This window comes from Sciurus carolinensis, chromosome X (genome assembly GCF_902686445.1).
Source record: "Sciurus carolinensis chromosome X, mSciCar1.2, whole genome shotgun sequence".
NCBI classification, from domain to species: domain Eukaryota; kingdom Metazoa; phylum Chordata; class Mammalia; order Rodentia; family Sciuridae; genus Sciurus; species Sciurus carolinensis.
In genome coordinates this window covers 44,042,767-44,170,291 of record NC_062232.1, presented here as the reverse complement: position 1 = coordinate 44,170,291, position 127,525 = coordinate 44,042,767, and the positions used below count along the sequence as shown (strand labels likewise).

General features: G+C 38.2%; 1 protein-coding gene and 2 non-coding genes across 7 annotated transcripts; all 3 read left to right on the top strand.

Annotated features, from left to right (window-relative positions):
• The first annotated feature begins 5,909 nt into the window (after nt 1–5,909).
• Nucleotides 5,910–80,998, top strand: Phf8 (PHD finger protein 8). 5 transcript variants are annotated; one of them, XM_047536234.1, is made up of 22 exons: nt 5,910–6,005; nt 8,101–8,290; nt 23,003–23,088; nt 23,467–23,575; nt 26,829–26,989; nt 27,656–27,797; nt 29,389–29,575; nt 32,453–32,615; nt 36,867–36,954; nt 37,294–37,400; nt 38,718–38,809; nt 41,179–41,268; nt 43,101–43,403; nt 44,149–44,252; nt 50,102–50,280; nt 50,579–50,664; nt 51,146–51,279; nt 51,863–52,176; nt 64,095–64,190; nt 74,328–74,437; nt 78,279–78,615; nt 79,508–80,998. In XM_047536234.1, the coding sequence occupies exons 1-22, from the start codon at nt 5,990–5,992 to the stop codon at nt 79,594–79,596; spliced, it is 3,183 nt and encodes a 1,060-aa protein (XP_047392190.1). In that variant the 5' UTR covers nt 5,910–5,989; the 3' UTR covers nt 79,597–80,998. The 5 variants fall into 5 exon arrangements, with proteins under 5 accessions (XP_047392190.1, XP_047392194.1, XP_047392192.1 ...); XM_047536236.1 differs by lacking the exon at nt 5,910–6,005 and adding an exon at nt 6,447–6,852; XM_047536237.1 differs by lacking the exon at nt 5,910–6,005 and adding an exon at nt 6,447–6,867.
• Nucleotides 72,566–72,672, top strand: LOC124972799 (U6 spliceosomal RNA). Its single transcript, XR_007106573.1, has one exon. It is a non-coding gene; the product is annotated as a U6 spliceosomal RNA (small nuclear RNA).
• A 3,225-nt stretch (nt 80,999–84,223) lies between the features above and the next one.
• Trnaa-ugc (transfer RNA alanine (anticodon UGC)) lies at nt 84,224–84,297 on the top strand. The gene has a single exon. It is a non-coding gene; the product is annotated as a tRNA-Ala (tRNA).
• Nucleotides 84,298–127,525: the final 43,228 nt, after the last annotated feature.

Below are 127,525 nucleotides of genomic sequence, written 5' to 3'. Positions count from 1 at the left end.
AAAGAACCCAGGGTCATGTACATTCTAAGTAAGAGTTCTACCACTGAGTTCCACCCCCAGCCCTAGCAGTATGTATTAAAATTGAAAGTATCCAGACTCCATGACCCAGTAACCCACTTCTGAGTGTCCACCTAGAGAAATACACCTGGGCACAAGGCAGCCCCTACCACGATGTTAACTGCACTATTTTACAATAGTGAAAAATTATAGCCACTTGCTCTCTCAGGGGAGTGGAGAAATAAATTCAGACCTACCCAAAGAAGGAATGCAGTAGTTAAAAGAAGGTTGATTTTTTTTTAAAAGGTCTCCAAGACATAATGTCAAATGAAGAAAGCAATTGGCTGTATAATTTGAATGAATGGTAGATCCTTCTCATGTGAAAATGACAAATATCCATATTGTCCTCCATTTTTTGTATTTTCCTGCCTCTAGTGACTCCCACCCCCACTCCCAGTGGAGATGATTTTAGTGATGCCATTAGAATGGCTACAATTTGGGGACAGTGGGAGAGCACTTACCTAGCATGTGTGGAGGCATTGGGTTCAATTGTCAGCACCACATTAAAAAACAAATAAATAAAATAAAGGCATTGTGTCCATAAACTAAATTTTTTAAATGACTAGTTCATCTCACAATTACTGTCAAGCAAGAGGGGGAATCTGCTATATAATTTTCTTTGTGTGTGTTACTGGGGATTGAACACAGGGCCTCACACTTGCTAGGCAAGCACTCTACCACTGAACTGCATCCTAGCCTCTCTGGCTCACTTTTCTGCAATTTCAATTATTCCATTATTTTTAATTTAGCAAAACCCAGTCTGAAAATTTAAAAAATAATTAAAAGGGCTGGGCATGTAACTCCAAGGTGAAGCACCCCTGGGTTCAATCCCTAGTACCAAAGAAAAAAAAAAAAAGAAAGAAAGAAGAAGAGGGACTTTCCTGGATACAATTGTTATTGACCCTGTTAAGAGCAGTTTATATGATTGGGGTTGTAGCTCAGAGGTAGAGGGCTTGCCTAGCATGTGTGAGGTGCTGGGTTTGATTCTCAGCACCACATATAAATAAAATAAGGGTCCAATGACAAAAAAAATTTAAAAAGAGTAGTTCGTAGGCTGTGACAAAATTGGGATAAACTCCTAGTAAAATATTAAAATGTACACCTTAGTAACTCTAGAGCTGATGATTCTTGCCCAATTTTTCTAAAAAGATTTAACTCTCCATAAAACCAGTTTTAATTTCATTCAATCTGAATCAATGTTTTTTTTGGTGCTGGGAATTGAACCCAGGGCCTTGTGCTACCAACTGAGTTATATCCCCAGCCTGATCTAAATTAATTTTTAAATATAAATTGATACAATAGCATTTCAATGTTTTCTCTGACATTTCCAATAACTTGGGAAGGTCATACAAAAAATGATTTGTATATAATTCAGAACCGTTTATGTGTTCTATTGGCATATCTTCAATTACAAGGAAAAAACTTTTAAATTGTCTTCCTCACTAGTAATTGGTTCATCCTCAGCTTTTCATCTAATGTGTCTATTGTGACTATATTTTATTTTTCTGTGCAGAGTCTATGTGCATGCTGGACAAGCATTGATCTGCATCCTAACTCACAGCCTTTGGTTTTAATTTCTACTTCTAATCCCCTGGATAATTTGCTTTGCGATGTTGTACTAGTTTTTCAAAATCACACACACATAAATATATATAAATATATATATATGTAAATATATGTTTAATTTTTTGCCATGCTGGAGATCAAACACAGTGTGTGCTAGACAAGTGCCCTACCACTGAGGAACATTCCTAGCTCCAAAATCAGATATTCTAAACTCTGAGGAATTCTAACAACCCCATCATATATTTTACTACAATGTCCGTGGCTATGTTTTTATTTTGTAATAATTTCTTGGCAAAGTTTATTGTCTGAGTGCCAACAATTCCCATCCCAGTGTGCAGAGTTAATCTTTGTGCAGATACTATAGGCACAGTCTCTGGTGACAGAAACACAAACTTATCTCTCACCATGGGTCCCCTCACTGCCTTTGCAGACCTTCCTCTCTCCCAAGGTTATTGCCACTACTATCTCTGCTGTTGTTCTGCTACTGCTGCCACAGCAGTTGTTGTTGCTGGTCTGATGTCACCTTCTGGGCCCTGTAGTGCCCTGAACTGCCTCAGATGTGCTTGTGCACACCAGGTGGCCTAGACATCTGCTCAGCATGCACACTGCCTATAGTGCCCACAAATTGTGTACACTGCCACTGAGTGTATCTCTTCTGCTCCATTGTCACATTGGACTAGGTACAAAACACAAGTTCAAAGCTAAAATTATTGAGAATTTCAAGGCAATGACAGCAGTGCATCAAACCAAGCTCAAAACCCCTTCTGAATGCAGAGCTCTATGCAGGTAGCATATCTAGGGGACGCTGGCACTGGAGGAGTAGGTTGGTGTCGTCAGCTGCCTAGTTTGGTGCCTAGGGCACCATCCTACTAGTTTCTATTCCATGTGTGTGCAAACCATACTTTGCTTCTGTGATTCAAATTATTCCAAGAACCCTTGATTGATCATCTTCCTCCATTATGTCCTATACACCAGTTGCTATTGAATCCATACCATTGATATAATGGCATAGTGGAGTGGGTAAAGGCCTGGATTCCCAACCTGTATCTCCAGGAACCCCAGTTTGGGGTTACTAGCTATGTGACCTTAAGCGTAGTCCCTATACTCAGCTTCCTCATTCATAAAATGAATATAGTATTAGTACCTACCTCATAAGGTTGCTGTAAGGATTGGGTTAATGCATATGAGGGTTTATAATGGTGCTCAGCACACCATAAATTCTCAGATGTCATTGTTTTCTCTTTTGTATTCACTATTTTTGTACTTTCAAGTCTGTTTTGGAGCAAGCCTGTTCTTCCTCTTATAATCTTTTTCTTTTTCCCCAGTCTCCCCCACCCCCTTTCTCCTCCTGTATTTTGTAGTCTACTTTAGCCCTCATCAGGTTATCCAAACAGCTAGATGTACCTCTATGCAAATAAATGAATTGCTAAAGAGCCCTGTTGGAGTTCCCTCTAGGGAGGTAAGCAGGTGGCTGGTGGCCAGGGGCATTCTTCAGCCTACAAAATAGAATGCTTACAATAGGAATGCATTTGCTATTATCTGTGTGGTCAAAAATAAACATTTATGTTAAGTGGAAGTGGATAGAAGAGGAAGGCTTCCAGGGCAACCTTTGGTTATGGCAGCCAGTTCAGCTCAGCTCTGTCTCAGTTTCAAACCCCTGGCAGTGCTGCCTTTCCCGGTATCCTTTAGTTCTCCCTCCCCATCCTCAGGAACACTGGGGAGGAACTTTTAGGGGAAGGAATGAATAGCACTGTGCCCAGTTCAAATGCTACCTCTGGCAAAGTCTTTCTTGACACACCCACTGAACACCATTAATTTTAAAACCCCTCTTTCCTTCCACACAATTTGTTCAAACCTCTAGATAGCACTGAAGAGTTTGACTTTTTTCAGTCTTGTTATTACTAATTTTACCTCATTCTTACTAGATTGTATAACCCTTGAAGCATACATACAGAGTCTCTTACTTATGTCTGCAGACTTCACCCCAGTCTTCACCTGTACACATCCAGTCCTCCCACCACCATTTTAGGGTTTTTGTGAGTTTGATTCTTTATGTCCTTCTCCCTAGCTAGCTCTTCTTGCTATTCAGGTCTCAATTCACATGTCACCTTCTTTGAGAGACCTTCCTTGGCTAGCCCATCTAAAGTAGATTGCTTTCCCTCCAGATTATTCTTGACCTCATAACTTGTATTATTTTTCCTGATAGCACTCACTACAACTGAAATTGTCTTGAATCACTTCATTTTCTATCTCCCTTGCTGGATTGGGAGTCACAGGAGTCCTTGTGTGTTTTATTCACCCCTGAAACCTCAGTGCCTAGTATAATAGTAGGTGCTCAATAAATATATGAATATAATTTTATTTGATTATTGACTTGATTCCCCCACTAGAGTGTCAGCTGCATGAAGGCCAGCACCTTTATCTGGGACATGCTTATATCTTCAGCACTAGTCACATGGTCTGGTGCATAATAGATGTTTAATAAAGAATTGCTGGGTAATGGTGCAGGCCTGTAATCCAAGTGACTCAGGAGGCTGAGGCAGGAAGATGGCAAGCAAGTTCCAGGTTAACCTGGGCAACTTGTGAGATTCTGCCTCAAAATAAAAAAGGGCCAGGGTGTAGTTCTTTAGAATGCCCCTGGATAAAATCCCCAGTGCCACCATAAAATGCCCAAAACAAACAAACATAATGATGGGAAGTAAGGGTATTTTTAGAAGCAGTTTGAACACTGGGTAATAACTATTCTGAGGTCCAACATATTTTTCCTTTTTTCTTTTTGGCAGCACTGAGGATCAAACCTGGGGCCTCACACTGAGCTACATCTCCAGTCCCTAATTTGCTTTTATTTTGTGACAGACTGTCACTAAGTTGCCCATGCTGGTGTTGAGCTGATGATTCTCCTGCCTGCCTCAGCTGCCTCATTTATTTATTTTTTTTTTGAGAGAAAAGGAAAAAGAAGTTTTATTGCTTTGCTAGCAAAGGGGAGGCACAGGAGACTCCTGTTCAAAGGCTGTTATTCTCCTATCTCAGCCTTATGAGTAGCTGGGGTTACAGGTGTAAGCTAGGCTCCTCACTGCCCAGCTATGAAGCTAATTTTGTTACTTTCTTTTTTTGCAGTGCTGGGGATTAAACCCAGGGCCTTGTGCTTTGCAAGGCAAGCACTCTACCAACTGAGCTATCTCCCCAGCCCCTATATTGCTTTCTTATAGAAGTTTTCTGACCTCACTGCCCCAACTGCTTAAGCTTCAGGTCCCAGTAAGCCTGGTCCTTTCTCTGGTAAGAATGTGACTCAGTTACTCTTGCCCCCAAATCTTCAGTGGATTGTTATTGCTTATTAGATAAAATCTAAATTCTTTTGCATTTTGCACTCTTTCTTGATCTGAACCTTCTACCCGCCTCTTTTGTCCTTCCTGTTTCACTAATATTCAATTTCTTTTGGTAAATGTTTCCCTATATGCCTCCATAAATTTGTACATATTGATCCTTTTGTGTACCAAGTTCTTGCTTGTTTATTTAGTAAACATTTATATACTCTCCAAGTCTCCCTGAAGTCTTCTTTACAACAGCAAGCAGATTCTGAGGCTCTTCTTCAAGTTTATTTTATGTGGGTTTTTTTTTTTTTCCTTTTAAAACATGGGGTCTCACTATGTTGTCCAGGCTGTCCTCAAACTCCTGGGATCAAGTGATTCTTCTCAGCTTCTTGAATAGCTGGGACTTCAGAAAAGCACCGCTACTGGTCATTCCATCTGGCTTGTTCTACATTTTGTATGAGGAATTTGTGTGTTTACTGGACTTTCTAGTCTTAATTGTTTACTTGCAAACTTGTCTCCGGCACTGGCTGGTGATTTCTCACTGCAGAGGCCATTTTCATTATTATATCACTGGGGTCTAACCTACCCTCACTGGTTAGGAAATTGGTGTGTGCACATTTTCTTTTTTTTGAAGTGATATGGTAGGAGCTAGAGAATTTTCTAGAATGTCTGAGGAAAACCACCACTTCAAAGTACGTGTCAAGCTCCCACTTAACTGCTTTTCTCACCCCACACTAAGACTGTAGTGAGGAAATTTTGGTATAGGTGCATGGAAATCACTGACCCATATCTGCACTGCACTGAGCTGAAATGATAGGGTCAGCGAAGAGAGTTCAGAGGGAGCTGGGAAACTGGTAGAAGCCTTATGGAGGAACTACGTTGGGGGAGTGAGGACTGGGCTGAGGAAGGAATGTGGGGGTGGGTAGAGGGTCAACTTCCCAGTTCTGAAACTCAGGTCACTTGGCTTCTTGAAAATAACCACAGAGCTTTCCTCACAGGGTGAAGAATAAACGACACGAAGACCGTGGGAAAGCCTAGCCTGGTGAAGGTGCTCAATGAACTGCAGCCGCTGTGAGTACTCCGCCTCCATCCCGGCTGAAGCCCGCCCCCGCCGCCACCTATTAATTTTGCAGTTTGGAGTCACAGAGTTCACCTCCTCTCATAGGAGGAGAAAGATGGAGAGGAGGAGTGTGTATGTGGGGGGTGTTGCTTAACTCCCTGTTTGCCCAGAAGAGGGGAAAGGTTTGGAAATTTGGGGCCCCACTCAAAATGGAGCCAAGCCCCTGCCTCGCCTAAGATGGCGGCTTCCCCGCCTCTTGGCTCAAGGTCTCTAGCGGCGATTGGGCACCTCTAAGAGAGGAGCGGGTCCAAAGGTAGCTGGGCACCGCCCCCCTTTCTCAAGGTGGCGTCCCGCCCCTGATGACATCACGCGGGAGTCTGCGGCTTGCTATTCCCCGCCTCCTACGCGGTCACCTCACGAGCCCATCCCTCATAAGATGGTGGTCGGTTTGTCTCCCCGAGGTAGCGCCGCCACTCTCAATATGGTAGCTGTTTACCCCATATTTCTCCTCCCCTCTCCGCCTCAACTTCCTCGTTGTTTTGAATAAACTTTATTGACTACTACGAATTTCCTAGCACCGCTGCCGGGCTTCTCCCGGCGACTTTTTGGCCTGTCTTTCTTGGACCAGGCGGGCGGTTCATTTCGTTCCTCCTTGGTTTGCTCACGGCTTCTGCCGGCCCAGCGACGACGCCACTTGCCCGTTCGCCAGGCGGCCACTGGACTAGGCCTGAGCTGCGGTCTCTAGTAGGCCCAAACGGCCGGGCCGTGGGGAGTGCTGTGGAGAAGGCTGCCCTGAAGCACCGCTGGGCAGCAAGCGCCGCGCGACCCAGCGGGTGGTTCGAAGGGAAGGCGAGCAAGGTTCGCAGCTTTACGGTGACTATCCCAGAATTCGGTGCGCGTCGCTGCTGGGGCCGGAACTGCCGGGCGAACCTCCGCTGAAAGAGGCTCCGCGACGCCTCGGAGCTAACTCGGCCGCCGGCGTGTCGCCGGGACTGAGCTCCGCAGGCGTCAGAATTGCCCACAGCTTTGGGCATGAGGCGGTGCATGTAGGATTCGGCACCTAGGACATTCTTGTCAGGTTTGGGGCGTGAAGAGGTTCCTGTCAGTTGGGGAAGCATAAAGAGATTCTCGTAAGTTTCGGGGGCTGCGAGGAGGATATTCCTGTCAGTTTCAGGATCTCGGATGAGCGCTCTGGCAATCTGGGGGTACAGGGGAACCTTCGTCATTTTGAGGGGGCTGCAAGGAATTCATGCCAGTTTTTGAGCGGTGGAGAAAGAAAATTGCTGCTTAGTTTTCAGCAGTGTGAGGAAATTCTAGACAGTCAGGGGGTTTTGAACAGATCCTTGTTAGTTTCAAAGGTGCGATGAGAACCCTGTCATCTTTGAAGTAGGGGATGAGCTGATGAGTTTTGAAGGAGGTTTATTTCAGTTGGGGGCGATGAGACTCCTGATGGGTCCGGGAAGAGATGATATCGAGTGACGGGAAGGATCATTTAAACTCCGAGAACGAGACCCCAGAACTGTGATTTGAGTTTGGGCTCCTAGTCTTGTCTGCCTTTCCCCCCAAGGCTTTGGGGTGATTTCTGAGTAACCTGAGCAGACTTTCAAGGGTCCCTCATCTCTGGTCGATCCTACTAGGGGAGTGAGAGGAGGGTCTTTGGGTCGTTTCCTGAGGTACCCTAGCCCCATTCTTTCCGCTGTGGTTTGCGTCATAATAAAGGGAGCCGGGAGCCCTGGGAAGCGAGAGGCTAGCAAGGACAGGGTTCAATGAGGGATTAGGAGAGCTTCCTGAAAGGCTTCAGATATTTCCATGAAACCCGGAAAGAAGTTATCACTCACTCCAGGGCTTAGAAGGTAGGGGACGGGAGACAGGGGAGGGGGGAGACTCAAAGGCAGAGCGCGGAACGTTCTTTCTGAGTGAAAGAAATTCTAAAGGCCGGGTGGACTTCTCCGGTTGCCCCCTACAGCCACACCAGCTGTGTTGCATCCCCGCTGGCGGCGGTAACTCCCTATTTCAGAGCTGAGGGTTGGTGCCCCAGGGTGGGTGGGGGTGGGGTCGGCGTGGGGGGACCTGATTCACTGTGTAAAAAGTGTTGTTTGTGCCCAGCTATCGTCCAGAGAGGACGTGCCCTGTTGCCTCCTGTCCCTCCTGACACCACGAACCTGGCCCGCCGCAGAACGCTCCAAGGCCCGGCGAAGATGGCCTCAGTGCCTGTGTATTGCCTCTGTCGGCTGCCTTACGATGTGACCCGCTTCATGATCGAGTGTGACATGTGCCAAGACTGGTTTCATGGCAGGTAAGGAGGGCAGGCCAGGTTGGACGGGGTGCAGTGGCCAGGTGTATTCATTCACTGTCACCTTTTCTCAGCTCTGTTTTAGATTCCTGCTTAGAAACTAGCACCCTCAGATTAATTCTGGGACCCTTGTCTCAGACCCAGGTTTTTCCATCCTCCTTGCAGACCAGGACCTCCTGACATTGGCCTTTGGTTTCCCTTCTTTCTGTGTTTTCCCCTACATTTCTTTTTTGTACCTTTCTTTTGAAAAAAAAAAAAAGATATGTATGTGTGTATATATGTGTATATAACACACACACATGCTCCTTTTTAGCTACAAAGAAAGTATCTTTTTTGTATTCTGACAATTGTGTTTTACCTCACACGCTGACTTTGGGGGAGGCAGTACTGCATTTTTGGGATATCTGAGTCCAAGACAAATGTGGGTTTCTTTGCAACTTACTATCAGAGTGGCCTTGGGCAAGTTACTTTTCCTCTGTGAGCCTTATTGTCTTCACCAATAAAATGTATCAAATACATCCTTCCTGATTTTAAAGTAATTTTCTTGCATTCAATAAATGGAGACAAATGCAATAGTATTTTATTTCTACACTGTCTGCAGAACCATCCTTAAAACTAAATTGAATTAGGCAGAAAGGATATGTAAAACAGCAGGAGTAAAACCACTAATGAATTCCCTCCAGTTAACCATGTGTGCACATAAGCACCTGTCACCCAGAATTCCAGAGAGGTTAGTGTGTGGAATAAAACTGTAATATTATCCCATTATTGGGATTTAAATCCCAGCTATGGAAAAACAACCATGAGGGGGATTTGTTCACTGGAGTACAATAAAGCAGTATATGTTACTCTCCTTCTGTCATATGTTAGATTCTAGAACTCTCAGTTGTCAGTATTTTCTTCCAGAGGAGCTGTTTGCTTATCATGCTCATAATCAAAGTAATAGTATTGATACTGCCAAAATCCTGCCCTAAGTAGGGGCTCCCCCCTTGCAGCATATCCAATTCATATTTAACTGATCTTTATTGAATATTTACTGTGTTATGTGCCAGATGCAGAGTTCCATTTACTGCCTCATGTTTATTTAAGAGGGACAAACCTAGAAGGTGGAGTCTTTTCTTTTGCTCTGGAAATAAGTAGAGATTAAAATGTCTTTCATAGCCGGGCATGGTAGTGTGCACATGTAACCCCAGTGGCTTGGGAGTGTGAGACAGGAGGATTGCAAGTTTGAGACCAGCCTCAGCAACTTAGCAAGGCCCTAAGCAATTTAATGAGATCCTTTCTCAAAATAAAAAAGGCTCGGAATGTGTCTCAGTGGTTAAGCACCCCTGGGTTCAATCCCTGGTACCAAAAAGAAAAAAAAAGTCTTTCAGGATTCCTGGTTATGTTTGCTCGTGCTGATCAGGTCACTCCTCAGCTTAAAATTCTTTCATTGGTTTTCCTGCAGGATAAAATTCAGTCTTCTTTATGTGACAGACAAGACCTTTTGTGATCTACTTGTTTAATCTCATTTCTTATTCATCCCCACCCGCTCCACCTGTACTGGGGATTGAACTCTGGGAAGCCTTACCAATGGAGTTACATTCCCAGTCATTTTTATTTTTTATTTTGAGGCAGGGTCTGTCTGAGTTGCTGAGGCTGGCCTCAAGCTTGTGATCCTCCTGCCTCAGTTTCCTTAGTTTGTGGAGTTGCTGGGGTTAGTGGCTATGCACCACCATGCCTGGCTCCTCCCTTTGCTTTGTATCCTAGCAAAAGTGAACTTCGTACAGTTCTGGGACAATTTTATACTCCTTGTACTTCTTTGTCTTTGCATATGCTATTTCCAATAATTTTCTCCCCTTTACAACTCACAGAATACCTCCTCTGTAAAAAGACCTGCTTCCTCTGGGTTCCCATTGCACCTTGTGTGCATCATTATTAAAAAAATAATTATTTCATATTATAAACATGTTGGTTCCTACTCATTAGCCAGCACTCCCTGAGAGCAGAGATCCCATCTTTTCATTTTTGGTATCCCCAGTATCTGGTTCATTGTAATAGAGGCTAAATAACATGTAATAGATGCTGAGTTTTTTTTTGAGTGAAAGAATGAGTCTTCATGAAAAAACTATTGCCTTTGGCCCTTGGTTTGTATTATACAGGAAGTACGTAGGTTCAATCCTGGAAAATGGGCTTCTGCCCACAATATAGAGACCTTATCTCTACATGCTGGGAACAGGGAACCGGAATGAATGCTTCCCGAGTGCTTACTGTGTGCCAGACTCGATACAAGGGCCTTTTCATAAATTATTTAATCTATTCCCAGGTCTCAAAGTTAGATTTCTAAAATATAATGTTTAAAATTTTTTCCTGGTTATATAGGTAAGACATGCTCATTATAGAAAATACAGGAAAAAAATATAGAAGGAAATAAAAGTGAACTGTCATTCTAAAATCTGGCATAATCTACCATTGAAATTTTTGTTGCATTAATTTCTCTTTTTAATTTTTTAGTTGCAGATGGACACAATACCTTTATTTATTTTTATGTGGTGCTGGGGATTGAACCCAGTGCCTCATGCATGCTAGGCACGAGCTCTACCACTGAGCCATGATCCCAGCCCTCTTCTCTTTTGACTTCAAACAAACATGTATTTTTATAAAATGGGATTGTATTATAAATACCATTAATTTTGTTACCTGCCTTTTATTCTTCCCTAACATAATGTGGGTATTTGCCATGTTATTAAATATTTGTCTAAACTTAGTTTCTGATACTTCTTCATATGTATTTGTTAGCATTTATTTCATTATTGCCTTTATATTTTGATATTATTTGTATTTTTTATATTATAAATGTTGAGATGCAAGGAAACTTGGGGTATTCTGGAAAGATTTTGCTTCTTGATATGAATGCTGATTAAAACGAAAGGAAAAACATTGTGATGAACATCTTTGAACAGTAGACACTTGACATTTACAAGGAGCACCCACTGAAGCCTTTAAGAATTCCAAATTTACAAATATGGAGATGGGTTTATGGGCTTGGCCCCTCTTTAGTCATGTTTCGGTGGTGAGTTCTGTATTTCTGTGGACAACCTGATTGATACAAGTTAACTGCTTTAATCTTTCTCCATGAAAGAAACCAATTTTTTTCATGTCTTCTATTTCTTTCTATGGGCTGTGACAGAACAAGGAGTCTAGCTGAGAATCAGGTCTTTGGTGGGTGGCTGCTCTTGCTTACTCAGTGCATTGCTCGCTCACTTTCTCTCTTGCTCTCCCTCACGTGTGCGCATGCGCGTGAAACACACACACACACACACACACACACACACACACACACGGCTCACATTGCTCCATTTAAGTTTATATTTCAGCACAATTGAAAGTTATTAAATATTGTGAACTTTTCATGGTGACTTTTAATAATTAAACTTACAGTTTTTAAATCCACAAATGCCTAGAGGTGATGATAGAAATCAGTTCTCATTTCTAATGGATTTCTTGAAATCTAGTTAGGGATAATGGTGTGTAGTGCGAAGTTACTACCTGGAGAGGTTATAACAAGGGAGGCAACTCTTCCATTTCACTGATGAGAATCTGGAATTTGTAGAAGTTAAGTGATTTTGTAAGTGTGGATTTGAACTTTGAATTACTTAATTCCAGAGCCCAGGTTCTCAAGAGTAGAAAAAATATTCATTCCTCATATAAGAGACTGAGTTTCACAAAAACACTGATTTTGTAGAACAGCGCTTCTCAAACTTTAGCATGCGTAAGAATCATTTGGAAAATCTGTTAAAACACAAGACAGGTAGACCCCAGCTTTAGTATTTCTGATTCAGTAGGTGAGCAGAGCCCACCTTTGAGAGCCACAGATTTCAAGCATTATCCTTCCTTGATTTCTTCTTCTGTTGGGTGTTGATAGCTTGTAATATTGGGGAATGAATGGGCTAATATATCATTGCTGTATACCAGTCACCCTTGTGTGGTTCATCAACTGGGAATTTTTGCAAATTCTAGGGCTGGAACTGTAACCCAGCAGTCTACATTTTAGCAAACAGATTATTGATTCTGAGACACCCTAACCTTGAGAATCATTGCTGTACACTGATGGAGAAAACTAGTTGGCAACCATTAATTGATGTCTCAAGTTTTGACAAAAGCCCCACCTCTTACAGCTTTTCTGTTTTTAAGAGAAATATTGGTGGGCTGCGGTGGTGCATGCCTCTAATCCCAGCAGCTTGCAGGGCTGAGGCAAGAGGATCAAGAGTTCAAAGCCAGCCTCGGCAAAGGCAAGGCACTAAGCAACTAAGTGAGACCTTGTCTTTAAATAAAATACAAAATAGTGCTGGGAATGTGGTTGAGTACCCCTGAGTTTTTAATCCCAAGTACTGCCCCCAAAAGAAAGAAAGACAGAAAGAAAGAATCAAATAAACATTGGTTGACACTTCCTCAAGGAGATGACTGTGGTATGCATTCTGTACTCTAGAGAAAAGGATACCGATTTCAGATCTGGGTTCAAATTCTGACTCTGTTACTTATATATATTTTTTTTTTGGTACTGGGAATTGAACCCAGGGGTACTTATCCACTGAACCATATCCCTAGCCCTTTTTTTATATTTTATTTAGAGATAGGGTTTTGCTGAGTTCCCTAGGGCCTTGCTAAGTTGCTGAGACTGACTTCGAACCTCTTGGTCCTCCTCAGGAGCTCCTCAGTGCCCAACCTGACTCTTACTTATTAGAAAAGAATTTCATCTGTTAGTCCTTAGTTTTACTGAGAATGGTTATGAAGATATAAATAAAATGGTTGTAGCTATTTTTTGTTGAGCACCAGCTAATATGCCAGTTGTTGTACTAAACATTTTGCCTAATTATCTTTATTTAATCCAGTTTTAAAATTATGAATTCTATTTAGTTGTAATAGTTTGTACTTTCCAAGGAACTGATGCATTTCATCTAAGTTGTTAAATTTATAGTTATTTATAGTGTTCCCTTATCTTTTTAGTATTTGTAGGCTCCATTGTGATAATCTTGTTCCTGGTATTAAAAATTTGTGTCTTGGTGGGTGCTGTGGTGCACGATTGTAATCCCAGTGTTTGAGAGGCTGAGGCAGGAGGATTGCAAGTTCTAGGATAGCTTCAGTAACTTAGTGAGGCCTTAAGCAACCTAGTGAAATCCTGTCTCAAAATAAAAATATAAAAAGGGCTAGGGATGTGTCTCAATGCTTAGCACCTCTGGATTCACTTTTTTTTTTTTTGTGGTGCTGGGGATTGAACCCAGGGCCTTGTGCATGTGAGGCAAGCAATCTACCAACTGAGCCATATCCCTAGCCTCTGGATTCAATTCTTGGTACCAAAAAAACCAGGGCATCTTTTTTTAGAATTGTTACTGATTTGTCGGTTTTATTTTTCCTGTCTTATTTTTATTGTTGATTGACAGTCTTTTCTCAAAGTACAAGTTTTTTTGTTGACTCTCTCTTTTGTCTCTGTTTTCAATTTCATTGATTTTTACACTTCATTATTTCTTCTCTTCTGATTGCTTTGGATATATTTTGCTCCTCTTTATCTAGGTCCTTGAGGTGGTAGATTATTGATTTGATACTTTACTTTTTGTCCTAATGTAAGTATTTAGTGCTATAAATTTCCCTCATCATTGATTTAGCTGTGTCCCACAAATTTAGATATATTTTCCTTTTCATGTAGTTCAATCCATTTAAAAAATTCCCTCGAGACTTCTTATTTGACCCATGAATTATTTAGAATTGTGTTGTTTATTTTCCAAGTGTTTGTAGAATTTCCTTTTATCATTCTGTATAGTTTGATTCCATAGTGATCAGGGAATATATTCTGTATGATTTCAGTTCCTTTAAATGGATTGAGATTTGTTTGATAGCCCAGGATACATGTAATCTATCTTGGTACATGTTCCATGGTCACTTGAAAAGCTTGTATATTCTGCCATTTTTGGGTGTAATGTTCTTGAATTTTTTGGTAGAGGGTACCAGAGATTGAAGCCAGGGCTGCTTAACCACTGAACTAACCTCTCCAGTTGTTTTTAGTTTTTATTTTGGGACAGGGTCTCTCTAAGTACCTTAGGGTCTTGTAAATTGCTAAGACTGGCTTTGAATTTGTAATCCTCCTGCATCAACCTCCTGAGGCCACAGGGATTACAGGTGTGTGCGTGCCACCACACCTGGCTTGTTAGGTGTAATGTTTGGTAAATGTTAATTAACTTACTGTTGGTTGATGGTATTGCTGGATTCTTTATTCATGCTAATTTTCTATCTAGTTGTTCAGTAAGTCATTGAAGATTTTTTGGGGAAGGTGGTACTGGGGATTGAATCCAGGGCCTCACACTTGCCAGACCAGTGCTCTACCACTGAGTTACATTCCTAGCCCCCCATTCAGTAAATTTTTGAAAGAGAGGTGTTGAAATGTCCAACTGTAACTGTGGGCTTGTCTGTTTCTCCTTTCAGTTCTAGCATTTGTTGCTTTACATATTTCGTAGCATTGTCGTTTGATGTCTGTATACTTAGAATTTTGGTCTTCTTGGTGAATTAAACCTTTTATCATTATGTAATTCTTTCTATGTTTCTCATAACTTTCTTTGCATGGAAGTCTACTTTATCTGATACTATAGACAATCCTGCCTTCTTTCTTTCAAATTTGTGTTGTTGATGGACCTTTATTTTTAATTTATTTATATGTGGTGCTGAGACTCGAACCCAGTGCTTCATGTATGCCAGGCAAGCACTCTACCACTGAGCCACAACCCCAGCCCACTTCTGTCTTCTTTTGATTAAAGGTTCATGATATATATATTTTTCGTTCTTTACTTTATTTTTTTGAGGTGGTAGTGTTTGAACTTAGGGTCTTGTGCATGCTAGAGAAGCATTCTACCACTGATTTACATTCCCAGCCCTGATCTCTTTACTTTCAGTCTACTTATATACCATATATGAAATGCATTTCTTTTTTTTTTTTTTTTTTGCGGTGCTGGGGATCAAACCCAAGGCGTTGTGCTTGCAAGGCAAGCACTCTACCAACTGAGCTATCTCCCCAGCCCTGAAATGCGTTTCTTACAGACAACATGTAGTTTGGTATTATCCACTCTACTAGTCTCTTACTTAGAAAATTTATACTTAATGCTGTTGTTGATGTATTAAGGCTTAAATATGTCATTTAAATTTTTTTCTTCTCTGTTCTTTGTGCTTCTATTCTCTCTCCCTCCCCCTGCCTCTCTTTTTTTGCAATACTGGGGATTGAACTAGGGGCACTCTACCACTGAGTTATATCCCCAGAATTTTTTTTTTTTACTTTTTATCTTGGAAACAGGGTATGCATAAGTTGCCCAGGCTGGCTTGCAACTTGAAATCCTCCTGCATTGGCCTCCTGAGTCCCAGGGATTACAGGTGTAAGATACTGCACCCAATTTATGCCTGTTTTCTTTCTTCTGTCTTGTTGGTTGTTATATCTTGTTTACAATTCCATTTTGCTTTATCTGTATTCTTTTAAAATGTATCTCTTTGAATAACTTTTTCAGTTCTTGGTCTGGATGTTACTTTATACATGTGTATATATAATTTTCCACAATCAGCTGCTGTTTATATTTTCCCTGTTTGAGTGAAGAGCAGAAACTTATTTTCTCTTTAAATTCCTTTATATTCCCTTGTTTATAATATAATTAGTCTTAAATATTTGTTCTACATACATTAAGAACCACAACAGACAGTGCCATATTTTTTATCAGTACTGAGGATTTTAAGACAGTCTCACTAAATTTCCCAGGCTAGCCTGAAATTTGCAATCTTCATGCCTCCAGCCTCCTGAGTAGCTGGGATTACAGGGATATGCCACTGTGCCCAGTTTATACCTCTGTTTTCTTTCTCAGGCATTTTTGTGGGTTATTGATACGTTTTTCACAATTCCATCTTGCTTTGTCTACAGTGTATCTCTTCATATATATTTTCCAGTACTTGTTCTAAATCTCTAGATGTTACTTTATATATATATAATTTGCCACAATCAGTTGGTGTTTATATTTTTCCAGTTGGAGTGAAGAGTAGAAGCTTATTTCTCTTGCCTTGGCAGCAGTGGTTGGTGCACTCCTATAATTCCAGCGATTTGGGAGACTGAGTCAGGACTATGAAAAGTTCCAGGTCAACCTCAGCAATTTAGTAAGACCCTGAAAGACCCCAGAAAGGGGTGGGGATTTAGCTTGGTGGTAAAGTGCCCTGGGTTCAATCCCTTTACATTTTCTTGTTTATAACATAGTTTTAAATGTTTGTTCTGCATACATTGAGAATCACGTCAGACAATGCCATTTTTTTCTCAGTACTGGGGATTGATCCCAAGTGTGCTCTATCTCTGAGCTATATCTCCAGCTCTTTTTATTTTTTATTTTGAGACAAGGTCACACTAAGTTGCCCAGGCTGGCCTGGAACTTGTAATAGTCATGCCTCTGCCTCCTGAGTAGCTGGGATTTTAGGTGTGTGCCACCACATCTGGCAAGTGCCATAATTTTTGCTTCTACCATCATACATGATTTAGAAAACTCAAAAGAAAAATGAAGTATATTGCATTTACCTATATTTTTCTCTTTCCTTTGTTCTTTTACTTCCTGATTCCTTCCTTCCAAGATTTCTTCATTTATCATTTCTTTTCTCTTTAGATAGCTTCCCCCCCTTTTTTAGAATAGGTCTGTTAGCAACAAATACTTTTTTTCTTTCATCTGCAAATGTCTTGATTTCCCTTGAATTCCTATAGGATCTTTTCAGTTGACCTTGAATTCTGTATTTCCAGTTCTTTCAGCACTTGAAAACTGTTGTGCCTCCATGGTTTCTGATAAGAGATCCCGTCATTCAAATGGGTGGTGTGCTTTTAGGTAATATGTCAATCCTTCTTACTACTTTCAAGATTTTTCCTTTTTTTTTTAATTTAAGGAGTTGATTAAGCCACTGTATCACTATGGGTTTCTTTGGTTTTGTCTTTTGTTATAGTCCTATAGGTTGCTGAATCTCTGTGCATTTTTTTCAGTGCTGGGTATCAAATCCAGGGCCTCACATGTGCTAGGCAAGTGCTCTACCACTGAGCTACATGTTCCCAGTCCTGTATATTTTTTTCTACTCTATATTTCTTTCCATTCAGATTCTGTCTTAAAGTTTACAGATTATTTCTTCTGTTGTCTCCATTCTGCTGTTGAGAGCATCCAATGAGTTTTCTTTTAAATTATTGTATTTTTCATATCTAAAAGTTCCATTTGGTTATTTTTTAAAAATCTTTATTTCTTTGTAGAGATTTTCTTTTATTGGCACTTTCTACTTACTCATTTGTTTCTGGCATGTTTGTAATTGTCCATTTTTTGTAGTGCCTTTAAAATTCTTGTCAGATGATTCTAATATCTGTGTCATCTCAGTGTTGACATCTGTTGATTTCTCATTCAACTTGTGATTTTCCTTGTTCTTGATATGGTGAGTGATTATTATAATTATATCCTGGACACTTTGGGCATTATATTATGAGATCCTGGATCTAATAAAACTTCTCTTTTGCAAGCCTCTTCAGACATTGTACTTTAGTGCCAGGAAGGAGGTACCAGTTCATTACTACCATTTGGAGGTGAAAATCCAAATTTCCCACTTGGTCTTTGTTGACATGCACCACTTGGTAGGTGGTTGGATCCTGCTATATCTAGTTGTTCTGCCTTCTCCTTAACTTTCAAAGTTTTATTAAGTTTGTTTTGTATGTAATATCCACAGTTTTTAGATGTACTTAGTGGGAGAAGTAGGGAGACGTGCATCTACTCTATATCATTCTAAAACCAGAAGGGACCTCTTAATTTTTTTTTTGTGGTGCTGGGGATTGAACCCAGGGCCTTGTGCTTGTGAGGCAAGCACTCTACCAACTGAGCTATATCCCCAGCCCAGGGACCTCTTAATTTTTACATTAGCTCTTTGGAGCTACTATTTCCCCCATAAGGTTAAATAACTTGTCCAAAGCTACGTAGCCCAGTAGCTGTTGCACCACAAATCAAACCTGGATTTCATAAACTCTTGCTATAGAATATAGTATCATAGTGTTCATTTGTTAGAAGTTGTAGAAGATAGGGAAAATCAGGGTTCATTAATTTATACACATTCCACATTTTTGTTCTAAGTACAATCAGGTGAAAGTGTATACTATTATTTTGAAGCAGCAGAAGGGTAACCTGTAACTTTAGGAATGTGTGACAAAGGAAAGAGAAGTCCTAGCATTCATATTTAAGACTTTGTAGATTTAGTGTATAGGCTGCAGAATTTTCCTACCTTGGAGAATGTCTTGTAGGGTGTGGAGTTAGAAATGTCAAAAGGTTAGTTTTTTTCCTGTGGGATTCATAGAGATGTGTCTTGGAGTGGTATAATTTTTAACAGAAAATTTTAAAGTAATTCTAGATTCACCAGAAGCTAAAAAATGTGTGGGGGTGTTACAGTGTACCCTTCCCCTAGTTTCCCCCATGGTAACATCTTGTGTAACTATAATACAGTATCAAAACCAGGAAACTGAGAGTGATACAATCTACTAATCCTATTCCAATCTCACTGGTTTTGCATGCATTCATCTGTATGTATGCATATTTAGTTCTATACAATTTTATCACATTTGTAGATTCAGAATATAACCACCACAATCAATATACAGTTACATACTGTTCCTTAATCACTGAGGTGGCATAATTTTTGGTCCAATCCACCTGGAATTTTTTCAGTGGTGAATGTGACCACCAAAGCATGGGTGGTCAGTATTCCTGAGAAGGATGCCATAGAAAATCAGGGTACAGTGGTTAAGTCCAATAGGCATGATGGATGGCCCAGGACAAAGTTATAGCAGCTAAGTGAGAGTCCATTTTGAAACAGAGAAGTGTGCATAGTGGTGACAGCATGGCTTGGGAGTCAGTGAAACCTGTCCTAGAATCCCAGCTTATCCATTTTCTAGTTCTGTGACTTTGGGCACATTGTTTTCACAACTCTATGCTTCCATTTTCTTAGCTTTAAAACATGGGTAATCTTAATTTTATACACCTGCTGTGAGGCTTAACAAAAGTCTGGAAAACATCTAGCACAGTCTCTGGTACAGTAGATACTCAGTTTTGGCTGTCACCTGGATCATTCATGCAATAAATATTTATTGAATAGTTACAGTATATTTGCTAAGGAGTAAGCTAAGAACTATGGAAGACAGAGATGAATAAGACATAGCCTGTGACTTCTAGATAATTTCAGACTAGAAAATTAGATAGATTCATTCATTTATTCACTAATTTATGCACTCATTCAACACAATGCACTATGTATGAGGCATTGTTCTAGACACTGGGTGAATAGATATAGCAATGAATGTGGAACAGTGAACTAACAGCTGACTATATCTTGTGTCAAGTGATGATAAATGGTATAGATAAAAGAAAAGCAGGTGAGCAGGAGAGGGATGGCCAGCCCCAGAACTGGAGGCCTGGTTATTTTACACAGGGTGATTATGTATAGTTACATATGAGCAGAGGCCTGCAGAAAAATGAGAGAGGAAACCATGCTGGTAAGTGCAGGAAGAATGTTCCAGGTACAGGAAATAAAGGACTTGAGTGGGAGAGCAGGTCTGGCATGTTAGCATTTCAATCACAGCAAGGAGGCCAATGCTACTTGGAACAGAATGAGTGAGGGGAGAGTAGTAGAAGTTGAGTTTAAGGGTGGGGGTGGGGTGCAGATATGAAGGGCAGTGATTCTCCAAGTGTGGGCCCCAGATGAGCAGGATCAGCTTTACCTGGGAACTGGTTAGGCCAATTCTTGCCTACTGAATCAGAAATTTACTGAATCAGAAACTTTGGGGGTGGGACCCAGGAACCTGTGGTTTGAGACCTCTTCAGATGATTCTGATGCGTGCTTAGGTTTAAGAACCACAGGTATAAGCCCTATGGACTGTTGGAAGCTTTTGGATTTTACTCTGGATGGGATGCGATTTGAGTAAAGGAGACCTGTGATCTGATTTATGTTTTGGCTTTTGTGAGAACAGACTCAAGGTGAGGAGCAAGGGTGGAAGCAGGGAAAATTTGGGAACTATTGTCAGTCATTATTCCCCAAAGTGTGGCCCATGGACCAGCAGCATCAGCATCACTTGGGAACTTATTAGAAATGTACATTTCTAAGACCCACCCCAGATCTGCTGAATCAGAATCTCTAGGGATAGGACCCAGGAACAAGCCCTCCATGTGTTTCTGTTGTTGCCTAAAATTTGAGGAAACACTACTCTAGTTAGATAATGCTGTCTTAGATCATAGTCCATGATGATGAGAAGTAGTTAGATTTTTGAATACATACTGATACAGGATTTGCTGGCAGATTAGATTGAGAATGTGAAAGAAAGAAGTCAAGGATGTCTATATTTTGAGGAGTTTTGGTATAAATGGGAACAGAACAATGGGGCAGTGACTGAGGGGGTCACAAGAGGGTTTTTTTTTTCTTTTTACTGAAAAGAGGTATATTTAGGTCTAGCGGTCCAAGGTCATGATGCCAACATCTACACAGTTCTGGTGAGGGATCCTGTGTCATACCTGGACAAGAGGTTTTTTTTTTTTTTTTTTTTTTTGAGTTCTGGTTTAAGAACTGAGGGGAGCTTGACCACTGAGCCACATCCCCAGCCCTATTTTTTTTTAAATAATTGGGTGTTTTAAAATAACTTTATTTATTTTTATGTGGTGCTGAGGATCAAACCCAGTGCCTCACACATGCTAGGCAAGTGCTGTACCACTGTGAGCCACAACCCCAGCCCCCCAACCCTATTTTGTATTTTATTTAGAGACAGGATATCACTGAGTTGCTTAACACCTCACTTTTGCCAAGGCTGGCTTTGAACTCACTACCCTCCTGCCTCAGCCTCCCGAGCCGTTGGGATTACAGGCATGCGCCGCTATACCCAGCAAGAGAGTTTTTTTGAGAGGTAGAAATAACAGCCTATTTTGTGTTCATGTCAGTTCATGCGAAGTTATTTTGGTGTACTCAGAATTTAGTGAAGCCTGGTATATGCCATGCTGATATGCTTGGACTGGGTAGACAGAGGAGTTACTTTCCAGGTGCCTTAGAACTTGCTCAGTACTTTTTGCACCCCTCCAGGTCCTCTGTGCCTGGAAGCCAGGAGAACCACTGATGAGAATGGTGGATGCCTCTGCTTCTGGTTTTACAGATTGTGTTCTGTATGGTCAATGTGGTTTCAGGAAACCAGAAATTGACTTGGGTTTTTCTGTTATGTTTTAAATGAAGGAAGGTAAAATATGTTGTTTTCCCCTTTTATTCATGAATGAAGATATACTTTCTAGGGCACAGGTGGTGACAGGACCTGACTCCTTGGGTACATTCAGAGAGCAGAGATTGAGCAGATCATGTAACCTCTCAGACTTCTCTAACCCTCAGCCTCTACTCAGTTCCATAATGCTGGAAGAATTGAGTGCCCACTTTTCTGTTCTTGAAGCATTTGGCTATATTAGTGATCCACATTATATTCTAGTTACATGTTTAGTGGTGTATGGAATCATGGAGACCTGAAATTTTGTCCTGTTCTGCTGTTTACTAGGTTTTTTTTGCGGGGGGAGAGGAGGGGAATCAAATATTTTGTTGAAGGAATTGGAGGTAAGGAGTAAGTACTGATGAACTCTCATATGAAACTACATGTTTGGTTATGAAGAGTCAGAGAGGAGCAGATAACAGTGAGGAAAGGAAAGTGCATAGATGGGCCTTACCCTTTTTGTTTGCAAAGATCAGTGGACTTATTTAAATGCTATTGTGAAGGAGGTAAAGAGGGAGAGGTTGAAGATACTGCAGAAAGAAGGGATAATTGATTGAGAATGTAGGAAAAGATGTAACCTGTATTTAAGCACTGAATTTAGAAGGAAAGAAAGAGGGCCTCACTTGCTAGGTAAGTACTTTACCACTGTTTTATATCCTCAATCCTGGGTTATATGTTGAAATAGTATTTTGGATATATTGTGTTAAATAAAATACTATTAAAATTAATTTCATCTGTTTCTTTTTACCTTTTACATGTGACTATTTATAACATTTAAAATTACATATTTGTTTCACTTTATATTTCTGTTGCTAGTGCTACTATAGCATTTCTTCTAGCTTTGACCATTTTAATGAAACTTTACTATGTACTTTGTCATAATTATTTTAGACTGGAAGAAATTTTGCATTGATGAAAATGTTTCATAATCTGCCAATATGGTAACCACTAACTACATGTGACCACTGAACGCTTGAAATGTAGCTGGTGTGATGGGGGACCTGCATTTTATTTAAAAAAATTTTTTTTTTGTTGCAGATGGACAGTATGCCTTTATTTTTTATTTTATTTTATTTTATTTTTTTGGGTGCTGGGGATCGAATCCAGGGCCTTGTGCTTGCAAGGCAAGCACTCTACTGACTGAGCTATCTTCCCAGCCCCCAGTATGCCTTTATTTTATTTGTTTTATTTTTATGTGGTGCTAATGATTGAACCCAGTGCCTCACATGTTAATCAGGTGCTCTGACGCTGAGTTATAGCCCTAGCCTGAGGAACTGAATTTTAAATTTACTTAATTTTAATTAAAATGTAAACAGTCCTATATACTAATAGCTACTGTGCTGACAAGTTACTGTACTGAACAGTACTGTTCTATACCTTATACAAATAATATTTTTGTAAACCTTGAATGGTTTTCTCTTTTCCAGTTGTGTTGGTGTTGAAGAGGAAAAGGCTGCTGACATTGACCTCTACCACTGCCCCAATTGTGAAGTCTTACATGGTCCCTCCATTAGTAAGTAGATCTTAGAGTTTGCATCAGAAGTTGGTCTAGAAGAGGGAAAGAACAAAGGAACCTTGGGAGTGTGATTGCTTTTGTCTGAGTGCTTCATATTCATCATCTTTAGGAAATAGTGGAAATCTATGCAGGCCAGCAGCTGCCCTACGAAGAGGGCAGAAATACATAGCTTTATCTGCCTCTCTTCCCAGGGATTGCCCATAGAAAGCATCCATCTTCATTAGAAACTTTCCTGAGTATGAGGGCTTCATTGACTCCAGATACTTTTTGGAATTGGTGGGCTGGAAGAGAGGAAGAATCTGTTGAGGCCTTTGTTCTTAGAATTGTAGATCATGGCTACTCTGACTCATGATCTCGTGTCTTTTCCTGACTTAGTGAAAAAACGCCGTGGATCTTCAAAAGGGCATGATACACACAAGGGGAAGCCAGTGAAGACTGGGAGCCCTATGTTCATTCGAGAGCTCCGCAGTAGAACTTTTGACAGGTGAGGACCCTAGAGCTCTGGGATGTTGGAACTCATCTCTTCTCAGCTTTCCCAGTGCCTGTACTATTAAGTGTCTCCCCAATTCATGGACATTTTCTGGGCTCAGGTTCCCTCTGGGGAGGAAATTTCTGTTTTGGTCAGTTTCTGAGAACTGTAGTTAAAGTTTAATTTGATATACACAGTACATTATATTCCACTTGTAAATAGTTGTCCTCACATGTGCAATACCCTAGCACTGCAAATAAACAAATGAGAACATGCAGTAATTGAGAGGTAGTATTCCCCAAAGTCAGAAGATGATATAATTACATGCCCCCATGAAGTGTTAGAACGGCTGGAAGGAATCTTAAAACTCAGTAAAGTTAATTCTCTCATTGTAGAGAAGGGAAAACTTTTTTTTTTTTTTTTTTTTTTTTTGCGGCACTGGGGATCGAACTTAGGGCCTTGTGCTTGTGAGGCAAGCACTCTACCAGCTGAGTTATCTCCCCAGTCCGGGAAAACTTTTTTTGGTACTAAGGATTAATTACTGGTTATAATGAACTCTCATCAGATTCCAACCATGGCTATTCTAAGTCTTCTGTCATCCATAGACCTTTATTATTATTATTGTTGTTGTTGTTAATATAATGAAGATTGAACCCAGTGGCTTTACCACTGAGCTACATCCTCAGCCCTTTTTTTTTTTAATTATGAGACAGGGTTTTGCTGAGTTGCTTAGGGTCTTGCTAAATTGTTGAAGTTGATCATGAACTTGAAAACCTACTGCCTCAGCCTCCTGAGTTGCTGCTGGGATTATACTTGTGCACCACCACACTGGGCAGAGAAGAGGAAACATTGTAAAAATAAAAATTTTTTGAGTGGTCATCTATTTCTTTTCCAATCAAAAAGTTTTTTTCCTTTTTTATTAAACTGGCCTTATTAAAAATATATTAAATAATTTATGAATTGAGCAAAGATAATGAGTTAATGAAGAGCTCTTTTACTTGGTTTTTAATTCATTGGATCATTTTCTGGTTTTCTGTGAGTAAAGTGTTATATTTGGGATTATTTTTTTCAACTTAATATCTTCTGTTTTATTTAAAGGCCTGTGATCATGTCTCCTCTCCACCCCACACCCCTCACCCCTCAGGTCCCTTCTCAGTCATTCAATTTCTTGTGAATTCTTTCAAAATTAACCTTGCGTACATGCTTCTTTTTCTTTTTTTCTTTTCTTCTTTTTTTTAATCAGGGATTGAACCCAGGGGCACTTAATCACTGAGCCACATCCCTAGTTCTTTTTATTTTTTTATTTTGAGACAAGGTCTCACTGAGTTGCTGAGGCTGGCTTTGAACTTGCAGTCCTCCTGACTCAGCCTCCCAAGCTGCTGGGATTGCAGGCATGTGCTACTGTGCCCAGCTCTTTCAGTTTTGGACACAGATGGAAATAATATATTCTTCATCTTCCTTTTTTTAACTTAAATTATTTATCTTGGAGGTTAATCCATAACAGCACATACTGATGTTCTTCATTCTTTTTTAAGGCTATTTAGTATTACATTATCTGGATGTACAGTTTATTTAACTGGTCCTCTATTGATGAACATTTAAGTTGTACAGATATTTTGGTATTAGAAAAATGCTTCTTTGAATATTTTAAATACTTACATTTTTGCATATGTGGTAAGCATATATGTAGATTTACTATCTTTAAGGGAAATTGTTAGGTCAAAGAGAATGTGCTTTAAAAATTATAAATATGCCCATTATTTTCATTGTGGCTACACCATTTCATACTCCCACAGACAATGTGTTGAGAGTGCTGATTTCCCTATATCCTGGCCAACATTGTTTGTTATCAAACTTTTTTTGCCATTCTGATAAAATGAAATATTTTTGTTTCCACTTGTATTACTTTAATAATGAAGGAGCTAAATAGATTTTTGTGCATTTATGTTATCTTTATTTTTTTCTCTGGTAGCTGTCTGCTTATATTGATAATTTTTCAATTGTTTTACTATTTCTTACTGACTTATAACAGTTTTCCTTGCAGAAAATTTTAACTTTTTTATTTAGTTATATTTGTATATTGCTACTTTTAGTGACTACTGGGCCTTGGCGCTCTCATGGTTTTTCCACTACTCTTATGGCTTTAGTTTTTACAATTTAATCTTTGGACCATGTAGAATTATGTAAAGAGTTAGATAGATATTGAGCTCTTAATATATTTGTCCCAACACAACTTGTCAAATAGTCTATTATCTTTCTTTTTCCTTTTTTTTGTGGTACCAGGGATTGAACCCAGTATTTTGTACACACTAAGTACATGCTCTGCCACTGAGGTACACCCCAGCTAGTCTTTTATCTTATTACCAGAATGTTCTTTTTAAAACTCCTGTTGGGGGGCTGGGGATATAGCTTAATTGGTAGAGTGCTTGCCTAGCAAGCACAAGGCCCTGGGTTCGATCCCCAGCACCACAAAAAAAAAAAAACTCCTGTTGGGCTGGTGGTGTGGCTTAGTCATAGAGCGCTTGCTTAGCACTGTGAGACACTGGGTTTGATCCTCAGCACCACATAAAAATAAATAAATAAAGGTATAAATATATATATAAATATAAATTTTTTTTTTTTTTTTTTTTTTTTTTGCGGTGCTGGGGATTGAACCCAGGGCCTTGTGCTTATGAGGCAAGCACTCTACCAACTGAGATATCTCCCTAGCCCAAATTATTTTTAAAAAATAAATAAAATTTGTTTTCTAGTTAACTAAGAATGTATGTTGAGAAAATACTTTTTTTGGCTAATGTTTTAAATCGAATGCTGTTGTTGTGGGTTAAAACAAATCAGTTAATCTTGGTAGATAAATCTTTTCTTCCTAGGCAGGCTATTGACTGATTTCTTCCTTTGCTTTCCCAGAGAAAAGCACCCTATTGACTGGATATTCCTGAACTTTGCTAGTGATTTTGCCTTTTGCCTTGGACAGGTCATTTCTTCCTTGGCACATGAGGTTTATGCCATTAGTTGCCAGTACATATAAGGCTCACTGGGGAAGACCACACTTTTTTTATTTAAATACATTTTTTAGTTGTTGATGGACCTTTATTTTCTTTATTTTTATGTGGTGATGAGAATTGGACCCAGTGCCTCACACATGCCAAGCAAGTGCTCTACCACTGATCCACACCCCAGCCCAGACCCCACTCTTTGAGTGAGTGATAGCATTCAGTAAGGCCTTTAGTGAGCAGAACCTCAGGCTCAAGATCTTTTGTGTGGCCCACAGCTCAGATGAAGTGATTTTGAAACCCACTGGAAATCAGTTGACTGTGGAATTCCTGGAAGAGAATAGCTTCAGTGTACCCATCCTGGTCTTGAAGAAGGATGGGTTGGGAATGACGCTGCCCTCTCCATCATTCACTGTGAGGGATGTGGAACACTATGTTGGTAAGCCACAACAGACCCTTTTAACTGACATTGTCCACTCCCATCAAGATCTGTGTCCCTTTCCCTCCAATCCACCTTATTTTCTAGCCATTTATTTTCTAGCCATCTTGAAATCTGAATACCTTGCCTAGAGTCATTCTTGGGTAAAGCTAGAGCCAAAATCTTAAGTTTTCTTTTTCCTCTTAATAGACCACAAAAAATTAGGTTGAACACTATATTTTTGCCTGTGGAATTTTAGGGATCATGGTTTCTCTGTCCTCTGTTGAGGTGAAAGTCTTTGACTCTTACCCTCATATGCCAGTTGTTAGTCTGGACATGATTTTTTGGGATAGAGGAAGAGAAAAACTAAGGAAGCAAGGCTCAGGAAGGTAGGCTGTACTATGTGGGAAACTCTGTGTCAGGTAGTTTCATAGTCCTAATAGACATGGACCCACTGCATAGGTCTAAGGTAAATATAAGCGATGTATTCCTTCCTTACTTCCTAGATGCATGTGTGTGTGTGTGTGTGTGTGTGTGTGTGTGTGTGTGTGTGCACGCACACACACATATATATATCATTCAAGGATAGAAGTTTTGAGTATAAGGCCATATGGACCAGTGAGGAAACCAGGGAGGCTTCCCCTTTCCTTAGGTTCACTTGGTACAGAATCCATCTCTTTACTCTAGGTTCTGACAAAGAGATTGATGTGATTGATGTGGCTCGTCAGGCTGATTGCAAGATGAAGCTTGGTGATTTTGTGAAATATTATTACAGCGGGAAGAGGGAGAAAGTCCTCAATGTCATTAGTTTGGAATTCTCTGATACCAGGTAGGAGGGCAAGGGTAACAAAAAAAGTCTGACAAAGTGTCTGCTACTTCTGGTATGCTGAGTATATATTTGTGTTGCTTTCCCTACTTCCAGGTAGTTTCTTTCTTTGGGATGGGGATTTGTGTTATACTTTCTGGGGTAGCTGCTCACATTATAATAACCAAGTCATATTTCTCCTTCAGAACTTCTAACATTGGATAGATTACCTAGTATCTCTTTTTTTTAATTTTTTTTAGTTGTCAATGGACCTTTAATTTTTTTAATATATTTATATGTCGTGCTGAGAATTGAACCCAGTGCCTCATGTGTGCTAGGCAAGTGTTTTATCACTGAGCCACAACTCCAGCCAGCATAGGATCTCCTTTAATTTTTGTCTCCTTCAAGGCCTAGGACAGCATTCTAAACTTTTTTCTGATATTTAGATTATGTCCTGGTCACTGTCTAACTAACTGCTGGGATAAGTCTCCTGTCCCTGAAAATAGATTCACTAAAATTACCCCCATGTAGTTTCTCTAAGGATAAAGTTTTTTTTTTATTATTTAAAAGGAATTCAAAAACCTGTACCCCCATGTAGTTTCTCTAAGGATAAAGTTTTTTTTTTATTATTTAAAAGGAATTCAAAAACCTGTATTATAGACTTTAGATGATACTATTTGGACTCATCTACTCAATAGATACATATAGTCTTCTCTGTGTACAGACTGGGAAATACAAACAAATTATAACATATCTTTTTGCCCTTAGGGAAGCTTACTGTCTGATTATTTACATTTTTCACCTTTAATTTTGAAATACTTATAGATTCACAGGAAGTTGCAAAAAACCTGTGCAGGAAGGTCCTGTTTACTCCTCAGCCAATTTCCCACAATGGTAACATCTTACATAATTATAGTACAATATTAAAACCCTTGCTGTTGTTTTTAAGATGCAAGATTAAACAACCTGAAGGTATTTAAAAACTTGCTTATTTATACCCCACTTTATCCTGAAAGACTATTTGTGATAGCTTACAGAGATGCAGAGAGGGGGAAAAGAGAATATTAGAACAAAAGGAAAATAAACTTGGGGAAATAAGGTGCATCTGGTAAGTTCTCTGCACATACTGTGCAGTGTATGAATGTCTGCATAGTTGGTCAGGGTGGACTGTAGAGTTTTCACTGAATTTTCTGAAGGTTGGAACAAAGAGGAGAGTGCAACATTATGTGATCTGTGGTTTTACAAGGGATAAAGTCAAGCAGATGTTTCAGAGTAACACTTCACCCAGAATTGAGCCCTGAGTGGTTTCACTAATGACTTCTCATAAAGAAGATACTGTGAGATGTAGACGATACAATAACTGCTATAAACTTAATTGCCAGGTAGGGATAGTATGAGCATTTAGTGGAAAAAACAACTACCTCCTACTGGGAAAGACTGTGGTGCTGGAGTTTGTACTTTGGGAACTGTGTGGAATAAAGATGCTGACCTGACTTATACATGGAGAGAACTTGTTCTGTCTTATCTGACTGTCACTGAGAAAAGGGATTTTATTCAGGCTTCAACCTTCAGTTCCTTGTCAGCTAACATTTGCTTTCTACCCCTTCCTTGCTAGGCTTTCCAACCTTGTGGAGACACCTAAGATTGTTCGCAAGCTATCATGGGTTGAGAACTTGTGGCCTGAGGAGTGTGTCTTTGAGAGACCCAATGTGCAGAAGTACTGCCTCATGAGTGTGCGGGACAGCTATACAGACTTTCACATTGACTTTGGTGGCACCTCTGTCTGGTATCATGTGCTTAAGGTAGGAATGGATATGACTTCTGGAGGCAGCCAGGCCTTGAGCATCCCTGCTTGTGTCAAGTGACAGCACAAAACAGGTCCACCTACCTCCTAGAATCTGTTGGGGTGATATTTCTGTATAACTGTTTTGTCAGAATTTTCTCCTTGGTGGATGTGCCATATAGAATGATGATGGTCTGTCTCTATAGTTTCAATGCTTTACCAAAACTTTTTTGAATAACAGCAGATACCTAAGATTTTCCACACTGTTACCTCCTTAAATGAACTGATTTATACTCCTACCACCATGTATGACAATGTCCATATTTACCTTAGAAATTCCTGGTAACATGAGAAACTTCTCCCCTCACGTTTATTAAGGTATAATTCATATACATTGAAATTCATCTATTTTAAGTATAGAGTTAGATGAGTATTGACACTTGTATATAGTCATTTATCTGCCACCACAATCACAATAGTCTCTTAAAGTCACAATTCCTATAGTTTTCTTTTCAGTGGTTATTATGATTAGTAATTAGCATATTGTCAGTGACTATAAAGGATTTTTGCTGTCTGGAAAATGAATTTCTTAAATAAGTTTGATTGTTTTTCACCATTGTTCATACTATTTCATTTTCTTAATAGAAATGCCAAGGAAAGAGTGCAGGCTGTTTGGATTATGGTTGATGTCCAAATGATCATACCTTTTCAACTAGTTGTTTCCATTGGTTTATCATGAAGAAATTGGAGCCAGGTGCTGTGGTACGCACTTGTAATCCAAGCTACTGAGAAGGCTGAGGCAGGTTGTTTTAGTCAGCTTTTTTTTGCTACTGTGACCAAAAACCTTTAGAAGGGGAATAGTTTATTTTGGGACATACAGTGTCAAAGGTCTCAGTTCATAGGTGGCCTACTCCATTCCTCAAGGCCAGAGGTGAAGCAGGACATCATGGTGGAAGAGTGGTGAAAGAAATCAACTGGGAACATGGTACCAGGAAGTAGAGAGAGAGAGAGGACAAATTATAAACCCCTAAGGCATGCTGCCAGGAGCTCACCTCCTTCAGCCACACCTTACCTGCCTATAGTTATCACCAAGTTAATCCCTCTTGGGTATTAATGTACTGATTAGGTTAAAACTTTTATAACCCAATCATTTCCTCTTAACTTTCTTGCATTGTCTCACACATGACCTTTAGGGGGGACAGCTTACATCTAAACCAAAACAAGAAGTATGGCAAGTTTGAGGCCAACCTGAGCAGTTTAGCAATACCCTGTCTCAAAGTAATTTTTTTTTTGCAGTGCTGGTGATTGAACCCAGGGCCTTGTTCTTGCAAGGCAGGCACTCTACCAACTGAGCCATATCCCCAGCCCTCAAAATAATTTTTAAAAAAAATGTATTGGGGATTTAACACAGTGGTAAAGTTACCAGCATGTGCACATGTGCAAGTTACCGGATTCAGTTCCTAGTACCACCAAAAAAAAACAAAAAAAAAAAACAGGAAGAAAAAATTGGAGCTGGAGCAAGTAAATGAAAGTGCTGTTCATACAAATGCTAGATTTAACTCTTATTTTGTTTTTATTATTATTTTGGCACCTGGGATTGAACCCAGCATCACTTCACCACTTAACATTCTTAGTCCTTTTTACTTTTTATTTTGAGACAGGGTCTCACTAAGTTGTTTAGGCTAGCTTTGACTTATGAGCCTCCTGCCTTAGTCTCCCACATTGCTGGGATTACAGGCATGCATACCACACCCAGCTTAACTCTTATTTTTAAATAATTTAGTTTTCATAGAAAAGATACAAAAATAATGGGAGGGCTGGGGATATAGCTCAGTTGGTAGAGTGCTTGCCTCAAAAGTACAAGGCCCTGGGTTCAATCCCCAGCACCGCAAAAAAAAAAAAAAAAAAAAAAAGGAAGATTTCCTGTGTGCCCTTCACCCAAATTCCCTGAATGTTACCATTTTATATTTTCTCTTTAAATCAAGCATAATAAAATATATGTGTGTATGTATGTATGCGCATACATTTTTTCAGAGACATTTGAGAGTAGTTGTGGAGACACAGTGTCCTTTATCTCTAATAATTCAGTGCGTAGTTCTTAAAAGCAAAAGTATTCTCTTATATAATCATAGTATAGTTATCAACTGAGGGAATTGACATTGATATAATACCATTAACTAATCTACAGAGCTGTCAAATTTCTCCAGTTGTTCAGTAGATATTCCTGGTGTTGCTTTCCTGTGTTGAAATTTATTATTATGAAATACTTGTTAAACAATAAAACTATAGGATTATCTTTTGCTAGTGGGTTTTTGTTCCATTTTTGCTAAATTATCTATCTGGTGATTATCCAGGTGAAACACAATTAGGAAATAAAATGTTCTTCCAACAGATAATCACCTAACATATAATCTTCCAGAAGTCCTTGGGCGATTACTGAACTTTTAAACTTTTATTAGCTTTGATTGCAGGTGTGAGAAGGAACACTCTGTAAATGGCATTTAAAGGCAAATTCAATTTTCTTCTCATCAGTAATGTGGCCTTAAATTCTCCTAGGGTTAGTAGTATTGATCTCCTCATCTATAGAGGCTGTTTTCATTTGGTGTTGTATCTAAAATAGAAACATTTGGTGTACTTTTGTCCTAACTTGAACAATTTTGTTCAAAATGCTCTTTCAAAATTGTTTTTGTCATATGTTTAGAAACTTAAAAGTGCAAAAAAGACTTTTGAAGTTTTCTAAATTCACATAAAAATGATGCCTGATGTGTCTGGGAAAGAACACTGACATCTTGCCATAGTCATGGAATATGGGACAGAGACTAGGCCTTTGGAACATCCCCAAAGGACTTTTCTGGCAATTCATGGTATTTGACCCTTCAACTTATTTTTGTTTCAGGGTGAGAAGATTTTTTACCTGATCCGCCCAACAAATGCTAATCTGACTCTCTTTGAGTGCTGGAGCAGCTCCTCTAATCAGAACGAGATGTTCTTTGGGGACCAGGTGGACAAGTGCTACAAGTGTTCCGTGAAGCAAGGACAGACACTTTTCATTCCTACAGGTCTTTCCTGGGCTCCTGTGGGGGAGGTTTGGGGAAGTTGTAAAGAGCAGAGCTATGCACCATAGCCAATTTCTTCCCATAATATATTATTCTGATTATGTGGGATGTCTCTCTCATACCAGCTGAGTACTAAGAGCTAGACCCTCAGGAAGATTCACGTGGTGGCCAGTGAGCAGCATGGTTGCTTTGGGAGGCTACAGATAGGGATTGGGTTGGGTGTCCAGGAAGAGTCTGGTGGAGTTCTTTCCACTGGGTTAATGTCAACTTGGTAGACAGAGAACAGGGCTCTCCCTGCTCCCAGTATAACTATAGTGATAGTGACTTGAAGGCTGATACTCTAGTCAATAAATTAGAATAACCTGTGGTGAGGGTGGAACCTTTTCCCTTAAACAATATGTATCTGGGCTTTACTGTTAGAATTCTTAGATCTTGAGTGGGGTTTAAGTTTGTGTGGGAAAGTGGGAAATAGTTCCCCACTTGTCTCAATTGAGAGTTGACATCTTTACTTGATTAAGTCTCCCATGAACACAGTATATCTCTCCATTTACTTAGATTTAGCTTGTCTTATTTAATCACAGTTAATTAAGACATTGTTAAATTTTCTTGAAATCTTTGGTAAAATTCTCTAGTGAAAAATCGCATGAACCTGAAGATTTTTTTTTTTCAGGAACTCTTTAACATTCAATTTCTTTAATATTTATAAGACTATTGAAATTATCCATTTCATGTTAGATGAGTTGTAGTAATCTGTGCTTTTCAAGGAATTGATCTGTTCTGTATTTTTTCTTTTTTCTTTTTTTTTTTTTTTGCGACATTTGGGATAGAACATCTCAGGCACACAATCTACTACTGAACTATGCCTCCAGCCCTATTTTATCTAAATTGTCACATTTATGTGCATAGGCCAGGTATGGTGGCATGTGCCAGCTACTTGGAAGGCTAAATCTGGAGAATTGCTTGAGCTCATGAGTTTTTTCTAAAATATATTTTTTAGTTGTAGATGGACACAATACCTTTATTTAATTTATTTGTTTTATGTGGTGCTGATAATCAAACCCAGTGCCTCACACGTGCTAGGCAAGTGCTCTACCTCTGAGCTACAACTCTAGCTCCAAGCTCATGAGTTTGATACCAGCATGGGTAACATAGTGAGACCACACCTCAAAAACTTTTCCTTAGAATTTATGTGTGTATAGTTCTTCATAGTATTTCCTTATTACCTTTTCGATGTCTTCCAGATCTCTAGTGATATCCTCTGTTTCCTTCCTGATGCTATTTGTGCCTTCTCTTTTATTTGTTATCAGTCTCACTAGAGTTGGTCTATTTCATTGATCTTTTGTAAGGACCACCATTTGTTTCATTGATTTTTCTCTGTTATCTTTCTGTTTTCAATTTTTATTGATTTCTGCTTTTATCTTTATTTTTCCTTTCTTCTGCTTGCTTTGGATTTACTTTCCTTTCCTTTTTCTAGACTTGAGATGAGAGCTTAGATTATTGAATACTTTCCTTCTTTTCTGATGTAAGCATTTAGTGTTATAAATTTACCTTTCACAACTGATTTAGCTGTGTCACACAAATTTAGTTGTATTTTCATTTCCATTTAAATTCACTTTTGAAAAAAGTTTGAGATATAATTCATATACCATAGAATTTACTACTTTAAAGGGTACAATTCAGTTGTTTTTAGTATATTTGCAAGGTTGGGCAACCATTACTTGTTATCTCCTACTAGAAAATGTTCACCACCTCAGCAGGAAACCCTGTCCCATTAGCACTCATTCTTTTTTTTTTTTTTTGGGTGCTGGGGATCGAACCCAGGGCCTTGTGCTTGCAAGGTAAGCACTCTACTGACTGAGCTATCTCCCCAGCCCCTCTTTTTTTTTTTTTTTTAAATCAGGAATTGAGTGAGTCAGGGGTGCTTAATCACTGAGCCACATCCCCAGCCTGTTTTTCTTATTTGTTTTTATTTTGAGACAGGGCCTCACTAAATTACTGTGGCTGGCTTTGAACTTGCGATCCTCCTGCCTCATTCTCCCGAGTGTGCCACCTTGCCTGGCAGCTGTCACGTAATATTCTTCCCTCCTCCCAGCCTTTGGCAACTACTTTTGTTGTTCCTTTGCATATGAATTTTCTCCTTTGACTATTTCATATAAATGGAATCATGTAATATGTTATCTTTTGTCTCTGGCCTCTTTCACTCAGCATGTTTTCAGAGTTCATCCATGTTATAGCATTTATAAGTTCTTTGTTCTTTTGAATAAATAATACTCTACAGTGTGGTTTTCCCACATTTTGTTTGTCCATTCATCAGTTGATAGACAATTGAATTTTGTGGTGCTGAGGATCGAAATCAGAGCCCCATACGTGCTAAGCAAGTGCTCTACGGCTGAGCTATATTCCCAGCACCCCCATTTTTTTGATTTATGAATAATGTTGCTGTGAACATTCATGTATAAGTTATTGTGACAGCATAACAGGTTTGAGAATTTCTGTTCTGAAAATATGAAATCCAAAATGACCTAAAATCTGAAATTTTTTCACGTGTGTGGTGCTGGGGATTGAACCTGGGGCTTCATGTATGGAAGGCAAGCACTTGACCACTGAGCCACATCCCCAACCCTAAAATCTGGAACTTTTTGAATCACCAACATAATACATGAAAATTTCACATCTGGCCTGGTAATAGGTCATAGTCAAAACACAGGTAACCTAAAAATATATTAAAATTCCTTTAGTGTATACATATAAAGTAAATATGAATGAAATGAATTTCATGTTTAGACTTGCATCCCATCCCCAAGATGTTGTATATATGTAAATATTCTGGAGTCTGAAAAAAATCTGAAATCTGTAACTTCTGGTCACAAGCATTTCACATAAGGGATACTTAATCTGTAGTTTTAGTTCTCCTGATTATGTACATGGGAAGGGAATTGCAGGATGATACAATAGCTGTTTATCTTTTTTTTTAATTTATTTTTTTAGTTGTCAACAGACATTTATTTATTTATATGTGGTGCTGAGAATCAAACCCAGTGCATCACACGTGCTAGGCAAGTGTTCTACCACTGATTTTTGTCTGTGTTTTCTTCTGTGTGTTTTATACTTCTTTTGTTCTTACATTTAGATATTTTATCCATTTGAGTTAATTTTTCTATATGGTGTGAGGAAAGGGTCCAGTTTCAATATTTTGCATGTAGATACCCTGTTGTCCCAGACCATTTGAAAAGAGTATTCTTTCTCCCAATGAAGTATCTTGACATCTCTGTCAAAAATCAGTTGACTATAGATGTATGGATTTATTTGTGACCTTGAATTCTGTTACATTGATTTGTATCCTTGTGACAGTAACACTGTTTCAATTATATACTTGTAATAAGTTTTGAAATTGGGAATTTTCAATTCTTCAACTGTTTCTTTTCATGATTATTTTGAATGTTCTGGACCTCTTAAATTTTACTTGCTATAGTTATTTTTAGTGGTTGCTGTAGTTATTAACATTATACATTCGTAGCTTATCACAGTCTACTGGTATTTGCATTTTGGTAGTTTGAGCAAAGGGTTTTGGTCTCTCATATTCTCTGAAAGAGTCTGAGGGAACCCAAGAGTTACTTGGATCACACCTAAAGAATAGTGGATGTAGAGGAGCCAGTTTGGAGGCTGTTGCAGTAGCCAAGATAAGAGATAATGAGAGATCTGAACCAAGGCATTAGTATGATGGAAGAATAGATGGAGAAGGGGAGATGAACATAGGAAAGATTTAAGAAAAATCTCAAGGTTTCAGGAAGAGAAGGGCCAGGAGGAAATTGTGTTCTAAATGGGTGCATGCTTTACAACCAACCTATGAAGTAGATGTTTAGCCAGGAAATTGATGAATTTGAACCCAGGTCTGTATAGTACAAAAGTTATTTTTTTTTCCTCCTCTGGTTAGAGTTAAAAGAAACCATTATGACAAGGATGTGATATTCTGAGAGATGAGAGAGGGTGATAAGACAAGAGAAAGATTTTTGTAGTGGAGAGGAGGGAAGTGGAAACTGTTTATTAACCCCATAGGTTGATTCAGTTCAGGATTATAATGATGGAAGACTATGCCAGGTTGGGTGTTGAAATGGTAAAAGAACTAAGAGTGTTCTGTGTCACTGTTAGGTTAACTGTTCTTAAGGAGTTGAGATTAAGCTGGACAAGCAGTAGAGATTTCTGGAGGAAGAAAGGCCTTCTGCCAGCTATGATTTTGCCTTGTTAATTCTGCAGGTTGGATCCATGCTGTTCTGACCCCTGTGGACTGCCTTGCCTTTGGCGGGAATTTTTTACACAGCCTTAACATTGAAATGCAGCTCAAGTAAGTACTGAAGTTGGTCATTCATTTCCACCAGAATTCTTGAGCTCTTCTGTATGGTGAGGAGCACAGCATAATAAGAGGCAAGACAATCAGAAAGAATGGATTCTGGTTTCTGATGATGTTCAGCTTGAGAATTAATATCTTTTCCTCACTTAGTAGTTATGTGACTTTGGGCAAGTCATATAACGTCTGAGGCTAAAGTCTTCTGTGTAATTCAAGATTTTATGGGTTCATTGTAAGGATCAGAGATAGATACATTGCATCCAGACTAATACCTGGTACGTAGCATGTGCTCCATAAATGGATCCTTGTTATTGTTGTTATGTCTCCTTCTTCTAGAGCCTATGAGATTGAGAAGAGGCTAAGCACAGCAGACCTTTTCAAGTTCCCCAACTTTGAGACCATCTGTTGGTATGTGGGAAAGCACATCTTGGATATATTTCGAGGTATGGAGCCCTTTGCCAACTCTTCCCTTTTCCCTGCTCCTGATAGAGAGAGAGAGAGAGAAAGAAATATGAATAACTATCACCTCAGAAACAGTGGTATTCCATCATCCCAAAGATGATATTATGTATATCAAAACATCATGTTGTATACCTTACATGTATAAAATAGAAAAATGTAAAAAGTAATAAATTGCTATTTTAAAACTATCCCTAATGATATCCCTTTAGACTTTTACCCACTTTCTTCCCCTGCACTATCCATGATTTTTGGAAATCACTAATCTATTTTCCATCTCTGTAATTTATCATTTCAAGAATACTATATAAATGGAACCATACAGTATATGATCTTTTGAGATATGTTTTTTTATTCAGCCTAATGTATGGCACAGCATGGATTTAAATCTTTTTGTTTACCAAGTGTAGCTGAGAAGATTGGATCACAGTGAAATTACTCCTATTTCCTGCTAGTTAAGGTCAGAAGCACAGTTTGGATTAGTCTAAGAGTTTCCTGGATGTGCTTCCCATGGCAATAAAGATGAGTACTGACCATCCTGGCATCATCATGTTGATTCCTAGGTATCAGTCCAGATGGAAGCCAACTTAACTGGTTTCTTCTTTCTTAGTCTGTTCTGAAATGGAATGAGTTCCTTGTTCAGGCCTGAGATTGATTTTTTTAAGGTGACTTGGCCAGAAGGAATCAGTATTTCTGAGTTACAAAGGACCTAAGAGCCCAATGAGTACAGTTTCATACTCAGTACCTTAATCCCTTATTCTACCACCTAGATAGACTCTTCTACATTAATGACCCTTCAAACTTGTGTAGGTAGTAATCGTTGTTCTCCTGAGAACATTTCTCATTTTGAGACCTAAGAGGCAGAGTAATGTAATGGTAGGATCACAGTCCCCAGATTCAAATAGACATGGTTTAACTCTTTTTGTACCGGGGATCGAACTCAGGGCCTTGTGCTTGCGAGGCAAGCACTCTACCAGCTGAGCTATCTCCCCAGCCCTAGTTTAAGTCTGACTCTAGTGTTTATCACACATGTGTGTCCTTCTTTAAGTTTCAGTTTCCTGAACTATAAAAAGAAGATAATCATTCATGGCTTGCAGGGTGGGTCTAAGGATTAAATAAGATAATAGATCTTAAGTGCCTAGCATGTAAGTGGGTTCTCAGCAAGTGAATACTGTTAGAATAACTGAGATCTTGAGTTGTGCTCAGAACCCTGTGCATTTTCCTGATTGCTCGACAAAGGTAACAATTCTTCACTTCCCTGCATGACTTTGTCGATATTACATTCTTCTTTATCCCTTTAGGTTTGCGAGAGAACAGGAGACACCCTGCCTCCTACCTGGTCCATGGTGGCAAAGCCCTGAACTTGGCTTTTAGAGCCTGGACAAGGAAAGAAGTAAATATTTCTATTTCTTTACCTCCTCAGACATTCTGCCCTCTCTAGGGACTGGCTTTGTATAGATAGATACTTTGGTGAGACAGAAGAGACAAGAGGCTTGTGGGCTCCTGGATATAGAGTAGAATTGTGGGCTAGGATTCCTTGGATTACTTTATTTATTTATGGTACTTTGAGTTGAACCCAAGGGTACTGTATTACTGAACTATATCCCTAGCCCTTTTTATTTTATTTTGAGACAGAGTCTCACTATGTTGCCGAGGCTGGCCTTGAATTTGCAGTCCTTCTGTCTCAGCCTCTCAAGTAGCTGGAATTACAGACATATTACCACCACACCACGCTCTTTTTTAAAAAAATTTTTTTAGTTGTCAGTGCATCTTTTATTTCATTTATTTACATGTTGAGTATCAAACCCAGGGCCTCATACATGCCAGGCAAGCGCTATACCACTGAACCACAACTCCAGCCCCTAACACCAGGCTCTTTTTATGTATATTTTGAAAATGTAAAAATAGAATGGATTATATTTTCAAAATTTTTAAACAAACAATCAACTCTAAGAAATACAAAAATTAGAAGAAATAGTAATACATATTTAGGCTTCAAATAGTCTACAAATTTCTTCCCCTGTCTACAGTGACCTTAGTGTCACTAAGCCATTGTGAGCTTAACCTGCACATTCTCTCCATTTTCTATTGCCAAACTTCCTCATTGACATTTTTAGACTTCGTGTTTTGGGCCTTCTCTTTCTCCCTGAATTTACCTACACATGGACCTTAAACTGATTCTGCTTCTCTGTACTCCTCAGGTGTACAGAGGAGTACACCTTTAACTTTTAACTTCATCTCTGATCCCTACCATGAAGTAAACTTCAGAGTGACTCTGTCCTAGGAATACGAAAAGGGAAGTGGGTGGGTGAATCCTAAGCACTCATGCCCTGAGCCAGGACAGACCTGGGAACCAAGTAGTGATCCCAAGCATCATGACCAGAGGGTGATAGGATGCAGTTCTACGGAACCCACTCTCAAGGAAGAAGTCTTTTGTGATGTTCAGATGACTTTCATAGGAGGCATCTCCCTGAGTCCCTGGTCTGGGAGAGAGGGAGCCATTAAAGAGTATCCAGCTGGGTCACATGGGTTCCCAACCACCAAAATAAATTCCAAGTATATTTTAAAGAGTGTGGGATCGGGGAAGAATCAAACCAAGAGGAAACAAGAAGGAAATGCTAAGAAGTTTGTCAGAGTCAGCCCTCTGGATACAGAAATGAAGTGAAAAGTGGTGGAAGATATCACAAAGGAAAATTTTGTAAACATTAAAAAGATGGTGTCCATTGGCACTCTTCTCTAATCCCACGTACTCATGAGACTGAAGAAAGAGGATTGCAATTTTGAGGTCATCCTGGGCAACTTAATGAGACCCTGTCTCAAAAATTTAAAAAAGGGCTGGGGATATAGTTCAGCATTAGATCATCCCTGGGTTCAATTCCCAGTACTAAAATAAACAACTATCAGGTATCTCCCTGGGTACGTACTGAGCTAGCTGTGGGCCTGTAGGTGATCAGTCAACAGTGAGTTCTGTCCTCACAATGGAGAAGATGGCTCGTTCCTATTGATCTTTTTAAGATTAAGGTCCTTGGCTTTGTAAGGATTATGGCCCAAGCCCACAACTGAATCCCTCATGTCTCCTGATACTGTCCTTTATCAGATTCATGTTTTATATATTTTTTTTGCGTGGTGCTGGGAATTGAAGCCAGGGCCTTGTGCATATGAGGCAAGCAGTATACCAACTGAGCTATATCCCCAGCCCAGCCTTTTTTTTTTTTTTTTTTTGGTGGTGCTGGGGTGCCTTCTACATGCTAGGGAGGCACTCTACCACCTGAGCTATATCCCCAGACACTTTAACTTTTTCAGTTGCAATTTTGGTTTTTTTCGAGGGGGGATGTTAGGGATTGAACCCAACCCAGGTTCTTGTGTTTGCTAGGTAAGTGCTCTAACACTAAGTGACATCATCATCCCCAGGGTTTTATTTTCTATAAATCCAATTGATCATAATTTTCTTTTCTGGTTCATGTAGTTGTGTCTTAAGAAATCTTTGCCCCAAAGGTCACAAAGGTATTCTCCTCTCTTCTAGAGGGTGTATAGTTTAGGTTTTGCATTTAGGTCTGTGATCCTTTGTGTGTGGGGCGGGAAGGGGGAGTGTAAGAAGTGAATTGATGTTTTTGTAATATATGGATATCTAATTGGTCCAGTACCAATTTTTGGAAAAAAGGAGTACCCTTTCTCAATTGAATTGCTTTGGCTTGTTTGTTGAAAATTATAACAAATGAGCTATTTGTGTGGGGTCTATTTCTCATGCCTCTTGTTTGACAGGCTCTCCCAGACCATGAAGATGAGATCCCGGATACAGTGCGGACTGTACAGCTCATTAAAGATCTGGCTAGGGAGATCCGCCTTGTTGAAGTAAGAAACATGGGGGAAGGGAAGGCATTTGGGAAGGGCTCAAGACTCAAGTGGCAGGTCAGGACTTTGTAGTTGGCATAGACCCTAAGCAAAAGGGTTGGAAAGACCCCACCAAGGGGTCAGTCAGTCATTAAGGTAATTATTTTGTGCTTCAAATGCATGTAACACATTGGGCAAGGCTCTTAGTGTATTTGTATGTATATATATATAAAATACAGTGCCTGTCCAAAAGAGAACTCCTAGTTTAGTAGAGGCTCCTGAACAAAATTAACCTCTCTAAGCCTCAGTTTCCTGAACATCTCTAAAATTAGGATAATTATACCTACTCAAGTATTGTTAATAGGAATAAATAAAGTAATGTGGTTTGAGCATTTGGTATAGTGCTTGGCACATAGTAGGTATTCAAATTCTGGTGGTGGGTGGTGGTGGTGGTAGTTATAGTTGTTGTTGTCATTAATATTTTGACTCAGTCTCTGCACTCTACAAAATGACAGTTCTCTCAGGTTGAAGATTATTACAAAGCCATGTTTCAACAGGTGGCATATACCACAAGGCAGTAAGGTATAGTGGTAAGAGACTCAGAGAAACCTGGGTTTCTGGTTCCTGCTCTGTCACTTGAAAGCCTTTCAGAGCCTAGTTTCTTCATCTTTAAAGTGGGAACCAACCTTTCAGAACTTTGGTACGATTAATAGCTAATATATGTAGAGCTCCTTCACACAGTGCCTGGCAGAGTAAGTACTCAATAAATGTGAGCTATTGTTATTAATAAACTTTGTAGCAGAGAGAACCCAGTGTGGGCTGGTGAAGTAGTAGAGGCACCAGAGGAGAATTGGACTTGAGGATATTTAAATTGTCTTTTTAGCTCAGGAGCAGTAAAGTTCCATTTTAGCACCCCAGGGCATACATACATGCTAGAAGGGTGGTCAAGTGAGTTAATAGAAGTTGGACTTCTAGCCTCACTGCTTGCAGTGTTTCACTGCCTACACAACACTTTACAGTGTCCACCTCCTACCTCATTTTCCTCCACTCCAAGTGTTAAAATCCTTCAGGATTTAATTAAAGGCCTACCTTTTCTCTGACTCTTCCTACTCAAGTCAGTCTTGGGCACACAGTGTACTTGGGTTGATTGAAAGAGAACTTGGAGCATATCTGGTCCTTTGGCTTTCAAATGTTTTAAAGCAGCAGAATCCTCTTTTCAAATGAAACCTTATGTGGAAATCTAGTGTATACAATGAGTCAAAGTACAGCTGCCTTGATTAGGATGAAGGTAGGAGGCTTAGGGCTCTATTTGTTCTTCTCATCTGCTTTCCACCTACTTTCAGTCCCTAGGGCTTTTCCCAAGAAGCTCTAAAGAACCACGGGAATCTTTGAAAACCTCATGTCCAATCTAGTCCCTTAATTTTAGAGCTGAACAAACAGAACTTCAGGGTAGTCAGATAACTTTCCTGAGGTCACATAGCTAGCTAGTAGCAAAATTAGTATTAAAACCTCTCTCCTCCTCTCAAATCCTATAGTCCTTAAAATTTGAATCATACAGTTTAATACTTGATTATTTTCTGTTGTATGTCAGCTACTCCTGGAGTCTTCTCTCCAATTTTGACAATAGTACTGGACCTTTCTTTTGCTCGTCTTCTTACTTGTCAATGGCTGGGCAAAGAAATGCCACCCAATAAATTCTTGAATGACTTGTGCAGAAACTAGGGTGTGCATATGTGGAGCATTTGTAAGCCACTTCCATGGCAGTACTGCGAGTGCCGGGAACAGACCTCTGCTCTTAGCATAGAGAACCCTTGAGTAAGCTCTAACCCCCTCATGTACTAACACTCTTATAGGACATCTTCCAACAGAACGTTGGGAAGACGAGCAATATCTTTGGGCTGCAGAGGATCTTCCCAGCTGGCTCCATTCCCTTAACCAGGCCAGCCCATTCCACTTCAATGTCCATGTCCAGGCTGTCACTGCCCTCCAAAAGTGTTCCAAAGAAGAAAGTCCTGAAGCCCAAGGAACTCTTCAAGAAGGCAGAGCAAAAGGGCAAGGAGAGTTCAGCCTTGGGGCTTGCTGGCCAGTTGAGCTATAATCTCATGGACCCATACAATCATCAGACACTGAAGACAGGCTCTTCCCAGAAAGCAAAGGTGGGTGCTGGCCCATGGGTTCAGCCCAACACTTTTGGGTCCCTTGGAAGAGCAGAGTTTCAAAAGGACAGACAGTCCTGTCCTGCTCCAACTTCCCTTAGGACCCTTAGCGTTTGGCTACCAGTTCCACTTATTTAACAAGCATTTATTGAGACCTTTTCTATGCTGGGCACTGTGATAGGTGCTGTGAATGTAAGTCTCAAGAGGCTGATAGATTAGTGAGAAAGATAGGCATTAAAATAAATGAATGCAATGAAGTGTTGTGGATGCCACAATGAAGGGTATTTGTGGGACCCTGAGAGACAGAGGCGGGTTGAGTCTGTTTCTGAGTAGAAGAGATGATCAGGAGCTCTGTTCTAAAAAATACGACGTTTGAGCTGAATCTTGAAATGCTGGGATGGAAATGAGATTTTAGAACATTGTGTGTCAGATTGGAGTCTTTAACAGGTCCTTGAGAAAAGCCCTCCACCTTACATCAAGATTATGGTGCCCTCCATGGGCGTATGAAGATGGCCCTCTCCTTTTTTTAGGGAACATGTTTTATAAGATTGGTAGATTTTCCCTGAGCCATCCATTCTCAACCTCCTACTCCTGTGATTATTGGGTGGTGGTGGGGTGATACAATAGAAGGCCTTGGTTCAGGGGGTTTGACAGTGAACTCAACCAGTGAAACCAGAGGGAACTGTCCATCTTGATTCAACTGGGAGTCTCAGACTGGTGACAACTGAGCCTCCTCCTCCTGCAGTTCAACATCACTGGTACCTGCTTGAATGACTCAGATGATGACTCACCAGACATGGACCTTGATGGGAATGAGAGCCCGTTGACCCTATTGATGGCTAATGGCAGGTGAGATGGGAAAAAGAAAAACAGTTTTGGGGATTGTTGGTGGCAATATGCCACTAATACAAGGAGTGGAATTGGGACCCAGGGATTGGACATGGGAGGGGGAGGACCGTACTTAGGGCAATACCCAGATATTATCATGTATCATTGCTTACATCAGAGAATCATGGTGGGTAGGAGCAGAGTTGTGGAATCTAATTGGCAGTCCTAAGAAAATGTGTATATAAATCTAGAATTATTATTAGTCAGTGGGATGGAACCACTGGTTGATAAAAGTATTGTACTGATCAAAAGCATTAGTTTTTTATAGGCCTTTCAAATTGTGATTTGATTTTTGATTTTTGGAATTTTATTGATAGAAAGCTGCACAAGTGTGTAAAGAGAAATGTTCATTGCTCAACTGCAGCACTACTTGTAGTAGTAAGTAATTAGAAGCAGTCAAATATTTATCAGTAAAGGTTAGATATATAACTTATGATATGTCTTCTAGAATGAAATACCATATAGTTGTTTGAAAGAATGGGACATTTTAATATCCATTGACACAGAAAGATGGCCTAGATAGATAGATAGATAGATAGATAAACAGATAAGCTTGATAGACAGACATAGATATCTATCTATCTAGTTGTATATCTATATTTTTTAAGATGGGGTCTTGCTCTATTGTTGGGACTATTTCTGAACTTTCATGCTCAAGGGATTCTCTTGTGTTAGCCTCCCAAGTAGTTGGGAATACAGGCATGCACCATCATGCCCCATTTCAAGATATATTCTTAAGTGAAAAAATTGGGCTACAAAATAATGTATAAGAGTATAGTTCCATGTTTTTTTTTAAATCATGTGTGCACACATTTATGTGTGTGCATATGTAGTCCTGAGTTTGAATCCCAACTCTGACACTGTATTTACTGTGACACCTTGGCAATTCAATTCATCTTTCTGATTCTCAGTGTTTTCATTTTATCTTTCTACATATGAAGCTTGCTTTAGGATTATTGGGAGGATTAAATGATATAATATATGTAAAGTTCTTATCACAGTGACTGGCACATAGTAGATGCTTCATAAATGGTAGTTCTTATAAATCTGCTGATAAAAATGGAGATCAAAGGTAATGATGATGTTATGGGTATGACCAGTAGTTCATCAGTAAACCCTGAAATATGTAGGGAAGCAAAGGCAGGGGAGGGCAGTAAGTGCTATCACCTGGATACTTAGAACACTAGACAGCAGAGTCAAGAGTCAAGTAAAGGGCTGGGGCTATAGCTCAGTTGGTAGAGTGCTTGCCTCGCAAGCACAAGGCCCTGGGTTCAAATCCCCAGCACCGCAAAAAAAAAAAAAAAAAGAGTCAAGTAAAGAGTATGAATAATGATGTAGAAACAAACAATAACAATACTTTAATAGCCTGTTTGTAGAAAAGGGTTGACTTTAAATCTCAAGGGAGAGTGTAGTGTGTAGTAGTTCTGTGTGACTGGAAGATAAGAGAATGGAATAAGGGTAGGGCAGATTCTGAAAGCACAACTATTCTTGGAGTTTGAGAAGTGAGTTACTGAAGAGTAAGATTAGAGAACACATTGAGCATTGCCTTTGTTCAGAATTCCTGGTAGGTTTCCTGGAGAGGAAAAAATTGAGAGCCCTAAGACTCCAGTTTATAATGGCCATTGAGGATATTGGGAGATATTACCCCTCTCCTACCAGTCTTTCTCTTAGCTGCTGCAGTTTTCAGAAGCTGTGATTAAGTAAATAGAGAGAGTCAAGGTGTAGAAATGTTTACAGATCATATGATAATATGTTTGGGCTTTTTTTCAAATTCAGCATTTTGCAAGGAGTGAGGTGTAGATGAAACAAGATTCTCTGTGTGTTCACATTTGCTGAAATTTAGGTGATAGATGGGAGTTCATTGTACATTTTTATTTTTATAAATGTTTCAGATTTTCAAAATTAGAAATTAAAAGATCAGGGCAGATAACATTGATTGAGGATCTGCATTGTGTCAAACTGTTTTAGCTATTTACATATGCTATTTTATTTAGTTCTTAAAACAACCATCAAAGTAAGTATCGTTATGCCCATTTTACTCAAATGAAAACCGAGACCCAGACAACTTAATTATACTATTAGCTACCATTGGCCACTTGACATGTGTCAGGCTCTGCATTAACTCATTTAATCCTCCAACAAGCATATGAAGTAGAAAATGGGTCAATTTAATAATAGTTCTTTGAAAGATACTTCAACAAAATGACTGTGAGATGAATGTATGAATACACTGATTTACCAGAAAGTTATTCCTTTAAAAAAACTGTTGTTTACTATATGTAACAGGATTGCTAAAGCCACTTTTGAATTTTTTCCATTTCCTTCTTAGATATGTATTTTTGATAGATACATATTATTTCTACATATTTATGAGGTATGCTGTGATGCTTTGATTCATAATACATTAGGTAATGATGAACTCAGAGTAATTAATTATGTTTTAAAAAATATTTTTTAGTTGTTGATGGACCTTTATTTTATTTATTTATTTTTATGTGGTGCTGAGAATTGAACCCAGTGCCTCACACATGCTAGGCAAGCACCCTACCTCTGAACTATAACCCCAACCAATTATTTACTTTTAAGAAAAAACTTTTTTGATACAAGGTCTTGAACCTGGGGCGGGGGAGGTTTCCACTGAGCAACTTCCCCAATCTGAGTGATTCTTTCTTTATTTTGCATACATATTTCTCTCCTTTAACTATCTTGAAACATGTTATTATAAATTATAGTCACCCTGCTATGCCGTAGAATGCCAGCACTTATTCCTCCTACCTAACAATAACTGTGTACCCATTGATTGACTATTTAATTTCCCCCTTTCTCCTTTTCTCCCTAGCTTCTGGTAACCATTACTCCATTTTCAACTTTTAAGAAGTAAAGTTTTTAGGTTCTTTGTATGAGTGGGATCTTTTGAGGTATAATTTATATGCCATAAAACTAACCTGTTCCAAGTGTACAATTAAATGAATTTTAGTAAATTTATAGAATCATACAACCATCACCACAATCCAGTTTTTGTTTGTTTGGTGCTGGGGACTGCACCCAGGGATTCACACATGCTAGGCATGCACTCTACCACTGAGCTAAACCCCAAGCCCCTGAATCTAGTTTTAGATCATTTCTTTCATACCAAAAAGATTCCTTATGGCCATATGCACTCATTCTCATACGGGTCTCCAGCAACTGCTGATCTTCCTTTCTGTCTATAGATTTGTTTTTGTGGACATTTCACATAATGAAATCAACATGATCTTTTGCATCTGGCTTCTTTCAGGGCATGATGTATTTCATATTCATACACAATTTAGCATGTTTCATTAGTTGGTTCCTTTTTATCATTGAATAGTATTCTTTTGTATAGATATACCACTTTTGTTTATCCAGTCACTAGTTAAAAGCCTTTGGATTGCTTCTACTTTGGAGCTCTTCTGAATAATGATGTTCTAAGTATTCATGTTAAAGTTTTTTTTTTTTTTGTGGTACTGGGGTTTGAACCCAGGGTCTTGTGCTTACAAGGCAAGCTCGCTACCAACTGAACTATATCCCCAGCCTGGACATATATTTTTGATTCTTGCTTAGGATTAAAATATTAGGTCATATGATAACTCCATGGTTAGCTTTTTAAAAAACTATCCAACATTATTCTAAAGTGTCTGTACCATTTAAATTTCCACCGGAAATCTTAAGTTTCTCCACATACTGGACAGCACTTGATATTGTTTGCCTTTTTGAGGATAGCTATTTTGGTGGGAATAAAGGGCTACCTCATTGTGGTTTTTTGTTTTTTGTTTTTTTGTTTGTGTGTGCTGGAGATTGAACCCAGGGCCTTGTACTTGCAAGGCGAACACACTACCAACTGAGCTATCTCCCCAGCCCTCATTGTGTGTATTTAAAAAATATAAATTGTGTGTGTGCTTATATATTTTTTCCTGTCATCCTGGTTATCAGACCTAGGGCCTAGTTTGTGATAGCTAGCTGTGCACTCTACCACTGTTATACATACACAGCCTCCAAAATTGTATATATTTAAGGTTTACAATGTGATGTTTTTGATATACATCTACATTCTGAAATGATTACTAGTCAAACTAATTAACATATCAATCACCTCACAATAGTTACCATCTGTGTGTTTGCATGTGTATTTGTATGAAGAATACTTAGATCTATTGCAAGCATAAGGCCCTGGGTTCAATCCCTAGCACCGCCAAAAAAAAAAAAAAAAAAAAAAAAAAAAGAATACTTAGATCTATTCTTTTAGGAAATTTCAAGTACATAGTATAGTAGGATTGATAATACTTTGCTATATATTAAGTCTCTAGATCTCATTCATCCTACGTAACTGAAACTTTGTATCCTTTGACCAATATGTCTTCTAACACACTTTACCCCTAGTAACTACTATTTTACCCATTGCTTCTATGAATTTGACATTTTAGATTTCACTTTTAAGTGAGATCATGCACAGATTCTTTCTGTGTTTGGTTTGCTTCACTTAGGTGAATGTCTTCCAGGTTTACCCATGTTGTCACCAGTGTCAGGATGGTTTTGATTTGCATTTTCCTAATTACTACTGATGTCAAGTGTCTTTTGTGTGATTTATGTCCATTTGTACATATTAACTTTGGAGAAATGTCTATTTGGATCTTTTGCTTGCCTTTTTTTTCTTTCTTTTTTTTGGTGCTGGTGATTAAACCCAGGGGCACTTAACCACTGAGCCACATCCTGAGCTCTTTTTAAAATATTTTCTTTAGAAACAGGGTCTCCCTAAATTGCTGAAGCTGGCTTTAAACTTGCGATCCTCCTGCCTCAGTCACCTGAGCTGCTGGGATTGCAGGCTACAACATCGTGCCCAACTTTTGCTTGCTTGTAAATTGACTTGTCTTACTACCGAATTCTAAGAGTTCTTTAAATATTTTGTGTACAGTTCCTTTACCTGATAAATGATTTGCTAATATTTCTTTCCAGTTTGTGACTTTTTGTTTGTTTGTTTGTTCTTGAGACAGGGTCTTGTTATGTTGCCCAGTCTGGTCTCAAATTCCAGGCCTCAAAAGATTCTCCTGCCCTCAGCCTCCCAAATAGTTAGGGCTAGAGGCATGTGCCACCATGCCCAGCCTACTTTTCATTTTCTTAATGGTTTCATTTGAAGCACAAAATTTTTTAGTTTTACCTAATCCCAGGTCACAAAGTATGTTCCTGTGTTTCCTTCTATAAGTTTTATAGTTTTAGCTTTTATATTTAGATATGTGATACATTTTGAGTTAACCTTTCTGTATCATGTGAGGTAAGGGTCATCATTCATTTCTTTGCATGTAAATATCCAGTTGACATAGCACTCTTTGTCGCAAGAATCCCCCCATACTGAATTGCTTTAGTACCTTTGTCAAAAATCAATTGACCATAAATTTAAGTTTTTTTCTGGACTTTCTATTCTTTTCCACTAATCTATTTAATAGTCTGTCCTTATGCCAGCATCACACTGCCTTGATTGCTGTAACTTTTTAGGCTATAAGTAAATATTGAGATTGGGTAGTATAAGTTCTCTGACCTTTGTTCTTTTCAAAATAGTGTTGGCTACTTTAAATCCTTTGCATGTCCATGTATATTTTACTATCATTTTGTCATTTACAAAAAAAGCTGGTTGAATTTTGATAGGGATTGCATTGAATTTATAGATCAATTTGGAGAGAATTACTACCTTAATTTGGGGATTGCGCATGCCGAGAATACCTTCTACCATTGAGCTACACCTCTAGCCCTCTCCTGTTACATGACTCTTTTTATGTTCTCTTTCCCTTTCTCTCCAGTACTAAGAGGGTGAAGAGTTTAGCCAAATCTCGGAGAGCCAAAATTGCCAAGAAGGCAGACAAGGCAAGGCTGGTGGCTGAACAGGTGATGGAGGATGAATTTGACTTGGATTCAGATGATGAATTGCAGATTGACGAGAGATTGGGAAAGGAGAAGGCTACCCTGATAATAAGATCAAGTGTGTATCTGTTCTTTTTCTTTCCTGCCCTACCCATCTTACATTTGTTTTTAGCTCTCTTGATAGACTTAAAACCTTAGGCCTGAGCTTGTTGGCATTCTGATTTACCAGGCTATGTAGATCTCCATCATTTTCTTTCCTTTAGAGGTTTATTTTTCAGTTAATTCCTCACATATCTAAATTAGTTGTCTGTGCTTATTGCTTCCAAGAAAAATTATGGTCTTATTTTCTTTCCTTTGATTGTTTGTCTTGGATACCAATCTTAGTTTCATAATAAGTATATTCCATTGCTTTTTAGAATTTCCCCGGAAGTTGCCCCGCGCAAAGCCGTGCTCTGACCCCAACAGAGTTCGTGAACCAGGAGAAGTTGAGTTTGACATTGAGGTAGGTACCTGTCCAGTATCTGGTCTTGTGTTCATTCTGGTCATGGAGATAGAAGACAGATGATCATTTTAATTGAAAAAGGGGCAAAGATATTCTATCCATTCAATTCTTGAAATATTTATTAAGTAAAAGATTGTATGCTGCTCAGCATATAAAGGAATATTACAATTTAGTTGAAAAATTTAAAAACCTGTAGTACAAAAGAGAATAAATTGCAATGTGATACAGCAGAAAAGTATCTGATGAAACTTATGCAAATCATTTTGCTTCACTGGACCCTGTTTTCCTTATTTGTAAAATAGAATTATACTGCTTCACAAAGATGTTATAGAGATTAAGATGAAAGAATAAATATTTTGCTTAGTACTTTGTCTACCCTTGGCACTTAGGATATATTAGGAGTCAAACTGTTCACCTTGTATTGGGGTCTCAGCAGACCAGCCCTGGGCAGCTGAGTTGATATGTTCTTTCCCCACAACAGGAAGACTATACAACGGATGAAGACATGGTGGAAGGGGTTGAAGGCAAGCTTGGGAATGGGAGTGGAGCTGGTGGAATTCTTGATCTACTTAAGGCCAGCAGGCAGGTGGGGGGACCTGACTATGCTGCCCTCACGTGAGTACTGTCTTTGATCTCCCATTTCCAGGAAATGAGACAGCATCACCCCTCTTCCAGCCAAGGAGCTAGGCAACTAATCAGCATATATTTATTGATCCATTTAAATGGACAAACAATTATCCAGGGCATTTAGGCTGAAAGTATAAAGTAGACATGAAACCTGTCCCAAGGAACTTCAGATCTGACACTGATAAGGTGAATAGACTTCAAGGGGGCATCAATTCTGTGCTTCTTGGAAGTTGGAACAGAGGCCAGAAGAGTCAGAAGGAGAACTGTTTTAAAAAAAAGGAAAGAATGCAGCATTGGTGAACAGGGAAGGTGGAGTGCCCCCTTTTTTTTGCCATCTTGCATGTTGTCTGTGAAGAGATTTGAGGCTATGACGACTGGCTTTTCAGGAAAACAGTCTTTGTTACTTTCTTGACCCATTACCTTGATTCCTAGTTTTTCACCTTGGATGATTCTCTCCTTCATCCCATCCTGATCCCCACAGTTGATGTCCCTTTTCCATGACTATTCTGATGACTGGTTTCTTCTGACAGCCAGAGAAATTTCCTTAGCATTTCTCCTCTTTCCCTTGCAGTGAAGCTCCAGCCTCCCCCAGCACTCAGGAGGCCATCCAGGGCATGCTGTGCATGGCCAACCTGCAGTCCTCATCTTCTTCACCGGCTACCTCTAGTCTGCAGGCCTGGTGGACGGGAGGGCAGGACAGAAGCAGTGGGAGTTCCAGCAGTGGTCTGGGCACAGTGTCTAGCAGTCCTGCTTCTCAGCGCACCCCAGGAAAGCGAACCATCAAGCGCCCTGCTTATTGGAGAACCGAAAGCGAAGAGGAGGAGGAGAATGCCAGTCTGGATGAACAGGACAGTTTGGGAGCATGCTTCAAGGACGCAGAGTATAGTAAGGGCAGCTAAGCACATGGGTCCAAGCCAGCACCAGTCCCAATTCTAGCCCCAAGAAAGACTAGCCTGTTTAGCAAACACCTGACATTAAGCCTGATACTTAGTTTCTCTGAGTCATGTTTTCTTGTTCTGTAAAATGGGAGAATATCTCACAGGTTGATGTAAGAATTAGAGATTATGCTTACACAGAGCACCTGAATCACCAGTGTCTTGCTCATGGGAAATTCTCAAAAAATGGTAGTTCTTATAATTAGCCATTGTCTATTTTTAGTACTGTCCAGTTTTCACTCTGGTAACTTTGTTTCCCTCTTATTTTTCTTCTACCACCTGTATTGTTTATGTTTTGTGTTGGCCAGTTCATCACTTGCAAAGGTATATACAGTCAGTTTTCCATATCTGTGAGTCCTACATCTGCAGATTCAACTAGCCATGTATCAAAAATCTTTGGAAAAAGAAATTACATCTGTACTTAACATGTACAGATAGTATAACAACTATTTATTTAGCATTTATATTGTATTAGATATTGCAGGTAATCTAGAGAGGATTTAAAATATACAGGAGAATGTACATAGATATACAAATGCTGTGCCATTTTATAAAAGGAACTGGGTATCCTGGGATTTTGGTTGGAGGGGGGTGGTTCTTTTTTTGTTAAATATTTTTTTAGTTGTCAATAGACATTTATTTATTTATTTATTTATTTATTTATTTATTTGCGGTGTTAAGGATCAAACCCAGGACCTCATACATGCCAGGCAAACGCTCTACCACTGAGTCACAACCCCAGCCCATGGGGAGGTGGTTCTTGAGACCAGTTCCTTGTGGCTATGGATGTATAACTAGGGCTTTTTAGTGGACTTTTCATATTTAAAAATGAGTATTTTGGGGGGGGGGGGATCGAACTCAGGGCCTTGTGCTTGCGAGGTAAGCACTCTACCAGCTGAGCTATCTCCCCAGCCCTAAAAATGAGTATTTTGAAGCTAAGATTTGTTGAGTACTACAATGTGCTTGTTTATATAATACAGGTAACTATAATGTAGGTTTTGTTTTAATATTATTTTTAGAAAACTATATAATATGGTTAGTGTTAGTTGATCAAGATTAAAACAAAGTAGAGAAAGCAAAAATTCCTTATGACTAACACTCTTCCCCCTCTAAGCCCAGTTTGATGTACCCCTTTCCTTTTGTCATGTTCACACTCATGTAGACATATATAATAGAGGTATGTTTATTTACTGTGTGTGGTTCTGCAATTTGTTTGGTTGTTTTCCCCATTAGTACATAGAAATCTACTTCATCAACACATAAATTTCTTCTTACTGTTTAGTATTTTATAGCATAAATGTACATCATACGTTCAACCACTCATTACCAGTTGATATTTAGGTTGTTCTTAAGTATTTTTCTGTTACTAACAAATGCTGCAGTGAAAATCTTTGTTAATAATTCTTTGTACCCATGTGCCAGTTAATATTTGTCCAGGGTAGACAGACCTGCTGGGTTGAAGGTTATGTACAAGATAAATGTTAATAGTGCAAAGTTGTCCTCCAATAGGGCCAGTATATGAGCAGTGTATGAAAAATAACCTGTTTCTCCACAACCTTCCCTAGCAGTGGATATTATCAGCCTTTTTAATCCTATGGCAAAAGATGGTATTTTAGTTTGTTTTACATGTTTATTGGTTCTTTATTCCTCTTTGAATTATCTGTTCAATCTTTCACTCATTTTTCTATTGGAATTTTTTCTTATTGATTTGTAGGAGTTCTTTATGTATTCTAGATTTGTTGGAGTATTTTTTACTCCAACATATGTTCTGGATATGTTGAATTATTTTTTTATTAGAGAGGAGCATCATGTATTTTTTTTCTCATGTTTATGCAGACCTCCATATAATTAAGCTTCAGTGGAGAGAAGAAAGATAGAAGTAAGGAGCAGGGTGAATCTGATTCTGGGGCCATCAGTCTTCTGAACTCCTGAAGCAGTTCCAGAGTCCTGTCTATCTCATTGCCTCATTTCTGTTCTCATATCATAGTCAAGTGACCTTCTTACTGCATGAGGGCTAACCTATCACTCTTCTTAAAACCTCTTGTTTCCCCTACCACTTTATAATGAAAACCTAACTTCTAACTGTGGCCCTCAGAGTTCTGCACCATCTGCTGCTACCTTCCTTTCTATCTTCCTCTTTCTCTCATCTCTCCCCATTTCCTACTCCATCCACATTATACTTCCTGTGATTTATTAAACTGTCAACCAACCACTGTGTCAGAACCATTGCACAGACTGGTTCTTCCTCCAGAATGCTCTTTCTTGGCTCTTTTAAAGTATAGAAAAATATTTCATTCTGTTATATCTTAATTTTGTGTAGAATATTTTTAGCATGTAGAAGATTCTAATTCTAACACACAGTGCTGTTTTTATAGTTTTTATATTTGTGTTTTCATTAAGAAGCCCTTTTTATATTTTTACCTAAAACTTGTGTAGGAGTTAAACTTTTAGCTCTTTATCTAAAGTTAAGTTTTGTACATTGGGGAAGTAAGACTTTAACTTAATTTTGTTTCACATGGATATTCATTTACCCCCTAGCACCATTAACTAGCTCATCATCATTATTCCCATGATTTAGTTTCATCTTTGTCATAAACTGAATTCCCATATATGTGTATGTTTAATTTTCTATTCTAGTTCCAGTTCTGTGCCTTAATAGCTGTGTGACTTTAGGCAAGCAGTGTTAACTTCTCTGGGCCTTTTGTGGTAAGAGTACTTTAATAGTACCTACTTTGTAGGTTGTTGTGAGGATTATATAAAATACAGGGCTGGGGAGATAGCTCAGTTGGTAGAGTGCTCGCCTCACAAGCACTAAGGCCCTGAGTTCAATCCCCAGTACCGCCAAAAAAAAAAAAATACAATAATTTAAAGCATTGCCCAACACATGCTAAGCACAGTGTGTTAGATATTATTATTATTATTCTGTTCCATAAAATCAGTCTGTCTATTCCAGTGGCCATAACATATAGTTTAGTTACTGTAGGTCTGATTTCTGGTGAAGCAAATCCCCTCTGCGAGTTTGCTTTGGACCTTAGAGTACAGATGCTCAGCAAACCCATTATCTATAGGCTAAAGTGTAATTGGTCTTAGGGACATGCCAAGTTCCCCTGGCCCACCCTACCTTCAGCAGCCAATTGCATCAGTGTGCAACCAAGATTTCTGGACCTGGTTTAACCAGTCCTCACGAGAACAAATAGCTCACTCAGCTTCTGTTTCTCTCTTTCCCTCCATACTTGGCCCAGCAACACCACAAAAGCAGTTAAAGAGAGACCTCCTTAGTTGTTTTTATGTTTCCAGAATTTTTTTGGCTGTTATTGAGCTTTTTCTATTACCAATGAATTTTTAGAATCAGCTTGTCAAATTCCATGAAGGATCATATTAGGATTTTTTTAAAAATTAGGTTAGCATGGCATGTACGTATTCTTTTTTTTTGGATGCTGGGGATTGAACCCAGGGCCTTGTGCTTGCACTCTACCAACTGAGCTATCTCCCCAGCCCCAACATATTCTTGAAAAAACCTCATGTCCTAAAAATTTATAAACAAAAATCATAGGGATTATAAGAAAAAGAAGCTAGGGGCCAGGTGTGGTGGCACATGTCTGTAATCCCAACAACATGGAAGGCTAAGACAGGAGGATCGCACATTCAAGGCCAGCCTCAGCAATTTAGCAGGGCCCTAAGCAACTTAGGCCCAATGTCCAAATGAAAAACAGAAAGGGCTGGGGATGTAGCCCAATGGTAAAGCACTCCTGGGTTCAATCCCCAGTACCCTGCCCCCCAAAAAAGGAAAAAGGAAAAGAAGGGTAAATCCCTCAAAATGTTATGTTATGTGACTTTAAAGCCAAAACACTGACCTGGATAATGGCATTCCTAATAATAATCCTTGCCCAGTTAGAGCCCATTGGCATTTACACCCAGCATCATAGCCAGCAGATTCCTCTGTAGCCTTGAACCCTGGACTCTGACTTTTCCCTTCCAGATGTGGATTTTTGAAAAAGGTACTTGAGATTGAACCCTTGGAACTTTACCACTGTGCTGCATTCCCAGCCACACTCCTCCATTTGTTTTTTTAAATTTTGAGATAAGGTCTCAGTGCTGGTCTCAAACTTGCAATCCTCCTGCCTCAGCTTCCCAAGTAGCTGGCCCAGATGTGAATTCCTGAACACATTTGCTCAAAGTAGGTATCAACTTCATCAAATTAAAATTGGATTCATAGGGCCATATCTTTTTTCTTTCTTTTTGTGCTGGGAATTGAACCCCAGGGCTTCGTGCATGCTAGGTAGTCTCTACCACTGACCTATACCCCTTGCCCTTTCTGTCTCCCTCCCTCCCTCCCTCCCCTTCCTCCTTCTTATCTCTCTCTCTCTCTCTCTCTCTCTCTCTCTCTCTCTCTTTCTCTCTCTCACTCTCTCTCTCTCTCTCTCTCTTACAACACAGGGATGATATTTTTGCAAATTCTTCATATGCTTTCTCAGCTAGCCTCCTGTCCCACCAGAACCTAATTTGGGATAAAACAGCTACCACTTGCTCTTGCTCGGATGGGAGGCACTATTGCAGGATTTTTAGCTTTTGTTTGTTGTATGTCTTCTTATATGGCTAAGTCCTCCCCTGTAGTAGTGAGGGAAAAAATACCACTGACTGGATAAAAACAACATGCCAGGGAAAATTGCTTTTGAACCAGTGCAACTTCTCAACAGCATTGACATCATTCCTCTATTTCCTTTTAGGTGAGCAGTGAACAAATTAGACCCTCTTCCCTTCCTGTCATCAAATGCAGTCTATCTCTTCATTTATTTAAGTGTTCTTTATATCTCTTTTTTTGTTTATTCAGTTTATTCCTAAGTATTTTATTTTGGTTCCTACTAAAAATAACATCTTTCCCATGTGTGTTTTTTTCTAATTGACTTTTGCTAGCATGGAGGAAAAGAGATGATTTTCATATTGATCCTGTATTCTACTGCCTTATCAAACTCATTAGTTGTATTTGGTTATCAATTAATTGATTTGACTTCTTGAGGTAGGTGACCTATGCATCCTGTATTAGTTTGTAGTTTTTCCAAAAATTCCCACAAACTCTGTAGCTTAAACAAAATTTTTTTCCTCACAGTTCTAGAGGCTGAAAGTTCAAGATCAAGGGGCCAGCATGGTTGGTTTGTCCAGAGGTGTTTCTCCTTGGCTTATAGATGGTCCCCTTCTTTTTGTCTTGTCATGCGGTTATCCCTCTGTGTACACAGGTCTGTGATATCTGTGTATCCTACGCTCTTCTTGTAAGATTCCAGTCAGATTGGATTAGGGGCTATCCTAAACAACCTCATTTTGACTTTTATACCTCTTTAAGTAATCTCCAAATACAATCACATTCTGAGGTACTGGGGTTTATGGCTTCAGCATATGAATTTTGGAGGGACACAGTTCAGCCCGTAGCATCCCCTTTCTTTCCAATATTCACTCTTCTGGCTTTTCCTAGTTTAATGTTGAGTCATCATGATGATAGTGGGCATCCTCATGGTATTTCTGACTTGAAAGGGGATAGCTTATGTTTTTCCACTCAGTAGGTAGGTCTCTGATAGACTATACTCATAAAGTTTAGGGAAGTCTCTCATTCTTGTTTGAGAGATTTTGTTTAAGATTGGGTAGTATTAGGTTTCACCCAATAGTTTTTTGGCATGTTTTGATGTAAGACATTTTTCTGTTAATTTATTAATATAGTGAATATTAATTTTGAATCTATATTTTCTTGAGATTAGCTATACTTGGTCATGATATTTAACTATATGACTAATATTCTTTTTTTTTTTTTTACAGTGCTGGGGATTGAACCCAGGGCCTTTTGCTTGCAAGGCAAGCACTCTACCAACTGAGCTATATCCCCAGTTCTACTTGACTAATACTCTTTAAAAACTAGTTTTTTGTTTTATTGATTCTTTCTAATGTTTGGTATTTATTTACTATTTTCCTTATTTCTGATTTTTTGTTCCTTTTATCAATGTTCTTTTTCTAACATCTTGAGTTGAAAACATTGGTCATTTGTTTTCAATCTTGCTTTTGATGAGGGATTTTAAAAATTTTATGTTTTCAATTAAAATGCAGTAAAATTGACTTTTTTTGGCATACACGTTTAGGTACTTGTGACCACCACAGTGAGGATATAGAACACTTTGATTACCCCCCTATACTCCCTTATGTTACTTCCACTTTGAAATCAGGTCCTCCCTCTCCTCCAATCCTTTGGCAATCCCTGATCTACTTTTTATCACTGTGGCTTTGCCTTTGCAAGAATGTCTTATAAATGAAATTGTGCTGCATATTTTGAGACTGGCATTTTTACTCAGCATAATACCTTTAAGATTCATTAATGGCTTTGCATATCAATAGCTTGTGCCTTTTTACTGTTGAGTAGTTTTCCATGTATGCATATACCTACTGAAGGACATTTAGGTTGTTTCCAGTTTGGGGCAATTAGGAATAGAGCTGCTGTGATCATGCATGTGCAAGATTAAATGTGGATGCACCTAACAACAGAGCTCCTGTGTGAAATAAAAACTATCATATCTTTTGATGAATTCATCCTATGACATGTCATATCCTTTTTTATCCCTGGTTGTTTTCCTTAGTTAGGGATTACTTTGATAATATGACCAATTCACCTTTCTTTGAGCTGAATTGGTATATCTTTTTCTATTCTTTTATTTTTAATCTACCTATATGATTACAATTAAAGTGGGTTTCTTGTAGACAGCATTGATAATATCTTTATAACCTTTATTTTTATGTGGTGCTGAGGATTGAACCCAGGTCCTCATGCATGCTAGGTGAGTGCTCTACCACTGAGCCACAACCCCAGCCCAATCTCTACCTTTTAGTTGGTAGTTTTAGATGATTTATTGTAATTGTTGGTATATTCAGGTAAAGGCTTACCATTTTATTGTTTTCCTTTTGTTGCATCTACTTTTTGTTCCTTTTTCCCATTTCCTGCCATCTACTGAATTATTTGAATAATTTTTAGTATTTAGTTTTAATTTACAAATTGCATTTTTTACTCCTTTCTTTGTATGACACATCTTCTAAAGGAGACATTCTTTTTCCCATTGAACAGTCCTGGCACTATCATTGGGAATAGTCAAAAATCAATTAATTAGGGTTTTGGTTGTGGCTCAGTGGTAGAACACTCGCCAAGCATGCTTCAGGCCTTGGGTTCGATCCTCAGCACCACATAAAAATAAAATAAAGGTCTTGTGTCCCCCTACACCTAAAACAAAAATATTTTAAAAATCAATTAACTGTAGATATGTAGATTTCTTTCTGGATTTTCAATTCTGTTCATTAATCTATAAACCTGTCCTTAGTGCCATATGTTTTGATTACTATAGCTTTGAAGTATTTTTAAATTGGGGAATGTGAATCTTTTACTTTTTCAAGATTGTTGCTATGTTTGCATCCTTCCAAAATGTGTATGTTGATAGCTTTTCCCTAGTATGATGGTGTTGGGGGTGTGGGCCTTGCGGGTGATTAGGTCAGGAGGGAGTGGTGTGCTCATGAATGGGATTACTGCTCTTATCCTGGGGTATCTTTCAAGAAAGGCAGTAATAGATTCCATTTACCCATGTTATATTATCCTGTTAATATGCTCCTAAATTTGATATGCTAGTATTTTCTTGAGGAGCTTTGTATCAATACTCATAAGGAATATGGGTTCTGTAGTTTTCTTTTTCTGTAATACCCTTTTTTGGGCTTTGGCATCAGGTTAATGCTGTCCTTTTAGAATGAGTTATGATGTATTTCTATGCTACAGAACAGTGTGAGAAGAATTTGTGTCCATTCTTTTTTAAATATTTGCTAGAATTTACCAGTGAATACATCTGGTCCTGTACCATTCTTTGTTGGAAGCTTTTTGATTATTGATTCAGTATCTGTAGTTGTAGTAGGTCTGTTGAGAGTTTCCATTTCTCCTTAAGTCAATTTAGCTGATTTGTGTGTTTCCAGGAATTTACCCATTTCATGCACTTTAATTTGTTGATTTATAATTATTCATAGTATTCTCTTATAATCCTTGTTATTTCTGTATGGTCTGCAGTACTGTCCCTACTTTCATTTCTGATTTTAAGTATTTGTGTCTTCTCTCCCTTTTTTATTGATTAGTTTATCTACAAATACTTACTGATTTTATTGATCTTTTTAAGATTAACTTTTGTTTTTCTTGATTGTATTGTTTTTCAAGTCTATTTCATTTGTCTCTAATCTTTATTGTTTCTTTCTTTGGATTTAGTTTGTTCTTCCTTTTCATAGTTTTTTTTTTTAAAGGAAGATGACTGAAGTTAGGCTATTGATTTAAGATCTTTCATGTTTTACATGAAGGCTTTTTCAGCTATTCATTTTTATCTGACTACTGCTTTTGCTGCATCCTATAGATTTTGGTATGTTGTGTTTTTGTTTTAATTCATGTTATAATTTTTCCTACTCCCACTTGTGATTTCTTCTTTGATTATTTTAGAGAGTGTTATTTAATTTCCACCTCTTTTTAAATTTTCCATTTATTCTTCTGTAATTGATTTGTAGTTTCATTTCATTGCAGTTGGAAAAGATATTTTGTTTAGTTTCTTTTTCTTTTTTTAAATATTCTCAGTTGTAGATGGACATAATACCTTACACCTCACATGTGCAAGGCAAGTGCTCTACCACTGAACCACAACCCCAGCCCTGATTTTAGTTTCTTAAAACTCAATAAGACTTATTTTGTGATGTAACATGTAGTATGTTCTGGAGAATATTCCCTGTATACTTGAGAAAAATGTATTTACTATTCTTTTTGTGTGGAGTGTTCTATACATGTCTGTTAGGTCTCATTGGTTTAGAGTGTTTTCTAGTATTTTATTCCCTTATTTATCTTCTCTCTGCATGTTTTATCTAGTATCAAAAATAGAATATTTAAATCTCCAGTTATTATTGTAGAATTGCTGTTTTCCCTTCAATTGTGCCATTGTTTCATATATTTTGAGTCTTAAGTTGTTAGATGTGTATATATTTATAATTGTTATATGTTCTTGGATTGACCATATTATTAATATATAATGTTCTTCTTTGCATCCTGTAACAGTTTTCAACTTGCAGTGTATTTTGCCTGATATTAGTATAGTCACACAGCTTTCTTTTTGGTTACTATTTGCATGGAGTATATTTTTACAGCTTTTTGTTTTCATCTTAGTTGTTTCAGATCTTGCAGATGATATACCACTGGATCATATTTTCACTTCCTTTTCTCAATCTCTCCCTTTTGATTGGTGACTTTAATTCATTTGCATTTAAAGTGGTTACCAAGAAGGAAGGATTTTTGCTATTCTACTATTTTTTGTTTTTGCTGTGTTTTTTAGAGACAAGGTCTCACTATGTTGCCCAGGCTGTCCTCAAATTCGTGGGCTTAAGCAATCCTTCTGATTTGGCATCCTGACTATACAGGTCTGTGCCATCTCACCCAGCTGCTCTTTGTCTTCTATATGTTTTATAACTTTTTGGTTCCTCAGTCTTCTTTTATTGCCTTTTTATGTTTAATTTTTTTTTGTAGTGTAATGATTTGTTTCACTCATTTCCTTTTTGTTTATTTTTTATTTTCATAGTAATTATTCAAGAAATTAAAATTAACATCTTTACATTTAACAATCTAGTTCCTACAAAAACTTGGCTCCTGTATACCTTTACTTCCCATTGTGTTTGGTCCCAAATTACATCTTCATGCATTCTATTCCTAATGATACAGATTTACAACTAATTGTTTTATGTGTTTGTCTTCTAAATCACTTAGGAAACAAAAGAGGGTTTATTTATATTTTTGTAATACTGGGAATCAAACCAGACAGAGTATTTAGAAACCACAAATACAATATTCCTGACTTTTATCCTTATTTCTTTTATAGTTACCTTTACTGGGGTTATTTGTTTTAGCTTCAAGTTGTTCTCTACTGTCCTTTCATTTCAGCCTTAAGAACTCCTTTATCATTTCTTGAAGGGAAGGTATATAATGAGTAAATCCTCCAGAGTTTTTTAATGGCTTATTTCCTGTCTGTCCCATGTGGTATCGGCACCCCTGTCAAAACTCATTGATCAGCTAGGCATGTTGGTGAACACCTATGGTCCCAGGTGCTCAGGAGGCTGATGCAATAAAATTAGTGCAAATTTAAGGCTAGCCTGGGTAACTTAGCAAGATGCTGTCTTAAAAAACATAAAGGGCTGGGGAATGTAACTTAATAGTAGAGCACACTTGGGTTCATTCTGCAGTAGCACAGGAGAAATCATTTAGCCATATGCAAGGGATTTTTTTTTCGGGCTCTCTGTTCTTTCCCATTGGTCTGTATTTCTATAGGTCAGTACTACTCTTAATTACTGTTGCTTTTTAGTATGTTTTGAAATCAGGCAGTATGTCCAGCCTTATATTTTTAATGTATCTTTTTAAGTATATTTTCTTTCAGTATATATCCTTAATTATTATCTACACCTTGTCCCCTCTTGAATAAGGTATAAACCTTAGAATGGAATTCCTTTTTTAGGTTACTTTGTGCACATTATATCTTAATCTTCACAAATCTGCAAGGCAGGTATATCTGTTATTTCAATTTTATGGGTAAAGATTCTAAGACTTAGAAGAGTTCTCTCTAGACCACTAGTGGATTAGTCCAGGGTTTCGAAGTAATTTTCTGACCTTGATGTACAAGGTTTCTGTGATGACATGCTTTTTTGATTGAGATGAAAAACCTTTCTGATCCAATAAAGCAGCTTGGTGGATACTGGAACTAGTAAAGATAGGACTTTCCTCAAGTAACAGTGTTACCAGTACTCATTTCTTTCTAGAGACAATCAAAGATTCCTCTTTCTTAAAAGAAAAGTCTTTAAAAAGTCAGGAAATGGGTTTTTACCTCTTTGCTCAAAGGAAGAAATCCTGACAAATAGACTAATTTTCTACAAGGAGACCCTATGGAAAGAAGCATGAGGATGGATTCCTCAGAAGAAGTAGAATTCTAGAGAATTTTGCAGTTGGCTATTAGAAAGAGTGGAATTAGAGTCATTAGATAGTTTTCAGTCTTATACCTTGCTTCTTTTTTAGGCTTAACAGAAGCATCCAAATTTGACCTTACCAGTAGAATATTTTAGACCATATTATCATTAAATCCTATATCAGCTGCGTGTGGATTGTGAGAAAATATATGATAAATTATATATTTCTGTAAGATGGGATACTTGTATAAGTGTTTTGTCATTCAGATCACTCAATTTCCGTAATCATACTCTCAGTCCACGTGGTCTTTTTGTTCCTGTTGTGTATATTAAGTGTGTACTGTTAATTTCTCCATTCATTTAGTAAACACTGAGCACTTACTCTGCATTTTGTTAGACTCTCTTAATATGAAATAAAATAATATATATCACTGCTCTCATGATAATTTGGGGATAGTAGTTTTAATAATCAGTTCCTAAATACTGTATAACAACTCCAGTAGAGTCAAGCACAAGATGCTGAGGAGAGCTGAGAGGGAGTTACCTGCATCAGATTAGGAAAGTGAGGGAAGTCTTCTCATATAGGAGGCGAATCTAGAACTGAGTGTTTCAAAGGTGAGTAAAGTAACTCATGAAATTACTCACCATAAGGATGTTGGGTAAATGAATCAAAATTAGGTGAATGTGGGAGGACTCTTGCAGCAAAGGTGCAATGGTAGAAAAGGCATGAAATGTATGAATCACATTCAGAAACTCTTGGAGTCAAGAGTGGATTAATTAAAAGGTACACTTACAGTGCAATAGGAAGAACCAAAGTATGTATTATTCTGTCTTACCCTTTTTAGAGGAGATCTCAGTTTATCCTTTTTTCCCCTCTCCCTACAGTCTACCCTTCCTTGGAATCTGATGATGATGACCCTGCTCTGAAATCTCGACCCAAGAAAAAGAAGAATTCAGATGATGCTCCATGGAGTCCTAAAGGTGATCCAATATTTTATACCTTTAATTCTGTAGGTATGGTCAGGGGAAAAAGAGGCTGGAAGTAAAAGGGATATTTAATTCAATAAGACCCAGTTCAAGCTGGGCATGGTGGTGCATGCCTGTAATCCCAGTGACTCAGGATGCTGAGATAGGAGGATCACAAGTTCAAGGGCAGCTTCAGCAATATAGTGAGTTCTTAAGCAACTTAAGTGAGACCCTGTCTCAGAATAAAAAGTGCTCAGTGGTAACATCCCTGATACCAAAAACAAAAGAACCCAGTTCAGTCACTCATCTGTTTATTCAACAAACATTTGTTATGTTCAGACATATTATTAGGTGCTAGAGTTTAAATGGTTAGTAATGACACAGTTTATATAATCAGTTCAGTAAAACCAGAGGTAATGAGGCATGCTTCTTATTTATTTTATGACTTGAGATGAAAGGAGGAGGACCTTGAACACATTCTACCAAGCAGACTAGGACTTCAGAGAACATTCTGATATCATCATCCTAGCCGTCTGGTAATTTTATTGTCAATGAGGGAAATTATGTTGACTGTTGAACTCTATCTAGAAGGTTCAAGACTTATCTTTTGAGAAGCCATCTCTGAGGAAGGAAGACAGAACAATCATTGAGTTGAATATAGAAATTAGAGGGTGATAAATTAATTTTTTCCATTTCATTGCCTGGGTCATTTTTACATTGGAGGGTATATTAATGAGGTTTTGCTGCTTAACAAACTACCCAAAACTTAGTGGCTTAAAACAACCGTAATGGACCATTTTTCTGGTGGTTGGTTAAGTTGTTCTTTTATTCTGAGGCAACTTGACCAGTGGTCTAAAAAGATTTTCCTCAGTGTCTGGTATCTAACTTGGAGAGGGCCTTTTTACATATAGTCTTTGAACCATCAGGAGGCCATCCCAAGTTTTTTCCCCCCTAAGCAAGAGGGTTTCCAGCAGCAAGAAAGCACAAGCCCCAATGTGTAAGCACTTTTGAAGCCTCTGCTTGTGTCATAATTGTTATTGTCCCATTGGCCAAAACAAATTACATGGCCAAACCTTGATTCCAAAGCTGGAGAAGTAGATTGTACCTCTCAAAAGGGGAGCTACAAAATCACATTGCAAAAATACATATGTGTGTACAAGGAGGTGTGAGAAACTGAGGGCCATTTCTGCAGCTGTCTGGCATAGAGTATGCTGGGCTCTCAGCACCTGTGGTTCTCAGGAAATAAGGGCCCTGCTAGTCCCAGCAAGACTTATTTGGCTTTTTTGGTGTTTGCTTGGGGTTGGATGAGTGGGACAGCAGGACATTTGGGGGAAATGTTCTCTTAGTGGGTCATTCAACAATTAAAAAAAATATAGGCCTATTTTATCATTTTATCTTATAGTTTAGAGCTTTATATCTTCTGTCAAAGTAAAATTTTCACATTAGTTTATTAGAAAATGTGGAAAATACCAAAGATAGAGTAAATTATGAAGAAGAAACCACCCATGATTTTGCTACCCAGAGGCCATCATTGCTAACATTAACATATTTCCTTCTAGCCTTCTTTTCTATGCATTTTTTTCTTTTTATTGTTGAAATAACACTGTATACACAATTGTATATCCTACTCTTTTTATTTTATTTTTTTGCGTATAGCAAGTAAAATAGTATGGAGGAGTTTATGATGAAAAGCAATGTTTTTCTGTTTTTGCTTTCCCCACCTTCAATTCTGTGCCTGAAAAACAACCTCATAGTTTTCATTTTCTTAGTATATACCTCCAAAACTCGATGATAGAATTTTTTTTTTGGGTGCTGGGGATTAAACTCAGGACCTTATGCTTACAAGGCAAGCACTCTACTGACTGAGCTATCTCCTCAGCCCCTCGATGATAGAATTTATACTACTGGTTCTCCTTTAATCAACTTCTGGTGTGCCCTTACTATTTCTCCAACCCCACAGCCTTCTATAAATCATTCTTTTTCATTTATACTATCAAGGTTGTTAACATATATTTTCTTGTGATTAATATTCCACATTTACTAGAAATTAACTACAAAAATTGAAAACCAATGCATATATTTGACTTTTTAAATTAATATATGTTAAGCATGTCCCTGTGCCATTATTTACAAATATTTTGATGGCTGCAGAAACCTATTTTATGGATATACCTCACATACCTAATTTCTTTAATCTGGGAACATTTGAGCTAATGCTGAGTTTTCATAATTAGTGATAACATTTGAGGTGAGCATCTTTATATGTAAATGAGTCTCTCATAATTTGCTTAGGATATGGATCCCCATGAAACTTTAGAAGGGTCAAACTGTACAAGGATGAACAGCAAACATTGAAAAGTCTCTCTTCCACTCCTGTTCCACAGCCTTCCAATTCTCTACCGTTCCCAGTTTCCTTTCAGACATACTTTATGCATGTACAAACAAATACATGTATACATTGTCTTTTTTCCTCTTTTTATTCAATTGGAAATTTACTTATATACTCTATTAGTGTTTGATTTTTCTCAATAATACATCTTAGAAATCATTTACACTCCCACAAGCAGTGCACACAAGTGGCTGTTTCCCTACACCTTTGCCAACACAGTTTGTTAATGTGAACATTTTAAAATTCTTGATCCATATGAACAAAACTATAGAGCAGAACTGCTTTAGTTGGTGTTCATGGACTTTTGGATCCTTGAATCTCCTAAATTTTATTAAAAATTTCTGTAAATATATACATACATTTGCATGTATTTCTCTAGTTAAAACTTTATTGGGCTGGGGAGATAGCTCAGTTGGTAGAGTGCTTGCCTTGCAAGCACAAGGCCCTGAGTTCAATCCCCAGTACCGCAAAAAAAAAAAAAAACTATCAAATTTTAAAGCAAGTCTAAAAAGATTTCAGCATTCTTCTAAAGGTATTCTCACTTAAAAGCAGGCATAAGACATGTGTCTATTAGCACTTGTTACTTAGCATTGATCTAGATGTTATAGCCAGTACAATTAGGAATGAAGCAGAAATAAGAACTGTGTAAGAAATTAAGAGACCATGTCATCATGATGTAGGGATCCCTCAGGATGGGAATCCTGTTCATTTTTATCCAGCATTGTCTCTGAAGCATTTTGCATAGTGCCTAGCACATGGGTGATATTTAGTAAGTATTTGACAAGTGAAAGAAATTATATGATTGTATAATTAATATGAGTAGGAAATAGAAATATGGTACATTATATATTAGAAAATGCAAGAGAATTAAAAACTTAGAATTAATAAGAGAATTCAGTATAATGTGGGTAATCCCTAGATATAAACTAGATATCCACAAATCATGAATTTCTGCAAATCAGTAATAATCATAATGTACTGAGAGAAAAAAGGCCCTATTGACAGTAGCAACAATTATATAAAATTATATAAGAAAACTTCTAAACTTCACTGAGGAACATAAAAGAAGGTCTGAATCAACAGAGATATATCATGTGTCTAGTTAAAAAAACTGAGTGTTATTTCCTTTCAAATTAAGTTGTACCTTTGACTCTATGCTACTAAAGTTTCATGGGGAACTTAGTCTAAAAATATTTTTTTAAAAAAGTGAGAGTATGATTAGCTTAAAGAATTTTGGGATAGAAGAGTTGAAAAGAAATTAGCCTTTTTAGCCATTTAAATTACACTGAATGGTGATATAGCTCAGTGATAGAGCATTTGCCTACGGGTTCAATCTCTAGTACCACATAAAGTAAAAAAAAATCAAGTGTAGATATTTAAATATACTGTAGTGGTACAATAATCAAATTAATGTGCTTAAAGCAAAAGAATAGTAAATATTTTTCCTTTTAAAAATTTTTATGAAAACATAGAAAATTAGGTTAATGCCATGAAAATATGCACACACATCAACCCAAAGTTAATAATAAACATGTTGCTATGTTTGCTTTACTTTTTTTGAGGACTTCGAAGTGAAATTTCAAACATCATGACATCAGTAGTTCTTCACTGATCTTCTAATTGTTCTGTTCATTATTAAAAATGAGGTATTGACCACATCAAAAAGTTATCAAAAAATGAAATAAAAGTGCATTAGATTAAAAAAATAAGGTATTGAATTCTGTAATCGTTATTGTTGTAATATCTGTTTCTCCCTTTAGTTCAGCTTTTTACATTATATATTTTGAGGCTCAATTGTTCGGTTCATATCTTTAGTTTTTTTCTTTTTTTGTGGGTGTTCTACTGGGGATCAAACATCCAGGGTCTTGTGCATGCTAAGCAGGTGCATTAACACTGAACTACACCCCCAGCTTTCAGACATTATTTCTTTAAATAGTCTTTGTACTCCATTTCTCTCTGAACTTCTGAGGCTTCTATATGTATGTGTTGATAAACATGATAGTAGGATTAGAGGCTTGTGCCACCATGCCTAGCTTTTCCTGTAGTTCTTTAGACATGGTCTCCTTTAGCCTCCCAAATCATTTACAATAGCTGATTTTAAGTCCTTATCTAGTAAGCCCAACTTTGTTTAGGAAGTTGGGAATAGTATCTTTTGTGTTTTTTTTTTTCTTGTGTATGCCTTGGCTTTCCTATTTTGTTATATGTCTTATAATTTTGTTAATACCTAGACATTGTTTTAAATTTTGTTTTTGTTTTTTAGTTGTAGGTGGGCACAATACCTTTATTTTATTTTTATGCAGTGCTGAGGATTGAACCCAGGGCCTCTTGCCTGCTAGGTGAGTGCTCTACCACTGAGCCACAACCCCATCCCCAATACCTAGACATTTTAAACACTGTGGCAGTTCTGGGTTCTCCTCACTCTGCTCCCCAGGGTTTATTTTGTTTTTGATTTTTGTCAAGCAAGTGACTTTTTTGAACTAATCCTGTAAAGTTTGTATTCTTTTTTTAAGTAACCACTGAAATCTCTACTCAGGTAGCTTACTGGTCATCTAATGATTTGATAGGATTTCCTTAAATGCCTGGGATCAGTGAATTTCCCATTGTTGTCAAGGACCTCTGTGTGCATGTTGGGGCAGCACTCAACACTCAGTCAGGCACTTTACAACTCTGCCTTAGCTTTCACTTCCTGCTTGTGCAGAGCCTCAGAGTCAGCCAGTGGTTCATGCTTAGGACCTTTTCAGGTCTTTCACAGAGCCTCTGTACATGCATGTGGCCTTCTAGATTGCCCAGAGTATGTGGGAGCTTTTCACATTTATGATTATCTGATTCCCCAACTTCCTTTTAAGCCTTTGGATTAATCTGTTTGTCACAACTATTATGCATCACCTGAAGCAGCTGTGACATTAAGCACTTGCCTTTAAACATTTTCATAAATTCCCCCTAGGGAGAGACTTTTAGTACAAGGCTTTAAAGGAAAGCACTAGCTCCTTTCTGCTTGCTACTGGGAATGTGGAGTGTTATTTTTCCAGGATACTACTGAGCTGGGAGAAGGTGGATGTGTCTAGTTCAAGTTAAATACCATAAAGCTCCCTGTTCTTTTTTTTTTTTTAAAACAATGTACATTAAGTAAAGGCATACCATTTGTGTAATCATACATTTACATAGGGTAATGGTGTTTGATTCATTCTGTTATTTTTTCCTTCCCCCCACCCCTCCCACTGGTCTTTTCCCTCTATAGGGTCCCTCCTTCCTCCATTCTTGCCCCCTCCCACCCCACCCTAGCTCCCTGTTCTTAGATTGAGCTGTTTGTCTTGAATAAATGCTCTTCCAAGTTTCTGTAAGCCTTTGGTTAATTTCTAGAGTTTTGATAAAGCTCACTGTGACAACTTAAAAAAAATTTTTAGGTGTAGATGACACAATACCTTTATATATTTATATGTGGTGCTGAGGATCAACCTAAGTGCCTCACACATGCTTGGAAAGTGCTCTACCACTGAGCTACAACCCCAGTCCAACAATTTTTTTTAATACCACAGATTGAACCTAGGGCACTTAACCACTGAATCACATCCCCAGCCCTTTTTAAAAATATTTTTTTTGTTGTAGATGAGAACCCAGTACCTTTATTTTATTTATTTATTTATTTTTATATGGTGCTGAGGATCAAACCCAGTGCCTCACATGTGCTAGGCATGTGCTCTGCCAACTGAGATAAAACCCCAGCACCCCCAGTCCTTTTTTATTTTTTATTTTGAGACAGGGTCTCTTAGTTGTTACTTAGATCCTCACTAAGTTGCTAAAACTGGCTTTGAACCTGCTATCCTCCTGCCTCAACCTCCCTAGCTGCTGGGATAACAGGTGTGAACCCCTGTGCCAGGCTTATTGTGACAATTTTTACTAGCTTTCTCATTTTTATTGAGGAATAAATTTTTAGAGATTCTTAACTTTGCCATTTTTACTGATATCACCCATGATGACATCTCATCCCAATACTTCAGTATACATCTCTCAAAATACCATTTTTTTTCATAACTAAAGTATCATTATTTAATCCAAGTCTAACTCTTATTTCTTAATATCATCTAATACCAAGTTCTTCTTCAGATTTCCCCTAGATGTACCAAAATGATTTTGTATATTTGATTTACTCAAGCCAGGATCAACTTGGGAGCTACATATTATGTTTGGTTTTGATAATCTCTTAGCCTCATTCATTAGTATAAAATTTTTATTATGACAGTTTTTAAGCATACATAAAGGTAGAAAGATGCATATAGTACATGAACACCATTCATATCAACCAAGATCTGGATTCTACAACTTTAACATTTTTGCCATAGTTACTTCATACATCTTTATATATCTTTCTGGTTATCTACTTTATATATCTTTCTGGTTATCTATAGTTTTTTTCCCCAAGTCACTTCAGAGTAATACACAACAATCAATATATTTTACCCATTAATACTTCAGTATCTCCTAGGAATAAGGACAGTTCTTTGTGACCACACAACTTTTTTCATACTTAAAGTTAATATTTCCCTAAGATCTATAATACCTAGTCTATAACCACATCTTCCCAACTGTCCTCCCAAAATATTTTTTATAGATTGCTCTTTCGTCTCCAGAACTCAGGTCCAGTCAAGGAGGGTTTGTTTCCTTCTTAATTAAAACAACCTCCATTTTCTCATGTTCATATATTAAATGGGAATTTGGAAAAGGCACAGTGGGGAGAGTTCTTTTGTACACTGTGATATCTATGGCTTCAGCTGGAAAAGACTTTGAAGACCTGATGTCCAAGAGTTTGAATCATCTTAAGTCTCACATGTCTGATACCTGACCTAGGAGGACTCAAAGAGTGAAAAGTACCAGCATATGCTCTTTCCGTGTGACTAATTTCCTGGATGCCACATGGTTTCAAAACAGTCACTTCTTATGTAGTAGCTTAAGTCTCCCAAGTATAAGTGTTCCAGGAAATTCTATGGAAATTGAAATTGCCTTTCCTGACCTAGCCTTAACATTCACACAGTGTCACTTCTTCCATAATGTATAGGGTACAAATGAACCTACTTAGAATCAAATGGGTGGGTGGGTTGGGGGAGACATAGGCCCCTATCAGTAGGAAATGTTTCAAAGAATATGGGGCCATATTTTAAAACTACCACATGTATAAAACTGTAGAAAGCAAAGATACCCAAGAATTTATGACCAAAAATTATGTATTATTTTTGCTAGTTTACTTCAGATCAAGTTATAAACAAACATCACCATTAAAGAAAAAATTTAAGCCTCCTGAGTTGCCTGTCTAGAACCTGCTTGCTGCTTATCCAGAAATCCCCCTTTGTAATAACAGTAACTATCCAGCCAAGGAATTTTTATATCTAGGTCAGCACCACCACGTTTTTATTCTATGACGTTAGTAACCACCAGTGAAAGTGAACAGTTATCAAGATTTTGCTGTTTATCCTTCATGTCCCTTTTTTCTTTGCTTTAAAGCAACCCCTAGATATTATGTTGTCATTTCCCACCATGTATTTCAGTATGCATTTCTAGAAGATGTGGACATTTTCTCATATAGCCATAATTCCATTGTACATAAGGAAATTAATGATTATTCAGTAATTCTTTGATGTTCTTTTAATCTAAGCTCATAATCAAATTTCCTAAATTGTCTAACCCAAACAAAGATACTTTTACAATGAATCTGTTTAAATCAGGATCTAAATAGGGTTCACATGGCATTTGGCTATCTTGCCTTTTAAATCTTCTTCTATAACAGCTGGGCATGGTGGTGCTTGCCTGTAATCCCAGTTACTAGGGAGACTGAGCGTGATTGCAGGTTTGAGGCTAGCCTCAGCAACTTAGTGAAGCCCTGTGCAACTTAACAAGACCTTGTCTCAAAATTTAAAAAATATAAAAATCAAAAAGACCGAGGATGTAGCTCAGTGGTAAAGTGCCCCTGGGTTCAATTCCTCCTACTTCAATAAATAAATCTTTAATAGTGCTCACTTCAGCAGCACATACACTAGAATTGGAATGATACAGAGAAGATTAGCATGACCCCTATGCAAGAATGACACACAAATTTGTGAAGCATTCCATAATTTTAAAAAACTATAACAGTTCCCTTTATTTTATCCTATTTTTGTTTTAGAAGATGGTATAATGACCCTGTAGTTCTTCTCACCTTCTAGATTTGTCTGTTCACTTCTGTATGGCATTGGCTTTTTTAAGAGATTAGGCCAGTTATGTGATATACAGAATGTTTGCTTGTTTTCTCAAGGTATTATTTAATTTTTTTTCTTTTTTCCTTGTGTTTCTTAAATACTGGAAATAACATGAATGACTTGCTTTATTTTAGCACCTTAGCAACTTTCCAGGTGGACCTTTGAATTTCCTATTGCATCACATCAAGAATACATGATATTGTGTGTATTAGTGACACTAAAGTTAGTACATAGTTAACTGTGCTAAATATACTAAGGTAGTGATCTTATCTCACTATTGTAAAGTTAGGTTTTGTTCTTGAGATTGGCAAGTTTCCTGTGAAGTAATACTTTGGTAGTGTGTGAATATCTAATTCTCTAGAAGCCGTTGTTTCATTAGGGCTTGCAAATTTGTGATTTTTCTAATTCTGTTATTTCTTCTACATTTTTAACTGGCATTTTTCTGTAAAGGACAGCTGTCCCTCATCATCTGGGGCTATTTGGTTATTTTGAAATATGCTTCCTATTGAAAAGGTGGAATAAATAACTACTTTTGATTTAATGAGTTAAAGGTACTATATAAAAGTGTTACATAAGTGTTACGATCTTGTTCATAGACAGAACAACACACATCAACATTATCAGACCAGGTGGTACAAGTCACTTATGTATCAAGTGACTTGTACAGATCATAAGTTCAAATGAAGGAAAGATGAATGGAACCAGAGAGATCCTAAGGGTTTTGCATAGGAGATTGTTTTCAATATATCTTTGAAGGGTGGGTAAGTTTTGACTAGGCAGACAAAATGGAAGAGCATACTCCAGGCAGTGGAAATGGTAAGGATGAAGGCATAGGGAGGGAGGATGAGCTATACATACTGTGAGGTATAATAAGGAAGCTATCTGTCTAGAGAAAATGAGAATATGGGTGCCTTAGTCCATTTTCTTAAGCTATACCAGAATATCGCAGACTGGGTAAATTCTAAACAATGGCAGTTTATTTGGCTCCTGCTTCTTGAGGCTGTGGTGTTCAAGAGCATGACACTGGTATCTGGTGAAGGCTTTTGTGCTGCATCATCCTGTAGCAGAAGATATCATGTGATGAGAGAGAGAGAGCTAAAATCCCCTTTTTATAACTAACCTGCTTCCACAATAACAGCTTTAATCCATTCACCATGACCTAATTAGCTCTTAAAAGTTCTACCTTCTAATACCATTAAAGTGGCAAATAAATTTCCACAGGAGTTTTGGAAGGCACATTCAAGCCATAACATTTGGTGTGGAAATAAGGGTAGGGAGGGAGGTAGGCCAGGAGCAATAAACATGGACAACCTTAAATTCCAGGTCAGGTAAGTGAACTTTTATTCTTTAATTAGTGTGTGCTTTGGATAGTTGTAAATTATCTTCTTACCTTATAGGAGGCAAAACCTGGCTTTTTGAAAAGCTGGAAGCAGGAAGACATGTGAAACTGCCTTTGGGAAAGTTGAAGGTGGAGAAAATAGTTGATATGCCCATAAATGTCTCAGAGAGTGACACCTCTTCCTGTTTCCCTTGCAGCCCGTGTGACCCCAACTCTACCCAAGCAGGACCGTCCTGTACGTGAGGGGACCCGGGTTGCTTCCATTGAGACAGGTTTGGCTGCAGCAGCTGCAAAGCTGGCCCAGCAGGTAGGTGCCAGGTAGTGGCCCTGCTAGTGATCCCAGTTTGACTAAGATCCTCAAAAGTCAAACCTTCAGGCTGATAAGATTTCACAGCTGTCTCAGTGGGGTATGGGAAACCTTTGATCTTTATCCTTGGCAATATTCCAGCCCCCTCCTATATCCTTCATATCCTAGCTCTAAGACAAGTTACTTCCACAGGTTATGTAGTTGACATGATTTAGGACCAAAGAAAATATGGGGCCAGAGAAAAACCCTTGCTAATATTACTTGCCTTTCTTGGGTGTATTAAAAAAACCCTCAGATCTGTCCTTTGCCTTCACATGAAGTGCCATGCCAAGGAGGTGACTCAGCTGAATACACTTAAGTTTTTGATCACCCACCAGTATAGGAATTTGGTCTATTAGAAAGAGGTTTTTCTTGTTCTCTTTACCAAATACTGTTACCTTGATTTTTATCCCCTGCTTCTGAAGAAAACAGCTACTGTTTTTTTGGTCCTAAAGGGTCATCTTCACTACAATTAAATTTACCTCTTAGCATTACAGTTTACAAAGTTCTTTGACTTGTAATATGCTCAGAAACCAAAGAAGCATTTGGAGGTAAATCTTCTTGTTCTTATCAAAATTTCTTTAGTTCCTCATCCTACATCCTTTAGCATAGAGCATTATCAAGCTAATTCTAGATTAGGTGCTTCCATGTACAATGTCTAATGTAATATGCCCAGTAGCCTTGTTCAATAGGTGATATTTTCATCATTTTACAGGTGAAGAAAATGAGGCTCACTTTAAGTGACTAGTCCAGGATAAGACAGCCAGTAAATGAAGGAGACAAGATTCAAACTCATATCCTCTAACTTCAAATTTCATGTTACTTGGATATTTAAATAAAGTGAAATAATTAAATGTAATTACATCCTATTTAAATTAAATTTAAAAGAATGTTTTCATATGATGTTCTATGGAGCCATAGAGTTTCTTAGAAATGTTTCAGAGGCTGTTGTTGGTAGCCAGCAGAGACTGAGCAGGCCAGGTGGCCCTTCAAAATTTCTCTGTTATGTATATCCCAGTGCCATGTAAGATGTAATTTGAAAGAAAAAGTGTGGGGGGGGGCAGTTTACCACTTTAAATAAACAGATGAATTAAAGGTGTGAAAACTATTCTTAGTGCCTTCTTAGGAGTAACTTCTGTTTGGGATGATTAGGGATTACTTCAAAGAAGAGGTTTTAAAATTGCAGAGGGCTTTTGCAGGCTAAAGTTTTGGTAGGAGACAGGAAGCCATTCCAGGAGAAGGGAAATCCTTGGTGCATTAAACAAGGACCTCTTCATTTGGTTTCTAGTCACTTCTCCTTGCTGACCTCCTGCCAGCCCCTCATGCACAGCCTTTGCACCAGCCATACTACACTACAGCCAGTACTCTTGATTCACTCCATATATCACATTTTTTTCATGCCTTTGTGTCTTTGCATAAGCCATTCCTTCTGCCCATTGGAAATTGTGCCCTCTCCAATGCTTTACCTGACACCCCTTCACACCACCTACCATCACTTTATTTCACTGGCCTTTTTTGCTTCCATAGCATTGTCTCATAGTGTTTAGGATAAGTGTATTTTTATGTGTGCTTTATTAAACCAGTAATGCTTCAAGTGTAGGGATATATTTAACTTGGCATCCCCACTATGGTAAGCATGTGTATTTATTCAGTGTTGGGATGAGTGAATGAATGAGTGAGTTTTTCTGAATTGGAGGCTTCATATTGGGACATGGGATAAAATAAGTGATGCTTGAAAGAGTGAGTTCTGGAACCAGCCTGCCTGGCTTTGAATCCTAGCTATACCACCTGGATAAGTTATTTAATTTCTCTTTGCTTCAATTTCCTAATAAACTTTCTTAGGATTAAACGAGGTTTTTTGTACAGAGACAGACACACACAAACACAAACTCTTAAATATGGCACTTTGAATGGAGTAAAAACCTAATAAGCATGTTAGCTTCTCATTATCAACATAGGGATTGACTAGATGTAAGTGGCCAGACAGTGGAAGATCAGGACTGTCAGGCCAGAGCATTTGAACTCGGGTGGGGATCTGTTAACAAGACTTTTTTCAGGGGGATACCAGGGAATGAACTTAGGGACACTGACCACTGAGCCACATCCCCAGCCCTATTTTGTAATTTATTTAGAGACAGGGTCTTTTGCTGGGGCTGGTTTTGAACTCTTGATCCTCCTGCCCCAGCCTCCCAAGCTGCTGGGATTACAGGCATGTGTCACTGGACCTGGCCTGCTAACAGGTTTTTCAGCCAAGAAATTGGAAAGGTGAAAATGTTCCCATGTTAAGACAATGTAATCATCTATAGGGGTATCTGGATAAATTATATGAGAAAGAGACTGGCCGCAAAGGTATAAAAGTTTAGGCAAGGTGATCTAGATATGACGAAATAGTTTCTGGAATCATGAGAGAAAAAGGTACAGAAACACTATTCCTGATATGGGTGGAATAGCAGTGTGGCTGAAAAAAGATATTCTGAAGCCAAATGGCTTGGGTCTGAATCCCAACTTGGTCATGTACTGGTCCTGTGACTTTGGCAAAATGGCTTAGCCTTTCTTTGCCAGTTTCTTCATTCTAAAGTGGGATTATATTTCTTCTCAAGTTCTTTTAAGTATTAAATGAGTAATTTAAAATACTGCCTGGCATGTATTACTAATATTATTATTCTTATCCCCAGAAATTGCTATGGTAGCCACAGCCTGTCAGATCCTCCGAAGTCAGGACTAGGTTCGTGTTGCCAAGAGAAGGCAAAGAAATGTAATCACTGAGTTGTTCTTTGTGGCTGTGTAGCATTTCAGAAGGTGAAGTCGTTTACTTGCTCTCAGCACCACCTTTCCAGGTTCTCAGGGCTCCAGATGCCCACTATACAGGTACCCATTATGTAGTGGATAGTAGATCCATAGAGCAATGGATGGATGAAATCCAAGATATTGGAAGAAGTGACATAACTCCTTATTTATACCTTCCATCCAAAATTGAGGTTTTAGATCTGGTGACCTGGAAGATTGTCAAGTCCTCTGTTAGAAGAAAAAGACCAGCAAAATGAAGAAAAGTCATTGTAAGAAATTAAGATAGAATAATAATTTACCACTTGTTGAGTTCCTACCATGCACTATGCATTTTACAGCGTTATTTTATTTAATCTTTCCAACAACCCTGAAGGGTGGACATTATTTTGCCCATTTTACAGATGAGGCAGCTGAAATTCAGAAAGGTTAGTTACTGACCACAGCTATTCAATTTAGGGAGCACAAGCCTGGATTTAAACTCAGGCTTACCTCATTCCAAAGCTAATCATCTGTCTACTGTCAAATGTTCCATTTTGAGAAGTTTGCAGGGTGTGTCTTTAGACAGATCTGGTTAAATATTAAATCCAACTACTTTTCAGCTATTAGACTTTGGAGAAAAGTTACTTAATATTCCTTCACCTCTGTTTTCTTATCTGTAAATAGAGGGATTTTCTTTCTTAGGGCTGTTATGGGGATTATAGGTTAAAGTATTTAAAATACCTCAGCTGCTGGTTTAAATTTAATTGTTATTATAAGTGTTAGGACCCAAACCCAAAGTCTCCAAATTCATTTACAGTTCTCTTGCCACTGTACTGATAAATGGCAGTGATGACTTACGGATGAATGGCACCTCAGGTATTGAAAGGCCTGTGTGTTGTGTGTATGTACAGGCTAGACGTGGTGGGGAGGGGGTAGTGGATTGCAGAACTGTTGACAATTGTCTTGTTCCTTTTCTGGGAAATTCTCTTCTTTGATCCACTCCTGAATCATTCCTCCCACTTGACTTGTGTTTCAGGAGCTACAGAAGGCCCAAAAGAAGAAATATATCAAGAAGAAGCCTTTGCTGAAGGAGGTAGAACAGCCTCGCCCTCAAGACTCCAATCTCAGCATGGCAATACCAACCCCAACACTGGTTACTACACCCCAGCCTCTTGCCTCCTCCTCACCCCTGCCTCCTCCTGAGCCTAAACAAGAGGCTCTGTCTGGAAGTCTTGCTGACCATGAGTATACTGCTCGTCCCAATGCCTTTGGCATGGCCCAAGCAAACCGCAGCACCACACCCATGGCCCCCGGCGTTTTCCTGACCCAGCGTCGCCCTTCAGTTGGCTCCCAGAGCAATCAGGCAGGACAAGGTACAACAGCTATGTGGTAGAAACGAGGGGTTTAAACCCTAAGTGCTTGATCTCATAGGCCATGGAGAGATGTTGACTGATCTTAAGTAGAGATAAGATCAGGTTTTGGTTTAGAAAGATCCTTTTGGTGGCCAGAGAGGAGGGTGGACTGGCAGTAGGAAAGGTAAAATGGAGACACATATATAGATTCAGGCAGGAATTAAGAGAAGTTAAGTTGTGGCCAAGGTAGCAGAAAAGGGAAGGAATATACTGATCAAATATAGAAATAATCTATTAAGACGTAGCACATGATTTCATTTGTTGAGAAAGAAAGAGGCAAGAGAGAGTTAGTTTACATGCTCTCAGCACCAGCTTTCCAGGTTCTCAGGGCTCCAGATGCCCACTATTTCCTCAACTTTTGCCCTCAAAGTTTAAGCCATATAGTCCACAGCTCGAGGGTGCTGAGCTTGGTGGTGATGTTGGGGTTTGATGAAGATAGGAGTTTCTAATGAATAAAAGGCCCTGGGGATGGCAATATCAGGAGCATTGGGCTATAATCACTAACAAGGGCTCTGACTAGCCCTGATGGGTATGATAAAGGGACATGGAAACACACTTATCTCCCTGTAGTTTTGGAAGGAAAGCGATTGGGACCAAAAGAAGTCAGTGGGGAAAAAGAACCAGACAAACTCTAACCAGGGAGTCTTATCTGCTGAAGGAGATCATTCAAGGAAGAATCAAGGCTTGTGGTATTGGATAGAAGTAATTTAGGAGGGCTTCTTGCCCATTATGACCTAAGGATGAAGAAATGTGGGGAGAGGAACAGAGTGGGAGTGGCCTAAGGACAGTTAGTGCTGGAGTTACTGCTGAAGCCTTTGCCATACCCTTTGCTTACGTTTCCCTTCCCCCACAGGAAAGCGTCCCAAAAAGGGCCTGGCCACAGCAAAGCAGAGACTTGGCCGTATCCTGAAAATCCACAGAAATGGCAAGCTACTTCTGTGAGCCGAGTCCCTTGTGTCCCATCCCTCACCCCTTCACCCCCATTGCCTTCTCCGTTGTCAACTTTCGGGGCACTCCTGGATCCTGTTTGCCCCGGACAAGGTGCTGAGGCGCATTGTCCTGCTTTCTTGGGACTGACCAAAGGCATGGACACCCCCATGGATCTTTCCACTGGCTCCCCTCAACTCCCTTTCCCACTTCCACTATGAGCATCCTACCTTCTCTCTATACCCCTGAGAAGCAGGTAAATAGGAGAAGTTTCCAACTTACTAGAACTCTCATTTTTTGTTCCTCCAACCCCATTTCCCTTTCACCTGTTTTGTCTATCTTTTACCTTCTCCCCCACCTCCCACCATATAGCTGGTAGGCAGGATGAGAAGAGGCATGAAGAGAGCCTGGGACCCTGGATATTTCTGTGGCCATGAAGTGGGAGGCCCAGTGAGTGCCCAACACTTTTTGCAACTCCAACCTTCTCTCTAGAGGGCACCCATGCTTCCTTCCCTTTCCCCTCTCTGCCAATCCAGTGGATATGCCCCACCTCCAGACTTGTTTCTGGGAGAAGGCTGTGGTCTCTGCCCCCTCTTGCCAAATACTTCATGGAAAAAAGAGGAGGGCCCAGAGTCCCCTTACTGCCCCACTGTGGGCCATTTCTAGAGGTGGCCTAGAAAGGCTGACTTCATTTATCCTTAGGAAGAAAGGCAATTCCTGTCACTTTTCAAGGTGGGGAGAGGACAGATGCCCAGGTCTTTGACCATGACTTTGTAGCCCATTGGAGGAAGCTACTTATGGTTGGCTGTACATAAAGCCCTTTATCCCAGGATGAGCTCCAGGGATTTATCTGAATTTTAGAGTCCTGCAGAACATTATTCATGTAGCTGTGGCTGGGCTCCAGCAGGTGTAAAATCATCTCCCAGAAACCTGAAAGCACCTGTAACTGAAGCAGATAACCCTGGACCTTTTGGCAAGACAGCCTACCCCTGGGTCCTCCATCAAACCTCCTTACTTCTTTCCCCACCTGAGATCTTAGTCTGAAGAAGACCTCAGGATTCATATCTTCACTCCTGGACCTTTGCACTTGCAGACCATAGGTCAGCACTTAAGCCGAGTGCAGATGGACCACTCACTCATGAGCCCAAGTCTGGGAGAAGAGATGCCCATCTTGAAGGAGCAAATCATCTGATCCTCCCTTCCCCTCTTTCCTTTGTGTATTCTTTCCATTGTCCAGACAGTGCTCCAACCTCCCTCTTGTCTTGCCTCACTGGCAATCTGAACTTGATGGAGAATATTCCTTTTCCCACCCCATTTTGGCACTGCCCAAGTGGAGTGTATCCTTGTCCTCTACCCTCCACTCCAACCTCACCCCAGCTTGTCTCAAGCTTCTGGGGAATTTAACAGCTATCATGCAGGCCACAGGGAATTTGTGAGGCTTCCTTTGTCGTCTTTGTGTCTTTAATTTTCTCTCTTCTCCACAGCCCTGCCTCTACTGTCCTTCCTTGGAATCAGGGGTCCCTTAGCCTGTTTGCTTTTTCTACCGGGGACCCCAGGGGCCAAGCAGTCCTCTATCTAGTCACACCAAAGGCAAAAAGCCTGGCTACCTCCCCCCTAGCACGAGAGGTCCCTATTCCCCTTTCCTCTGTTTCTACCCAGCTTTGCTTATCTTGGGGATTTCAAGGCAGCAGGGGGTAGTAAGGGGAGGGCAGGAGAAGCCTTTGTCCCTGTGTAGGCAAGTGCCTGACTAGACACTGACTGCTGTCACCAAGACCTGGTCCCCAGCCCTTTTGCCCATTAACACCCCTTCTCGATCTTTCAAAGGCAGCTAATTGCTAGCAAATCCCCCTGATTCCTGGCCTCTTTCTCCTCTGTTTCTTTGTTAGAAGTTTCTGTGGAGCTAAAACCCAGCCTCCATTTGACTGGGTTCATTTAGTTTAGTTGGGTTCTCAAGAGTCTTCTGTTTGTTGTTTTGTCTTGTTTCCAATGAAAAGCAAGTTTACCCTCAGAGTTATGCTTTTCCAAAGAGGCTAGTGGTTTTTTGTTTGTTTGTTTGTTTGTTTGTTTGTTTTGTTTTGTAATGTTTCAGGTTCTAAGTGAAGTGAGTTGGGGAGGGGTTGGAAGTGATAGTAAACAAGGTTTAGAACATGGTGAGATAGTTAACTCTGATCTCCAATCCCCGGTAGAGAACTGGGGGTGAGAGAGGGGGCAGGGAGAGAGGATTTCTATTCACCTTTAATATATTTTTACAAAAAAAGCAAACAATTTAAAAACAAACCCACCGCTTCTGTACATGTCTAAATATATTTTTAGAAGTGGGTAGGATTGTGAATTTCTGATGCAGGGCCTTTTTATAAATAGGTTAGAGTAGTATCATCCGGATTCTCTGTTGTTTTTTTTCCCCTGTTTTTTTCTTATGTTGTGTTACTAATGTAATTTATATTTTTTTTAGATCCTCCCTTTCCTATAGAGATAAAAGTGATTTATCTTGGCAATTGCTTTGCTTGGCATTCTTTTTTATGGGTGGTGGTGGTGGTGGTGGTGGTGGTGGTGGTGGTGGTGGTGAGGATGGTGGTGATGGTGGTGTGGTCATCCAGGAGTGATGCCTTCTCTTTCTCTCTCCATCAGCAAGTTATCAGTGGGCATTTTCATGGTGCCCAGCCTTATACCTTAGGTGAGAAGAGAACAGGATTCCTGCCCTCAGGAGGGACACATCTGAAGCAGATAATCAGAAGTATAGTGAACAGAAAAGAAAGGGTACAGCAAACCAAAGGGGCCTGACCAGTTCAATGGTAATGCTTTCCATAGCATCCTTGGAATATTTTTATTGGCTACACCTGTGTCCTCTTTCAGTGAGTTTGGGAAACCCCCCACACACTTTCTGACATCTCCTTCAGGCATTTTAATCTGAACTTGACTACTGTGCCAGATCTAACACATCATGTTTGTTTCCTTGTGCCAGGTGCTGTTCTTAAAGTGTGCGTGTGTGTGAGTGTGTATGTGTGTGTGTGAGGTGGGGGGGACTGTCTTAGTTGTTTCATCTTCACTAACACTCTCATCCTACCAGAGAGGAAACAGGCAAAGTAACGTTCCATCATAACACATATAATAAGTTCTGTTTCTAGAATCAGTTCTTATCACTTTGTTCTGTGGCTTCTCACTGATAACCATAACCTTTTATTAAGTGCCTTTGGGTGATAGGCATGGGTTAGAGATTTTACTTAGTATATCTCATTTAATCCTCACTGATAATCCTGTGAGGTAATTAACCCTATTTTTAGTTAAGGAGACAAACTTCTAGTGGTCATCCACAGTAGGATCTGCTCAATTCCAAAAAATATGTTATTTCTCCTATGCTGTGTTAAAAAAATTGTTTGAGGCTCAGTAAACAGATACTTATATTGACCATTTGTTGTGTGCAAGGTACAGCATTGAGAGTTGTGTCCTGAGCAGAGCCACCAGTATGATATTAGGAACCTCATTTTCAAATTCACTACCTTTTAGGGACTCTGTATGGCCCAGGATAGGCTGCTTACTGTCTGTGGATCATCTGTAAAATAAGGAGTTTGAACTTAGTCAAGATTTCTTCTTGTAGAGATTTTGCTTCTGTGAGTCTGGGTGATGCTCTCTGGGGTTGACAGCTACTGCCTAAATGACATCTTCTACTTCTCACAATTTTGAGTCTCAGCATAGACAGAGTCTGGATTAAAAAAATTCATGTCTGGCATATAGGGAGCTGTATCTTTTGGTAGAGGCAACAGGACAGAGGAATAATTTCAAAGTCTTTGTAGGAATGGTGGTCTGGATTCTGTTTGTCACCAACTCCCACCCTCTCAGGGACAAAAACCACTTTCACCAGCCTCAGGTTAGAGAATAAGCTGTAGTCTCAGTTCCCTAGTCCTCAGTCTAGGTATGTACCAGAACATCAGAGGCTTCTATCTAAAAATTGGGAGGGAAACAAGGCCCCTGACTTCTGTTTTCCCTCCTTCCAAAACAGAATGGAAATGTTATAGGACTTGCTAAGAGCTCTCTTTCTCAATGACTAACCTGATAATTTGGGGGAGTATCTTCATCCATTTTTGTGTAGCTGTAAGAAAATATCTGAGACTGACCAAGGCAATGTGCTCTTTCACTTCATGGTGGAAAAGCAGAAGAGACCTGGCAAGTACAAGAGGAGCATGTGTGTGAGAGTAAGGGGCAGTGCCAGGCTTGCTTTAGAACATACTCAGAGAACTAATCTCAATCTCAAGAGAACTATCCCAGTCTCTTGAGAAAGACACTAATCCTTTTATGAGGGCACTGCCCTAGTGACCCAATACCTCCCAAAGGCCCTACCTCTCAACACCCCTACGTTGGCAACCAAATTTCAACATGAATTTGTGCAGGGGCAAACCATATCCAAACCATAGTAGGGAAATTTCTTTTGGGAGTCTTACAGTTTCTCCATTTGCCAAATGGAATTATCTAAACTATGAAGCCCTCTAGAAGCTTGGTTGTCCCCTACCTTCTTAGCGCCCTTGATATCCAAACTGAATCCTCTAACCCTAACTTGTCCTAAGTATAGATCCCCATTTCTGCTTGCTCATGTTGTATCTTCCTGCCTCAACTATACAGGACCCTCCATCAAGACCCTGTTCTGGGCTGGGGATATAGCTCAGTTGGTAGAGTGTTTGCCTTGCAAGCACAAGGCCCTGGGTTCAATCCCCAGTACCGCAAAAAAAAAAAAGGACCCTGTTCATACTGAGTTGACTGAAATGGAACTTGTCCTCCAGTAAATTGAGTGGAGAAGAGCACCATATATCATAACACAGTGAGAGATGTGGGTATGGATATTAGGCAGGAAATCCATCCTAAGATTCAGGGAAGGCTTCTAGTTGGGTGATACCTGAGCTGAAGAATTAAAAGCAACTATTGAGTCAGGAAGAATATTCCAAGTCAAGGCAATATTAATAAAAACAAATAGTGGGGGAGCATGTGTTTAAATGCAAGCAGTGTAGTATACCCGCAGCTGTGGTTTTAACCAGGGTGAGGGTACATAAGTAGAATCTCCAAAAGGAAATGTGTAGTTTGAAAAGGCATATAATCATAATTGATTAGTTTTTAGCCATAATACTTAACTTAAAACTTCAGATAATAGAGAATCGATAATTTTGACATTTGTGAGAAGATCTGGCTTTCCCCATGAATAATAGAACCATTAAAAGGTTTTAAGCAGAAAGTAGCATGATCCAACTTGTTTGTAAAAAGGATCTCTTTAGGTGTAAGTTAGGATGGGGTTGCAACTGAAGTAAGGAGGCTAGTGAGGAAGTTATTTACAGGAGATACAGGGTAGATCTAACCTTATGCTCTATCAAATGCCATTTCTGTAAGGAAGCCTTCAACCACCTGTCCAGTCAACCCTGACCTTGTCTTTCACTTCTAAATTCCATAAAGGGCAGGCACCCCAGGCTTACCAAGAGACAGAACCAAAGGATTGGCCACTCCGCCCAAGAGACAGAATGGACTCTTCTATCACCTCAGCTTTGTAACTTAGTTCACTTTCCTAAACCCTCTTCTTTTCCACAGGGCCACATCATAATGCCAGAATTCATCGATGAATGTGGTAAGAGAGAGAGAATACCCGTTTTATATATTCTCTTTTTTTTTTGTGATGCTGGGGATCGAACTGAGGGCCTTGTGCTTGCAAGGCAAGCACTCTACCAGCTGAGCTATCTCCCCAGCCCTTTATATATTTTCTTTCTCATGAGTCCAGCAGTCTTCCCCAAATTCCATTCTATTCTGCCATATACAACTTTTTAGGAGTATCTTCCCCAAAGTCCTATTTTCATCATCCCCTCCTGCTTAAGGGCATTCCATATATTCCCACTGCTTATTGTACCCTCATTCTAGAGGCTTCTTAGAACCTGGTCCAACCTGGAAACAATGGACTGTAGTGGAAGGGAATGTTCCTAGAAATTTAGAAAACCAATGATTCAATTCCAACTCTGCCATCTTGAGCTGATGGCTTTATATTTTCTTACCTCAGTCTCATCATCTGTAAAATGAAGATAATAATCATTACCTTATAGGATTACTGGATAGAAGTATAGTAGCTAGTGTTGGGTTTTTCTGGGAGGTCATACAGTTTTATTTTTTAATTTTTAAGCTCCTTTTTTTTAGATATATATGACAGTAAAGTGTATTTTCACATAAATATGTGCAGTATAACTTATGCTAATTAAGATCCTGTTCTTGTGGTTGTACATGATGGGGAATTTCACTAGTGGTTTATTCATATATGAACATAGGAAAGCTATGTCTGATTCATTCCACTGTCTTTCCTATTCTTACCTCCTCCCTTCCCTTCATTCCACTTGTTTAATCCACTAAGCTTCCATTCTTCTCCACCTCCCTCCCCCTGGATGGTGTGTTAGCATCCACGTATCAGAGAGAACATTCAACCTTCAGTTTTGGGGATTGGCTTATTTTACTTAGATTCATCCATTTACCAGCAAAAGTCTTAATTCCAAGTTTGACGCTCAGGTGATCAGAGTGCAGTTTAATTTTTCCCAGGAAAATTTGCCCAACAAAGCCTATAATCTCATTTTTTTAAACTTCAGGTAAAACAGGCTTTAAAGGAATTGGGGAGGGTATTTCAAACTGGGGCAGGAAATTGTATTGGCTTCATGAGAAAGGTGGTATTTGAAGCACAGAGAGATCTAGGTCAGTATGGGTGGTGGGCCTTAAACTATAGAGGAGATAAAACCAAATCTAAGAAACAAGGTTGTTAGAAGATGCCAAAAGTATCATCGTTCCAGTTAAATATCAATGGTTCAGTTCTATGATGGTTCATCAAAGCCTCTTTTGTGTCAGGCCTTGTGCATGCCATTGGAGGGCTTTATTTTCAAAGGAGTATGTGATTTAGTACAGACATGGAAACCCAAGTATGTCACACTGGGATACATAGCATATTACAAATAAGTACAGAGTGCAATGAGAGCATGAGAAAGGAGATCCAATCCAGTCTGAGGAGCAAGAAAATCCTCTGGGAAGATGTAACTCCTGATTTGAGTTTTGTTTGTTTTGCAGTGCTGGAGATCAAACACCAGGCCTCATGTATGCCAGACATGCACTATTATCACTGAATCACATCCCCAGTCCCCAATTTATGTTTTTTGCTTGTTTTCAGTACTGGGGATTGAACCCAGGACCTTGTGCATGATAGGCAAATTCTCTATCACTGAGCCATACCATCAACCCCTAAGTTGAGTTTTGATGGCCATTTACTGGGCAAGGGAAGGCAGAAGTATGCATTAGAATAGAGAACTGCAAGCAAAAGGGACAGCATAAACAAAAGTAGAGTCATGAAGCAGCCTGGTGTATAAGTGGAACTGCAAGCTCTTTAGTTGAGCTGGAGTACAGGCTGCGGTAAGGGCAAGTATTGGGGGATATAGCTGAAGAGGTGGGCAGGGACTGAATCATAGAGGTCTCTCTTTTAGTCAGCTTTTCATTACTGTGATAAAATACCTGAGAAAAATCAACTCAAAGGGAGCAAAGGTTTATTTTTGGTTCATGGTTTCAGAGGTTTCAGTCCATGTTCACTTGGTGCTATTGCTTTGGGTCTGTGACAAGGCAGTGCATCAGGGTAGAAGTGCGTGGGTGGAGGAAACCTGTTCATTTCATGGTGACTAGGAAGAAAGAAAGAGAGGTTGGATCCCAGTATCTCTGTCTAGGACACAACCTCAGTAACCTAACTTCCTTCCACTAGGTCCCACCTCCTATCGGTTTCACCACCTCCCAGTAGTGCCATAGGCTTGCAACCATATGGCTTACTATATGGGCCTCTGGAGCAAATTTAAGAACCAAACAGCTCAGTGCAGTGGGGCACATTTATAATCCCAGTGACTCAGGAGACTGAGGCAGGGAGATTTCAAGTTTAAGACCAGTCTCAGCAACTCATGATATCCGCAACACCTTAGCAAGACCCTGCCTCAAAATTTAAAAAAAGGCTGAGTTGTAACTCAGTGATAAATAACTCCTGGGTTCAATCTCTACTATATATAAAAAAAGTCCAAACCATAAGAGACAATAGCAGTCTGGTTTATGTTTCAGAATGTTCTCTCCGGTGATACTTGGCATGAGAAGAGACTGATGTGGGCTAGCATAGAAGCTAGTGTGAAGGTAGCTGTGCAGTTCTGGTTAAGATATAATGAGGTCCAAACCTGAGCACTGTCTGTGAAGATACCAGAGATAATAAGCCCATACCCTCATTTTTTTCTAACATTTTACTGTGAACATTTTCATTCAGGAAGTCAAGTAACTATACCATGAACATTCATATATCCACACATAGATTCTAAGTAGCATTTATGACAATTGACTTTATAATATATCTATCCATACATCTAACCTTTGCATTCCATCACTATGATGTATACCTCATATAATTATCTTGTAAAGAGAAAAGTTTTATTTTGCTTCACAGTTTTGATGTTTCCAGTTCATGATTGATTGGCCCCTGTTGCTTTGGGCCTGTGGTGGCATATTGTGGTAAGAGTACATGGCAGAGCAAACTGCTCATTTCATGGCCAAGAATCAAAACTGAAGAAGAGGAGGCTGGGGTCCCACTATCCCTTTCAAGGGCACACCACCAATCACCTAAGGACCTCCACTAGGCCCCACCTCTTAGAGGTTCCACCACTTCTCTACAGCACCATGGGCTGGGCATCAAGTATTTAATACATGGACTCTGGGGACATTTATTTAAACCACAACACCATCTTTTATGCATTAAAAATTTACTGATAACTTCACATCCCTTCAAATACCTTAGCATGTGTGTTATTTAGTAGAGTTCAATATTTGTGATTCTTCTTCTTTATGGTGCTGGGGATCAAACCCAGGGCCTTATATAGGCTAAGTAAGCACTTTACCACTGAGTTGCAACAAACAAACCCCTTGCAATTTTTTTGTGGTACTGGGGATTGAAACCAGGAGTGCCCTACCACTAAGCTACATCTCCAGCCCTACCTTGTTTTAAATTTTGAGACAAAGTCTCACTAAGTATCCATGGCTGACCTCAAACTTGCTGCCTGTCTCAGCCTCCCAAATTGCTGTGATTACAAATGTGTACCACCATGACTGGCCCTTGTAATGCTTTCTTAAAATAGCCACGCAAAGAAATGCACACATCTTAGAAAAATTTCATGTGTTTTGACAAATGCTTTTGCCTTGTAACCACACCCCTATCAAGATCCAGAACATTTATGATCAACCTTGAAAATCCCCATGTATCCCTTCTCAATTGCAGCCCTTCCCTCTTACAGAGTAGGACTTCAGTTTGAAAGAGTAGGATTTAGAATATGTGAAGATAGAAAGATGTCCCAGGTGTAGTTAACCTATGTGGCTCCCTCTCCAGAAAAGGTATGGAGGCAGGTAACTAGGCAGGATAGACAATCAATTAATAAGCTTGAAAGGAAGTTCTTCAGCCTTCCTCCCTTCTCCCTAATAAGCTTTATCTTCATAGATCAATGCATGAAACAATGAACCAAAGAGGAATCTAGTGAAGGGGCTGTTGGCCCCTCAAGAGTTAGTAATCTTGTAAGAGAGAGAGTCAATTCAGTATAAGAGATGTTGAATGTTAAATTGTACCAAGGTCAATGCTCTAACTGAAGAAAGGAAGAAGCAAGAAAGTAACACAAATTTTCCTGGAGTGACAGGTATTATCTTGAAAAACATTGACTTTGATAATTATGATAGACATCATTAGTTTTTAGTTGGAAATAACAGAAAATAAGCAATGAGGCATTGGCTCATGTAATGAAAGAGTCTAGAGGTATATGGGTATTAGGCACCGGTTGATTAAAACTTTGTTCCTAATTATCTTGGTGTTGCCCCCTTTTGTGTGTGTCAGCTTTGTCTTCAGAATGCTTCTCCATGGTCACAGGATGACTGCCTACAACAAATGGGGATATGATCACTTCCCCTGATCATTTTTCAAAAGTTCTGGGTTTTGTGGTAGTTGAACTATCCCTAACTTAATCCTTGTGGCCTACAAATGCCATGTACTCATTGACATAAGCCTGGATTATATGCTACAATCATTATGGCAAATTAAAGGACCCTCGAGGTAGGAGTGAGATCACCCTACATAAAGCACATGACTTCTACACAGTGCTTCCACTTGTGCTTATTTTCCATCTATATGTTATCTTTGATGAAGTGTCCATTCAAAACTTTTTGATATTTTTAACTGGGTGGTTTTCATATAATAAGAGCTTTTTATATATCAGGATACAAATCATTTGTTAGGTATGTGATTTGCAAATATTTTCTTGTTCATAGCTTAAATGTTTTATTTTTTACTAGTGTCTTTTGCAAAGCAAAAATTTTAATTTTGATAAATTTCAACTTATTGACTTTATTTTATGGATTATCCTGTTTAAGAATTCTTTGCCTAGTAGGAGGATCACAAGTTCAAGGTCAGCCTCAGCAACTTAGTGAGACCTATCTCAAAATAAAAAATAATAAATAAAAAAGAGCTGGGGATATGGTTCAGTGTTTAGATGCCCCTAGGTTCAATCCCCAGTACAAAAAAAAAAAAAAGCTTTGCCTAACTCTGCCAACCAGTATATGCCAGTCAGTAATCCCAGCGACTATGGGAACTGGGGCAGGAAGATCACAAGTTTGAGGTCAATCTTAGCATCTTAGCTAGACTCTGAAAGTTGAAAAATGAAAAAGACTGGGGATGTAGCTCAGTGAAGCACCCCTGGGTTCAATCCCTACTACCACTTAAAAATACAAAGAAATTCCACACTCTTTATATAACCCTAAGTCATGAGAAATTTCTCCTTATGTTATCTTCTCAAAGTTTAATAAATTTATGCTTTATATTAGGTCTGTGATCCATTTTGAGATGATTTTAGTATATTATAACAGGTTTAGGTCAAAGTTATTTTTTGTCTTTTGCCTATGAAATGTCCAAATGCACAAACATCATTTATTGTAAAAAAAAAAAAAAAAAAAAAAAAAACTATCATTCCTCCATTGAATTGCTTATGCCAAAAATCAGGCAGCTGTATTTTACTTAGCTTTATAACAGATCTTCCTATGTTGCCCAGGCTGGCCTCAAACTTATGATCATTTTGCCTCACCCTAATGAGTAGCTGGCATCATAGGCATGAGCCATTGTGCCCAGATAGGCAGCTGTATTTGTGTATGTTTATTTCTACAATCTCTATTCTTTTCAGTCAGTCATATATATATATCCTTTTACCAGTACCATGCTGCATTTATTTCTCTACCTATTTATTTTAATATCACATAGAGTGATTCTTCCCATTTATTCTTCCTTTTTAGGATTGTTTCTAGGGTCTAGGTCTTTTCATATACATTTCAGAACAAGCTTTTCTGTGCCTGTCCATGCCATGCTGGTATTTCGTAAGGACTTAAATGTATACATCATTTCTGGTAGAATTGACATGTTGATTATTTAAACGTATTTCTTCTATATGTTTAAGTTGAAATATAATCTACATATAAGGAAGAGCCAAAACTTTTAAAAATGTGCACATAGTCAAATTGTCACAAAGTGAACACATCTGTGTAATAATCATCCAGAGAAAAACGTATGAGTTGCACCTAAGGAGTAAAATGGATAGAAAGCATTTGGGCCCGTTCGAGCACTTAAAAGAGAGCTATACCCTCAAGGAAAGGAGTGGAAAACAACCTTCCTGTTGATACAGGGACACAACAAAGAATCTTGTCTGTCGTGGCCGGGACTTTGGACAGAGGAAAATTTTTCCTTCTCTATGAATTCTTATCCATGTAATTGAGTTTTACATGGGTTTGTGATTGACATCTTAACTATCTATTTGACCCTCAGAAACTATGACTTGTGAAATGAAGAGAAAAAAATTGGTCTTTCTGGGGCATTTGACAAAAGCAAATACCAAACTTTTTAGTGTGAACATGCGTGTCATCCAGACAAACCAGGATTTTAATTGATAAACCCAATTAAACATGAATGAAATAATCCCCAATAATCAAGAGTCAGAAAATAAAACAATTAAACTTCCATGAACTTCAAATAAAAGAAGAAACAAATAGAGATAACAAAATAAGTATGTTAAAATGATTAAGAACATGAAGAAATAAAAAACAAAAGACTAAGATATTATAGTGAAAAAGCAGGCAGATTTCAAAAAAAGATCAAAGCAGATATCTGCAAATAAAAATCAGTACAGTTGGCTAGCCATATCTGCACTTCTACATCCACAGATTCAATCAACTGTGGATCAAATACATTCAGGGAAAAATGCACATAACAAAATTTTTCTTATCATGCCCTAAACAATATGGTATAGCAACTATTTATATAGCATTTACATTGTATTATTATAAGTAAAGATTGTGTAAAGTATACTGGAGGAATGTGTAGGTTGTATGCAAATACTATGCTATTTTATATAAGGAACTGTAACATAGAAGTATTTTTTTGTCTTTTTGGGATCCTGGAACCAGTCCCCTTCAGATACTGAGGGAGGTACTTGAAAATTTAAAAAATCAGTGAATGAATTACATTGGAGAGAATACACTGTTAATTGGGTGATAGTTTTTAGGAAATTACTCAACAAATAGGACAGAGGGACTTAGAGAGGGGAAGGTCTCACAAATGATTAATGAGAGTTGCAGAATAAGTAAGAGGAAATAGCCCAGTGTGGTGGCATACACTTGTAATCCCAGTGACTCGGGAGGCTGAGACAGGAGGATCACAATTTCAAAGCCAGTCTCAGCAACTTAGTCATGCTCTGAGCAACTTAGTAAGACCCTGTCTTTAAAAAAAAAATGGTCTGGGGATGCAGATCAGTGGTTGGAGTCTGCTGGGTTCCATCCCTAAGGAAAGTCGGGGAGTAATATACAATTGCCTACTCAACATTTTCACTTAGAAATATATCCAAAGCTTAACTCCTGATAATCCCTCCCCAAACCTGCCTCTCTCCCAGATCCATTTCTATTAGTATGTAGCAATTTCATCCTTTCAGTTGCTCGAACCAAAACCCCTGGGTAATCCTTGATTCATGTCTTTCTCTCCCATGCCATATCAAACTAAGCAAATACTGTTGGATTTTATTTAAAAAAATTTGCAGCACCTGAGCACTTTTCACTATCTCTACTGTTGTCATCTTGGCCAGAGCCATTATCACCAACCCAGAACATTACAATAACATCCGAACCTACCTTGCTGTTTTCTCCAATGCTTCCCTAGTCTAATCTCAACACAGCATCAAGAGATCTTTTAAAAATGTGTCAGAAACTTACACTTTTCTTTTTTTTTTTTTTTTGGCACCAAGGGATTAGCCACTGGGCCACATCCCCAACCATTTTTATTTTGAGACAGGATCTCAATAAGGTTCTGAGACTGGCTTTGAACTTGCAATCTTCCTGAGCCACTGGGCCCAGCAAGGAAATTCTACTTCTGAGAAGGTGGAGTAGACATCTTTCTCTATTTTCCCCCACTGACTATAATTAAAGACCATACATATTATATATAAAACAACACTTTTAAAGTCAAAGACAAATCAATCAGATTTTGAGACCTAAGAAAGAACAACACAGTGGTGAATTCCTTGGTTTTCTTTTTGCCCAGTATGCCCTATACTGGGTACTGGGAAGGCAGACAAAAAAATCTCCAAGGAAAACCTGTTTTCTCCAGTCAAAGAATCAAGAAAGAGGCAGCTTACCAACCCAAAACTTTTAGACAGTTACTCTTCTACTTCATCTAAACACTACAGAAAAACTCCAACTGCAGTCCCACTCTCACAAGCAAAGACTGAGTGAAGAGCCTAGATTCTTTTCAGATTGTGTTACTACTGAGGTGGTATCAGAAAACTAAAAGTAGAACTTAGACTTCTACCTCCATCTAGCACTAATGATGTAACACCCTATCTTCCCCTGTTAGAGCCTTCTCAGAGGAGGCCAACTCACAAAATTTACCTGGGTTCTAGAGTATCATAATATCCACAGTATCCAGTTTCAATAAAAATTATAGTCATTACACCATAAACAAGGAATATTATAAACAGTAAAAACAACGGATGTGAACACCAAAATACACAGGTAGAAACATCTGAGAAGTGTAAAGAAGCCATAAAAATGTCTCAGCAAGCAATCACAAACACACTTGAAACAAGGGAAGAAATTGAAAGTCTCAGCAAAGCAGGACGTTAAGAAGCAAATGGAAAATTTAGAACTAAAATATATCTAAAATGGAAACAAATGAATGGGATCAACATCAGAATGAAAACATATTACTTGAAAATAAAACAATAGAAGTCAAAATTTTAAAAAAAATTTTTAGTTATTTAAAAAAATCCCAAGTAATCTGAATAAATTTTAGCTGTTTTTATTATTAAGAAAACAATAGAAGCTACTCAATATGAATGAAAAAAACAAACTGAAAAAAGATGAATAGAAGTGGGACGTAGTGGTGCACTCCTGTAATCCCTTCAGCTCATGAGGCTGAGACAGGAGGATGCAAGGTCAAAGCCAGCCTCAGCAAAAAGTGAAGCACTAAGCAACTCAGTGAGACCCTGACTCTAAATAAAATACAAAATAGGGCTGGGGATGTGGCTCAGTGGTCAAATGCCCCTGAGTTCAATCCCCTGTCCCCTTCAAAAGAGAGAGATGAATAGAACCTTAAGACCTGGGAGGCTATAGCAAAAATTCTAACATGCATGCATATCATTCGAGTTCTAAGAGGAACAGATTTAGATTATAGGGCTAAAAATATTGAAAGAAACCCTGGCTGAAATTTCCCCAAGTGTGGCAAATTTATATTTTAAAAGAGGTTCCAATATAATGTATTGATTGCATTTATAATGAATTCAACCCGGTGGAAATCAAGTAGTTTCTTAAAAGGATTATTAACTCTTTGTAGAGTGTGGTAGCACATGCCTATAATCCCAGTGACTCAGGAGGCTAAGGCAGGGTGATCACAAGTTTGAGACCAGCCTAGGCAACTTGGCAATACCCTGTCTCAATAAAATGGCTGGGAATACAGATCAGTAGGAAAGTACCCCTGAGTTTAATCCCCAGTATTGCCAAAAAAAGGATTATTATTTATTAGTACATAAATGAAAGTTATTCATTCATATTTATCATGTTCATTTCAATTCAAACATGTCTTTTCTGATTTTTATAAAATTTACTCTGAGCATAAACCATAAAGTAAGGTACATTTTACATAAATCTTTTTTAATTTTTAATTTTTTTTTAGTTATACATGATGGTAGAGTCTATTTTGACATATTTATACACACATGGAGTATATTTTATTCTTAGTAGATCTACATCTTGTGGATGCTCACAATGTTGAGATTCACCATGGTATATTCATATATATATACATAGGAAAGTTATGTCCCAATTCATTTCACTGTCTTTCCTACCCGTATCCCCCTCCTTTCCCTTCATTCTCCTTTGTCTAAACCACTGAATTTCTATTCTTCCCTTCCTCCCCTTTTTGTGCATTAGCATCCACATATCAGAGAGATTATTCACTCTTTGTTTTTTGCGATTGGTTTATTTCACTTAGTATGATAGTCTCCAGATCCTTTCATTTACTGGAAAATGTCTATATGACTGAATAGTAATCCATTGTGTATATATACCACATTTTCTTTATCCATTCATCTGTTGAAATGCACTTAGATTGGTTCCATAGCTTAGCTAATGTGAATTGAGTTGCTATAAACTTTGATGAAGATGTGGCACTGTAGCATGCTGATTTTAACTCCTTTGGGTATAAACCAAGGATGACTGGGTAAAATGGTGGTACCATTCCTAGTTTTTTAAGGAATCTCCATACTACTTTCCAGACTGATTGCACCAATTTGCAGTCTCACCAGCAATGTATGAGTGTACCCTTTGCCTTACATCCTAGCAAACATTTCTTGTTACTTGTATTTTTTTTAACTTTCAAGCAAATTTTGCAAAACCCTGCTCTTTTTCTTTTTCTTTTTTAATTTGTTCTGATTAGTTAGTTATACATGACAGTAGAATGCATTTTGACACATTGTACACAAATGTAGCACAACTTCTCCCTCCTCTGACTGAACATGGTGCAGAGTCACACCTGTAGTGTAATTATACATGTATATAGGGTGATAATTTCCATCTTGTTACTTCTATTCTTGATAATTGCCATTCTGACTGGAGTGAGGTGAAATCTCAGTGTAGTTTTAATTTGCATTTCTCTAATTGTTACAGATGTTAAACTACAGTTAGAGTAACAAAAACAGCATGGTATCTGCAACAAAGCAGACATGAAGACCAATGGAATAGAATAGAAGACACAGAGACAAACCCACATACAGTTTTCTCATATTAAACAAAGGTGTCAAAAACATACCCTGGAGAAAATATAGACTCTTCAGCAAATGGTTCTGAGAAAACAAAATCCATATTTAGTAGAATGAAATTTAATACCTGTCTATTACCCTGCACAAAACTCAACTCAATGCATATCAAAGACCTAGAAATTAGACCAGAAACCCTGACCCTACTAGAAGAAAACATATCAGCTCCAACATGTCAGCTCAGGATCTGACTTACTCAACAAGATTCCTAAAGTACTATAAGTAAAATGAAAAATCAATAAATGGGATGGCATCAAACTAAAAAGCTTCTTCAAAGCAAACAAGTGTGAAGAGAGCCTACAGAATGGGAGAAAATATTTGCCACCTGTACTACAGATAAGGTATTAATTTCCAGAATATACAAAGAATTCAAAAAGCTTAACATCAAAAACTCAAACCAATCAATACATGGGCAAAGGAATTAGACATTTCTCAAAGCAAGAAATATGAACGTTCAACATAATTCTTTTTTTCTCAAGAAAGTTCATTTTATATTTCAAATTTTAAAAATGAGCAGTTTTCTTAATTCTACTTTGTTGTATTATTATCTATAAATACTCATGATTTTTGCATAAAATTAGACAAATAGAAATTGATTTCTGAAAAATGTTAAAATTGGGCTGGGAAGATAGCTCAGTAGGTAGAGTGCTTGCCTTACAAGCACAAGGCCCTGGGTTCGATCCCCAGCACTGCAAAAAAAAAAAAATGTTAAAATTACCATCAAAGAGATAAAAGAATACAAATGAAAAACAACACAAACACAATGGTGCACTTTAGAATGGAAGTGGAATATTACTATAGACCCTGCAGATATCAAAACAATTTTTAAAAAAAGGACAAGAACATTCCAAACAAGTTTACAAACACAATGGTGCACTTCAGAATGGAAGTGGAATATTACTATAGACCCTGCAGATATCAAAACAAGTTTTAAAGAAAGGACAAGAACATTCCAAACAAGTTTACACTCATTAAATCAACAGTTTAGAACATTGGACCAATTCCTCAAAAAGCACAAACTACCACCACTTACCCAACTTGAAGTAGATATCTGAATAGCCCTACAACTATTAAGGAAATTGAATTTTAATTTAAATCCCCCAATTCTTCTTTAGGCTCAGATGGTTTCACTAGCTATTTCTAACAAATGTTTCAAAAATTAGCAATCTTCAGGATCTAAGGCTTGGTGAAGAGTTTTTAGACATGACATCAAAATTACATTTGTGGGACTGGGGATATAGTTCAGTTGGTACAGTACTTGCCTCACAAGCATGAGGCCCTGGGTTCAATTCCCAGTACTGCAAAAAAAAAAATACATTCATAAAAGAAAAATATGGTGAATTCAATTTCATCGAAGTTTTTGATCTTTGAAATTTTTTGTTATGAAGATAAAAAGACAAGTTATGGTCTGGGACAAAATATTTGCAAAGCATACATATGACAAAGGACTCAAATATAGAATATAAAAGAGAACTCTCCAAACTCAACATTAAAAAAGATTCAATTAGATAACAGTTAAAAGACCTGAAAAGACATTTCACTGAAGATGACATACAGATGGCAAACAAGTGAATGAAAAGATGTCCAAGTCATTAACCATTAAAGAAATGAGAATTGTGAATATGATTATATGTTTCTATACACCTATGAGAACATCTACAATAAAAAATAGTGATAATACCAAATGTTGTGAAGACTAAGGGGAAACAATCTGTCATGTGTTTCTGGTAGGAATGTAAAATGGTATAGTCACCTTAGAAAGCAGGGTTAAAAAAAACCCTAAACATACATTTACCTTATGACCACACAATGCCACTCCTAGGCATTTACACACAATGAAAATGTCTGCACAAAACTTGTATACATATGTTCATAGCAGTTTTATGTGTAATAGTTAAAAACTAGAAATGATCAAAATGTTCATGAACAGTGAATGGAGAAGTTTCTCATGGTACATCCATACCGTGGAATACTATTCAGCAATAAAAAGAATGAACTTTTGAAACACAATTTGTATGAACCTCAAATACATTATGCTGAGTGACAAAGCGAGCCCTAAAGATCATATACTATATGTCAATAGGTAAATGGTTAAACAAACTAGTTTGTCCAGAGCATCAACTACTACTCAGCAACCAAAAAGAGAAACTTCATACATGTAACAACTTGGATGGGTCTCAGGATCATAATGCTGAATGAAAAAAACCAACCACAAAATATGATGTAGTGTATGATTCCATTTATACACTATTCCAGAAATAAACAAAAGTTTAGGGATGGATAAATGTTTATCGGTTGGCAGGTGTTTTGGATAGTGGCAGTAGAAGTTGGGTTTATAACTAAAGGGGAAGCACAAGGGAAATATTTGTAGTAACGGAATAATGCTGTGTTTTTATCATAGTGTTTACATTAATTTACATGGAACAATACAGAACACAATGCAAAAAATGTCAAATTCCTGGTTTTATATTATAATTATGTAAGATGTGTCTATTAGAAGAAACTGGGCAAACATGGGGCCTCTGCACTCTTTGCAACTTCCTCTGAGTCTCTAATTTCAAAATAGAAAGTACAAAATGTTAGTCAAATAATAGTCCACCTTAGCTCAGAATCCTGCAATAATTCCTTATTTTACTCAAAATAAAAACCCCAAATCCTTTCTTTGCTATGACTTATCAGTCACCCCTGTAAAGTCTCTGACTTCCTCTTCTTCCCTTATCCCTTTCACCAATGCTACTCTAGCCACACTTTTGTCTAACTCAGTCACTATCTCCACTTAGATTCCTTCCTGCATTCACAACATTTTGCTGTATTGACTATATACTTTTGTTGGTGCATTGACAACCTCAAATTCTCTACCGGCATACTCCAGCTTTAGACCCTTGATCTAGTTGGAAATTTATGACACTCAGTTTTGGGATTTTTTTTTAATTGATCATGTCCTTCCATGTATTTTTTTCTATTCTTTATGGAATTCATACTTTTGAAAAGTCAGATCTTCTGGTCTGAACCTCTTATTTCTTCTCCTTTCTCTCATTTTTTATCTTACATTTATTATCTATCATCCATCTATCTATCATCATCATCTATCTTATCTGTCTATCTCTACTTATTTGGCTTTACTTCCTGGAAGATTTCAACCCTTCTCACAAACTTGTATTTTTTTTTTAAAAGCTCATTTTAATTTTTTTTTTTAGTTGTCAATGGACCTTTATTTTATTTATTTATATGTAGTGCTGAGAATCAAACCTAGTGCCTCACACATTCCAGGCAAGTGCTCTACTATTGAGTCACAACCCCAGCCCTAAGCTCTTAATTTCTGATAATATATTTTTAATTCCCAAGAGCACAATTTCGGATTTAAAAATAGTATCAGCTAAGTGCAGCAGCACACACCTGTAAGCCCAGCAACTTGGGAGGCTGAGTAACAAGGATTGAAAGTTCAAGGCCAGCCTCAGCAATTTAGTAAGACCCTTGGCAAATTAGTGAGAACCTGTCCCAAAATTTAGAAAAAGAACTGGGAATGTAGCTCTGTGGTACAGTGCCCCTGAGTTCAGTCCCCACTATTAAAGAAAATAAAATATTAAAAATAGTATCCTTGGGCTGTGGAGATAACTCAGCTGGTAGAGTTCTTGCTTCGCAAGCTCAAGGCCCTGAGTTCGATCCCCAGTACCACAAAAAAAAAAAAAAAAAAAAAAATGGTATCCTGTATTTTTTTCATGGCTATATTATTTTCTCTTATCTCTAAGGAATAGAGTTGATCTCTTTTAAAAAAAAAAGATTACCTCTTACTGCATAGTGTCCTTCAAGTTTCTTCTTCATCCTTTATATCTTTCATATCAGAAACTTTACTCAAATGTCCAAAAATTGTTTTGAATATGTTCACTTATCTCCTGATTGCAATATGGAATTCCTAACCTCCATTATGCCTGAAACCTTCCATTTCAGAGACCCTCAATTATAACCTCTTCTAATAATACTTGAGTCTTCTTCCAGGGCACAATAGATAAATTACCTATTTCAAAGAGTAAGGAGGGGATCTGGAAATCTTAGACTTTTGGTAATCCTTCTCTGTTTAGTACCACTTTCATTGCCCTTTCCAGAAGTACCTCAAGTATCACAGTGACCCTTTTCTGTAGAAATAGGTAAACGTATCCTAAAATGTATAAAAAATTGCAAAGTATTCCAAATATTCAAAACAATGTTTTGAAAATAGCAATACTGGGGGACTCATGTTTTCCTATTTTAAAACAATTCAGGGTTATAGCAATCAAAATAGTGTGGTCCTGACATAAAGATAGACATATAGACCAGTGGAATAGAATTGAAAGTTCAGAACAAGCCCACACATCTATAGTCAATTAATTTTCAACATAGATGCCAAGACAATCACAAAATTATACTCTTCAACAAATAGCGTTTTGAAAACTAGATATGTGCATGCAAAAGGAAGAAGTTGAATACCTCACACCATATAAAAAATTAAAATGAACCACAAAAATCAATGTAAAAGTTAAAAGTATTAAACTGTTAGATGAGAATACAGGGATAAATATTTTTACTTTGTATTTTGCAATGAATACTTAGATATGACACCAAAAGCAAAAGCATCAAAAGAAAACACAATGATAAATTGAACTTCATTAAAAGAAACTTGTGCATCAAAGGACACTATGAGGGCTGGGGAGATAGCTCAGTCATTAGAGTGCCTGCCTTGCAAGCATGAGGCCCTGGGTTTGATCCCCAGCACTGCACAAAAAAAAAAAAAAAAAAAAAAAAAAAAAAAAAAAAAAAGCAAAGGACACTATGATGAACATGAAAAGACAATCTACAGAGAAAATATTTGCAAATCATATATATTGTAATAGTCTAATATCCAAGATATGTAAGGAACTTCTATAATTTGACAAACAAGTCAATCCAATTAAAACATGATCAAAGAATAATTAGAACACATAATTAAAAAAAAAACATGGTCAAAGGATTCAAGTAGACATTTCTCCAAAGGAGATATGTAAAAGCCAACAAAGACATTAAAAAATGCTCGACATCATTATATAATAGGGAAATTTAAGTCAAGACCACAATGATCCCTGGGTTCAATCCCCAATACTAGGGGAAAAAAGACTACAATGATTTACCACTTCACACTTACTGGGGTGAATACAATAAATAACAACAGAAACAAAACAGTTATTGTTCAACTATGATTGACAAATTTGTGGAGAAATTGAAACCCTCATGCATTGCTGGTGTGAAAGGAAAATGTTGCAGCCACTGTGGAAGAGTTTGGCAGTTCCTCACAAAGTTAAACAGAATAATCATATGACAAAGCAATTCCATTCCTAGCAATATTACCCCCCACACACCAAATTGAAAACTGATACTCAAATGAGCATGGCAGAACATGCCTATAATCCCAGCAAATCAGAAGGCCAAGACCACAGGATCATAAGTTTGAGTCTAGCCTCAGCAACTTCAGTGAGACCCTGTCTAAAAGAGTAAAACAAGTTTGGGGATGTAACTCAATGGTAAAGCAGCTCTAGGTACAATACCACCCCCCACACCAAAATAAAGAGAAGAGAAATGCTCAAACACTGATATGTGAATGTAGAGAGCACTATTGAAAATGGCCAAATGTCCATTAACAGATAAATGGGGAAGACGTGATATATCCATAAATGGATTATTTAGTCACAAAAAGGTATGAAGTATTGAAACATACTAGAATATCAACTTCTACCACTAAATCTAAAAACCTTTCCTCATTTACTCCAAACTCATCTTTCCTTCCTGTTATCTAAACCTTAAACACCATATCCACTAGTTTCCATCCTGTATTCACAGCATCGATTATTAAGGAGACACTTGTGTTGGTGTATTTACAACCTTAACATCTCTACTGACTCCATCTCATGAGCAGTAAAATGTTCTTATATATATTGAAATAATATGTGAAATTGTCTGCATATTGTGATTATTCATGTACTTCTCAACTCACTTCATTCTGCTTTGGATATCCAGTATTACTAAAGTTACCAATGATGAACAGGTTACTAAACTCAATAACTGCCATTTGTCTTCATCTAAATGATTCCACATGACCAATGGAAACACAGTGACTCCCATTTTGAACATCTGGTATCAACTACATTGAAAAAATTCCTTCAACTTTGGCAGGAACTTTTGCCAAGGCAATTATTAACTGAGAAAATTTTCCAGAGATTTCTCTTAATCCCCTTGCTTTTTATCTTCAATTTTTGTTAATCTTCCTTCCTAAGCAGTCTCACATGTATCTATGAATCCAGGACCCATTTGTGTGCTGATGGATAATGCTCATTATAAGATATTCAAGTAATGCAGAAAAGCACAAAGAAGACAGTAAAAAATTACCTTAAAATGCCACACGCCAAGACAGGCATGGTTAACGTTAGCTAAACGTTTCAGACACCTCCCGATGCATAAGAAAACATTGTTATTTAGTTCTTCTACAGGATGATGCACTAGTGGGCAATTTTCTTCTGTCCCTTGGGTTGTGTTTTCCCTCAAATTTGGTTTTCAACCTGTCTGCATATTATGTTCTTGTTTTCTTTTTCCCTCTGCTACGTTTCCATAATAACCTATCCCTTTCAACTTGCTCCTGCTTAAATGGAAAACTCTGTTCAGTCTTCTATTTTCCAAGATACATGGTGGGTGAATTCTCCCACATTCACTTGAACTGGACTCCCCTTGCCCCCTTCTCAGCACTGCATTTTGAGATTTGTGCATAGCCATCCATCTCCCTGCAGCTTAAGGGTTCTCCAAGTCAGAGCAGTAGTGGCAGTGGTGAACACTTCCGCACAAGATCTGGGTTCTAACACTTTTCACATTATGGCAGGAGGTCTTCCTAACTTGTTGTGTTGTGGCTCGAGGGGCACTCTGCTGGCCTTTACCACTTTTCTTTAATTAAGCATTGCAGGAGGGGAATTCTGACCTGATGCCATCTTGTCTTTGCCTGGCAGCTGAAAGAGTGACTTACATGTACAGTCTGGACTCCTCTTTTTTTCTCTAGATCCATATAATGAGCAGGGTCATTAACATCTCCTCTTATGCCTGGTGCAGTGGCACGGGGATGCATTCCCAGCAACCCAGGAGGATGATGAGTTCCAAGCCAGCCCAGGCAACTTAGTGAGACCTGTCTTAGAAGAAAAAATAGAAAGGGCTGGGATGTCGCCCAGTGATAAAGCACCCCAGGATTCACTACCCTATACCAAAAAGCACAAACAACAAACAATAACGACAAAAAAAAATCTCTTATATGTTGTGGCGACCTGGGTCCTTGACACTTGGCCCCAACCAACAAATTCAGCTGGATCCAACTTTATATTCCTTCCACCTTTTTCCCATAGCCCTGGTATCTATTCCCACATATGCTCCCTGGATTTGCATCTGAATAAATTAGAAAACTCAAGTTGTTCTGCAGTGTAGAGTGTCTCCTCATGGATCATCCTTTGCACTTCACTTTTAGGGGGTCTGCTGGGACTTGAGTGCAATTATAGTTTAGAAACAAAGATGGGTTGTGAGTGTGGAGCCTGAGAAGAACCAGCATTGTCTGGCAAGGCAACTGCATGGAGGGGATGGGGAGGAGACCATTGCAGTTTTCTCAGGCAATGCAGACCTCATCTCCTCAGACAGGGATGGAAAGACTGGCACTGCTGGGACTGGAGACAGGGGTTCTACTCAGGCCCTCAGAGGATGAGATGGTGCCTGCCCACAGTGGGGAGGCCCATCCACTTTACTTAGTCCACCAACCCAGACATTCATCTTTTCTTGTAAACACTCTCACAGGGCTGCCAACAAAAATGTTTCATCAGATATCTGACCAACTCAAGGTCCAGTTAAGTTGACAAACCAAATTAATCATCATATTCAGGGAGGGAAGCCTCTCCCCAGTAGAATTCCTCTTGTACCACATTAGCCACCCTTGCATGCCACCCTTAGGCTGATCAATAAATAAGAGCATTGAGAACACTACCACTGATTTAGATCAGCTCTGATTTCCTGCCTGAAGTCAAGGGATGCCTGTAAAATATCTGAATAGGAAGGGTGGGTCAGGAAGTGCTTGCTGGGTAGGCCAAGTGTCAAGGACCCAGGTTGCCACAACATATAAGAGAAGATTTTTGTTGTTGTTGATATTGTTTGTTGTTTGTGCCTTTTGGTATAGGGTAGTGAATCCTGGGGTGCTTTATCACTGGGCGACATCCCAGCCCTTTCTATTTTTTCTTCTAAGACAGGTCTCACTAAGTTGCCTGGGCTGGCTTGGAACTCATCATCCTCCTGGGTTGCTGGGAATGCATCCCCGTGCCACTGCACCAGGCATAAGAGGAGATGTTAATGACCCTGCTCATTATATGGATCTAGAGAAAAAAAGAGGAGTCCAGACTACATGTAAGTCACTCTTTCAGCTGCCAGGCAAAGACAAGATGGCATCAGGTCAGAATTCCCCTCCTGCAATGCTTAATTAAAGAAAAGTGGTAAAGGCCAGCAGAGTGCCCCTCGAGCCACAACACAACAAGTTAGGAAGACCTCCTGCCATAATGTGAAAAGTGTTAGAACCCAGATCTTGTGCGGAAGTGTTCACCACTGCCACTACTGCTCTGACTTGGAGAACCCTTAAGCTGCAGGGAGATGGATGGCTATGCACAAATCTCAAAATGCAGTGCTGAGAAGGGGGCAAGGGGAGTCCAGTTCAAGTGAATGTGGGAGAATTCACCCACCATGTATCTTGGAAAATAGAAGACTGAACAGAGTTTTCCATTTAAGCAGGAGCAAGTTGAAAGGGATAGGTTATTATGGAAACGTAGCAGAGGGAAAAAGAAAACAAGAACATAATATGCAGACAGGTTGAAAACCAAATTTGAGGGAAAACACAACCCAAGGGACAGAAGAAAATTGCCCACTAGTGCATCATCCTGTAGAAGAACTAAATAACAACTAAATAATAATGTTTTCTTATGCATCGGGAGGTGTCTGAAACGTTTTGCTAACGTTAACCATGCCTGTCTTGGCGTGTGGCATTTTAAGGTAATTTTTTACTGTCTTCTTTGTGCTTTTCTGCATTACTTGAATATCTTATAATGAGCATTATCCATCAGCACACAAATGGGTCCTGGATTCATAGATACATGTGAGACTGCTTAGGAAGGAAGATTAACAAAAATTGAAGATAAAAAGCAAGGGGATTAAGAGAAATCTCTGGAGAATTTTCCCCAGTTAATATTCACTATAGGAAAACCTTCTACCAAAAGTGGTAGGGATATGTTATAAAGAAAGTTAAGGGTAAGTGTTGAAAATAGGTGTAACTGTGTGTCAGGTGCTAATGAGGAGTTAATGAGATGAGGGCTACAATATGGTCATTTAGTTTAGTAACCTATTGTTCACTGGTGATCTTAGTGAGAGCACTTTTAGCAATACTGGATGCCAAACCACAGTATAATGAGTTGAGCAGTGTGTAAATAGTGAAGAAATGATGACTGTGCCACATAGATTTTCTTGCAGTACACTCATTTCTGTACTCATGAAATGGAGCCCGTAGATATGGAAAGATTAAAAATACAGCAGCCACAATTGGATAAATAATAATTTAATATAATAAGAATGCTGAATGTCAAAGAAGATACAAGAGGTGGGTATCAGATAAGGAGATGTTCAATGGAAATGGAGATAGATTTGTAGATTCAGGATAGAAATGTGAGGGTCTTGCCAGCTGAGTTTCTGCTTTGTCCATGAAGGAAGAAGCAAGATCTTTTGCTGAACGTGATGAGAGTGAAAATGGAGAGAAGCTTGATGATGATGGATGAGCGAATTGATAAAAGAAAAAATGATAAGATCTCCGTGTGATCTAGAATGTCCATCTGACATTTGTCACTGCTTATATATGTGATTTTCTCTATGTTCACATACAAGTTCACATACAAGCAGGGAGGGCATACAAATCCATTGTTGGGATTTGTTCTGGTGGTCCCAAAAAACATCATTGAGCAAAGGAAATTAGGGATATTTATATGAACAGTCATTGCAAACTTGAACCATGGAGTATAATTTGGATGGAAAAAAAATGGGCTCACAGAGGGCTTAAAAAGGGGAAAAAGAAGATACCCATGCCACCTAACAATCTTAATGAAATGTGAGAAGAGGTGGAATGAAAACAGTAGTGTATCAAGTTGTAAGGGGAGAAGACTGGTCTGAGAAGAATGTTTATTTATTTATTTAGGAATTGGGGACTGAATCCAAGGGTGTTTATCACTGTGTGACATCCCCAGTACTTTTTCGTTGTTGTTGTTGTTGTTGTTGAGTCATGGTCTCCCTGTTAAGTCACTGAAGCTGACCTCCAACTTGTGATCCTTCTCTGTCAGTCTGCCACATTCCCTGTATTACAGATACCACTTTGCCCAACTGACTCTTTTCATAATAGAGAGGGCATATTGTTTGACAGTAGCACTGTGGATTCATAATGTCACTATATTTACATTTCCACTATAATCTATGAGGGGGAATATGAGAATGAGTAGCCTAATACAGAAGACCACAGCCAAAATTGAGAAGAATAACAAGGTTTATGTTAAGGTTTAAAGAGAAAAGAATATTCATAGAAGTATAAAATGTAGAATAGTTTGTGTATCCATGAGCAGGAGTTCCAGGGAGTCTGTTTTCAGGATCTGGAGAGCAAGGAGAAGGGGTGGAATGCAGTACATGAAAGGAGAGAAAACTGGGGCATTCAGAAGAAAGGAAACGTGATAAAATGCATTGATCTTGGTAGTAGCCAGGGAAAATAGGGATTAGATACAGGATGAAATGACCTGATTTACAATGTTGTCAAGATAGTAAGTCTTGGTCAAAGAAAAATGGACACTTGAGACTCTCAGAATTCTGTTGCAGACTAATGAGTAGATAGACTCCAAAGTCAGCCAAAATGGGTCATGTATTTTTGGCTCTTGAGACTTGAAGAATTCTCATGCTCTGGGGGTACATGAAGTGGTGATATCTAGAACTCAATAATCACTGTGTGTAGGGTAATGAAGAGGATGTTGTACAGTCAGGTAAGATGGGAGTGCTGCTGTGGATGTAGATCATTGTTGGCAAGAGCATTGTCCTAGAAGGTGGGTATAGGTTAAGCAGTGAAAATGTTATAAGGAAAAACTTCAGTTTCCAAGAATTGAAACTACTTGCCAAGGATTCAGCTGGCAAGTGGCAGGAATGAGACTCAAAATCAGATCTGGGCCTGTGAATATATAATTATTTCAAAATAAAGTTTTTTTTTAATGATTGAATAAATCAGATCTAGTAGTTCTGAATCACCATGCTAACTTTTCAGACAGAAAAGAATTATCTATAAAATCAAGAGTATCAAAATGCCTTCACTGGTTTCATACACAAATCAGAATGCTAAAAAATAGTGGACCAATTTGCTGATATTGGAGTATGGACAACAGAGTCTTCCAAAACAAAATTAAAATTGACATGCTTCTGACAGGGAGTTGTGTTACCAGAAAAATCCAAACCTTGAGAACAGGGGTTTGTGTATGAATTGAAGTAGCATGACAGAGAGTCCCATCCCCTCTGGACATCCCAGTCTCCAGGAAAAAGGTGACAGCCCCAGTCAGAGCTCTGGTGTCAATAATCTCCAGTGTTCCTCTCAGTGCTACCTTTGAAGGACAAGGACAAGGGAAATATGCCAGGAGGTAGAACGTAGATAAGCCAGATTTGCTGATGAGAGATTTGTTTTTCTTCCAAGAATGCACTTTAACAACTTAAGACCATGGGGGAATAATTGTCCTGTCACTTATGGGCCCTGAAGTGTACAGTATATACATTGACTAGGTGCTGTTGAACTAAAGGTTCTGCCCTTCCTGCCTTCTTTCCTTTTGAGTTTTGTTGTGGTTGCACTGTGTTTGTTCCAACATTTTGACATGTTTTTGGACAGGTCAGTCATTTGTGTTTCTGTCCTAGGAATTTGGTTTATTTTGGCATGACTTTTGAGGTATTAAGACTGTCTGATTATCAGATGACCCAAGGATACTAGAATATTTTCCCAAACTATTGCCACCAATCTGCAAATCTCCATAAGTTGATTATTTCTTCTTCTTCTTCTTCCTCTTCCTTCTCCTCCTCTTCTTCTTCTCCCCCTTTTCCTACTCCTCATCCTCCTACTATTCCTTCTCCTCCTCCTCCTCTTCTTCCTCCTCCACTTCCTTCTCTTCCTTTTCCTTCTCTCTTGTCCTTCTCCATCTTTTTCTTCCTTCTTTTGTTTTTTGTAGTACTGGAGATTGAACCCAGGAACACTCTATCATTGAGCTACATCCCCAGCCCTTTTAAAAATTTTTTATTTTGAGGTCACAGTGGTGTACATCTGTATTCCCAGGGAATTGGGAGGCTGAGGCAGGAGGATCACATATTTAAGGCCAGCCTCAGCAACATAGCAAGGCCTTAAGCAACTTAGTGAGACTCTGTCTCAAAATGCTAACTAAAAAGTGCTGTGGATATGGTTCAATGTGGCTCAATGGTTAAGCACCCCTGGGTTCAATCCCTAACACCAACTAATCAATCAACCAACAAATAATGGTACATTATTATGAAAATCCCTAACATACAAAATAAGGATAGAATTTTCAAGGCTTCCAGAGAAAAATATCAGATTACATTTAGAGGGAAATCAATTCCAATCTCAGTTGATTTCCCGCTCAAGGCCAGGAGGTCTTGGAATAATATATACCAAGCTCTGAAAGAAAATGGATGACAACCAAGAATTCTATAGCCAGCATAATTAAGCTTCAGATTTGAAGATGATGTAAAAACCTTCCATGATAAACCAAAGTTAAAAGGATACACAACTAGGAAGCCTGCACTACAAAACATTCTCAGTGAAATATTGCATGAAGATTAAATGAAAAAAAAAAAGTGAAAACCAGCAAAGGAAGAACTACACTAAAGGATAGTCAAAGAAGAAACTAATTCAAATTAAAAACCAGAGATAGGGCTGGGGTAAAATCTCAGTAGTAGAGTGATTGCCTAGCACGTATGAGGCACTGGGTACAATCCTCACCACCACATAGAAATAAACAAATAAATAAATGTATAAGATCACCCAGAAATAAATAAAAATGACTGGGAATACAAACCATATCTCAATAATAACCTTGAACATAAATGGCCTAAACTCGTCAATCAAAAGACATAGACTTAAAAAAGACATAGACTTGCTGGTTGGATTAAAAAGAAAACCCAACAATATGCTGTCTCCAAGATACTCACCTCATAGGCAAAGACATTCACAAACTGAAGGTGAAAGAATGAGAGAAAATATATCACTCACATGGATTGTGTAAACAAGCAGGGATTTCTCTCCTCATATCAGATATAGTGGACTTCAATCCAAAGTTAATCAGAAGGAACAAAGAAGGACATTTCATACATCAACAGGACACAACAATCATAAATATTTATGCCCAAAACAATGGAGCATCTACATACATCAAACAAACCCTTCTGAATTTCAAGAATCAAACAGACCATAACACAATAATACTGGGTGATTTTAACACACCTCTCTCACCACTGGGTAGATCTTCCAAACAAAAACTAAACAAAGCAAGTATAGACTTAAATAATAATTGATAATTTAGACTTAACAGATATATATATATATATATATATGGAATATTTCATCCACCAATAATTGAATACATGGGGCTGGGGTTGTGGCTCAGTAGTAGAGTGCTTGCCTAGCATGTGTGAGGCACTGGGTTCAATTCTCAGCATGGCATATAAATAAATGAATAAAATAAGGGTCTATCAACATCTAAAAAATATATTTTAAAAAATATATTTTATTTTTGGTACTGGGGATTGAACTTGTGATTCTTCCTCCCTCAGTCTCCTGAGTCACTGGGATTATAGGTGTGAGCTATCATGCCTGGTTCTATTTGTACTTCTGATGGTTGAGAGGGGGATATCAAAATCTCTATCTATAATGATGGATTTTTCTGTTTTTTTCTTTCAATTCTATCAGTGTTTGCTTCACATATTTCAGAGCTCTCTTTGGTGTATATGCCACAAAACAGAAGATGTTTGGAGACTAAAAAAGAACAGGAATCTTTTCCTTTCCTCCTTTCTCTGCTCCCTCTCAGAGAAAAATTCCTAGATATCTCTGTCCACACTGATGATCTCTATTTCTTCATTTCATCTTGTCTCCCCAACCTACTTTAGTCAATCTCTTGTCTCCACTACTCCTTGAACCACTCTTGTCACCAATAACTTTCATAGTGACAAAACAGTGGTTAATTTTGAGTCCTCACCTTACTCAGCCTCTTAGTAAAATTTTACACTTCTTCCTTCTTGAAACACATTGTTCACTTCCAAGGTACCAAACTCATGAGTTTTATACTCTCTACCTTTTGGTCTCTTTTTGTGCTTCCTCCTCATCCTCTCAATATCTAAGCATTCTAGTATCTCAATCTTACTTTGGGGGCCTTTAACTATATAGTCTTTCCTTTAGTAATTTTGTCAAGTCTCATGGCTTACAAAGCCATGTATGCTCATGACAAAATTTTACATGCCTTGTCCTAAATCTTTTCTGAAATTCAGACTTATACACTTATGTTGACATGAATGTTCCATTTGGATACCTAATAGGCCTCTGTAACTTAACATGTCAAAAATAGAATTCTTAATCCTTTCCCTTTCCAAACCTGTTCATTATACTATTCTGTTACATGTCCATAACACAAAAAATAACTCAGCTTGTCATATTTTTAAAAATCTGGGAGACATATTTGATATTTCTCTTTCCCTGCTCCCCTAAGTAACCATAGGTCCACCTTCTAAATATTATCTGAATTCTATTTCTGCTAGTGGACCCTGGTCCAGGTTCCCATCATTTTTCTCTGTTCTTCTTTTTTTTCAACCATGGATTGAACCCAGGGGCACTTTACCACCGAGTTACCCAGTCCTTTCTAATTTTTATTTTTAGACAGGGTCTCATTGAGTTGCATAGGGCTTTGTTAAGTTGCTGAGACTGACTTTGAACTTGCGATCCTCCTGCCTCAGTGTTTTAGTCAGTTTTTTCTCTGCTGTGACTAAAAGATTTGATCAGAGCAATTGCAGAGGAGGAAAAGTTTATTTAGGGGCTCATGGTTTCAGAGGTTTCAGTCCACAAACAGCTGGATCCATTCCTTGGGGCTGTAGGTGAGGCTGAACATCATGGCAGAAGGTGTGGCAGAGGGAAGTGGCTCACATAATGATCAGAAAGCAGAAAGAGAATTCACTTGCCAGATACAAAATATATATCCCATAGGCATGCCCCCAATAACTACCTCCTCTAGCCACACCCCCACTTGCCTTCAGTTACCACTCAGTTAATCCCAACAGGGGAATTAATTCACTGATTGGGTTAAGACTCTTATAACCCAATCATTTAGCCTCTGAACCTTCTTGCATTGTCTCACACATGAGCTTTTGGGGTACACCTCACATCCAAACCATAACATTCACCATCCTGAGTTGCTGGGATTATAGGCATGTACCACCATTCCTGGGATCCCATCATCTTTCTCCTGAGCCATGTTGCTAGCATTCAAAATGGTCTTTCTACTTGCTCCCACCCCAGCTAATTTTCCCTATAGTAGCCAGAGTGATCTTTTGAAGATGTAAATCCTGTCAACATTACCTTGCCCATATTTTTTAATGGCTTCTCAATTCAGAGTAAAAGCTAATGTCCTTATAAAGGCCTTCAAGATTTCACTTGAACTGACTCCTACTCTATCTTTTCTCTGGTCTTTTCTACTTTTTCCTCTTCCTTCTTTCCTCTCAAGTCATGACTTTGAGAGGTCATATTCCACAAACACTCAATACCTTTTCCTGACTTGGAGCCTGTGCTGCCTCTGATCTCAGTTTGAAATGTTCTGTTTTAATTTCTACCAAATCTCTGCTCTACTGTCATTTTCTCAGAGGAGTGTTCACTGGCTACTTTATTAAAAAATAGATATTATATCACTGTTGGTACCCTTATCCTGCTTGTGTTAGCCAGATGTCCATCACTGTGACAAAATACCTGAGATAAACAACTTATCAGGAGGAAAGTTTTCTTTTGGAACATGGTTTCATAAGTTTCAGTCTTGGTTTTAGGCTTGTAGCAAGGAATTATAACAGGGTGGGGGCACATGGTGAAGGAAAGTACACACCTCAAGGCAGCCAGGAAGCAAAGAAAGAAAGAGAAAGGACTGGGTCCCCAGTATATCTTCTTTAAGAGCATATCCTAAATTACATGACTTCCTTCCTCTAGGTCCCATTTCCTACAGGTTCCATCACTTCCTAATAGCACCATGGGCTGGGAACCAAGCCTTGAATACATGGGCTTTGGGGGGAACATTCAAGATCTTAACTATAACACTGCTATACTATTATTTCTCACTGGGCATTACTTAATACCAAGTTAGATATTTCTTTGCTTTTTCATTGTTTTTACCTCCAATCCCATTGAATAGAATGCCAGCTTGATAGGAGTAGATCTTTGTCTCGTCTACCAGTGTCCTCAGTTCTTGGAATTATAGTCAATATATATGTGATGAGTTAATGGATGACTTGTCAGAACATCAGTAGTGTCTCATATACCTTTTTCACTTCTTTTATCTCCTAAAACAATTTAAGCAGAATTTGTTTCAGAACTTTAAGCAGAAAAACTCTTTCTCTGAGAAACAAATGTATTATTTGGGCTTTGTGCCCTAACACCAGCAGGACTCTGCCCCTCACCAAGGACTGGGGAGAGTGGGCCAAAACCTAAAAATTTAGAGAAGATCTGGTGTGTGAAGTATTCCATATTGTAAAAGGTGACTGGAAAATAGGAATCTTTACATGAGACTGGTTTTTAATTTATATTTTTGAGACTTTTTATAAAACAGCTTAGTTTTAAAGAAATTCAATCAAAATCAACTTTGAAACTTTGAAGATTCAAAATAAGGCAGTAAAGGGTTATTACGAAAATGATTCACTGGATGTAGTGATGCATGCCTATAATTTCAGCTACTAGGGAGACCAAGGCAGTAGGATCACAACTTAAAGGTCAGTTTGGGAGATCCAAGATGGCAGACTAGAGAGAGGCTGCATTCCTTGTCGCTCTGTAACTCCGGTTTCAAGCAGAGGATATCTGTTTCTTGGTGAGGCAGTTTTTGCTGCTTATCAATCCCCTGCTGTTTGCCCCATTTGTCTGCTGTGATCACCTGCAGTCTGCCAGCATATCGACGCCTTTTTTGAGTGCAGATTGCTCACTGTCAGGCACCTATCATCCGCCATTTGTCTGCCTCTCGCCTGTCCATCGGCTGCCTTACACCTATCCATCAACCAACGCACGAGGTTCACCTCCCGATCATCCGACAACAGTCAGCGAACTGATCTCCGACTGCCAGTGGAGCACCAGCTGCCTGCTGTTGCCTGGAAGTTCACTGTTACAGTACCTGCAGGTTTGATTACACGTAGCTGCCACCATTTTGAGACAACAGTCAGGGCCCGTAGGACCCCTGGTCAGACTGACTGAGCCCCATCTCCAGGATCCCTCAGCCCGACCGATCACTCCCTGCCTCTGGGGCCCTCACATCGACTGACTGCTTCCTGCTGCCAGGACCCCCAGACCAACGGACTGTGCCCTATCACTGGGACCCCAGACCGACTGATTGCACCTGGCCTCCAGAACCCCTGCCTGACCAACCGCACCCCACCTCCAGGATGTCCAGCTGACCACATCCACACCCTGAGCTGCAGCTCCCCATTTGCCAACACATTTCGAAGCCAGAGCAGTCATCTTGGATAATCCTGGAAGCCGTAGCTCCAATCTTTAGGTGGGGCAAATTTCATCCTGAGACGCCTGCTGGAGACTTGAAGCTCATTGTCAGGTACCCCTCATGCATCAGGCTACTGAAGACTGGGAGGTTTCATTACTATATGACTGTTATACTGTAGATTTTCTTTTTTCTCCTTATTGAAAAATTTTAAGTTTTTATTTCTTTACTTTTCTTGCTCTCTTTTCCTTTTGTTTACCTGTTCCCTCAGAGTCTCTTTCTCCCTTTTTTGCATGCTAACATCCAGTTTCTTTTGATTACACTCTCATCCTTTCTATTATCTAGAACTTCTGTATATTCTTTTCTTATCCCATTAACAGCTACATTCTACATCCCTCTGCATTCTCTTTGTCCTCCATTAGAAACTGCAGACCTTATTGCAAATCTGTTTGTTTTACTGAAGATAATATTTGAACTCATTCTGTTTATTATGGCAATTTTGTTGTCCTCATAGGGGCTATTTGGTCTAGGATTGCATAGTGTCTGAATTGGGCACTGCTAATATTGATCTCCCCTTAAAGAAAAGGTTTTGGAAACCTATAGGGCCACTATAAGCCTACGGGGAGAAATCTGCAATACCCCAGATCTGCACTGCTAGAGGGGAAGATACATGAACAACGTGAAAAAACAAGGGAAGAAAATGATCCAAACAAATCTAGATTCTATATTAATAGAATCCAATGACAGTATGTTAGAAGAGATGTCAGAAAAGGACTTCAGATTATACATGATTAAGATGATTCACGAAGCAAAGGATGACATAAGAGAGCAAATGCAGGCAATGAATGATAATACCAATAAGCTGAAAGAGCACCTGCAGGAAGCAAAAGATCATTTCAACAAAGAGATAGAGATTCTCAAAACAAACAAACAAACAAACAAAAAAACAGAAATCCTTGAAATGAAGGAGACAATAAACCAAATAAAAAACTCAATGGAAAGCATCACCAAAAGACTAGATCACTTGGAAGGCAGAACCTCAGACAATGAAGACAAAATATTTAATCTTGAAAATAAAGTTGCCCAAACAGAGAAGATGGTAAGAAATCATGAACAGAATCTCCAAGAACTATGGGACATCATGAAAAGACCAAATTTAAGAATTATTGGGATTGAGGAAGGCACAGAGATACAAACCAAAGGAATGAACAACCTATTCAATGAAATAATATCAGAAAATCTCCCAAACCTGAAGAATGAAATGGAAAATCAAATACAAGAGGCTTACAGAACACCAAATGCCCAAAATCACAACAGATCCATACCAAGGCACATTATAATGAAAATGCCTAACATTCAAAATAAAGATAGGATTTTGAAGGCCACAGAAGAAAAGCATCACATTACATATAGGGGTAAACCAATACAGATAGCAGCCGACATCTCAACCCAGACTCTAAAAGCTAGAAGGGCCCGGGACAACATATTTCAAACTCTGAAAGAACATGGTTGCCAACCAAGAATCCTATACCCAGAAAAACTAACCTTCAGATTTGAAGATGAAATAAAATCCTTCCATGGTAAACAAAAGTTAAAAGAATTTACAAATAGAAATCCTGTGCTACAGAATACTCTCAACAAAATATTCCATGAGGAGGAAATGAAAAACAACAATGTAGGTCAGCAAAGGGAGGGACTACCTTAGAGAAAAACCACTCAAAGGAGAAACCAAGCCAAATTAAAAACCAAAAATAAGCCCAAATGACTGGGAATATAAATCATATCTCAATAATAACCCTGAACATTAATGGCCTAAACTCATCAATCAAAAGACATACACTGGCAGAATGGATTAAAAAGAAAGACCCAACAATATGCTGCCTGCAAGAGACTCATCTCACAGAAAAAGACATCCACAGACCAAAGGTGAAAGGATGTGAAAAAACCTACCATGCACATGGACTCAGTAAAAAAGCGGGGGTTTCCATCCTTATATCAGATAAAGTGGACTTCAAGCCGAAGTTAGTCAGAAGGGATAAAGAAGGACATTTCATACTGCTTAAGGGAACCATAAACCAGGAAGACATAATGATAGTAAATATTTATACCCCAAACAATGTTGCATCCCTGTACATCAAACAAATCCTCCTCAATTTCAGGAATCAAATAGACCACAACACAATAATTCTGGGTGACTTTAACGCACTGCTGTCACCACTAGATAGATCTTCCAAACAAAACCAACCAAAGAAACCATGGAACTCAATAACACAATCAATAACCTAGACTTAATAGACGTATATAGAGTATTCCATCCATCAACAAGCAGATTCACTTTCTTCTCAGCAGCACATGGAACCTTCTCGAAAATAGACCATATGTTATGCCACAAAGCAGCCCTTAGGAAATGCAAAAAAATAGAGATACTGCCTTGTGTTCTATCAGATAATAATGGACTGAGAGTAGAAATCAATGACAAAATAAAAAACAGAAATTTCTCCAACACCTGGAGACTAAATAATATGCTATTGAATGAAACATGGGTAACAGAAAACATCAGGGAGGAGATAAAAAAATTCTTAGAGGTCATTGAGAACAACGATACAACATATCAAAATCTCTGGGACACTATGAAAGCAGTACTAAGAGGAAAATTCATTGCATAGAGCGCATTCCAGAAAAGAATGAAAAGTCAGCAACTAAATGACCTAACATTACAGTTCAAAGCCTTAGAAAAAGAAGAACAGAATAACAGCAAAAGTAGTAGAAGACAGGGAATAATTAAAATCAGAGCTGAAATCAATGAAATTGAAACAAAAGAAACAATTCAAAAAATTGACAAAACAAAAAGTTGGTTCTTTGAGAAAGTAAGCAAAATAGACAAACCCTTAGCCACACTAACAAAGAGAAAGAGAGAGAAGACTCAAATTACTAAAATTCATGATGAAAAAGGAAATATCACGACAGACACCACTGAGATATATAACATAATGAGAAGCTACTTCGAAAATCGGTATTCCAACAAAATAGACACTACCGAAGACATTGACAAATTTCTGGAGACATATGCTCCTCCCAAACTGAACCAGGAGGACATACACAATTTAAACAGATCAATATCAAGCAATGAAATAGAAGAAGCCATTAAAAATCTACCATCCAAGAAAAGCCCAGGACCAGACGGATTCACAGCCGAGTTCAACAAGACCTTCAAAGAAGAACTCATTCCAATACTTCTCAAAGTATTCCAGGAAATAGAAAAGGAGGGTACCCTACCAAACTCATTCTATGAAGCTAATATCACCCTCATACCCAAACCAGGCAAAGACACATCAAGGAAAGATAATTTTAGACCAATATCCTTGATGAATATAGATGCAAAGATCCTTAACAAAATATTGGCAAACCATATCCAAAAAAATCATGCACCATGATCAAGTGGGGTTCATCCCTGGAATGCAAGGATGGTTTAACATCCGCAAATCAATAAACGTAATCCATCATGTCAATAGACTTAAGGATAAGAATCATATGGTTATAGCAATTGACACATAAAAAGCATTCAACAAAATACAACACCCCTTCATTCTCAAAATACTAGAAAAAATAGGGATAGTAGGAACATACCTGAACATTGTAAAGGCTATTTATGCTAAGCCCATGGCCGACATCATTCTAAATGGAGAAAAACTGAAACCATTCCCTTTAAAAATGGGAACAAGACAGGGATGTCCTCTTTCACCACTTCTATTCAACATTGTCCTCGAAACTCTAGCCAGAGCAATTAGGTAGACTAAAGAAATTAAAGGGATATGAATAGGAAAAGAGGAACTTAAGCTGTCACTATTTGCTGATGACATGATTCTATATTTAGAGGATCCAAAAACCTCCTCCAGAAAACTTCTAGACCTCATCAATGAATTCAGCAAAATAGCAGGCTATAAAATCAAGACGCATAAATCCAAAGCATTTTTATACGCAAGTGACGAAACAGCTGAAAGGGAAATGAGGAAAACAACTCCATTTGCAATAACCTCAAAAAAAAAAAAAAACACTTGGGAATCAATCTAACCAAAGAGGTAAAAGATCTCTACAATGAAAACTACAAAACATTGAAGAAAGAAATTGAGGAAGACCTTATAAGATGGAAAGATCTCCCATGTTCTTGGATAGGCAGAATTAATATTGTCAAAATGGCCATACTACCAAAAGTGCTATACAGATTCAATGCAATTCCAATTAAAATCCCAATGATGTACCTTACAGAAATAGAGCAAGCAATCATGAAATTCATCTGGAAGAATAAGAAACCCAGAATAGCTAAAGCAATATTAAGTAGTTTTTATACTTATGTGAAAAAATATGGTACACAGTATAAATACATTTTTCTCTTATCCAGTTTAAAAGAAAATTGCACAAAACAGTAATTATGAAATTTATATTTGGGATTTGGGCTTAAAGCATAAATGTATAGTACATATATATACATGTGTAGATGAAAAATAGTGACGAAGAGAGGGAAAGAAATATGGATATAATGCAACAAAATTTCTATATTTTACTAAAATTGAATTTGCAATGATTTAAATTTTTGATAAATATTTTTTTATTTTTTGAATTTTTTATTTGTTCTTTTTAGATATACATGACAGTATACTTTGACATATTTATTAAAAAATGGTGTACAAATTATTATGATTAGGATCCCAGTCTTGTGGTTGTACATGATGTGGAGATTCACTGTGGTGTATTTATATATATACATAGAAAAGCTAACTCAGATTCATCCCATTGTCTTTCCTACTCCTATCCCCACTCCTTTCCCTTAATTCCCCTTTGTCTAATCTACTGAACTTCTATTCTCCCCCTAACTTTGTTGTGTGTTAGCATCCACATATCAAATAGAACACTCTACCTTTGGGTATTTGGGATTGGCTTATTTCGCTTAGCATAATAGTCTCCAGATCCATCCATTCACCAGAAAATGTCATAAAGTCATTCTTTTTATGGCAGAATAATATTCCATTGTGTGTATATATCACATTTTCTTTATCCATTCATCTGTTGAAGGGCACCTAGGTTGGTTCCATAGTTTAGCTATTATGAATTTACCTGCTATAAACATTAGCATGGGTGCATCACTGTAGTATGCTGATTTTAAGTCCTTTGGATATATACCAAGGAATAGTATAACTGGATCAAATGGTGGTTCCATTCCAAGTTTTCTAACAAATCACCATACTGCTTTCCAGAGTGGTTGCACCAATTTGCAGTCCCACCAGCAATGTATGAGTGTACCCTTTTCCCCATGTCCTTGCCAACATTTATTGTTACTTGTATTCTTTTTTTTGAAATTTCAAAATTACATTAGTGCACAGTTCTTGTATCAAATCAATTTTGCAATGACAGAATAAAATCAAATAACAAAATAATCACATTTCATATTAAGAATGTATGTTCTTTATAGTGATGCAACCACATCATTGTTTATAGCAGCTCAACTCACAATAGCTAAATTATGGAACCAACCTAGGCTCCTTTCAACAGATGAATGGATAAAGAAAATGTGATGTGTATATATATATGTATATATACACACATTTTATATATATATATATATATATATATATATATATATATATAATGGAGTATTACTCAGCTTTAAAAAGAATGAAATTAAGGTATTTGCTGGTAAGTGGATGGAGTTGGAGAATATCATGCTAAGTGAAATAAGTCAAACCCCCAAAACCAAAGACTGGGATGTTTTCTCTGATATGTGGATGCTAATTCACAATAAGAGGGGGGGCCTGGGGAAAAATAGAGTTACTTTATATTAGGTAGAAGGGAGTGAGGGGAGGGGAAGGATTATGGGCATAGGAAGGATAGTAGAGCGAAACAGACATTATTACCTCATGTACATATATGACTGCATGACTGATGTTATCCTATAATATGTACAGTCAGGAAAATTAGAAATTACACTCCATTTATGTATGATCTATCAAATGTATAAATGAATTCTACTATCATGTACAACTAATTAGAACAAATTTAAAAAAAGAAAAAAGAATGTATGTTCTTTATCTTCAGAAGGTAATATGACTTGATGTTTATTGTTTGTCTCTTGGTCCTATAATATTATTGAAATTGAGTCTGTGCATAATACTGATGTTGGAAAGAATTTGAAGATCTATGTAAGAATATAATGACAAGTAGTGTATTAAGTCATGTTAGCAGTCTTTCAAATTGCTGACAAAATCCAGTGGGAGACCCCTGAAAGATTTTATGGTAGAGTCTTATTGTTTGCAATTGTTCACTGCTCCTTTCAATAAAAGACAATTAGGCATCCCTTCTCATTGCAGGTGACTTCATGGCAACTCCCTGTAAGTAGGAGCAAAGTGCCCTTCCACACCTGGGATCAGGTTGGGCCAGTGGAATGTGAGCAGACATGCTTTATCTCCTGATGAAGCAGAAGCTATGAATGTGATTGCCTGTTGTAATGGTTAATTTGGGGTGTCAAATTTTAATTTTGCGTATTAATTTTAGGTGATTGGGTTAAGGGATACCCACATAGCTGATAAACTATCTTTTCCAGGTGTGTTTGTGAGGGTGTTTCCAGAAGAGATTAGCATTTGAATTGGTTGAGTAAGTAAAGATCTGCTCTCACTAATACAGGTGAGCATAATCTGTTGAGGACACTCATAGAGTAAAAGGGAGGAACAAGTGGGGATTCTTTCTCTCTGCCTGAACTGGGACACCCACCTTTTGTCCTAATTCATGGAACAGGACAGTCTAGGTCTCAGACTTTCAGACTCAGTCAGAGACTTACACTATTAAACTCCTTCTCCTGCTCCCAATTCCCAGGCCTTGGAATCAGACTGAATTACATCAATGGATGGAGCTGGAGAATATCATACTAAGTGAAATAAGCCAATCCTGAAAAACCAAAGGCTGAATGCTTTCTCTGATATATGGATGCTAATTCACAATAAGAGGGAGCTAGGGATGAATAGAAGTACTTTGTACTATTCAGAGGGGAGTGAAGGAAGGGGAGGGGATATGGGGGTAATAAGGACAGAAGAATGAACTGGATATTATTACTCCATGTGCATGTATGACTACACAACTGGTGTGTTTCCACATCATGTATAACAGAAAAATGAGAAGTTATACTTCATTTATGTATGATGTGTCAAAGTGCATTCTACTTTTTTTTTTTTTTTTTTTGCGGTACTGGGGATCGAACTCAGGGCCTTGTGCTTGCAAGGCAAGCACTCTACCAGCTGAACTATCTCCCCAGCCCTATACTGTCTTGTATAGCTAATTAGAACAGATAAAAAAACAAGAAAAAGATGTATGCAAGATTAATTATAGGAATTGGTGAAGAGTTATAGAGACTGAGAAGCTCATGATCTCTTTCTTGTATTTTTGATTGTTGCTATTCTGACTAGAGTGAGATGTAATCTCAGTGTAGTTTTAATTTGAATTTCTCTAGTTGCTAAAGATGTTGAACATTATTTCATATATTTGTTGACCTTTTGTATATCTTCTGTGAAGTACCTGTTCAGTTCCTTTGCCCATTTATTGATTGGGTTATTTGTTTTTTGGTGTGAAGTTGTTTGAGTTCTTTGTATAACCTGGACATTAATGCTCTATTTGTGGTGCAGGTGGCAAAGATTTTCTACCATTCTGTAGGCTCTCTCTTCATGCTTCTGATTGTTTCCTTTGCTGTGGAGAAGTTTTAGTTTGATGCCATCCCATTTATTGATTTTTAAAATTTTACTTCTTGAGGAAGTCAACATGATGGAGCCTTAGGCCTACATTTTCTTCTAGTAGGTGTAGGGTTTCTGGTCTAATTTTTAGGTCTCTGATCCACTTTGAGTTGAGTTTTGTGCAGGGTGAGAGATAGGGGTTAATTTTCATTCTGCTATATATGGATTTCCAGTTTTCCAGCACCATTTGTTGAAGAGGCTATCTTTTCTCCAAAGTATGTTTATGATGCCTTTGTCTAGTATGAGACAACTTTATTTGTAATCTCCAGAGCAATAACTAAGAAACACAAGTTTTAAAAAGAATTAAGATAATACATTAGAAGACAGCTAATTAAAGCAAAACTAAAGTAGTAAAGGAATGGGTGCTATAAATTTAACCATCTAACTAATAACATTAAATGTGATTGCAGGACTGGGGATATAGCTCAGTCGGTAGAGTGCTTGCCTTGCAAGTGCAAGGCCCTGGGTTCAACCCCCAGGACCACATACACAAAAAAAGTGAATGCATTAAGCATTCCAATTAAAAGGCATAGATTCAACTTTTTTTGAAGGGGTTTTTGGGGATTGAACTCAGGGGTACTCAACCACTGAGCCACATCCCCAGTCCTATTTTGTATTTTATTTAGAGACAGGGTCTCACTGAATTGCTTAGCACCTCACTTTTGCTGAAGCTGGCTTTGAACTTGTGATCTTCTTGCCTCAGTCTCCCAAGCCGCCGGGGATTACAGGCATGTGCCAGTGCACCTGGCTAGATTTAGATTTATGTTGTCTACAAAAGATATACTTTTGATTTGTAAACACAAATAGACTAAAACAATCATGACATTCTCCAGTGAAACTATCTGAGACTAGAGATTTTTTGAGGGGATTCTTAAATTATGAATTACTTTTCTTTAATGATTATAAGACTACTGAAATTATCTACTTCATCTCAGTTGTGTTTGAACAATTTGTAGTTTTCAAGTTGACAAATTTATGAGTGTAAAATTGTTTATACTACTCCCTTATGATTGTTCCAATGGGAGGCAGATAAAGTTAAATGCAAATCAAAAACTGTAGAAGTTTTGGGAAAACAAGAAAAGAAATTCTTTAGGACCTAGGCTAGATAAAGTGTTTTTTTTTTTTTTTGACATGATACTAATACCATGACCTATAAAAGATGAAAAAATAAATTTGACTTTACTAAAATTTTGAAAATTGCTCTACTACTAAAGACATAAAGAAGAATGTTAGGCAGGCACGGCAGTGTATACCTGTAACCACAGCTACTTGAGAGGATTATGTAGGAGGAGTGAAAGTTTGAGGACAAACTGACAACTTAGTGATACTCTGTCTCAAAAGAAAAAAGTTTATAAAAGGGTTAGAGATGTAGTTCAGCTGTATAGCATTTGCCAAGCATGTGCAAGACCCTTAGTTCAATGCTCAGTACCACAAGAAGAAAAAAGAGGGTGAAAAATCAAATGAAAGACTATGAGAAAACATTTGCAAACCACCCATCTAACTGCAGACATAAATTTAAAATATACATAGAACTCTTAAAACTGTACAATTACCCAGAACTTCAAAACAGACAAAGAAACTATACAGTTAAAGACAATCCACTTAGTAAAAAGGTAAAAGATATAGGCATTTTCACTGAAGAAGATATACAGAAGAAAAATACTCATGAAAAGACCTCCAACATCATTAGCTACTAAGGAAGTACAAATTAAAATCATAATGAAATATTATCATAACCTATAAGAAGGGTCAAAATTTTTAAAAGATAGTGATAATGCCAAATGCCAAAAAGGATGTTGAGAAACTAGATTACTTCTACGATGGTTGTGGGAATGTAAAATGGTAGAGCTACACAAAAAGTGTATGGCAGTTTCTTTAATAACTAAACACTTGCATACCATACAATCCAGCAACTGCAATCTTGGGTACTTATCTGAGAGAAATGAAAATTTATGTTCACACAAAAACCTGTACATGAATATTCATACCAGCTTTCTTCATAATAGCTCAAAATTGAAAACAACCCAGATGTCCTCCAACAGTTGAATAGTTAAACAAACTGATGCATTCATACTATGGAATACTACTCAAGAATAAAAAGAAACTATTGAAACATGCAGCAACACGAATTAATCACCAGGAAATTATGCTAAATGAAAAAGGCATTCAGAAAAGATTATGTAGTGTATGATTCCATTTATGTAACACATTTGAAATGACAAATTTTAGAAATAGTAGATTAGTGGTTGCTTGGGTTAAGAACTGAGAGATGGGAGTGGGAGAGGGAGGTGAATAAAAGAGTAACATGATGATCCCTGTGGTGATGAACTTTCTCACTATCTTGACTGTGGTTGACACAAGAAACTGCATACATGATAAAATTGCATACAATCAAACACACACACACAAGTGCATATGAAAAGTGGTTAAAGTAGAATAAGGTTGAGGAATTGTGTCAATGTTAGTTCCCAGAATGTGACATTGTACTACAGTTACGGGAAATGATGCCACTGGGGGAACTCTAGGTAAAGGGCACACAGGACATTTCCTTAGTACTTCTTATAATTGCATGTGAATCTACAATTATCTCAAGATGAAAATGGAAGAATATGTTACAGAGAAAAATATAAAAGAATTCAAAATGATGTATCATTCAAATAGTAACCATAAGAAGTTTAGAATGACTATATTTTAAGACCAAAAAATATTACTAGAGACAAAGAGGGATATTTTATAATGATGAAAGAATTATCTAGAAGATAGCATTTAAAAGCATGCACACCTAACAATGGAGTCTAAAATACATGAAGCAAAACCTGCACAAAATTTAGGGAAAAATAATCATTGGAGACTTTAAAGGTCTTTTCTCAATAACTGATACAATTAGACAGAAAATCAGCAAAGATATACAGAACAATTGAATAATACTCTCAACCAGCTCAATCTAACTTTTATTGAATACTCCTTTCAGTAATAGAAGAATATGCATTCTTTTTCTTTTTTTATTTTATTGGTTATTTGTAGTTATACATGACAGTAGAATTCATTTTGAGAGAATTATACAAGCATGAAATATGTCTCATTCTAATTAGGACTCTAGTCTTGTGGATTTATTCACCATGGTATACTCATATATGTATGTGGGAAAGTTATGTTAGACTCATTCCACTGCCTTTCCTTGTCCCATCCTCCCTCCCTTCCCTTCATCCCCCTTGGTCTAATCCACTTTTTTTCAAAATCCATTGAATAGACCACCTGTTGGACCATAAAATATTGAGTACATTTAAATGGAAAGATATTTAAGTTATAGAAAATGTGTTCTCTGATCACAATGAAATTAAATTAGAAATCAATAAAATAGAGCTGTAGGTATGGATCAGTCATAGAACACTTTCCTAGTATGCATAAGGCCTTGGTTCCATCCACAGAACTTAAAAAAAATCAATAAAATAAAATTTGAATATCAAAATGTGAAAATTAAACAATAAACTCCAAATAACCCATAGGTCAAAAAATAAATTTTAAGAGGGATTAAATCTTAAAATATTTGAACTAAATGAAAATGAAACATGCAACATAGATTATGGGATATACAATAGTCCCAAAGATTATTTGATATACAATAGTCCTTAGAGGCTGATATATAGTTGTAAATGCTTCTATTAGAAAAGAAAGACCTGAGGGTAATGTCAGAAAGATGGGGGAATAGGAAGTACCAGCACTCAGACCATCACAGAAGCATGAATTTAACAATACTACATGGAACAAAATACCTTTGTTATTAATTTAGAATGCAGTTAAGAAGTCATAGTTCCCCAAACAATCACAAAATTGAGACCAACCATACCTAAAATGGGTAAGAAGAGAAATGTCACTTTATCTACATAAACTTGTCCCCTACGCTGGCACAGCCCATGACATCTTTAGAAGAAAAAGATAGTGGAACATGGACCAAATATCCTCAGACTTTTGAGGGACCACAGGAGGGAACTGTTTCTGTTCTGCCTCAAATGAAGTACTGAAGAAAACAGCATAGTTTGTACACCTGGGGGCAGCCAAGGAGAACAAAAAGCAGTGGGCAGCTTACTGCAGCCAACAATAGTCTGTGACATTGTGAGAAAGTACACCACCCTGAGACTTCTCCAGAAAGGAAGAATGAGAGGTATATAGCATACACCCCCATACAAAATATTTGATATGCTCCCAGAGATACAAGAATGATTCAACATACACAGATCAATTAATGTCAACAGAATGAGGGGCAAAAACCATATGATCATCTAAATACATTCAGAAAAAGCATTTGATAAAATTCAACATTACTTCATGATAAAAATTCTCAACAATTTTGTTATTAAAAGAATCCACTTCAACACAATAAAGGCCATATATGACAAAACCCACAGCTAACATCATACTGATCAGGGAAGAGTTGAACAATATTCCTCTACGATGTGGAGAAAGACAAGGATACTCACATTCACCATTTTTGTTCAACATAGTACTGGAAGTCCTAGTCAGAGCAATCAGACAAGAGAAAGAAACAAAGCACATCCAAATTGGAAATGAAGGATTTGGATTGTCCATGTTATCAGATGACATATCCTATATGCAGAAAAACCTTAAAACTCTACCAAAAAACTGAGAACTGATAAATTTTGTGTGTGTGTGTGTGTGATAAAGATTTTTTTTATTGTAAACAAATGGGATACATGTTGTTTCTGTTTGTACATGGAGTAACAGCACACCATTTGTGTAATCATACATTTACATAGGGTAATGATGTTTGATTCATTCTGTTATTTTTTATTTCCCCCCACCCCTCCCACCCCTCTTTTCCCTCTATACAGTCCCTCCTTCCTCCATTCTTGCCCCCCTCCCACCCCCCATTATGTGTCATCATCTGCTTATCAGCGAGATCATTAGTCCTTTGGTTTTTTGAGATTGGCTTATCTCACTTAGCATGATATTCTCCAATTTCATCCATTTGCCTGCAAATGCCATAATTTGAGAACTGATAAATTTGATAAGGTTGGAGGATGCAAAACCAACATACAAATATCAATAGAAATTCTATGCTCAAATAATAAACTAAGTGAAAGAGAAATCAAGAAAGCAATCTAATTTAGAACAGCTACAAAAATGAAAAATTTGTAGAAATAAATTTAACTAGGGAGGTGAAAAATCTCTACAATGGCAACTATAAACCATTGATGAAAAAGATTAAAGAGGTAGCCAGGAGTGGTGGTGCACTCCTGCAAACCCAGCAGCTCAAGAGGCAGAGGCAGGAGGATTTTAAGTTCAAGACCAGCCTTAGCAACTTAGCAGGATACTGTTTCAAAGTAAAAAGTACAAAGAATTAGGGATATAGCTTAGTAGTAAAGCACCCCTGGGTTCAATCCCTGGTACTTAAAAAAAAGAAATTGAAGAGGACACAAAAACATTGGAAGACATCCCATATTCATGGAGTGGAAGAATTAATATTGATAAAATGGTAATACTATCCAAAAGCTTCTACAGGTTCAATATAATCCCTATCAAAATGCCAATGACGCTCTTCACAGAAATAGAAAAAAAAATCCTAAAATTTGTGTGGAATTACAAAAGACCCCAAATAGCCAAAGTGACCTTAAACAAAAAGAACAAAGCTGGAGGTTTCACAATACCTGACCTCAATACTACAAAGCCAAACTAGGAGCCTTCAAACTGCTTTCCATACTGATTACTAATTTACATCCCATTAACAATGCACAAAGGTTCCCTGGCAACTCTTTATGCCTCTTCATTTATTAATACTAAAATCAGGTACTATAGTCTCTCACCTGATTTGCTTAGTCGTATGGTGTTATGGTTTTCGTATGTGATGTCCCCCAAAAGCTCATGTGAGAGACAATGCAAGAAAGCTTATATGTGAAAGGATTGGGTTATAAAAGCCTTAACCTAGTCAGTGCATTAATCTCCTGTTAGA

What these genes read in the sequence shown, in the direction of transcription:
- Phf8 (XM_047536234.1), top strand. An exon ending in GACACTTTTCATTCCTACAG is followed by an intron (nt 32,616 to 36,866) that starts GTCTTTCCTGGG and finishes TTAATTCTGCAG; the next exon opens with GTTGGATCCATGCTGTTCTG. An exon ending in GAGCAATCAGGCAGGACAAG is followed by an intron (nt 78,616 to 79,507) that starts GTACAACAGCTA and finishes CTTCCCCCACAG; the next exon opens with GAAAGCGTCCCAAAAAGGGC.